At 44.6% G+C, this 144,179-nt stretch overlaps 1 protein-coding gene across 1 annotated transcript; it reads right to left on the bottom strand.

Annotated features, from left to right (window-relative positions):
• Positions 1-55,434: 55,434 nt before the first annotated feature.
• Positions 55,435-142,597, bottom strand: SEC16B (SEC16 homolog B, endoplasmic reticulum export factor). The gene is made up of 26 exons (XM_056844704.1): positions 142,468-142,597; positions 132,996-133,317; positions 131,405-131,496; positions 123,860-123,980; positions 121,513-121,663; positions 120,533-120,680; positions 118,041-118,180; positions 116,072-116,133; positions 113,276-113,411; positions 108,017-108,247; positions 106,190-106,287; positions 106,018-106,099; positions 102,861-102,978; positions 99,406-99,520; positions 89,615-89,720; positions 88,690-88,830; positions 74,673-74,786; positions 73,094-73,163; positions 68,219-68,485; positions 63,971-64,035; positions 62,145-62,291; positions 61,647-61,757; positions 56,588-56,711; positions 56,411-56,484; positions 56,082-56,168; positions 55,435-55,512 (listed from the first exon to the last, which is right to left on the bottom strand). The coding sequence occupies exons 1-26, from the start codon at positions 142,595-142,597 to the stop codon at positions 55,435-55,437; spliced, it is 3,330 nt and encodes a 1,109-aa protein (XP_056700682.1).
• Positions 142,598-144,179: the final 1,582 nt, after the last annotated feature.

The raw sequence follows: 144,179 nt of genomic DNA, 5'->3' as shown, positions 1-144,179 counted from the left end.
GTGCACCTCCTTAGGGAGATTATTCCATAATCATGGGGCTGCTACCAAAAAGGCCCTCTGTCGGGTACCCAACAAATGAGCTTCTTTGGTTGTTGGGACAATCAAGAGGGCCTCTCCCTGAGATCTTAATCCCCAGGCAGGAGCCTCTGGGAGAAAACAGTCCTTTAGATATCCCAGCCCCAAGCCATGCAGAGTTTTAAAGGGCAAAACCAGCACCTTGAATTGAATCAACACAATCCCTCCGGTTTATCCATTGTCATTTTTCACATTCCTTCCCCTTTGTTTGCCCATTTTCCCTCTTGAGTATCTCTAGCCCATCCTTACAGGTTACTCAGTTGAGGATAGCTAATGGGTTTCTGCCCAGAGATCCTATGATGGGTATGAAGCATCCAGCAGGCATCTTCAATGGCAAACTTCCAACTGATGCAGATAGCCTTCTTACCAAACTATATGAGCCTTCGCTTGGTTATTAAATAGTCAGCACCATCCCAGGGCACAGTGCTAGAGTATGTTCATTAAAACTCTGCCACGTAAACAATAGTTCATGCATCTATACTTTCTATACTCCAGAATGTCAGGCAAATATATATATATATTCAGTATAGACTCCAAGATGATCAAAGTGATAACAATGTGGATACTGTAAGCAAGCTATGTGTACATAAAGAAAAAATAAACCTAAATTCTGAGCCAAGAAAAGCTGGCTTCTGCCACCTAGGCAAATTAAGCAAATTTGCATAAATTTCTCTAATTTATTCTACTCTCGTTAGTTATTGCAGGGCAGTGAGCTACATATGGTATTTAAGCCCTACCTTCTTAACATTCGAAATCCTACTGAGTTCCCATGTTGTTTCAGGGGTTGTTTTTGGCAGCATACTTCAGCACCTAACTTCATGCCAATAAAGGCAAGAAACTTGAGGGGACTTTTTAATATGAAAGCTGAGATCTGTATGTTGCTGAATTCTGCAGCCAATAGATTTGAAGAATACAGTCGTAATGGTATATATTTGCTAGGCATTGTCCTGTTTTGAAGATGATAATTTGCTGGGAACCCAGTGATTTCCCAGAATTCCAGACACTCTAGCAATCTTATGTTGTCAGAGATCTCCTGGTTCATAGCATTCACTTAAAATCCAATTTCATGGAAAAATTCTCTGAACATTTCTCCAGCAACCAGTTATAACCCAAGTTAGTCAAAATTCACTGATGTGATCACTTATGGAAAGTAAGTATCACCTCCAAGTGACCAGGCAAAGATTTTATAAATTGATTCCTCTCACCTTATATTTCACAAATAAACAACATAGCATTATGTGAGAAGGTGAGCAAGTAAGGTTTTTTTTCCATCCAGTAATTTAATGTAGAACTGTCAAGACTGCTATAATTTAACTCTGGGTTTGCCAACTCTGGGTTAGGGGATTCCTGGATATTTGGGGGTGGAGCCTGTGGAAGGTGGTTTTGTGGAGGTGAGGAACCTTAGTGGGGTATAATGCCATAGAGACCACCCTCCAAAGCTGCCATTTTCTCCAGGGGAACTAATCTCTGTAGTACGGAGATCGGTTGTAATTCCAGGAGATTTCCTGCCCCTCCCTCCAACGTTGGAAACCTTATTTAAAAACTCCTTTAAAAACTCATTAACACAAAAACATCTTAAATTGGCCTGCATATACTTGGGTTAAAGAGAATATTTTCAATTAATCATAAATTCAAAACTCAAGCAATGAAAATATCCTAAATGCAAAGGCCCGATGAGGGGAACAAAAAAAACCCACATTATTCCATTTGCTATATCATTACAAAAGAGCCAGACAGCAGAAGAGAGATACGGTAAAGTCAACTGGATTCCCCAAACGGGGATCTAGTGCTGAGAACTAAAGACAAGTTGATTAAAATCCAATTTCAAAGGTTATTAACTTTTGAATTAGAAACACTGCGCTGGCATGCAGGCTCTAGCAAGTTATTTTTGGCCTGCGGCAAACTTCAGAAATGGCAAGGGAAGGGGTTTTGAAGGCATCGGAGAAAAATGGAGAGACTGCCGCTAGATCCAGGCTGTTCCCTGTGCCCTCCTGTCTACAGATCTCCTGAGGGATAGTTTGATGAAGGGAAGTTTCCCTCTAACTCAGCTGTTATGAAGGAAATGACCCAGCACTTGTATTCACTTTCACTGTGACAGTCTCAGAAAAAGTACAACTCAACAACAGAGAGGGAAATAGTTGAAGAGATGCTTTTTTTAAAGGCTGCCAAAATCTTTGTTTCAGTAGTCTAATCGGAGAAGGACACCTGTCCTAGTCAAGACCGCAAAATGGACACTGCAGGAACATGTAACATCAACTAGGGTTGCCAAGTGCCCGGTGGTGGCGGGTAAAATCCCGCCAATCCACCGGGCTGCCCGCCGGCCACCTGAGGGCCGGCGGTCGAAAGTGATGTGGACGTTCTAGCAACCTCCGCCAAAACTCTATGGAAACCATAGAGTTTCGGCAGAGATTGACAGAGCGTCCTCGTGGCTTCCGAGACAACCCGGAAGTGACGTAGGCGCGGGCACCGCACACTGCTGAAGAGCTCCCACCGGTGGAGCAAACTGACCTGGTAAGCCTAATCATCGACTCTTATTAGGGTTACCAGCCTCTAGGTCAGTGGTTCCCAACCTTTTTTTGACCAGGGACCACTAGGACTTTTTTGTTCGGTGCAGGGACCCCAAGGTTCAAAATAAAAATTCTGAGAATTTGAAAATAAACTTTAATCATAACTATTAGTTAAACATTAAACTTAGAATAATATTTGAATATATATTTTTATAATAGAGAACTTTTAATTGAAAATATTAATTTATTATGGGTTTATAACTTTGTTTCGCGGACCTTAATTTAGTTCTCGCGGACCCCTGGGGGTCCACGGACCCCTGGTTGGGAACCAGTGCTCTAGGTACTAGCTGGAGATCTCCTGCTATTACAACTGAACAGCCGATAGAGGTCAGTTCCCCTCGAGAAAATGGCCGCTTTGACAATTGGACTCTATGGCATTGAAGTCCCTCCCCTCCCCAAACCGTGCCCTCCTCAGGCTCCGCCCCAAAAATCTCCCAACCCCGAGGTTGCAACCCTAGCCTAGTGGGGTTCCATTTGCTTCCATTTTGGAAAACAGCTTCTGACTGTAAATAATCTGGAATTTCAGCAGCGGGCCCATAAGCACCCTTAATTTTAACCACCAAATCCCTTCGCCCTCTCCCCACCCCGGGCAAATCCAGGTGTAAATCCTGTTGTATTCTTAAATTTAATTTCTGTATGTATAATCATCTCCCAGTGACCCTTTTGGATTTGTGTAGTGGTGGTTCACAGCAGCCAGGAAGAAAGGGTTAGAGACACACAATTTTAATAAACAATTGGGGAGTGGCACTTCTTTGTTATATTTTTATGTGGCTGCTATTTTTATTCTGTTGGAGCTTTTTGTTGTTGTGGTGGTGGTGGTGGTTTTGGGATGCTGCAATTGAAATGATAGTTGACTATGGCTTTTTATCACGTATCTGGTGTTCTTAGCCATCATCAGTTTATCCGGCTAGAGGGTAGTACTGCAGCTTCTAATTCAGCAGTTTTCAGGTGATGGAATGGGGCCAATAGGGTTCCATCTTTGGTGTTAAGGTCAGCTGGGAAGCTAAATTTGGCTTCATCTCTTGTATCCTTATGCAGACCGGCATTTCTCCCCCAGGCTTTGGGAAATATATCTCCGATATATCTCTACTGCTGGTTTTATGTCATTCGTTCCCTTTATAAGTTTTAAGGGTTTTTTTAAATATTAATTGGCTGTAAGATTTCATTACTTCTTTAATATTATGTGGAAACCATAATTGAAAAGCAGTCTATACTTTTTTGCAAACAAATAAACCCTTGGGACTCTGGCTTGCAATTGCTTTAGCAAAGGGTCAGCTATGTGGGAAACTCACCATCATCCCAGAATACTTTTGTGTCTGTGATATAAAAGTATTCTGAAGTTACAGAGCTGGCATTGTTACAGCTTAACTTCTTGAGCTTGCACCATCATCGCACAGAGGGTTTAAAGAGTAACAAACTCAAGAACTCACTATCCCGAGGAGCCAACAAATTACAATTCAACATGAGGGGTTGGATCCCATCAATGACCATTTATGCATGGGAGGTTTTGCCTTGGATTTGCTACTCTCTAGATGCACATCTCTAGATGCCCCGTGGCACAGAGTGGTAAGCTGCAGTACTGCAGTCCAAGCTCTGCTAACGACCTGAGTTCGATCCCGATCGGTTTCAGGTAGCCGGCTCAAGGTTGACTCAGCCTTCCATCCTTCCGAGGTTGGTAAAATGTGTACCCAGCTTGCTGGGGGTAAAGGGAAGACGACTGGGGAAGGCACGGGCAAACCACCCTGTAAACAAAGTCTGCCTAGAAAACGTCGGGATGTGACGTCACCCCATGGGTCAGGAATGACCCAGTGCTTGCACAGAGGACCTTTACCTTTTTAGATGCACATTTGCCCCATCCGAATTCTCAAAACTCTGCATGGGGGCTTATTGTTGAGTTTTGAGAATGGGGATGGGAAAAATGTGCATCTAGAGAGCAGCAAATCCAAGGCAAAACCTCCCATGCATAAATAGCCAATGTGTTCCAATAGCAGGGGCATTTCCTCCAGAGAAAGGAGCCTTCTACCAGAGGAAAGCACCTCAACTAGCAGAATGAATCCCAGGAGATCCAACCCAACCAGGGGAGATAACACAGAGACAGAGGTGAGAGCAATAGGAAAAGGATGCCTTCAGTTCACTTGTATTATGCTTAGGGAGCACACCTAAGCCGGTCATCTCAGAAGTAGGTCCCATGTGTCTTTAGGAATGCAACCATAGTCTCAGTGAGTGATATGGACTAAGGGAGGGATAACCAAAGGTCTCACAGAAAAGGTGGGCTTGGGAAATGGATTGCAGCACCTAAGATAAGATATTAAAATTATGTTTTCTTTCTAGGGTGGTCAGGTTGCCGCCAGCAACCCCTAGGGGCAGAGAATGGCACACCAGTGTCACGGGATCCTCTAGGATTTCCAAAAACTGTAAGTAAAACCGTAGAGTTTTTGTGAACCCTAGAGCATCCCATGATGTCCCTTCTGATTTTCACTGGAAAGGACATCAGCACACTGGTGCGATGCCAGCGCGCACTTGTGTCTCCTCACCCACATATCTGTACAGTCGAGATATGCTCCAATACTTGGTCTATTATACATCGGTGCTTTTTACAGAAATCATACCATTTGTTGTATTCACTTAGCGGAACTTAATAAATGCAAATCATACAATAGTATTGTGGGCATCATTTACTTCGTGATGCCCCCTTCTCCACATATTCTAGAAAAGGCAGGCATCTATTTTTAAAGTTCATAGAGTAAGATAAGTTTTTGCTGTTTTGAGTTGTGAAGATATCTTATCTAAAATTAAAAGGTTCCATGCCTTCTCATACCACTGCCCAGTGGAAGGCATCTTAGCTTTTTTCCAGTAGCAGTATCAAACTCAGTCCCCTTTTTTGGATAAAGAGTTGTTGTATATCAAATGTTTTCAGTAAGACAATTAAGGCATCATGAGGGACTTTGTATTGCATGATTAATTCTATCTCTCGCAAGATCTTGTCCCAAAATAAACTAACTTTTGGGCATGTCCACCAGCTGTGCAGAAAATTAGCTGGGTTGCCACAGCCTTTCCAGCACAGAAGGAGTCAAAGGAGAGTTATCTTTAAAAGTTTTGTATAAAGTTGAAATAATACCTTTACAATAAGTTTGTCTCAGTGTCTCAAATTTTGTCAACGGTCTAGTAATACTTCGTTAGAAAGCAGGTGTCTGGAACAAATGCAATTACTGAAGATATTGAAACCAATAAATTTTACTTTCACCCGTGACATCTTGTAGTAATGACCTACTTTTCAATGTACCTTTTTCAGACAAGTCTTTTAATCTATAGATGTTTCTCTTTCCCGCCCCCCAAAAAAAAAAAATTATAGAGGTCTAGGTCCTGTCCAGGTGGGAAGAAGGCTTGACCAGTTATTGTAGAAGCTGATGAAATTTTTGGAGCCAAGACTTTCCTTCAGTTATCCCAAATTTGCAGTGTAGTTGTAAGAAAGGGGTTCTGCTTGATTCCTTTTGGTCTTGCTGAGTCTGTTTGCCACACCAAGTCTTCTAGGGGGACTTCGGGGTTATAGCTCTGTTCTATCTGAAATCATGGTGAACTATCGTTTGGTCCTAAATAATGTAGTATGTTAAGTATTTGGGCTACCTTGTAATAAAGATTAAGATCAGGTACATTTAGCCTTCCTTTGTTTGCTGGCAGCATGAGAGTATGAGGAGTTTAGCTTTCTTATTATTCCAAATAAATCTATGTAACAACTGTTGCCATATGTTCAACTGTTTTCTAGAAATAAATGTAGGCAGTGTTTGAAAAAGAAATACAAGTTTAGGAAAAGTTATCATTTTAATTAGATGAATTCACATCATCCATGTTAGATTTTGTCCATTCAGTCTATGTTTGTTTAAGTTTTTTTTAATGAGAATATCATAGTTTATCTGGTTAAGACTTTGTAAGTTTGGGGAAATATTAACCCCTAGATATTTCCAGGATATAGAATTCCATTTAAATGTGTATTTTGCTTTAATATAATCTTCTGTTTTCTGTGCTACCTTCAGTGGTATTAATTCTGATTTGGCATAATTTAGTTGGAAACCTGATAATTCCCCATGTTTGTAAAATGTTCATTATAATTGGAATAGTAAATGTACAATGGGAATATGTAAAGGATTATATCATCTGCAAATATTGTGGTGTAATCCATTTATTTTTATGCCAGTAAAGTCTGCATGAGAATGTATGGCTTCTGCTAGTGGTTCTATTGATAAACCAAATAGCAAGGGAGACACAGGACAGCCTTGCCGAAAGGGTGGGGCCCTTTCCCATGGCCATTTTGGCCACCCTGTGTTCCCCTAGAGCTAGTAGCATTGAATCCCAACAATGTTTTTGATACCTCTTGCCATGGTGTGCACTACAGGGCTAGAGCAGGAAGAAACAGGTGCTTCACCATTCAAGCACGGTCATTAGACTGCAGGATGTACAGTCTTCTATGAAGATTTCCTCCAAAACAGTACCGCTGAAGACAAGCTTGCAGAATTGGAGCTACCGACAAGTGGTTTTAGATTTATGTATTGACTGAGCTCTTCTGTCATTACCGCTCTCCCCACCCCCAGCCAATGATATCATTTAAGAAGTGTGTGTGTGTGTGTGTGTGTGTGTGTGTGAAGTGCTGTCAAGTTGCTTCCAAGTTAGGATGACCCTATGCATTAATGACCTCCAAAATGTCCTCTCATTAACAGCCTTATTCAGCTCTTGGAAGCAAGGGCCTTGGCTTCCTTGATTGAGTCAATCAATCTCATGTTGGGTCTTCCTCTTTTCCTGCTGCCTTCAACTTTTGATTGTCCTTTCCAGTGACTCTTGTCTTCTCATAATGTGATCAAAGTATGATTGCCCCAGTTTACTCATGTTAGCTTCAAGGGAGAGTTCAGGCTTGATTTGATCTACAACCCACTTATTTGTCATTTGGGCGGTCCACGGTATCCGAAAAACTCTCCTCCAACACCACATTTCAAATGAATCAACTTTCTTCCAGTCAGCTTTCTCAACTGCCCAACTTTCACATCCATACATACTAATGGGGAATACCATGGCATAAATTATCTTGATCTTGGTCACCAGCAATACATCCTTACACTTCAAGGTGTAAAAGAGAGATATTGAAAAGTGAGCACCCAAATAACCCTGGGGCGGCCTTACACTGCCTTTGAGGTTATGAATCAGGCTTACAGGTGGCATGCATATTTCCCTGGAAAGTAAAACTAGCATGTCTCGGGTGCCACAAAGCTCTGATTGGGACTTTAGCAGGCTGGGCATCAAGTTCCTATCGTTGAGCCTTGTGGATTACTGTTTGGGATCTGCATCGTGGTGTTATGTTCAGCCTTTCACAGATCACCAGTTGATGTGCTGAGTAGTACTGAACAAGGAGAATTAGCACCATTACTAGAGAGTCACAGAAGCAGGTGGGTGAGACATCAGAGCAGCTACTGCAGCATTATGCAGGCACATAAGTGCTGAGCAGCTACCAGCATCAGGCGCAGGCCATGGGACACTAACTACACACACTGGAATCCTCCTAATCCTGAGAACCCTGGAGAGCTAATCCTGGACTGCTGACTGCTTTATAGCTCTAAGGGCAGCCACACTCTTTCAGTCTGAGCAGCTCCTTGCCCAGAAAGGTTGCCAGGCACTGCTGTTCTGTTTACCTCCAGGTCTTCCACAGCAGCAACCCCTTTGTGCTAGGGTAGGCCTTCCTACTAAATTCCAAATCAGAGTACCCAACAACATACATGCCTCTCAGGTACCACTTTTACTAAATTACAATTGTGCATATTGGGAGTGTACCAACCACATTCAACAGGAGAGTCCATGCTACCCACAATCCACCCAGTATGCATGGTCACCATGTTTTGTGAACAGGGGCAATGCGCATATTTACCACCCAACCTTAGTGCACATGAATGCAAGCCCTGAAAATCGCAGTGGCCAGTTCAGGCATATGCATGTGGTAAATCATCATTATGATAAATTATTTATTTGCTGTATTACTATTCTGCTCTCACTGCATCGTTTTATACTTACGTAATACCGTTTTCTGGGGATGTGGAATGGTATAGTGTAGCCTGATCTCGTCAGATCTCAGAAGCTAAATTGGGTCATTATTTGGAAGACCTCCAAGGAAGATTCTGCAGAGGAAGGCGGCAATTGCAAACCACCTCCGCTTAATCACTTGCCTTGAAAATCCCACCAGGGGTCACTATATGTTGACTGCGACTTGACAGCACTTTACACACACAATACCATATTCTGCATTGCATAACATGTCTGAAACTTTATGCTTTGTTGCAGAGTTCTGTAATCCTAATCCTTTTACCTTGCTTATTAGATGTCTCATCCTATTGATTACATTCACTTACACTAAGTACTCCACCTTGAGTCTCAGTGAGAAAACAGAGTTGCACTTACCTGTAACTGCTGTTCATCAAGGTCTTCTGAGCAGACACACATTTGGGACTGTGCCTGCATGCAGGCTGGCCACCAGAAGATTTTTTCTAGCTTTGGACCTATAGACCTCGCCATGGAGCAAGTGGGGCAGCTTCCTGCTGAAACCATCATGTCCTCCTGGGAGGCGCGCCCCCTTCCCCTCAGTTCCCCTCACCAGCATGGTGTGGTGGTTAGGAGTGGTAGACTCTAATCTGGAGAACCGGGTTTGATTCCCCACTCCACCACATGAGCGGCGGATTCTGATCTTTCCCCACTCCAAAGTATGAAGCCAGCTGGTACAGTTCCTCACAATAGGTGTGGTTATCATACACACCTAATAGACAAACAAAACCAGAAATTTATCTTTTGGGTTTTATGGATAGCCAGTTTAGAAAAAAAATATGGATGTTTGTTTTTATATATGATTTCAGCAGCAAGAAAATTATATGCACAAAAATGGAAAAATCCATCTATACCTACAATAGAAGAATGGCTTGTCAAGATGTTGGAATTAGCAGAAATGGCCAAATTGACTGCTTTGATTAGAGAAAATAACTTAGTGGACATATTCATGGAGGAAAGGGGTATTCATGGCTATTAGTTAAAATGGATACTAGTCATGCTGCATACCTATTCTCTCTAGTATCAGAGGAGCATGCCTATTCAGTGGCGGACCTACATTTTTGGGGCCCTGAAGCTTGAACTGTTACAGGGGGGCCTTTGCAATCAGCAACCATAGGGCAACATCCAACAAGGCCCTGGCCCCAGCCTGATGGAATGTTCTTCCAAGTAACATCAGGGCCCTATGGGACCTTCAGAAGTTCTGCAGGGCCTGTAAAACAGAACTTTTCCACCAGGCCTACAATTGAGGGCAACCACAGGTTGTCATCGTTACTGGCCTCCCTCTCCTCTCCCTCGGGGCTTCTGATATGAGGATTTGGCTGCTTGGCTGGGCCTCCAATGGCTGGGCCTCCTAACCACTTGCCACCGTAACATCTGCGAACGGCAACATCAGAGGCATATCAGGAGAAGAGTCCAGGCTCTCCAAACATGAGGACATGTGATGTCACAATGGAACACAAATGTTTCCAGAATCAGCCTATGCAGCACTGCTAGTCTTTAAACTATAAGACCTTTTCAGACCTCTTTTGTGAATTCTCAGAATAAAATGACACAGGCCTTCAGAGTTCACCATCAGTGTCTTAGGAAAAAAATGGTGGAAACACATAAATCCGGATACTTTATTTTCCACACCGTTTCAAACCTCAAATCCTTCCTTAAGAAACCTATCTGATAAGAGCAAAGTCAAGGGACATCAATGCATGCGCTTTGGAGTCTATTTGCAAGAAACCAGGGAAATCAGTGGAGCCCAAAAGGTAGCGCTGAGAGAAGGTCACACTTCAGTGGGGCTGCTCTCACATATTTGCATTTTGCCGCAGGCAATAAAATATTCCATTTGCAAAACTTCAGGACTTCCACGGACAGTTCTGTGCAACTAGTGTGTGGGTGGGTGTTAACTGCTGTCAAGTTCCTTCCAACTTATGGCGACCTTATGAATTAATGACCTCCAAAATGTCCAATCATTAATAGCCTTACCCAGGTCTTGCTAACTGAGGGCTGTGGCTTCCTTGATTGAGTCAATCCATCTCTTGGGTGTTCCTCTTTTCCTGCTGCCTCCAACATTTACTGGTATTATTGTCTTTTCCAATTACTCTTGTCTTCTCATAATGTAAACCATCAGTTTAGTCATTTGAGCTTCTAGGGAGAGTTCAGGCTTGATCTGATCTACAACCCACTCATTTGTCCTTCTAGCAGTCCACGGTATCCACAAAACTCTCCTCCAACACCACATTTCAAATGAATCAACTTTCTTCCAGTCAGCTTTCTTAATTGTCCAACTTTCACACCAAGCAACACATTCTTACACTTAAGAATTTTTTCAAGCTCCTTCATGGCTGCTTTTCCCAGTTTCAGTCTCCTTCGGATTTCTTCATTGTAGTCTCCCTTTTGGTTGATGATTGAGCCAAGGAACAGAATATTTCAAACAATGTCAGTTTCCCCAGAAGTCATTAATTTTGTCTTCTTGATGTTCAGATGTAATCCTACTTTGGCACTTTCTACTTTAATCTTCATCAGTAGTCATTTCACATCTTCAATGTTTCTGCCAGTAATGCGGTGTCATCTCAAATTCTTAATGTTCCTTCTGCCAATTTTCACTCCGCCTTCATCTAAATCTAATCCAGTTTTCCTTAGGATATGTTCCGCATATAGATTGAAGAGACAGAGAGATAAAATATGTCCCTGTCTGACACCTTTGCCAACCGGAAACCATTCTTTCTCTATATGTCCTAATAGTAGCCTCTTGTCCAGGATACAGGTTGTGAATCAAAACAATCAGATCGTAGCATGCCTGTTTCTTTTAAAACCAATCATAACTTTTTATGATCCATACAGTCAAAATATTTGCTGTAATCTATCAAAGCTGATTGTCTTCTGAAATTCTCTTGTATGCTTCAATAACCAATGTAAATTAGAAATATGATCTCTAGGGCCTCTTCCTTTTCTGAATCCAGCTTGAGCATATGGCATTTCTCATTCCATATATGGTAATAGTCTTTGTTGTAAGATTTTGAGCATCACTTTAGTCGCATGAGAAATTAATGTGACGGTCCAATCGTTGCTGCAGTCTTTGACGTCTCCTCTGTTTGGAATTGGAATTAGTGCTATTTTGGAAATCAAACAGTGGTTTTCAAACCCAGCTCCAGGGAACCATTCCAGGAAGGGCTGTGGCTCAGTGGGGGAGCATACACTTTGCACGTCAAACACCACAGGTCCAATCCCTAGCATCTCCAGTAGGAAACAGGTATCAGGAAGGACTTCTGCCTGCCTGAGACCCTGAAAAGCCACTGCCAGTACTGAGATCTATGGTACAGGGACCAACAGTGTGACTCCAAATAAAACAGCTTTATGCTCCTATTAGGGTTGCTAGCTGTGGGTTGGAAAATTCCTGGAGATTTGAGGGAACAGCCAGGAAAGGGAAGGCATCTTAGCTATCACTTTCTCCAGCAGAAGTGATCTCTGTAGCCTGGAGATCAGTTGTAATTCCAGGAGAACTCCAGGCCCCACCTGAGGTTGGCAACCTTAGCTCCTATATAAATGTTCAAGATGTCTGAGTAATGCTGGACAAATTTCCCTGGAAGACAGTGGTCATTTATGCATCAATACTTTCACTCACATTCACCCCCGGTCTGTCTCAGTTGTTCCCTGGAGTTATGCATGACTTTTCCGTCCATTAGAGATGACCTCGCTGCCAGCCCTCACAAATCCCAGGTCTTCCCGTTCCTCTGTTACCTTGATTCTTCCCTCTCCCCTGAGCTCAGCCCGTGTGAAATCCCTGTGCAGAAGGCAAAGCACAGGACACAGAAGCGTGGTTTCTCTCACAGGCAATTACAAAGCAGCATGTAAAGAAGCGGGGATTCAAATGCTTCCTGCTTCCTCGCAGCTCTGAGCAGAAGAAAGGCTTTTTAAAACCGAGGCTTGGATTTCTCCCCCTGCACATACACCTTTTCTTTCAGATTGCTCCATTTTTTGTTGTTGTTTTTTATCCTAAAATGCTTTTTTTGGGGGGGGAGGGGGGGCTTTTCTCTCACAGTAAGCACTACAAAGTAAGCCAATTGTAAAGCAGCATTTAAAGGGGCAGGAACCTGATTTGACCTTGGAGACTGCTGGTGCAGAGATTCCCAACAGGAAAGTGTGGGTCCAGCCAGCAATGAACCTCAGGTATAACTCCCATGTATAAATGACCAGGGATGGAGACTTACCTACCTTTTGGCTTGCCACTGCAGGGGAAGAGGTCACTACCCAAATGCTGCAATGACTGAGGCTTTTAAGGTGGCATTATTTTCCTCAGCTCAGGAGTGATCGTGGGGGAGTTGGGGCAAGAGTACAGAATGCTGAGCCTTCTTCAAAAGGGCTGGGAGGCGAGCCAAGAAGATCACTTGACCATCCACTCTTGACAGTACAGTGTGGGGGGTTGACAGAAAGTGGAGGAATTGGATGCTGCAAACCCTCTCCCCTTCCAAGCTGAAGCCAGAGGATAGGACTGTGTATCTGATGGACGAAACGGAGAAAGACAGGAAACCTTTGAACGTTTACTTGAGACAATAAAAACATACTTAGTGTCTCTATGCCAGACTTAAAGCATTCATGGGCAAAAACGCATGGTTGATTTAGCCTCCTTTATTCACTGTTTCAGCCAGGATCGAACGCATGCATTTAGCCAAACGTGCGTCCAATCCTGGCTGAATCCTGGCTGAAACAGAGAATAAAGGAGGCTAAAGCGACCGTGCGTTTTCACCCATAGTCACTATGACTCTACATCAACCCTTTGAGGCAGGCCAACATTCTCAACCCCTTTACTGTAGGTAGGGGCCGTGGAGGCTTTCTTTAAGGCCACATAGTGAACTCACCACTGGGATTTGAACCCAGTGCTTCCTGCCTCAGACGTGACATTTTCAGCCACCAGGTTGTTCAACCAACTATCGAGCACTGTTTGGGTGGGTATACTGGATACGAAATGGAGTTTCAGTCTCCAGCACAGTATTTATTTTAAATACATAAAGAAACTAAACGTGGGATAACTTCTGTATTCATGAACCATCTACTCAGTCACCCCACCTGCTCCCTTCCCTTCCGAGGACGTGCCACCTACACAGGTACCAATATTTGTGGGGGCAGAGTCAAGTTGGAACAAGTTGTAGGCTGACTGCAGTACACTGTGCTAAAACATTTACAGATTTCAACACTTAAATGACAGAGAGATGTCACAATCTGAAAGTACCATATGCCCCAACAGTCATGTGACTCAGCTTGAAACGCCAACATCACAGCCACTGGGCTGCAAAGAGCCTCAAGGTGGGGAAGAAACAGAGAGAGCCCACCTACAGGAGGTAACAGAAGACTTATGCATGTCACCCGATGTAACAAATTTTCCCTGATGATAAAATCTCCATTGGGGGGAGGAAGAAGAAGAAGAAGAAGAAGAAGAAGAAGAAGAAGAAGAAGAAGAAGAAGAAGAAGAAGAAGAAGAAGAAGAAGAAGAAGAAGAAGAAGAAGAGTTGGTTTTTATATGCCGACTTTCTCTATCACTTAAGGGAGACTCAAACCGGCTTACAGTCACCTCCCCTTCCCCTCCCCACAACAGACACCTTGTGAGACTGAGAGAGTGTGACTTGCCCAAGGTCACCCAGCTGGCTTCGTGTGTAGGAGTGGGGAAACAAATCCAGTTCGCCAGATTAGCCTCCCCTGCTCATGTGGAGGAGTGGGGAAGCAAACCCGGTTCTCCAGATCAGAGTCCACCGCTCCAAACCACCACTCTTAACCACTACACCACTCTGGCTCTCAAAAATAATGATCCTTCCACAGGAAGGATTGATGGAGAGATTTGAATAGTCACTGTGCTAACTTGGATACACTCTGGACTTGACTGAAGAATGATATCCACTGCAAGCCTGGTGTTGTGTTGGATACACATATTCACATCTCGGTGCCGTTCCGAGCCCTCATACACACACACTGTTGCGTTCCTCCAGAGAAATGGGCCTGTTCTGCTTTCTTCTGCAACTGCTAAAATATTGATTGGGGAATTTGAAAATTTGAAATGATTTAGGAGTCCCTTGATGGAGAACGTAATGTACTGTGCTGGCTGCATTATGAGCCATCTATCACCTGTCAGCAAGCAGCAAAAAAGTGACAGAATCAATACAAACGTGTCTGAAGATGGTTTTAACTCATTTCCCTTCACCCTCGGGCACAGATTGGCGAAGGCAAAGGGAACTGTAATGCTAAATGCAAAGGCAAGCTAAGCAAACAGGACACAACACGAAGTTTTTGCCGTGTTTTGCTTTGGTACCCCGAACACAAACTTGTTCTGTTCCCAAAGGAAGCAAGTGGTCTTCTCCACCTGCATCTAATGAGGAAGGAGATACCTGATCCCTAAGCGAAAGCCACCTTTTATCAGGTATGGCCAAAATGACACAAGCACAAAACAGTGTGCAAGCTTTTGAGTTCTCCGGCACTTTTCATCAGGCTGAATATTTTTAAAAAGAGGGGAGGAGAAAAACAGATACCTCCAGTCATGATCTTAAGGCCTTGTCATGTCAGCATCCTATGCAAAATGCTGAGCAGGTAGGGTTGCCAACCTCCATGTACTAGCTGGAGATCTCCTGCTATTACAATTGATCTCCAGCCGATAGAGATCAGATCACCTGGAGAAAATGGCCAGTTTGGCAATTGGATTCTATGGCATTGAAGTCCCCTCCCCAAACCCCGCCCTCCTCAGGCTCCGCCCCAAAAACCTCCCCCCAGTGGCGAAGAGGGACCTAGCAATCCTATGAGCAGGTAAGCTAGGGTTGCCTGCTCCAGGTTGGGAAATACCTGGAAATTTCGGGGGTGGAGTCTGAGGAGGGTAGGGTTTAGAGGGGGAGGGACTTCAATGCCATAGAGTCCTATTACCAAAGCGGCCATTTTTTCCAGGGAAACTGATTTCTATCGCATGAAGATCAGTTGTAACAGCAGGAGATCTCCTGAAGGTTGGCAACCCTCAGGTAAGCAGATTTGAAATGGTCTTGGTATCAATTTGCACCCTTTGCCTTCTGGGAGGTAGGAAGCAAAAAATGGAAGCATCCCACTGAAAATCCAAAAACCATCAGTTGATTAAATGTCTCTCCAACACCATATGGGGCTCATGGATCCCTTAAAGGCTGACAGCAGGGGGAAAATGTTGTCGTCCATATATTGCCAATGTTGTCAAACAATTTTAGCTGCTGCACAAGATGGAATGGAACAAGTCACAAGTGAATTGAAGACAATTGGGTAGTATTACCTTATATTGTGAGTAAAACTTTGAAGGATGGTCTTTATGGCATCATAACCCTGCTTGGCTCTCTCCCTAAACTCCACCTTCCTCAGGCTCAGCCACAAAATCTGCAGGAATTTCCCAGGCTGGAATTAGCAATCCTAGAGGCATCACTTTTGGGTCCACGGGGAAAACACTTACAGCTTCCTCCATCTTGCAATCTCCCAACATTTTGTCCAAGGCAACATTTTGTGATTGGCCCCAACACTGGGTCCTCAGCTCTGGCCTAGGAAATTCCAGAAATCTGGGGGCTGATGCTTGTAAAGGGGGAAATTTGGGATGGGATATCACCTAGAATATATGGCATACCATAGAGCTTTCCTCTGAAGCTGCCATTTTCTCCAGGGGAACTGATCTTCATAGTCTGGAGATCAATTGTAATTCCTAGAGAACTCCAGGCTCCACCAAGAGGTTGGAAATCCTACTCAACCACCCCCCGGCAGCCATGTTGTGGCATGGCCTGGCAACCAGTGGGAGACCGGGGGGATGGCTGTCAGTGACCCCATAGAGTTTTACCATAAAGTTTCCAAAGATTCCTAGAGAGGTGTAATATCTTTTTTTTTTTATTTCCTCAGACAGCCAATCTGAAAAGTGGCAGGAAACAGGACCTGGGGGCACAGGTCCTGACTGGGGGGGCTGGCAACGCTGACCCTATTTTGTGACGGCCAAAGAAAGTAGGATGGGAACATACCCTCAACTCAGCATTAAAGGCCTCAGCTGAATATGCAAGTGACTTATGGAGTCTGTTTGTGCTAAGAGTCAAATGGACCAATGAGAAGAGCCACTTTTTATTTAGTAATAAATACAGTTTCTTACTTGCTGTTCCAAAAAGATTCAACGTGACTTATAGTACCAAGTAAAAATTAAACATTAAAATGCATCCAGTACAATGACATACCACAAAATAAAATTGTATGCTGTAATAACCTTATAAGAACAGAGGTAAAGCTGGTATAAAAACCCATCAGGGTCCAAGATTAAATCTGCTGTAAAATGAAAGCACAGATTTTTTTTTTTAAGCTACTGTTCATCTGAGAATGTCTTTTAAAAATAAAAAAAAATACTCTTGACCCTAGGAAAAAAATAAGGCAAGGGCCATTGTTCTAGGAAATGGGTTCTTGAAAGCGGGGGCCACTAAGGCTCAGCAGATCAAACAAAAGCAAAAGAGGGGAGATGGAACAAGGAAGTATCAGAATTCCAGTTCCCTGGACTATGTCCAGTTCTGGGCACTGTACTTTAAGAAAGATGTAGAGAGACTGGAGCTGTGACCTGAATGGCCCAGGCTAGGCCTGTCTCATCAGACTGCAGAAGCTAAGCAGGGTCAGCCCAGGTTAGCACTTGGATGGGAGACAACCAAGGGAATCCAAGGTTGTTATGCAGAAGCAGGCAATGGCAAACCACCTCTGTTCATCTCTTGCCTTTAAAACTGTGTGGGGTCACCATGAGTATGCTGCGACTTGACAGCACTTTACACACAGATGAAGAATTGAATGGGTTCAGAGAAGGTCAGTGAAGATGGTCAGTGATCTGGAAAACATCCTACAAAGAGAAGTTGAATGAACTGGAGAAGACAAGTCTGAAGAGAGACATGACTGCATTCTTCAAACGCATAAGGGTTTGTCACATGGAAGAGGGCAACTTGTTCTTAGATGCTCCAGAGGACCCCCAGATATTTAGTGCCATCCTAGGCAGATTTATGCCCTGTTAAATCCTCTGAAGTCAATTGGTGCAACTCTATTCGGGATTGCACTGTTACTGGGTTTAAGTTACAGGAGGGTAGATTTTAGACAAACATTAGAAGAAACTTCCTTAATGGTGAAAGCAGTTCTACAATACAACCAATTATGTGGGGAGGTTTCCCATCCACCTCCACCCTGTGCTGGAGGTCTTCTAGCTGAGCCTGCACTATCACCTGGTGACAACGCTCTAGCTTTAGACACCCTGCATAGAGCAGGGTATAGAATTAGAGTGCTTGGAAACCTCCTTCCAACTCTAGGAATCTATGATTTCATAAAGGTAAAGGTAAAGGTCCCCTGTGCAAGCACCGGGTCATTCCTGACCCATGAGGTGACGTCACATCCTGACGTTTCCAAGGCAGACTTTGTTTGCAGGGTGGTTTGCCAGTGCCTTCCCCAGTCATCTTCCCTTTACCCCCAGCAAGCTGGGTACTCATTTCACCGACCTCGGAAGGATGGAAGTCAACCTTGAGCCAGCTACCTGAGTCAACCTTGAGCCAGCTACCTAACACCGACTTCCATCGGGATCGAACTCAGGTCGTGAGCAGAGCTTTTGACTGCAGTACTGCAGTGAGGAAGAAACCAAAAGGTCTCCATGCAGCCAATCACAGTTTCAAGGTTGACCTGTGGGGATGAGACAATGGCTCCTGCCAAAATGATCAAAGAATGTCAAATTCTGCACACACACACACAAAAAATCTGACTGCAATCAGCCAGAGAAATGGTTTTCTCTCCTATATACATGTGTACCGCTTAAACTTCTTGAAGAATCACAGAGAGAAGGAATTTGTAATCTCTATAGGATTAAATCTGGAACACAGGGAAGTTCTCCTGCACCAGTACCATTAAAATGAATGGGAGCTGCAGAAGAAGAGCATGGTAGTTGTCTTGCATAGCCAGCATGGTGTAGTGGTTAAGAGCAGCGTTTTGGAGCGGTGGAGTCTGATCTGGAGAACCGGGTTTGATTCCCCACTCCTCCACATGCGTGGTGGAGGCTAATCTAGTGAGCTGGATTTGTTTCCCCACTTCTCCACATGAAGCCAGCTGGGTGACCTTGGGCTAGTCACACACTCTCAGCCCCACCTACCTCACAGGGTGTCAGTGGTGGGGAGCGGAAGGGAAGGTGATTGTAAGCCAGTTTGATTCTTCCTTAAGTGGTAGAGAAAGTCGGCATATAAAAACCAACTCTTCTTCTTCTTCTCTCCTGCATTTCAGTGGAACGTGCAGCTATGAACTCCATGCACCCATCTGTCATGCTCTACCTCAGCTCCCATTCACTTCAGTAGAACATGCATAGATTCTATCCTTTGGTATCAGTAGGTTTTGTGCAGGAGAACATCTCACTGAATTGCATAGTTTCAGCATGCCTTTTTGTTTTTTAAACATGCTCTCCCTCGTTTTAGAGAGGCTTGTCCAGGAGAATTTCACCATGGATCATATCATTTGCTTTCTGAATCTTGGACTGTATGAGTCTCCTGGGGAAGTGCCATTTCTCTACCTTCAGCCTTTTATGAATAATAAATTTTGATAATAAATTAGAGATGGGATTAAGTGCATTAGGTCACCCCGTCCCTAGCCCCAGGGAACAATGTGGGACTTCCCTCCCCACTGCAGTATATCCTCCTGCATTGTGTCCAGGTTAATTTTTAAATGTCTTGAAGGATGAATAAGAGCACTCAGAGGCCATGTGCAAAACAGGATCACAGGCCAAGTGGATCTATCTATGAAATTTAAGAGGCTAATAAATCAGTTTAAACCAGGCCTTAAAAAAAAAGTTTTAGACAAAGTAAGAAAAACAGCCCCACAGTGTTACAAAGCAGAGCAGCCCAGCATTACCTGCTCAACCCCCACTGAATACGACGGCCTCAGAAATCCTCTGCAGCTGAGCTAACCCCGGAGCTGCGGGAAGCATCAGCTCTGCCCTGGATGGACAGAATCTCTACCCAGGGCATTATCCTGTAGCAGACACAACTGACAGCTGAATACCACCACCAAGCTGGAAGGGAGAAAGGACGGTGGGGTAATCACAAAGAAAAAGATGGTAATGGGATGTCCCAGGCCACTTTTAGACACATTGGGCACTTTCACAAATGCCGAATAATGCACTTTCAATCCACTTTCAATGCACTTTGAAGCTGGATTTTATGGTTAACGCACTAAGAATAAACAACGTTTAAACAAATATCTTTGTCTGATTGCACTCTATGGTCCTGGAAATGATTTGAAAGCGCCAAATGTCCGTGCTTTCAACATACGCTTATAGCACAATGTTTCCACTTCCTCTGTTTCAGGGTCGTTTTCCCCTGAGGAGCGTATACCTTTTGTGTGAAATGGCAAAATCCACTTGCAAACAATCGTTAAAGTGCATTGAAAGTGGATTGAAAGTGCATTATTCGGCATGTGTGAAAGTGCCCATTGGGTAATGCACTCGCGAGACACTACAGCAATGGGGAACAGGAAAATCCAGTTGCAGACTATTACTATAGTGCATCGAGAATGCATCACCCATTGAAAGCAGCTACACAGCAGCAGCAACCCTATTTTTGTGTTGCCAGCTGGGAGGGGAGTCTGCTGCAAAGGAGGACAGCAATCCAGGGTTTTTAATTCAGGCAGTTGCAGCTTTTTAGGGAGAGGAATGAAATGCTGCACCAACAGAAATTCCTTCTCTTGCCTACTATAAAAGATAGAGAACCTACATATACATCAGCATATGAAGCAGCCTTATCATCGTTTGGTATATCAAGGCCAATATAATCTACTCTGACTGGCAGTGAATCTCCAAGGGTTTAAGTGGAAGTCTTTCACATCACTTACTACCAGATCCTCTTACTGGAGATGCCAGGGGTTGAAGAAGAAGAGTTGGCATTTATATGCCAACTTTCTGTACCACTCAAGGAAGAATCAAACCGGCTTATTGTCACCTTCCCTTCCCCTCCCTACAACAGACACCCTGTGAGGTAGGTGAGGCTGAGAGAGTTCAAAGAGAACTGTGACTAGCCCAAGGTTAGCCAGATGGCTTCATGCGTAGGAGTGGGGAAACCAACCCAGTTCACCAGATTAGCATCCGCCGCTCATGTGGAGGAGTGGGGAATCAAACCCAGTTCTCCAGATTAGAGTCTACCGCTAAATACTACGGCTCTTTACCATGACACCATGCTGGCTCAGAAGATGCTCTGCTACTCAGATATGGCCCTTCCCTTTGTCCCCCCTTTGCAGCTGGCCATCCTAGGTCAAGCCTCACACTTAAGTTATAACAAAAAACGTAGAACATGGGCCTCAAGGAGGAAGTTACTCTAAAGACAAGGTGCCACTGCCAACGGGGGAGGGGGACTCTAGTAGCCCCCTACTTCCCCTTCATGGGAAGTATCATAGGAAGCAGGGTTTGAGGTGAAGATGATGAGCAGGGACGGGGAAGTTCTTCAGATACCCAAGGTCCCATACCTTTTCAGATTTTAAAGATAAGCAGCAAAACTTAGAATTGTCCACAGAACCAAATAAACAGCCAGCGTAGGTCTTTCAGCACAGGGATGCTTTGCTAATTCCTTTTGGATAAGATTGCTCTGGATTATTTCCAAATCATCAAGAGGGTAGGTAGACTACATATTTGGAGTCATTACTCTCAATATTCTAGAGGGTGAGAGGAATTGGCTATAAGCATAGAGACTGTTTCAGTCATCTCTGTGACCCCCAATTTCCACACTTCTGCTGCCAATGATAACAGCAAACATTATCATATTTTGATTTATCTTGCTTTTAATTCAATAACCTAATACAGTGATGGGGGGATCCAAAACCTAGAAGACTGATGTGAGTGTGTATAGATAGGGGTGTTTTTTCTTCCTGTGCCAACCCGCTTTCTTGTCCCTAATAGGTTTTATAAATGTTTTCCAAATCCAGCAGCAACGGTCTATTTGCTGCCTAGCATAGCATGTAATCTTTTCTAGGGGTGGTATTGATCTTGTTAGAGTCTCCCGGCCACTCATGTCCTTAAGCAAGCCTTCTTAGCAGCCACTTCTCCATGCCAAGTGGCGTGTCCTCTGGACATCTCAGGCAGTGGCCAATGTGTACATCATGGTGTAAAAGAGAGCAGTTCTAGATTAAGTGAAGTCATTCGGATCTTCCTTTGGCAACCCGGAGAAGGAGGAGGAGGAGGAGGAGTTGGTTTTTATATGCCGACTTTCTCTACCACTTAAGGAAGAATCAAACCAGCTTACAGTCACCTTCCCTTCCCCACAACAGACACCTTCTGAGGTAGGTGAGGCTGAGAGAGTGACTAGCCCAAGGTCACCCAGCTGGCTTCATGTGTAGGAGTGGGGCAACAAATCCAATTCACCAGATTAGTGTCCGCCACTCATGTGGAGGAATGGGGAATCAAACCTGATGCTCCAGATCAGAGTCCAAAACTCCAAACCACTTCTCTTAACCATTACACCATGCTGGATCCTGATGGCTCCGCCACATGGCTCCACCCCTAATCTACAGACACTCTGTATTTTGAACAGTCAATGCACATTTGAGCTTTATTTATGATCACTATTTCTGTGCATTTTTGCAGGGTACAGTCCATGATAGTCATCATCATGATAATCTAAGTGCATACAGTTTGTATGTACATTGGCTATAGGCACATGAAATACGGTATGCTTGATCGGGCTGATACCTTCCCCCTTCACTGCCAGAAGGCCTTCATCAGCAAGCTTAGCCCATCCAGATAACAGGGATAACTGCAGGACCCCCAAGCCCAAAGAAACACTTCTGAGTAGGGATGCCAACTCTGGGAAATTCCTGGAGGTTTGGGATAGTACCTGGGAAAGGCAGAGTTTGGGGAAGGGAGCAAGCTTAGTAAGGATGTAATGTTACTCTAGGACTGCAATTTCTCCTAGACTCTGTGGTAGACCAGAAAGTTTGGGAGAAATTGAATATTCTATGCTATACCAGAGAGTCTGCCCTCCAAAGTTGTCTTTTCCTCCAGGGGAACTAATTTAAGTAGGCTGGAAATAAAGTGTAATTCTAGTAGAACTCGAGGTTCTACCTGGAGGTTGGCAACCCTACTTCCAAGTGATCTTGCGCCTCTCCCGTTCAAAAATGGCCCTAGCAGTGAGTTACATGCATTTTCACATCCAAATCACAGTCCTCCACATGCGGTAAGTGAGTTTTTAAAAACACTGGGAGATCTGTACATGGAACTCTCAAGGTAGCATATAGTCTGAGAACCTTCAGTAATGTTTCTTGGGGATCTGGGGTAGGAATCGGTTGAACCTCTTCCAGGATTTTCAGTGGGCTTTATTAAAACTCTCTTGCTTTCCTCAATCAGCTTCCACTGTTTGGCCCAAACAGGAAATCCATTTGCCTTATTGTTTCAAAAGAAACACACAGGCAAAGCAGCATCTTCCCAGTAAGAAAATGGTGCCTGTCAGGATATCAGAGATTCCGGACATAAACAGTGGTAATTAAAAAACCCAAATGCAGTTCAATTACTAGGTAAGTATTAATTAAACAAAATGCCAGTAATACAAAACAGAAATATGAGTATCCAGGGACTTGCTGGTTCAGAAACCACAGCAGGGCCAAGCTAGACGTGACCCTGGAGATTAATGATTTGATCTGCAGCTTTTTCAAAAGCAAAAAACAGCCATGGATGGTAAGGACTAGCGAAGATCAAGGCTGTGGTACTGGGGGAGGGCTTAACCTTTCCTCCCCTGGTGTTTTCCCAATGCACATCTCCCCCACCCCTTCCAGCAGCTATCTGGGAGGAGCCACGGCTCAGTGGTAAAGCATCCGTTTTGGGTGCCAGTTTCCAGATTCAATCCCTGCCAAAAGGATTGGGCAGCAGCAGGAGGTGTGAAGGTCCTCCGCCTGAGACCCTCAGGAGCCACCACCACTCAGAGAAGCCAGTCATGACTTTGGTAGACCAAGGGCATGACTCAGTACAGCAAAGTTTAATATGAGGGGTGAGGTAGAACATCTGCTTGGCATGCAGAAGGTCCCAGGTTCAATCCAAGGCATCTCCACTTAAAAGAATAAGGCTCTTTTATGCATGGCTGTTTCACTCACTGTCACCCCTCCAATGACTTCTAGTCTTTGTTGGGATCATGCATGCCGTTTCCAATTGTCAGAGATGAATTGCTTTCCCTTTGTGTTTGCCCGCATTTTGAGGGACCTGTTTTATCTCAAATTTTAAAATATGGGCAAAACATGGGGAAACACAGGGGGAGAATGAGGTGACCTCTGACAAGTTGGAATAATCCTAACGAAGACCCCAAGTCGTCGGAGGGGTGACGGCGAGTGAAACAGCCATGCATAAAAGACCAAGGTGGCAGGCGATGTGAAAGACATCCACTTGAGACCATGGACAGCCACCACCAGTCAGAAGGACCAGTACTGACCTTGACAGAACCAGGGTATGACTCCGTAGAAGGCAGTGTCAAGTGTTGTCTTGGGGTGGGGGTGACATAAAAGTACCCAGATGGTTGTTTTCACCCTCCGCAGAGCAAATAACGACCCCTTGGAGGGAGTGATGATGACATTACAAAAACAGCAAAGATCACAGTGGGAATTAGTGCCCCGTGGCTTCTTTTAGCTTTTTCAAAACCACAGGAGATGATAATCATTAAGGATCTCCCAAGCTGCATCCAGTGACCAGGTTTTAGGACAGAAAAGTGCTTTGCTCACCATGGCTGATGACATTTGCCAGGAGACAGACAGGAGAACTGCAGCCCTGTTGACTCTCATGGACCTCTCAGTACTATCAAACGTGCCATCGTCTAGATCAGGGGTGTTGAAGTCAATTGTTACAAGGGCCGGACATGATATAAATGTCACTTGGTCAGGCCGGGCCACACCTCGCCAGCCCAGATTGAGAACGGGGTGGTGGCAGCTGGCTCGCAGGCCGGATAAGATCTCAAGGGGCCGGATCCAGCCCTCGGGCCTTATGTTTGACACCCCTGCTCTAGATCGAATTGGCTGAGGTGGGTATCAGGGCACTGCCCTTCGGTGGCCCTACCCAGATGATTGGCTCCAGAAGGTTGCACTGCAGGACAATAACGTCCGCTGCATTTTTCTTCCAGAGATGCTAGTTTTCTACCTGCAAGGAAAGTGTCCCCCCCTCTTGGAGCAGGGAGCCTTCAAATATGCAAGGCTCTACCTGTGGCATTACACTCTGGGAAAAACTTAACCTCTTGATTCCACTGGATGTTTAAACTGGAAGCACCAAAGTCAACAACAGCAGTGAGACAGAGCGACCCAGTCTTTGCCCTTTGAACATTCCCAATGCCCCCATTGTGTCAGCACAGCTTGCAAGCCTATCTGTCATAGGGTCAACTCCTGCTGGGGCACCAGAGGTTGCTCTCTGTGCTCGTGGAATATTTATCTTCTCCGGCTGTAGAGGGAAGACAGCTGACAGTTTGATTTGTTACCTTACCAGCCTTTTTCTCAGACGCAGAAACAGCACGAGAAAGAGAGGAGGTGGAAAGGAGAGCCCAGCACTGACCTGAGGCAAATTACTGGACTGAGCAAAACTTTTTTAAAAGATACCAACCCCCATGTGCTCCTTTTCCCCGCGACCGCTTACCTCTGTGGTTTTCAAAGCCTAAGCAATCCTCCTTTAACATCACTACTTTCTCTCTAGCAGATCACACTTTGACCTTCCCCCCAAAGAGCTTCCATGGCTTTCCCATCTGAGCCTCACAACAGCCCTGTGAGGTAGGTTAAGCTGAGAGAAGATGACTGGCCCAAGGTCACATAGCAAGCATCAAGAGTATTTCACCTGGGCCTCCCGGGTTCCAGGATGACACACTAACTGCTACACCACACTGTCTGTACATATGCTCCAACCATCCCTATTTATCAAGCGTCACTGTTATCTTCTGATCCCTGAACCTCCATTGTCCCTGTTAAGTCTTTTGTGGGTAGAAAGTGAATATTGATAATGTGTACAAACAGGCATGATATTCCACAAAGTGCAAATGTTTACACACTGGAGATAGGGTTGCCAGCTCCAGGTTGGGAAATACATGGAGATTTTGGGGGCAGAGCCTGAAGAGGGTTTGGGGAGGGGAGGGACTTAGGGTTGCCAATCTCCAGGTACTAGCTGGAGATCTCCTGCTATTATGACTGATGTCCAGCTGATAGAGAAAATGGCCGCTTTGGCAATTGGACTCTATGGTATTGAAGTTTCTCCCCTCCCCAAACCCCACCTTCCTCAGGCTCTGCCCCAAAAACCTCCTGCTGGTGGTGAAGAAGGACCTGGCAACCATAGAGGGACTTCAATGCCATAGAGACAAGCAGGAGGGTCTTTCCAGTTGCTTTCCCTGTGTTGTGGGACTTTCTCCAGGGGAACTGACCTCTATTGGCTGGGAAGGAAGGAAAAGCACGGGATGGGGAAAGAGGGGGCGTGATACCCTCCAGAAGATGCTCCTCTGGAAAGGAAGATACCCAACATGGCTTGATGTAAGAATCATTCCTAGGAGAGAGAAGCCAAAGATTTACAAACAAGAGAGGAACAAAGGAGGGCATATAAAAAGCGGAGAGCTGGACTTCGGAGAAACAGGAGATGGAAATATTTCAGTAACATTCAAGCTCTTGGCAAAGGGCTATGGTGGAGAATAGGGAGCCTTGATTAATTCTCTTTGGCTCCAGATAATCTGTCGCTTTTACTAAGCCAAGCCTGATTAATATGATGGAATGCAGAGGGCACAAGGTCCCTGCCCAAGATTCCCTCCTGTCGGAAGCACAAAGTGTTGCTGTAGTTAGGGTTATTATCATACAGGGCTCTCCTCCTACCAAGACCAATTAGCAGGATACTGTCATGATGCCACCTGGCAGAGACCTTTCCAAGTAAGAGAGGAGAAAGACTGTCAAGTGACAGTCAAGGGCAAGAAACTGGAACTCGTTTTCACTGCTCTGCTAACATGCAAACTTTCATACTGTCTTTCCAGCCGTGTTTTGTATGTTTAGGATGGCATTGTAGTAACCATTCTGATGTGTCCCTTTAAAACAGTGCGGCTATTCACCAGTTATAACATTTCAGTGGATGTTCAGAATTCCAGTATGGGTGGCTTTGATATGCTGAAAGAAGGGTACAGTAACTTAAATTTTAATAAGGCGGTCACCTCTTGTGAGAAGGAAAGGCTGGTCATTAACATTTTCTTTTTAATTACCTAGTAGAGAGAAAGGGGAGGGAAGGTAGCATGGAATAGCTCAATCTCGTCAGATCTCGAAAGTTAAGTCAGGTTGGGACTTAAACCAACAAGGAAGATTCTTCAGAGGAAGACAATAGCAAACCTCTGCTTCTCACTTGCTGTGAAAACCTCTTCCCAGGATCACCATAAGGCGGCTGTGACTTGATGTCACTTGACACACAGAGAGAGACAGAGAAAGATGGTTCTGAATTTCCTGCATTGTGCAGGGGATTGGACTAGATGGCCCTACCTATGATTAAACGACAGACAAAACAACTCACAAAACAAACACTTGTGCCTCTAATTAAAAGTCGCCTTCGACTTAAAACGGACTCCCATTCATTGACCTACTTGCCAAGCATGTAATCACTAGTAATTCTACCCCTTTTTGTGCCTGCACAATTGGACGCACCCTTTAAATGATCAACGTTGGATGTATTTCCTGCTTTCTGCACCTGCACATTCAGCAACATCTGTTGGTGAAGTGATCACAAGAACTGACTGCAAGCTCAGCTAGGTCCATCGGTAGGCACCTGCAGGACACAAAGACATCTAAGTAGTAAGTCACCAAAAAATATCTTATATGGATTCTCCCCCATTAACTGTTCCTTATAACAATCTGAGATAGTTGTGGCAGATGGAGGGGCAACAGATGGGATACACTGGGTGGCAGCTGTGAGAAAGCAGTGTAATCACACACATAAACACCTACACATTTATTCAGATACATCTGAACAACTGGCTCCCTGACTGTGACCAGCAAGAAGGACACAAGCCAAACTGGCGGCTGATCAAGCATCGCTGTGAAACATGTTAGGGTCCTAGGCTACAGAGAAAAAAAATGTGCAAAGCACCAGAGGTTACAAGGTGTTTATCTAATCACTTGTAGCAACTCCAAAGCTTTACAAAATAGCAGTAACATCAAAGGTTCAATTGAATTGCAAACATGTATTACAGCATACAAATAATGAGCACACACAAAAAGCAAATGTTGATACTATAATATAAAACCACAACAGTGACAGGTTTGCCAGCTAGTATCCCATTTTGATATCCTTCTTCAGACTGTAACCTTGAAATTTAACAATAAACAGAAGTTTAACTAGTATAAATATCACACAGTAATTACAGATAACTTATTTACAACAGGTTACATGAGACTTACTGTAGCTATTATCAGAAATGAAGTAATTATCCTTTATGACAAAGTTTCTTAAACTGTGGGTTGCAACCCCGTATGGAGTCACGTAACTGAATGTGGGGGTTGCAAAAAGTTTGATTTATTATCAGTATATGTTTGATTTCTATACCTATTTTATATACCTATATACCCGGGGTCACGTAAAAAAATTTCAGGTGAAAAGGAGTCGCAAGTGGAAAAGGTTTAAGAAGCCCTGCTTTATGACACGTAAGTCTGTAATAAGTAAAATAAAATAATGAAATAAAATACATTGTCTTAGGCTATACACAGCATGCAAATTATGTTCTGCAGTTTGACTGATACCTGAGTATGTGAGTATGCAAAAACAGAGCGTAGGCCACCATTCATGGCTGGCGTGGCCCATCCAATGCAAGGGTCATTAGCCAGGAGACTGGAAGGAACCATGTGTGCTACAGCTTAGGTTAGCCTTCAAAACCGGAGGGTACGTGAAGCCATTTAACGGGCACAGAATTCAGAAGACTGTTTTCTAAGAAATAACTCTATTTGTCTCACAAGGAGGACATTGAATCAGAGGCTACAAGGTGGGGACTCTTCTGTCCTTGGTAGACGTGTGTGTACAAGAGAGAGGGACCCCCGGAAGCTTTAATTCACTGCCTCTTCTCTCTCTCGCTCTCAGAAGCTGTGCTGTTTGCGCTTTTCTGCGAAAGGCTCCATTGGCCTCATTTCATGGACTAGCGCCTAATCCTCATGCTTCAATGTCATATCAATTACCCATTCGATATTGAATTATCTCCATCAGGGCATTAAGCTAATGAGATGCACCGAAGACTCCCTCACAGGGAATACCAAATGCTCTATATGCTCCTATCCAGGCATTGCGCTCATTTGTTTTTCTTTGTAATTAATGCTAATTAGCACTTATTTCTATTTCTTTGCAAACGACAAATCTAACAGCCTTGTCCCGTCGCTCTCTAGGAAGTCTTTGCCTTCAAGGCAACCATATTGGTTTTCACAAATACAAATATATATACATTGGCTGTCCTAGAAGGCAGATATTAAAAAACGTCTCTTTCCGAGAGAGTCTGCCCGTGCAATGGTGAAGAAATTGAGACCCGTGAACACGTCTTTTTATGCTGCCCTCTCTATCATGAGTTAAGATCTAAGACTATCCAAGAAATTTTAAGAAATACTATAGGGCTACCTGATAAAATTTGTATCCAGCGACTACTGGAAGACAGTAACCCACAAACTTCGAGATGAATGGCCAAATTTTGTGTTGCTATATATAAGGCCCGAAAGGATGCAATTTACAAATAGGTAAAATTTGATAGATAAATATTTTAGAAGCTAGTTTATTTGCCTCTTTAGATATGGGATTTTATTGATATATTTTATTTTATGGACTCTTTGTCTGACTGATACTGTTTTTATCACAAATTTATGTTACTTCTAATTAGATGTGTTCTATTTTTTGGTCAAATGACCGTAAAATAAAAACTGGCTGACTACATTGGAAAGGCCAATCAAGTTTGACAGATCTGAGGCGAGTTCGGCAAGTTCTGATCCTCTTCTCCTTTGTTTTTTTTTATTCGCAAATTTCTTTAGATCTACTCTGCACAATCCCATACACCTCTGGGGTAAGTAACTCAGGTAGAGCATTCTCTGATGCATAGCAGGAGACGGTAATTGGATGCATGTTCATATATTTGAGATGCGGAATGGAATAGTATAACTCAGTCTCGTAGGATCTCAGTTGTAACTTGATGGCACATAGGTACATATGTTTGGCAATCAGTAGGTTTTCAGTATAAGGTGGTGTTAATGTGCCCATCATGGATTCGTACAATAGTGTTTAGACATACCCCGCCCCCATTTTCAGCCTCCACCCCATCCTCCTACTTCTAGCAATGCTTCCCAAGAAAAACCTAGACTTTTCATTGCCCAAAAAGAGTCTCTTTCTCAATACTGAGCCACTCTGAAGTTGTGCAAAATGAAGTCCAGCCCCATTTGGTGTTCAGTTAGCTGGTTCTGGTTGTCACATTCTTCAGTCACAGGCAACAACATGAGTTCTCTCATAAGAAGATAAGAAGAGTCCTGCTGGATCACACCAGAGATCCATCTAAGCCCAGCATCCTGGTTCACAGAGTAGCCAACCAGTTGCCCTAGAGGTCATAGAAGCCAAGGCTCCCCCTGAGGGTGTCTCCTAGCTCTGATATTCAGAAGTCCACTATATCTGAATGAAGAGGTTCCCTTTAGTCACCAGGGCTTGTAGCCATTGATGGACCTCTCCTCTAGGAATCTGTCTAATCCCGTTTTAAAGTTTACTCACTCAAAACAAGCAGGATGCTCAACTGTAGACTTGAAGGACAGCTCAAAGTGGAGCAAGGAGATCAGAGCACCAGGAGGTACCTAGGCACCACATGTGATGGTTCCAATTTCACAGAGAGCCACCTTCTCTGTCGAACAGTAGCACCAGCACTGAATTGCCTGCTGATTCCCTTTCAGGAGTGCACTCTTCTAGCATCATTCATACAATCCTAGCTTCTCTGTTGTTCAGGATTCCACATCTTTGCTTCAAAGATTAAATATGAACATTCTGCCATCATCGCTTCTCCTTTCTGCATACATGCAAAGCACTTATCCAGGGAGAACTACAAGCGTTCATTCTGCGCTTTTGAAAACGTTTGTTTCTAAGCAGCCCGATTAGCTTGGAGTCCACTCTTGAGTGACAGGTCACAATACGCCTCACCACACAACATTCGTACACGTTTCAAAGCACTTGCCCTAGTAACCCACAGCTCTGCGCATCTGGCCCAGGTGCAGCCTACAGAGAGAGAGATGAATGGAGTTCAGTGGCCTTGACAACCGGCGGGCAGAAACTTTTATGTGTCAAGCTTTTTTGTGGCAAAAGGCTGTTATTCTTTGGCACCGCTGCTTTTTACTGAGCAGAGCCCATCACTTTGCCCTGCAGGGCACCATGGCCCCGAGATATGATGTGCATTGTACCAAACAGCTAGAGCCAATCATACTTTATGTGACAAGAGGGCAACCGCTGGACCACCTTGTTGAAGGATAGATGCTGCTCGTTGACTTCAGCCAGCTTCAGAATTATTTCACCATGCAGATCAAAATAGAATGGCAGGAGCATAAAGAAAAGTTTGAACCAGAGAGGATTCCTGGTAGTCTTGAGTTCAGGCCTGTTTTGGGAGCCAAGCTAGTTGCTTGGGGTAGCATGGCAAGGTGGGACTTAGGAGCCAGTGTACCATGGGTCTCAGCGAACTCCCAGCCATCAGCAGCCTGGGTGGTGGCAGGTGTAGTGGCTAAGAGCGGTGGTTTGGAGCAGAGGACTCTAATCTGGAGAACCGGGTTTGATTCCCCACTCCTCCCCATGAGTGGCAGATGCTAATCTGGTGAACCAGGTTGGTTTCCCCACTCCTACACAGGAAGCCAGCTGGGTGACCTTGGGCTAGTCACAGCTCTCTTAGAGCTCTCTCAGCCTCACCTACCTCACAGGCTGTCTGTTGTGGGGAGGGGAAGGGAAGGTAATTGTAAACTGGTTTGATTCTTCTTTAAGTGGTAGAGAAAGTCGGCATATAAAAAACCAACTCTTCTTCTTCTTTTTCCTAGGGACCACACTGCCACCTTCCAGGTCCAAGCCATGCCTCTACAGCAACACCACAGGCTAGGTTTGCCAGCTCCAGGTTGGAAAATACTTCGAGATTTTGGAGGTGGAGCCTGGGGAATGTGTGTTTGGGGAGGGAAGGGACTTCAATGAGGTATAATGCCAATGAATCCACCTTCCGAAACAGCTATTTTCTCCAGGTGAACTAATCTCTGTCGTCTGGTGAACAGTTGTAATCCCAGGAGATCTCCAGCTACCACCTGGAGGTTGGCAATCCCACCACAGGCCCAGGAGGGATGGGTGTACCTTGCTGAGGGGGACAACGTGCTTTGAACTGACTGTGTTTGTCTTGGGACTTTTCCTGGGTTCCCAAAATAGAGGATTATCTTGTTTAAGACCATGACGACAGCCGGAATATTCAGCAACAATCTCTCTTACCTGCAGTCCATCTGACCTGCCGATCTCTTAAAACTTCAACTTGCTGCTACTTGCGTAGCCCCTGCTTCAGCAAACAATTATAATTCTAGCATACCATCTGCCTCTTGCCTCACACAGTGGCTCCATCAACATGGGGACAATTCCCCATTGTGCTCTCATTGCTGTTGCAAATGCAGAGGCGTTCAGAGCAGTAACTGAAGGTTGTCATGGGGATATCCTCCATGGTATTCCCTTGTGTGCGCCATTCCCCCACTCAAGTGCTTTTTGCTGGCTTTATAGAAAAGTTGATAATAGCTATATCGCTATAGCGTGATGCATAAGAGCCAGTGTGTTGTAGTGGTTAGTGCTGGACGAAGGGCCAAACCAGATAATATGGCATCCCTGGAGATGCCCTGGGGATGGCGGCGCCATTTTATGGCTGGAATTCCCTCACTTTTTAAATGCTGTGGGGCCCAAATCCTGCTTGAGGGGAGGGCTCTTAAAAATGGCATGGGGGAAAGAAAGGAGACCCTCTCTCCATACCATGTCCTGAGCAGAATTGGACTCTAGCAGTATTTGTTAATTGCCTGTGGTAAAATAGCAGTGCCTTTTGGTCTGGTTTGGCCCTAAGATCTGGAAGGGAAAGCCGACAGGAGCTGAGAAGCATCCGGTTCGGGCAAACTCAGTGCACATGGACAAAGGGGAAATTGCTTCAGATTGCCCACATGGGAATTACTTGGACATGAAAGGGAATGGGGGGGAAAATGATGGACAGCCACTTAAAGATGCCCAAAGGCACAGGCCAGGCAAGTCGAAAGAGAGAAACATTGTGGAGGTGTTTCTATGCTAATGCAGAAGCCTCCAAGCAAAAATGGGGGAATTAGAGCGCATGGTTTTAAGGGAAAACATAGATATAGTAAGCATTACAGAAACCTGGTGGAGGGGAGAGAACCAGTGGGATACAGTCATCCCTGGTTACAAACTGTATAGAAATGACAGGGAAGGGCGTATTGGAGGGGGTGTTGCTATGTATATCAAGGAAGGCATAGTGTCTAATAAGCTAGAGACCATAAAAAGGGCAGACTCGTCCACAGAATCCTTATGGGTGACGATTCCGGGCCCCAAAGGAGATTTAGTACTGGGGACGTTCTATCGGCCCCCTGACCAAATGGCTCAGGGTGATCTTGAGATGGAGAATGAAATTAGGGAAGCATGTAAAGATAATGAAGTAGTAATAATGGGAGACTTCAACTTTCCTCATATTGATTGGATAAATGTATGCTCCAGTCAAGCCAAAGAGATAAAATTTTTAGACATCCTAAATGACTGTGCCCTCGAACAGTTGGTCGTAGACCCAACCAGAGGGGGGGCGATCCTGGATTTAATACTCTGTGGTGCTGCCAGTGATTTAGTGCGGGATGTGGATGTAGTTGAGCCAGTTGGCAATAGTGATCACAATGGCATCAAATTTAATTTATATGTAAGTGGGAAAGTGACTGGGAGATCTCACACAATTACCTTTGACTTTAAAAGAGGGAACTTCTCTAAAATGAGAAAACTGGTAAAGAGGAAGTTGAAAGGAACAGTTAGGAGGGTTAAATCTCTTGAAAAGGCTTGGGGGTTACTCAAGTCCACATTACTAGAGGCTCAGCTAGCTGGTATACCGCAGGTCAGGGAAGGTAGTAATAAGTCCAAGAGGTCACCACCATGGCTAACATGTAAGGTGAAGAAGCAATTAGAGAAAAAAAGTCTTCCTTCAGAGACTGAAAGGTTTGCCCAAACGAGGCGAACAGAAGCAAACACAAACTTGCACAAAGGAAATGCAAGCAGATAATCAGAGATGCAAAAAATGATTTTGAGGGGCTTATTGCTAAACACATCAAAACAAACAATAAGAAATTCTTTAAGTATATTAGGAGTAGGAAACCAGCTAGGGAAGCGGTTAGACCATTGGATGACAATGGGAGTAAAGGAACTCTAAGGGAGGATAAAGCGATTGCTGAAAAACCAAATGAATTCTTCTCATCTGTCTTCACTGTTGAAGATACAGGGCAGATTCCTTCTCCTGAACAGAGATTTTGGAGAGGGGAAAATGAGGAACTGAGGCAAATAGTGGTAACAAGGCAGGAAGTCCTAGAACGTCTAGACAAACTGCAAACTAACAAGTCACAGGGACCAGACGGTATTCATCCTAGAGTTCTTCAAGAACTCAAATGGGAAATTGCTGAACTTCTAACAAAGATATGTAATATGTCCCTTCGATCAGCCTCTGTACCAGAGGACTGGAGAATGGCCAATGTAACACCCATTTATAAAAAAGGTTCCAGGGGGGACCCAGGAAATTACAGGCCAGTTAACGTAACGTCTGTTCCGGGTAAATTAGTGAAAAGCATTATTAAAGATAGAATTGTCAAGCATATAGAAGGGCAAGGTCTGCTGGGCAAAACCCAACATGGCTTCTGTAAGGGTAGGTCCTGTCTCACTAACCTATTAGAGTTTTTTGAAAGTGTCAATAAGCATGTGGACAGGAATGAGCCTGTGGATATTGTGTATTTGGATTTCCAAAAAGTTTTTGACAAAGTCCCCCACCAAAGACTGCTAAGCAAACTTTATAGTCACGGGATAAGAGGACAAGTCCTCTTATGGATTGAGAGCTGGCTGAAAAATAGGAAGCAGAGAGTAGGAATCAATGGTCAGTTCTCACAATGGCGGGATGTGAGCAGTGGGGTGCCTCAGGGATCTGTGTTGGGACCGGTGCTTTTCAACCTGTTCATTAATGACCTGGAGTTGGGGTTAAACAGTGTAGTAGCCAAGTTTGCAGATGACACCAAATTATTTAGGGTGGTTAAAACAAAATCGGTCTGTGAAGAGCTCCAGAAGGATCTCTGCATACTGGAAGAATGGGCATTAAAATGGCAAATGAGATTCAATGTAAGTGTAAAGTGATGCATATTGGGACAAAAAATCCCAACTTCACATATACACTGATGGGATCTGTGCTGGCAGCAACAGACCAAAAAGGGATCTTGGGGTGGTAGTGGATAGCTCAATGAAGATGTCCACCCAGTGTGCGGCTGCTGTAAAAAAGGCAAATTCCATGCTGGGTATAATTAGACCAGGAATAGGGAATAAAACTGCTGATATCATACTGCCCTTGTACAAATCTATGGTGAGACCACACTTGGACTACTGTGTACAGTTCTGGTCACCACACCTAAAAAAGGATATTACAGAGCTTGAGAAGGTGCTGAAAAGAGCAACCAAAATGATTAGGGGACTAGAGCAACTGTCCTATGGGGAGAGGTTAAGACGCTTAGGGCTGTTTAGCTTGGAAAGAAGGCGGCTGAGGGGAGACATGATAGAGGTCTATAAAATTATGCATGGTTTGGAGAGAGTGGACAGGGAGACATTTTTCTCCCTCTCCCATAGTACTAGAACATGGGGTCATCTGCTAAAGCTGGAGGGTGAGAGATTCAAAACAGATAAAAGGAAATATTTTTTCACACAACGCATAGTTAAATTATGGAACTCCCTGCCCCAGGATGTGGTGATGGTTGCCAGCTTGGAGGGCTTTAAGAGGGGAGTGGACATACTCATGGAGGAGAGGGGTATTCATGGCAGTTAGAATGGATACCAGTCATGCTGCATACCTGTTCTCTCTAGTATCAGAGGAGCATGCCTATTATTTTGGGTGCGGCGGAACACAGGCAGGATGGTGCTGCTGCAGTCGTCTTGTTTGTGGCTTCCTAGAGGCACCTGGTTGGCCACTGTGTGAACAGACTGCTGGACTTGATGGGCCTTGGTCTGATCCAGCAGGGCCCAAATAATAGCCTCACAAATGTACATAAATACAAAGGACCATTGTTGACCCTGACCAGACGTGTTTCGGCCCGTCGGCCTTCCTCAGTGGTCAAATAATATTAATCATACAAAAGGGCCCCAGACATTAAAATAGTACATTAATGATCTCAAAATTAGACCAAGATGAAATGTAATAATAATAATTCTCTGTGGCCAAAGGCAGAAATATAAATCAAAGGCCTCTTGCTGCCATGGTCAGGTACTCGTATCTTTGATGGTAATTCAGTTAGGTACCTTTCTCTCTTGGTCAAAAGATGATGTCTGGAGCCAATACTAATGTATTAGAGCTGGAGATCAGTTGTAATAGTGGGAGATCTCCAGTCACCACCTGGAGGTTGGCAACCTTATATTTACCTACTTTTTTTTTTAACCCATCATAAACCCACTTGATGGCAGGGGGAGGTGTTGGGTTTAAGGGGATACAGAGAGGCAATGGTGCAATACATGGGCAGAGAGATTCAGAAATCCAACCTTCCTGTCCACATCGTGAAGACACCCACTTTGACTCCAATCTTTCTGGAGGGATCAGAACAAAACAGGGTTGAGAATGAATCAGAGTAAAACAGAGTAAAACAGGAGGAAACGAAGAAGAAGAAGAAGAAGAAGAAGAAGAAGAAGAAGAAGAAGAAGAAGAAGAAGAAGAAGAAGAAGAAGAAGAAGAAGAGGAGGAGGAGGAGGAGGAGGAGGAGGAGGAGGAGGAGGAGGAGTTGATTTTTATATGCCGACTTTCTCTTCCACTTAAGAAAGAATCGAAACAGCTTCCAATCATCTTCCCCTCCCCACAACAGCCACCCTGTGAGGTAGGTGGGGCTGAGAGAGCTCTAAGAGAGCTGTGACTAGCCCAAGGTCACCCAGCTGGCTTCATGTGTGGGAGTGGGGAAACTAACCCTGTTCACCAGATTAGAGTCCGCCACTTATGGGGAGGAGTAGAGAATCAAACCCAGTTCTCCAGTTTAGAGTCCACCACTCCAAACTACCGCTCTTAACCACTACACCACACTGGCTCTTTTTACTGAGCAGGAGAACGACTGGAGGATGAAATATATGTGGGTGCTCCAAAAACCTGCCTCCCCAGTTTGAGAGCCAGGATGAAGCAAATTTTCTGTGTGGAAGCAAGCACAGTATTTTACAGGGTTGCCAACCTCCAGGTAATAGATGGAGATCTCTTGCTATTACAACCGATCTCCAGCCGATCGAGATCAGTTCGCCTGGAGAAAATGGCCGCTTTGGCAATTGGACTCTTTAGCAATTGGACTCTATGGCATCCCCAAACCCTGCCCACCTCAGGCTCTGCTCCAAAAACCTCCCGCCGGTGGTGAAGAGGGACCTGGCAACCCTAGTATTTTAGCTCATGCTGGGCCTTTCTGGGCCCAATCCAGGTTATATAGTCATTTATCTTAATTTCCCACAAGGAGATTATCCCAGGTGCAAGGACAGTGACTTTTTCTCAGGATATTTACCCAATCCCATAACTGCATGCTTCAGCACGAGACGTAAAGGCAAAGCCTTTATTGGTGGATTTATTAAAATTGATTATCAGATTTGCTGGCACATTTCAGACATGTCCTTCTCGATAAACAACATCTAATCAGTAACAAAACAGTTAAGACCATCATCCCAGTATAATTCAGTCTCAAGCAAAGGTAGTGCCAAATAGATCAACTTGTTCAACATTTAAACTGTGCACTAGTCATAAAGAAGCTGCTCTCTCAAATCTAATCATCTGTTGTTGATTAAATGTTGAGTAGTTCTCCTGGGGAAGAACACAAATATTCAAAGCATGTCAGGGAATCTGATAATCAATTTGTTAATAAATCTTTCTTGCACCACTGGCTTTGCCTTTTTGTAATTCTTCCTCTGTGCAGCACGGGTCCCCTTCCGTTTGTACTTCTGCTCTTGCACCTCAAGCAAAACACATGGAGTTGTGACAAGAGTTTGAAAATGATCATCTAGGATTGCGGTCTGGCAGTAATTGGAGGGCAGGAGCATTTGCAGGGTGGAGACTAGGGAAATAGCACCATGTATCGCCGTGACATCACTTCCAGGTACTCACCCAGAAGTGATGTTACAGCATTGCACACCATTGTTCCGACCCCCGCCCATTTTGGCTCCCACTGCTACACTGAATGAGGGCAAGGGCCACAGCATGGGGGCATGAGGTTGCCAGCTCTAGTGGGCAACCTTGTAAGTCTATTAATATCCCAGGGATGATGCCACATCCCAAAGCACTATTCCTAGTGTTGCCAACCTCCAGGTACTAGCTGGAGATCTCCTGGTATTACAACTGATCTCCAGCCAATAGCGATCAGTTCCCCTGGAGAAAATGGCTGCTTTGGCCGTTGGACTCTATGGCATTGAAGTCCCTCCCCGACCCCCACCCTCCTCAGGCTCCACCCCAAAAACCTCACACCAGTGGCAAAGGGGGACCTGGCAACCTGAAGCATCCCCTGAATATTTGGGCATATTCTGCTAAAATCCACTGTGCTCACTAGGGTAGATAGGGTTGACTACCTCCAGGTACTAGCTGAAGATCTCCTGCTATTACAACTGATCTCCAGCAGATAGAGATCAGTTCACCTGGAGAAAATGGCTGCTTTGGAAATTGGACTCTAAGTATTTGCCAACCCGGAGCTGGCAACCCTATACATGGGACTCAGAAGTGGAGAAAAATCCCCCTGAAGAAGAAACGTGAGAAACGTGTGGGGGTTACAGAATTTATTAAAATATAATTCCCTTGCACCAGTTATTGTTTTTTTTTCCCCTTCATTTTGTTATGGTGCAGCCCCCTCTTTTTCTTGAAAGCCCCTGTTAGACCTTAACAGATGGTTGATGGGCATGCATCATCCTTGGTGGGCCACAAGCTGTATCGTCCTGATGGGGCACAGAAAATGATTCAGAACCAGATGTTCACCATGCACAAAAGCCAGAAAGGTGTTCTGGCTCATTTTAAGAGCTGTGCTTACAGCGTCTCTGCAAATCCCAGCCAGACAACCCAACTCACAGCCAGCAGAGAGATATAAATAGCCAAACGTGTGACTTTTTCCATTTCTAGTTAAACAGTGGCACCAAGGCAAAAGGTGAAAAATAAGCAACGATCATTATTTTTTTTTAAAAAAAACACACAAATAACCAAAGATGCAGTTAAGAGAGTTTTTCTCACCCAAAGGCCTTTCTTCCACTGCTGATGTACTGCCAACACAATGCAGTCAGTCACCTGCCTGAGCAAACAGGCTGACTAAACAGGCTTTGCTGGAGATTAAAACCCTTCTCCTTCCAAACTCGGGTAGCAGGAAGTCTCTTCTCATCTAGTAGCAGGTGCCACCAGGCAGGCTGTGCTTCAAAACCAACACATAGGGAATCAAAAGCAGAAGATGTCCTCTGATTCCTGCCCCCTGGAGGTTTCCGTTACAATTAGGGTTGCCAACTATGGCTTGGGAAATTCCTGGAGATTTGGGGGCAGAGCCTGGGGATGGCAGAGTTAGGGGAGGAGAGAGAGCTCAGTGGGGATGTGATGCCATAGAGTCCACTCTCAAAAGCAGTGGTGTCAAACATAAGGACCGTGGACCGGATCTGGCCCCTTGAGAGCTCTTATCCAGCCCGTGAGCCAGCCAAGGCAGCCACCCCCCTCATTCTCAATCTGGGCTGCCGAGGTATGGCCGGGCCTGACCAAGTGGCATTTATGTCATATCCAGCCCTCGTAACAATTGAGTTCAACACCCCTGCTCAAAAGCATCCATTTTCTCCAGGGGAACTGATCTCTGTAGTCTAGGGATCTGTTGTAATTCCAGGAGAACTCCAGACCCCACCTGGAGGTTGGTAACCCTAGTTACAATCGAGGGCACACTCATATGGGAGTTCAACTAAAATCTCTGGGGGCCAATGGAGCAGAATAAAAATAGCATGGTCTGCTTTTATACCTTTCACAATAACGTCACCTACACAATTAACAGATGTAATGGCAATAAAAATTAGCAATGGGCTTACACAGCTCATATCTGAGGCAAGTACTTTAGGGCCTGTGACTTTTTAAATAACCCTGGCAGTTTCCAACAACTGCACTGAAGGAGGAGGAGGAGAAGAAGAAGAATTGGTTTTTATACCCCACTTTTCTCTACTGATAAGGAGTCTCTAAGTGGCTTACAATCGCCTTCCCTTCCTCTCCCCACAACAGGCACTTTGTGAGGTAGGTGGGGCTGAGAGAGTCCAGAGAAAACTGTGACTAGCCCAAGGTCACCCAATGGGTTTCATGTGGAGGTGTGGGGAAAACCAACCCAGTTCACCAGATCAGAGTCCGCCGTTCATCAAACCTGGTTCTCCAGATTAGTGTCCACTGCTCTTAACCACTACACCACGCATAGTTAACAGCAACAAGAAGTTTGTTCAGATAAATGAACAGAGGCATTTTGTCTAAGATTTCAAAGCTATTGATCTGGAGTGTCTTTAACACAAGCCAAATTTTTTTGTGGTACTTTTTAATGCTGTCCCATGGTGTACCGGAGACATTTTGGCCTGGAAAGGGTTAATAAATTCTTGCTATTTCTGTAATTTGATTTCTAAATTATTGTTCTGGAGTGTCTTTTACACATGCCACTGTTTTTGCCATTCTATTGTTTGTTTAGTGCCGATTCCAGCCCGTTCCAACTTTTACCTTGTCCCCAGACAATTGAAACCAGGAAGATCTGAGTTCAAAGCCATACTCTGACATGATGCTGACTATGGGACAATGGGCCAATCACTATCTGTGCCTAAAGTACCTCACAGCAGGGCCAGGGCCAGATTTTGGGGGGCCTGGGCAGAGTTCCCAGGGAAGCCCTTCTAGGGTTGCCACCCTCCAGATGGCACCTGGAGATCTCCCGCTATTACAGCTGATCTCTAGACGACCAAGATCAGTTCCTCTGGAGAAAATGGCTGTGTTGGAGGGTGGACTCCACAACATTATACACTGTGTCCAGGGTCGATGCCTCTGCCCCCACACTTACCCCAGGGGACTGCGAACCCCACCTATCACACGCTGCTCCAGCAAGCCCTGAGGCTGGGGGAGTCACCTGTCAGGTTGCATTAGGGCATGGCCTTGATGGAATCTACTCAGGAGTCAGCCAGCTTGAAGGAATCCAGCCAGCTCTCAGTGGTGTGCTCAGAAGCCAATCCACCCAAGTTCCTACCAGAGATGACCCTGGCACTGAGACTTGGGTTGCCAGCTCAAGGTTGGGAAATACCTGGAGATGTTGGGGGTGGAGCCTGAGGAGGGCGAGATTTGAAGAGGGGGGAGGGACTTCAGTGCTATAGAGTCCAATTACCAAAACAGCCATTTTCTCCAGGGGAACTCATCTCTGTCACCTAGAGATAATTTGTAATAGCGGGAGATCTCCAGCCACCACCTGCAGGTTGGCAACCCTAACTGAGACCCAATGGTGTTCTGACAAAGAGGCAGGGAGAACAGACAGCACTGTCCAGCAGGGAGGCAGCTCTTTAAAGAAGTCCAGGGGGAGGGCAGGGGCCTGTCACTCTCCAGGACTGGATTGGTGAGGGAAGATTGGCTGAACATAGGGTTGGCCCTCCCTTGGGGAAGAATTTAAAAGGTATGCCCAGGAGCAGCCAGGGAGGAACCACCAGACCCATTCCAAGGCAGGTGGGAACAGGTAATTGGCAGAGCAGAGTGGGGAAATCAGACGAAGAGAAACCCCCTGCTCTGGCCCTGTTCTCAGGCACTTGCTCAACTAAAAGAAACCCTGGAGTTGGAGGGTGAGTCAGCCCTGGATTCAGATCCAACCCCAGCATCACCTGACACACTGCTGAAGTCCTCCCCTCCCCTCTCAAAATCTCCAGGAATTTCCCAATGCAAAGTTGGCAACTCTAGGCCCTTCCCACCCACTCATGGATCTTACTACCTGCTAGGGTTGCCAGGTCCCTCTTCGCCACTGGCGGGAGGTTTTTGGGGCAGAGCCTGAGGAGGGTGGGGTTTGGGGAGGGGAGGGACTTCGATGCTATAGAGTCCAATGGCCAGAGCGACCATTTTCTCCAGGGGAACTGATCTCTGTCGGCTGGAGATCAGTTGTAATAGCAGGAGATCTCCAGCTAGCACCTGGGGGTTGGCAACCCTACTACCTGCCTGTGCATCCTTCCCCTGCCCTGCTCACAAGCTCTCCCACTGCCCATGCTCACAACCATCTGCACTGCCTGTAGCTTTTTCCCTGATGGCACTGGGCAGTGTGTGTAGCTGGGCACATGGGTGGAGGAGCACCAAAAAATAAGCAGGAAGGGAAAGGCATGTTGGGGGGTCGGCAGCAGTGGGCCCTGCCCAAAGACCTTGACCACAGCAGCTGCCCCACCTGATGGTATGCTAACACTCCCCCCCACACACACAGGAATCCTTTCTCAACAAGTGGAAATCTATCATCTTAATCATTGGAGGGTAAAGGAAGCCTCTTTGGATAATTAATATTTTCCTGTTGCTCTGTGGAGGTGACTTTCTCTGTTTAAGTTTCATGTTTAAGTTATCTGTACTGACCAATCGCCAAGTTAGGTTTTTGTCATAGATTATGCTTTAAAACGTTGCCAGAAGTTTTATTACAGTTGGAGATGTAAAATTTCCAGAAATGCTGAAGCCGTGGGAAAAGTTCTTATGGAGCAAAATAGACAAAAATGATGGGGGGAGGATGAAAACTCTGCAATACTTACATTCTTCCGGAACCAAACTTACTTTATAATTTTAATAACTTAAAATGCATTATGTATAACAGTATATAACATTGTTCTGCTCGGTGTATTTATGAAACTTAGAAGGAAAGACACCTTAGTTTTATTCATACAATAATTACCAATATTCCCAGTGTTAGAAATGGAACAGTAATTAACTGCACCCTAAACTTATCTTAGTTTTTGCCAGTTGGGAAATAGGAAAAAATAAATAAAAGCTGAAAATAATATTCATCACTATAGTAAATAAACAAAAGGAAGTTTTTATTATCTGGACTTAGAAACAATCTTCTGTTATTATAGTTAGCATTATTCAGGAGCAGATGAAACTCATATTTTGAGAAACCTCAGGAAATTATCATCCCTGTAACTGAGGCTGAAAACGGCCAAAAAGGTTCTAAGTAGGGTTGCCATCCTCCAGGTAATTAATCAAACAGTGGCTACTAATGCTTAAACAGGAAATATGGAATCAAAAACAAAGCACAAGTATAAGCAAACCAATATGGAGCAATGAATATCACAACTGGATTATGCTGAAAGAAATATAATCTGAGAAAACCTCTCAAGGAACAACCGCAGTTGATAAGAAACAGGGGACAAGTCCCGATAGTACAATAAATAAGGAACACAAAACGTTGAGAATTACAATGGCGTTAAAACGCTCATAGATCATAAACGTCCACACATTGAACAAAAAGCAACGGAACAAGAATATAACGCAATGGACTTCCGGTAAAATCCCATTTCATGGATATTTTTTCAAGACTTAAATTCTTCCATGTGCTCGTAGCATTCAGAAGTTAAAGGAGTGTGCCTTCCTAGTTCGTATGGATGGCTGGATATGAACTAGGAAGGCCGTCCTTTGTAATTCTCAACATTTTGTGTTCCTTATTTATTGTACTATCGGGACTTGTCCCCTGTTTCTTATCAACTGTGGTTGTTCCTTGAGATGTTTTCTCAGATTATATTTCTATCAGCATAATCCAGTTGTGATATTCATTGCTCCATATTGGTGTGCTTATCCTCCAGGTAATAGCAGAAGATCTCCTGCTATTACAACTGATCTCCAGCCGATAGAGATCAGTTCACCTGGAGAAAATGACCGCTTAGGCCATTGGACTCTATGGCATTGAATTCCCTCCCCTTCCAAACCCTGCCCTCCTCAGGCTCCGCCCCAAAAATCTCCCACCAATAGCAAAGAGGGACCTGGCAAGCCTAGTTCTAGGAATTGGAAGTGCTTTGACAAACTCAGGCCCAATCACAAAATGGCTACAATAGAGGGCCAATGAACAAAATATTGGAAGGTTTCAATAAAGGTTGTGAGATTCTAAGCCAAGCGTATCTCTCTATCCTCCTATGATCAATGCGACAGTTTTTGAGTGGATGCGCCATGTAGATACAAAAGTAATGCCTCCTGGGATGTTCTGGAGCCCATTCTGCACCAAGGAGGTCCAAGGGAAACCAGGATCATCTCTTTGTGTTGGGGAAAAGATGCTGCTTAGTATCCATTTCCTAAGAGGGAGGAGAGTTTGCTGCCTGTATGTCCAAAGGGAGAGTTTTATGAGCCCAGTGACATAAGAAAGTCTGTGCTTATGGCCAAGCCAAGAGCACATGACTGAGGCAACCCACCTGGTATAAGAAGAAGAGTTGATTTTTATACCTCACTTTTCTCTACCTTTAAGGAGTCTCAAAGCGGCTTACAATTGTTTTCCCTTCCTCACAACAGACACCTTGTGAGGTAGGTGGGGCTGAGAGAGTTCGGAGAGAACTGTGACTAGCCCAAGGTCACCCAGCTGGCTTCATGTGTAGGAGCGGGGAAACCAACCCAGTTCACCGGATTAGAGTTTGCCACTCGTGTGGAGTGGGGAATCAACCCCGATTCTCCAGATCAGAGTCCACTGCTCCAAACCACTACACCATGTTGGCTCTCATAAGATGGAAAGGAGAAGCCCTAACCTTCCTTTTTTCTTTCAAAATCCTTTGGATTTGAGTCTCAAGAAGCAAGAAACCCATTGGTGAGCACTGTGGCAACTCTGCGTGTCCCGTTAGGGATCGGTGTAAACATACTGGATTTTTCTCGTACTGTATCACATTTCTAATAATGGGACATATATATTTACCTCTGTAATTGGAGTTCAGTCTAATTGGAGTTCAGTCTGTAATTGGTGTTCAGTCTGTAATTAGAGTCTGTAAGTCAGTCTGTTATTAGAGTTCAGAGAACCAGCGTGGTGTAGTGGTTAAGAGCAGTGGTTTGGAGTGGTGGACTCTGATCTGGAGAACCGGGTTTGATTCCCCACTCCTCCATATGAGTGGCTGAGGCTAATCTGGTGAACTGGGTTGGTTTCCCCACTCCTACACATGAAGCCAGCTGGATGACCTGAAGCTAGTCACACTCAGCCCCACCTACCTCACAGGGTGTCTGTTGTGGAGAGGGACGGGAAGGTGATTGTAAGCTGCTTTGATTCTTCCTTAAGTCGTAGAGAAAGTCGGCATATAAAAACCAACTCTTCTTAACTCTGAATACAACCTGGATATTAAATTTCCTTGAAGATAAGGAGCTGTCCTCCCAAACACACATCACATTATGAAGTTGTTTCTTCTGCATCTATTTTCCAAGTCACCCTGACCCTACCTTCACCATTATCCTTTTCCAAATTATTATTTTGGGTGAAATCAAGAGGGCCACTTGGTTGCGAAGGCAATTTTTATTCGTGCATTTGTATAGAATGGCATGTAGGAGAATTATGATGGGCTCAAGGTCACCCAGCAGGCTTCATGTGGAGGGGTGGGGAATCGAACCTAGTTCTCCAGATTAGAGTCCGACGCTCTTAACCACAAAAGCAGAAACTAGCCGCAAGGAGTAAGTTAGAAATAAAACTACCAAGGCTGCTATGCTGATTTGAGTCTCGCAATGAACAGCTGTAGGGATGAAACTACCTGAAGCTCGACTCACATGCAGGATGAGAGATAAGTGAATGGCATGTATCAAAACTGTGCTTCTCTCTCTGAGGGGGAGAGCATCTTGAGAGACGGGTGATTCCTTTCTGGTGCTATGGGACAGGATGAGAGATAAGTGAATGGCACGTATCAAAACTGTGCTTTTGCTGTTGCCAGTGAGTCAAGATTGTGGAGGTAAGAGGCTTGGAAGGGGCTCCTAGCTGCAAAAAGGAGCATTCGTTTGGTACAGCTCTTGACAACAGCCTGTAGCTATCGTACAACCATCAAGGACAGCTTGCTCAGGAGAACTTTATTGCATCTTAAATAGATCTAGCCACAAACCAGCTGCCTAGGTAAGGTAGGTAACTGGTTAAAAAGACAGATCACTGGGTACAGACAACTTTGAACAGGTCTGGAGTGCTGGTTTCACAGTGATATTAAAGAATGGCTTCTCGGGGCCATTTCAGTTTTCATTAGGGGAAGTAGCAAAGAGATATTGATATGGGGCAAGGGGAGATTCAACAAAGCCCAGGTTCCCACTCTTGGATACATTCACAGCACAAAGTACTGTGTTTTAAGAGCACCTGGATCACAATAATTGTAACGGTTATCCAAACGCATAAGTACATTTAATTGTTCATCATCCCAATGGTTACCGAGTGAGCTGGCCAAAGATATAGCTGCTCTTATCCAGTTATCCTATTAAATGCAGGGTTGTTTTGCATGGGAAAGCTCTCTCTGAGATGCAGTCTCTGTGGCGGTGTTTATATGTGGTGGTGGAAAGTGCTGTCAAGTCAGTGATGACTTATGGCGACCCTGTTGGGATTTCAAGGCCAGAGACTTTCGGAGGTGGTTTGCCATTGCCTGCCACTGCATAGGCTGAGAGAGTTCCGAGAGAACTGTGACTGGCCCAAGGTCACCCAGCAGGCTTCATGTGGAGGAGTGGCAACTAGAACCCGAGTCTCCAGATTAGAGACCTCCACTTATAACCACTGCACCATGCTGGCTCTCTGTGTTTATACATGACTCTGGATATACTACTAAAGCAGACACCTGCAGGTTTCCATGGGGCCAGCATGATATTTAAATCAGGCAGCTAGCACCCACACATTAAAGCACCCCACAGATCCAAGGCCTGGGTGTAAGTATGTAGATGCTGCATGCATACAGGCCAGCGTGCCTGGTTAAGCGGCAAACCAGGGTACCTAAAGGTTGGGTGGAAAAAGACTCAATTATGTATAGAAATATACAGAAAACAACAAGCAGAAAGTATCCCACAGCAGTGGGCATTTTTAATTTTATAAATTTTATAGAATATATGGGGCATAAATGAAAATGTAAGTAACCCCTATGAAGAATTACAAAATTTGGTAAAGTTTAATTGAGATTAACTAGTTATTATTTCTTTTCAGACATCCCTGGATATCTAACTGAGTTGTTGTTATTTTGCTATAATACTGGTATACATGTTGTAATATGGATTGGTGTGCATTATAAGTGATGTTATTAGACCACTGCTGAAGGCCAGGGGGACGAAACGCGTTTGGAATGTGGTTTTAGTTTATCACCCTGTATTCGTTGCTATAGTGTTTTCTTTTAATGTAATTTTAATGTTTTTAATATAGATATCAGCTCCTTAAAATAAATATATTTCTATACATAATTGAGTCTTTTCCCACCCAGCCTTTGGGGACTCAGCTTTGGTTTTAGGTTGGGTCTTTCCTTCCCCCTTTTGGGTTTTTTTTTTGTAAGTGGCATACCAACCACATGAAACATCACACAGTAAGGTGTTTTTCCCCCTTTACTTGACTTGCAATACATTTAAATGAATCCAGAACCTTTGAGTTCTAGCAATTCCCCCACTCCCTTCTGCTTAAGTAATTTTTCACCTTAGACAGCAAGTATGAGATCAGTGGCTGGCAGCGAGACAAGCCAGTGGAAACATTTCAAGCCACAAAAAGTTCTCTAAGTGGTTTTGATTTCTAAATAATGTGCTGTGCTCTTTACCAAGGGGTATAGATCATGTGCCCCTAAGGACCAATGGGGTTTCAAGTCCCCGCTTTGTGTTTTCCATGCTTTTGACTGAATGCCTGCCAAAATCCACACCCCCATGGGCAGCTGGATCTGTCTTCAAAGTAAAGAGGGACACCTAGTGTTTGATGAGGTGAAAAGGGTTTGCTGAAAAGTATGGCGAAAGGGTACATACATTACCTTGAGCCTTTTGAATGATGACTCAGTTTCAGGAACCCTGATCTGTCTAGCACACTGGTTCCCAACCAGGGGTCCATGGACCCCCAGGGGTCCGCGAGAACTAAATTAAGGTCCGCGAAACAAAGTTATAAACCCATAATAAGTTAATATTTTCAATTAAAAGTTCTCTATTATAAATATATATATTCAAATATTATTCTAAGTTTAATGTTTAACTAACAGTTATGATTAAAGTTTATTTTCAAATTCTCTGAATTTTTATTTTGAACCTTGGGGTCCCTGCACCGAACAAAAAAGTCCTAGTGGTCCCTGGTCAAAAAAAGGTTGGGAACCACTGGTCTAGCACAACATTTGGTGGATGAGAACTACGAATCCCTCACATGTAGTATGATGGGGAATAGAGGAAGAGTGACATATAACCAATCAATTATGGACTTTGTTAAGTGGTATTTTCCCACTTCGTCTTTCTGCTGCTGCCTCCCCTCCAAGTTTGTTCCTTTGGGTCAGCAGACCCTCAGCATCCTCAGAGGGTCAAAGTGAGAGTCTGCAGTAAGGGGGGGGGGGCGGGAATCTGTGGAAGTTACTGTTTCCCCTCTTCCCCAAACAGAAATGTCATTCTGTTGGAGGAGCGTCCGCGTTTGGTATGTAAGGATTTGCTGGGGTGGTGCTTCGTTCATAGAACTCCCCTTCCTGCACCATTCACCTGCTGCCTCTCTTGCTGAGGTTTAGGCCTAGTTCACAAGCGCAGAAGAATGATGGTGTAGAAAGCAGAGGTGGTAGAAGTGGACTGCAAGTGGTACATTGTAGTCCTGAAAATTTCTTTGCGTTAAAAAAAAAAATACTCCCTGCACATAGAAAACTAGCTAAACAGAAAGAAGAAACCAGCGTGGTGTAGTGGTTAAGAGCGGTGGTTTGGAGCGGTGGACTCTGATCTGGAGAACCAGGTCTGATTCCCTGCTCCTCCACATGAGCGGCAGACGCTAATCTGGTGAACCGGGTTGGTTTCCCCACTCCTCCACATGAAGCCAGCTGGGTGACTTTGGGCTAGTCACACTTCTCTCAGCCCCACCTATCTCACAGGGTGTCTGTTGTGGGGAGGGGAAGGGAAGGTGATTGTAAGCCGGTTTGAGTCTCCCTTAAGTGGTAGAGAAAGTTGGCATATGAAAACCAACTCTTCTTCTTCTTACTTCTGTGCTGACTCTGCTGTGCAGCAGCAAACCAAGGTCTGGAAGCCCAGGTCAACACCAAACAACTGCAAAGTTACAGCAGGAAAGTGAGATTTTCAGCAGAGAAATGGGAGGCAGATAGGAGTGCCTTTCCTCCATCTGAGGGTCCTGACATCTATTTGTCAAACACGATAGAGGAACATGGGAGAGCAAAGGGATTTTCAGGGAGAAAACTTCCTTTCAGAGGAGCAAGGTGGCTTTATAATGCCTTAAATCAGCAATCCCCAGCATGGTGCCTGTTGATACCACGGTGCCCTCTGATGTGTTTCCTTTCTTCTTAAGCCTTGGGAAGAAATCTAAAGGCTCCTGAACAGAATGGTTAAAAAAAACTGGAAGTTTTGGGTCACTTTGAACCAACCACTTGGTTAGTGAAGCATAGAGCTTATCCCAAGCTGGCATGTCCCAGATACTCACTCTCAGTCATAAGCACAGACTTCCTTGTGTCTCGATGGGTAGCCGTGTTAGTCTGTCAATAGCAGTAGAAAAGAGCAAGAGTCCAGTAGCACCTTAAAGGCTAACACAATTTCTGGCAAGGTATGAGTTTTCTGAAGAAGTGAGCTGTGGCTCACAAAAGCTCATGCCTGAAATTTTGTTAGTCTTTAAGGTGCTACTGGACTCTTGCTCTTTTCTTATGTCTCTGAACTTGGCAACCTCCACCTGTGGGTGTGCCAAGAGTAAACCTTCCCTTCTTTGGAGAATGAAGCCCATCAGAGCCTCCTCTTTCCTCCAGGCAGCCATTTCCTAATGTCCCCGACTCAATCGCAACCATTTCATGATTGGCGTTGTCCTCCCATGGCCACCATTTTGTGGCGGCACCCACTAACCTCATTCCAAATCCCCCCCCCCCAAGTTCCCACAGAGTTGACAAGATTGGGGATCACTGCCTTAGACAAAGCAGGCAGAGGAAAGGTTAAGACAGAAATTACGGAGCACTGAAACCGAAGCTCTTATCTAGTCGCCATCTTGGTTTCTCTGCTGGAGGGGGAGATTTGGTTGGTAGGGCTTCCCCCCCCCCAACAAACCACCCCTCCCCTCCTCTGGTTCTAGGGTTGCCAGCCTCCAGGTGGGGCTTGGAGATCTTCCAGAATTACAATTTATCTCCAAACAACAGAGATTGGTTCCCTTGGAGAAAACGGCTCAGAAAGGTTAAAGCTCCTTCCCTGCTGTTTCCCTGACGCCAGTCATGGCCTCCTTTTACAGCTCGTTGAAGGAAGGCTTACCAGGTCTCCCGCCATCCATCTGCTGCCCTTCTGCCACACAGCAGGGTGGTGAAGGGGAAAGGGGAGCAGGGAAGAAGAGTTGACATGCCAACGATGCAACGTCACTTGCAGTGAAATCCCAGAAGGGATGTCACCATGCTGACAGGACATTTTAGCAGCACCCCAAAATTGTATGTAAACCACAGCTCAGGGGCTGGGTCCTAAAGCATCGTACCAATGCAGTGATGTAACTTCCAGGTTTTTGCCAGAAGGGATGTTGTGCCATTGACGTGATGTCATCCCTCTTGTCCCTACCCCCTCCCTCTACCACTGGTTGCTTGTGGCTGGCAACCCTATCTGGAGGTGACCCAGGATCTAAAACCTGGGACTGCTCCTGAATGTCTACTTTGGTATTTTATGCACGACTGTTTCACTTGCCATCACTCCTCTGACAACTTCAGAGGAGTTTTTGTTTGGATTGTGCATGCTGTTTTCGAACCGTCAGAGGTCACCTTGCTCTCCCCCTGCATTTCCCCATGCTTTGCCCGCATTTTGACGGAATTATTTTATCTTGAAGCTGAAAACATGGGCAAAACACGGGGAAATGCAGGGGGGGGGAGTGAGGCGACCTCTGACGGTCCGAAATGGCATGCATAATCCAAACAAAGACCTGTAGTCATCGGAGGGGTGACAGCGAGTGAAACAGCCATGCACAAAAGACCTTTGACTCCAAGCCTCCCCGTTCACAGTTCTAACTAAGCTGTATTCTTTTAAAATGTAAAAACCAAACAATGTTTTGAGTCCTGCTGATGGCAGATATCATCACCTTGCGAGGACACGGGGAGGGAGAGGAAGGGGAGTGTTGCTTGCAGAGCCAAAGCATATTGCATTAGTTTTGTCAGCATGTCAAAAATATTACGAGCATGAAAAGGAAAATAATAACACTCGCAATTTATATGGCACACATTTCCAGAGTGGAAAGTATTTCGCTTCCATTAGCAAAATAATGGTTACAAACAACCTTGTCATAAGCTGTTGGCCAGGGTGAGCATCAGCCAAGAGAGCCACTTCTGTGGGCTCCTCTTCCAACACAGCTCTGCACACATCAGAAGACACCCTTCCACGGGCAACTAATTTCCATCTCAGACCTTCCGTGAGCCTTTGTGAGGAGGTCAGGGACAAAACCTTAATGGAAACAGACAGATGTACCCTCCGGGAACACCTCCAGCAGGCAAAGATTCTATCCTGAACTTTACATTAAGAGAAGGATGTTAAAATACAAGAACCCTAGTTACCGTAGACCTGCGTTGCATGCTGGGAGAGTGCTGTCACTCACACTAACCTAATAGCCAAAGTGGCCCTAGAGGCTTCTACAGCTGCTTTCTTGCAGGCCCCATCTCAGCCCATTGAATGATCATGAGGCTGTCACAAGCCCCAGGGGACCAGCAATTGGGAGGAGGGGGAGAATCATTGGAGCCATCACTGCCTGCTTTTTCTAGCAGCCACAATCCAGGATCCATCCTTGCTGCTAACTCAACTAGTTTAGGTGATGTACTGTAAGGCATCTAACAGTTCTAGGGTTGACAACTCCAGGTTGGGAAATTCCTGGAGATTAGGAGGTGGAGCCTGAGAAGCGTGGCATTTGGAGAAAGGAAGGAGATCGGCGTTGATGTAATGATTCCATCCTCTGAAGCTGCCATTTTCTCCAGGGGGACTGATCTCTATAGTCTTGAGATCAGTAGTAATTCCAGAGCATTCTAGGCATCACCTGGAGATCGGCAACTCTAGCTCTTTTATCATATTTTTCCACAAGCTCCCATCAGCAGTAGCTCCTGGCATCCATTGGGGGCTGCTGGGAAAGAGCAGTCAATAGTAGGCAGTCCAAAGCAAAAGCCAACAGTAGGCAAAACCAACTAATGCTGGATTTGTCCCCATCCTCTTCCCTTTCAATGATGATGGCAGAAACTGCCTTCAAGCTGCAGCTGACTTACAGCACACCTTGGGGTTTTCAAGGCAAGAGACATTCAGAGGCAGTTTGCCATTGCCAGCCTCTGTGTAGCTATCCTGGACTTCCTTGGTGGTCTCCCATCCAAATACTAACCAGGGCCAACCCAGAAACAATTAGCTTCTGAGATCTGACAAGCTCAGACTAGCCTGGGCCATCCAGGTCAGGGTGCCCTTTCAATAATGCTAGAATACATTTAAGCATTACGGTATTGTTACCTATGCAGGTGCCAATTCATGCAACCCCTGCTTTTGCTAGTGTTTGCAATAGGAATAGTCAGTGCATCAGATAAATCTTGCTGCATTCCCCCTTTCCTAAAACCCACTACTTAGTGTGTTAACCAGAAAAGTAAGGTTTATGAGACAAAGAAGGATACAAGCACTGCAGGTCTCAAGTTGTTCCAAAACTCACCCAAACACAAGCTCAAAAATTAATTTTCCATGTTGTAAAGTAACTCAAAGCAAGGAAGACGTTGGTCACATGTAGAACTCAAAAGGAATCCTCACAACTGGGTGACTAACATACAACCAGATGTAGGGTTGTATGTTTCAGAAAAAAAACAGATATTCAGGAATATCAGGAGTTAGTATTTTTTCCAGATGTTTTTTCTCCAGCAAGCGGTGGGGAAGAGCCAAGTGAAAATCCCCTTTATTTGCGTGAAGGCAGCTGGTCACCCTAATTAATTTTCCAGATCTTCTAGTGGTACTAGAACTTTACTGGAGCTGTTAATTTCAGTTGCTGCTCTGGAGAGAAGGCAATGAATTAAGGGAGAACAGGATGGGGAGTAAATCTGTATTTTTTTAACCTTGGAAATAAAGTGGGGAGATGGATGTTTCTGAAGGTAGAGATTTGTAGGAGTCAGTAGCGAGTGTGAACACATGAACATATGAAGCTGCCTCATACTGAATCAGACACTTAGTCCATCAAAACAGTATTGTCTACTCAGACAAGCAGCGGCTCTCCCAGGTCTCAGGCAGAGGTCTTTCACCTCACCTACTTGCCTGGTCCCTTTAACTGGAGATGCAGGGGACTGAACCTGGGACCTTCTGCATGCCAAGCAGATGCTCTACCTCTGAGCCACAGCCTCTCCCCAATCATCCCTGATTCAGGACAGGGAAAGAAAGTGGGGAAAGTTCATGATATTTTGTGCTTTCTGAGAACAGCAGCATGCAGCCCCCCCCCCCCCCGCCCCAGCTTCTTCTCGCCAAGCATCAGAACTGCGTTGCTCTTTCTATGGCTACATTCCAATTCCCCTCTTTAAATGTCTTGCTATTTACAGAGAGGCATGATATTGTCTTTATTGGCCAGTCCTGGCTGATTTGTTTAATGGGCAAATCCCTGTAGCTTGGAGTAACCATCAGCCATCCATGGCGATTAAACTGAATTAGCTCTACTGAGTGGGAGCATCACTGCTTTGCTTGGGACAAATAACTGAATCCCTCAACATAGTATGTGTAAATGACTCTTTTGTTTTTCTACATGTTCCGTCACACCAAGAGAGAAAACATTTATAACCTTTACATTTGAAGTTGGGTTCCCCCCACCCCTCCCCGAAACCATTCACAGCCCTTGCAAAGGGGGAAAAATCATGAATATTGGATTAAAGCAACTGGGTGGCTTCAAAGGAAGCCACTATTTAACAAGTGTTCCTTATCATAATGCGTATGTAACGCATCAAAGAAGCTGGTCATTTATAGAACCCAGCCAGGTGGTGAGGACAACTTCAATAAAAACTTCGTGTTTCCCTTGATGTCCTCAGGCCTGTCATTTGTTGAAGTCTTACAACTATATAAATGTTTTGCCAGTGTTGAATTAGGATCACTGTCATTTACAGAGAGTGGGGGGGATGTATTGAATCAAGTGCAGGTTTTCCCTTACAATGGACACTTAAAGGAGTCCTCAGAATTTTAGTTTATAAGAAAATCAATTGAATGTACTTCCACTTCACTTTGAAGAAGCCATGCTGGATTTCCCTCAACAAATTTTGTTCCTCTGTGTGCCTAATAATTCTGTCTTTGATTATAGCTTCTACTCATTTGCCTGGGACAGACATTGGGCTAATTGGCCTGTAATTTTCTGGTTCCCCTCTGGGCCCCTTTTTAAAAATCGGCATAACATTTCATACTCTTCAGTTTTCTGTTACAGTGGTTGACTTTAGCAATAAGTTATATATACAGGTGAGTAGATCAATAATCTCACATCTGAGGTTCCTAAGAACCCTCAGGTGTATGCCATCAGGACCTGGTGACTTACTGTTCTTTAATTTCCCCAATAGGTCTGGAATTTCATCTCTCATCACCTCAATTTGACTCAGTTCTTCAGACTCCCTTCCTAAAAATATTGGCTCTGGGGGGAAAATCATTTAGGTTCTCTGCCATCTTCCCTTAGCAATCCTTTTATTCCTTGGTCATCCAAAGGCCCAGCTGCTTCTCGGGGCGGTTTGTTTCTTCACCATTGTCTTCCAGTTCCGTAATCCTGGTCCAACTATATTGTTTATTGGATGTCTTACTCTGTTTAGCTGAATAACCCCCCTTGAGTCTCAGCGAGAAAGGCAGGCCATAAATGAAAGTAGGTAAGTAAATACGCCTCATTGAATGTGGTAATTCTGCATAGGGAACTGGCATGGTTAGCTTACTTCTTTAGACGTATGTACAGATGGATATGAATCTCAACATAATCATGGTACAGCTGTCCAAACGAAGATGAGATAGTTGCTAAAGAAACCCCCAAACAACGGCTTGAGCTATGCCGTTCAAATGCATTTCCCCCCAATCACTGGATTGCAAGCAATTGTGTTGATTGGCAAGGTATACAGTCCTCCAGATTCCTGTTGATTTGTCCTGGGTTTCTCACTTGCATGTGGAACGCGAAAGGAAAATGCAGCATTCACCTTCCCCTTCTTTTTCTGATCACGAGGCCAAGGATGAACAAGAAGGTTTTGTCTTTATTGCACATGACAAAGATTACAACTGCATCCCGCATTTTAAAAGGCACAGAGTGAAGTGGGGGGGGGGGCTCTCACTCATAAATATTCTTGCTGGTACCCTTTGGGCAGCAGGAAGCTGGGTCATCAGCCAAGAGGAAGGAGAGTGTGCCGCATAATTGCCGTTTGTTAACCACAGGCAAAAGGATGCTGGCCAGAAAGGGTAGAAATCGCCTGGAGGTTTTTTGATCATTGAGGATAAGGTGGGTAGTGGCGCTGAAAACTCTGCCACGGATAGACAGCGCCAGAGACCGCTGCCGTGGTGACCTGTTAAAAAGAGAATTGTGCCAAATTTTACGTTTTCAAACCGTGCAACCAGAAAAAGAGAAAGCAAACTAGAAAATGTATTTGCGGCAAAGTTGAATCGATCCCTCCAATTTGTCCAGGTGTTGCAGTTGCAGGTGCTTAACAGAGTTTTGCACCCCCCTGGAGATGAATGTGACTCTGCCCCCAGTAGAGATGGTTAAGATGCTGTCTCTGGGCACTGTTTTATCTCCCTTGCCTCCCCACCACCACACCAATGAGTTAAGCTGCCTCCTCGGTCATCAAGAGGTGTGCCAAGGAATCTTTGGGCAGTGGCATGCACTGTTCATAATAGCTGTATGATGAAGAAGCCTCTAATACATGGAGTAACTATGGTAGCTAAGTGGAACTTCCATGTACACAGGCAGTCGATCTTTAAGTACAAGATGCTGGGGATGAACAACAGAGAAAGTTTGCCCTTCATGCCCTGCCTCTGAATGCCCAGATGCTTGTGGGTGGCTGGACTAGATGGACCCTTGGCCACAGAGACAATTCTTGTGGTTTTACAGCATACACACCCAAACAACCCATACCTGAGAAGGATTGAAAAGTGGGACTGTTCCTCCCTTTGGGGTTAAAGGCCTACCAGCAGGGTCAGGATGAGGTTCAGAGGACGTATCCTGAAATCACACAGAAAAGCCAGTGAGAGGACATTTGCCAGTGTAAATGCAACTCAAAGAAAACACTACCGTCTCTTTGGTGGATGGAACCCACAGGTATAGGTCAGCAAGTTGGGAGGAATTCTCTCAAGCCACCTGGATTTTCCTTGATGTCAACACAGATTGCCCAAAAGTCTCTTTCGCTCTATATGCACCCCCAGCAGGATGTCCCCGCACATGATATCTGAGATTTCTTCCCTCACCTGGTTTCTAACACCTGGAAATAGGGCCCCTTCTTTGCTTCCAAAGTCTAGTGGGATTTTGGTTCTAGGATTACCTGAGGAAACAAAGTCTTTTTTTAAAAAAAAAATTATCAATCAAGAGTCCAGATATAATTGTAATGATGACTATTGTTCAGAAACACGTGCTAATACATTTACCCAGAATGCTTAGGGAAAAAGGGTTATCATCAGCATGAGGTAGACGAGGAAGAGGAGGAGGAGGAAGTGATGGCCTGATCTCACCCATGGGAGGAAGAGAAGGTGGTGGTAGAGTTGCTTTCTCCTGTAGAAAGGAAAATATATGTCACTCAGGATTTCCCTTTATGAGAATACTGCATTAAATTCATTCTCCAGCATCACATTTGTTGTTATTTGGGAAACAGCTGTGTTTCAGGAGATGTAAAATGCATTATGATCGAAAGGATCATCCAAGCTCCATACTTTAAAATGAGGAGGGGAAATGTACACAAACCGAATGTGGCTAGCATAAATGGCTTTAAACAAGGATTTGACAGATGTGTGGAGGAGTGTCCATAAGAACATAAGATAAGATCCTGCTGGATCAGACCAAGGCCCATCAAGTCCAGCAGTCTGTTCACACAGTGGCCAACCAGGTGCCTCTAGGAAGCCCACAAACAAGACGACCGCAGCAGCATTATCCTGCCTGTGTTCCACAGCACCTGAGATAACAGGCCTGCTCCTCTGATCCTGGAGAGAATAGGTATGCATCAAGACCAGTATCCATTTTAACTAGTAGCCATGAATACCCCTTTCCTCCATGAACATGTCCACTCCTCCCTTCCAAGTTGGCAGCCATCACCACATCCTGGGGCAGGGAGTTCCACATTTTAACTATGAGTTGTGTGAAAAAATACTTCCTTTTATCTGTTTTGAATCTCTCACCCTCCAGCTTCAGCAGATGACCCCACGTTCTAGTATTATGGGAGAGGGAGAAAAGCTTTTCCTTGTCCACTCTCTCCCAACCATGCATAATTTTATAGACCTCTATCATGTCTCCCCTCAGCCGCCTTCTTTCCAAGCTAAACAGCCCTAACCGTGGTGAATAAAGGGAACCTTTACATGCAGAGGCAGTAGAACCTATGTATCCCAGTGCTAAGAGGCAACATCAGGGGAAGGCCTTGGCCTCCAAGCCCAGCTTCTTGGCTCTCAAGGGGAACTGGTGTGAAAGATAGATGAAGGACTAGATGGGCCACTGTTCTGATCCAGCACAGCATCTCTTCTCATGATTTATGCTAATGAGAGTTGGTTTAATTTAGTAGCTGTGAGCATGAGCTAGAAGCCAGGGATTCTCCAGTTCAAATCTCATCTCAGCCAGAAACACTCTAGTTGATCTTAGGCAAGCCTTTCTTTTGGGGCTGTCCCCGACCCCTTTACAATAGGGGAGCAGCCCTGGCTTACCTTGCTGGTCTGTTGTAAGAATTATTGAGATAAGAAAAGAAAATGGCTTTGAATACTTTACATATGAACTGTTGTTATTATTTTCATGACCACCATAAAGGCAGCTGATTACAGATCTCTGCAAGGTCACCACAGAAACATGGAACGTTTTCCAGAATCAGATATGTCTGACAATCTCATCTGACAGCTTTCACAACAGAGGAGAGACCATTTTGAAAAGATGGGAGTAATGCCCAGTGTCAGCTGAGAAATCAGAGTGGGGGAGCTTCGGGTGGCTGGACAGCTCCCTGGGCCTGCTCTATGGACACATTTGAATTCTGGAGGCAAAATGAAGAGCTAGGTAAAGGAAACCTATGCAAACTCACTTCATTAAACACCCACACACACAATATCTGTCTTGTTATTATATCAAGTACAGACAATCCTATTTAAAGTTGTTCTATGCTCCTTCCATTCATGTGTTCCTTCACACAGTCCTTCCTTTCCCCTCTGTTTTAACACTGTACATCCATTGAACAATTGGAACATTACTACAACTGGAGTAAAAAACCTACCAATATTTCTGTGTCTCAACAACTGCTATTTGCCTTGGGGAAGAGATGTTTTGGGAAAGAAGTGAAGAAATATCACAGAACACATCAATGTACACCATGACAACCACAGGCATCACAACGGGGGTACCGGTAAGTGGGTTACACATTTGAATGCTCACCTATCTAAAAAATCTCCCTACATTGGCAGGAAAAAAAGGTTCAACTTGCTGTTCTACCACGCACAGCTGTAGCATGAACAGTGCGTTGTGGGCAATAAATTACCAAGCTGGTTTGTTTGCAAGTTTACACCATGCACCAGCCAATCATGGGCAGCCCTATCCATCATGTCATGCTACTTGCACTGGGACCAGGACCACCCCCACCCAGTAGATAGATCTGACAGGGATTTATGGATTTCCTAAATCCAACTGGAAACCATGAGGTGTACGTGACCACTACTTCTGTCTCCATGCTCATTCCCACAACCTGGATCCAGACTCGGTCCTTGAAACTCAGAAGTGTCTCTCATTGCTGGTAGCCATGGATTCCAGCACCTTCTTCTAAGGAACTCTGTGTGTGTGTGTGTGTGTGTGTGTGTGTGTGTGTGTGTGAGTCGCAGCCAACTTACGGAGAACCCTTATAGGGTTTTCAAGGCAAGAGACTAACAGAAGTGGTTTGCAATAATTCGTTGGGAAAAGGTGAGGTTGAGCCACAGCATAGCAGGAAGTTTCTGGTGCAGCAGTCATAACTTAGCCCAAGTTATTACATGCAGGTAGGGTCTTCTTTCCTGCAAAAGCCTGTAAAATTTTAATCCCCGCTGCAGTCAAGAAACAGTTTAGGAAACATTTTGCTGCTTCATTGTGCTCTGCCATGGCCCCTATTCTTTTTGTCCGGGGTGGGAAAATGGCTACAGCTAGCCTTACTTTTCCCTGTGAATCCAATCCTCCTCCTACTGTTTCTGCCCAGCAGTTTCCCATTTCAGCCTCTAACCGATGTAAAGGCAATATTCCCCAACCCACCAGGTGCATGGCTGGTCTCCCGCAGCCGCAATGGCAGTAGCAGAGACATGCCTCCAAGTTGGGGCTGGTCATGCTCATTGCACGCAGTCTTCCGAAAGAGATGGATTATCAGGGAAATTGTCCTCAAATTGTGTTGCAAGAAACTGTGGCTTCTCGGGGGTACTTCAATGAGAGGATGGTCAGAGCAGAGTAGCATCTCCGCAATGTGCAGCTGCAGGAGAATGTTGGAAGTGGAGAACAGCTGCTTCTAAAGAGGACAGATTGTGGAAAGAACAGACTTCCACTAGGGTAGCGGAGTGGAGCAATCGCCTCCCCCGGAGCTCCAGGAAGGGGAACCAAGAACGTCGTAAATAAGGGAGCTATCGTGCCCCCCCCCAATTCCTAAACAGTGGAACGGGTAACAGGAAATCTCCTGCAGCCTCATTGTGCGGTTAACTCCTGGAATCTCTGAGATTTATGACTTGGAGACCCAGTAGCAGTTCCGCCTGCTAAGGAGTACTACATCGCCGAAGACGCTTCTTGGAATTTTAATTGGCTTCATTCCCCCCTACCTATCTACATCTGGCAACTATATAAGTAACTATACCTGCTCTTCTGACATCTGAGTAAGTTTGAAAGACCTCTTCTGTTTTACCTGGCACTGGAAGTCCAGGAAATTCTTATGCTAATCTGTTGAATCGGTCTCTCCCCACTCAACCTTTAAATGACTTTTTAAAAATAAGAAAGCATCAATAACTTGCCAGGAGCTTTATCAACTTGATCAGTGGGAAAACATAACAGCTAAGATTTTTGAAAGACACTTTAATTGCCAATCAGGAACGATTACGTATTAAGGGGAGGGAGGAGTGGAGATCCCCCCCCAACTCAAGGACAGTCTTTTTAATTAAATAAAAACTTCCTGCCACGTCCTCCCTGGCAACAGTCTAGCATCGTGAGAAAGTCAGAGAACTTGGAATCGGAAGCCTGATATCAGTGTGTAAATGATTCCTAAGCCTCTGACTACAAAGAAGGAAGGTTTATGACTTTGATTCCTGTAGTGCCTCCCTGTTACTCATCTTGAATCTGCCTGGATTTCACTAACTGAACTTTAACAGGAAAGCTTGGAAGTGCAATCATGGCATTCATGGCAAATATGATTCAACAGATGGAACAATTCATGGATTTGATGAATACTTCATTTCAAGGTCTTATTCAGAACCTGGACATTATTTTAGAAGAAACCAAAGAAATAAAAGCCTCATTCACCTCAATGAGATCAGAGGAAGCACCAAAAGACTTTCTGGCTGACAAAAGGGATCTTGTAAATGAGGGGTATTTTACAAAGCAATCTGCAGCAACTCACTCGATAATAATGGACTGGAAAGAGTCTGAGTTTCATTTTCACCATCTGGATTTGTTTGATGATCTTCTCAAAGTGACCGACTTTGACATGTGCTACATGGATATATCTGATGGATTTTACAACAGCGGCTTGGAGGATTTGAGGAACAGAAAAACTGGGTCGGTCAGGATCCCCCTCTTTGAATTTGGGATGGAAGACAATGCAACATAGATCTACTATGCTCCATCTGCAGAAAAGAATTTACCAACACTCTCCAAGGATGCCTTGTGTCAACTACTTCAAATGTGGAAAAGACAGAAACGCTGGAAATTCAGGATAAAGGGACTAAATTAAAAGAGTCTGGTTTTTTCTTGCTGGTTAAAATTGACAAGTAACTGACTAAATGGATTGGTTATAATGGAAATGGAATTATATAAAATATTAATCTACTAGAAATGTCATGCAATAAATGAGTGTTAGGGAGAAATGGAGGATTTACAAATTAACTGATTTTCACTAGAAATAATTGTATGCTTACTATACTAATCCATCTTTACTAGGGAGATTTAATATTTTTTTCCTTTTTAAAAAAATCTTTTATTCTTTTTTCTCCTTCTTATGTGATGTTATTAATTAAATTCTTTTCTTTTTTCTTTTTTTGGTTTTGTTATAGAAAATATAATAATTAAGTGACTAATGATTATTAACAATGTTATTAGGGTTAGAAATTTATGCAAAAGAGATTACAAGTCTATTACAGAATGGAGGGAGAAGCAGGGGAAGTCAATTTTTTTATCTCTATTCAATATATGTTATTGTTAAACCTTTTTATTAATAATTTTGGGAAATAATAAAAAATTTATTTAAAAAAAAGATTGTGGAAAGAACAAACATTCAAAAAGGTTAATTTAAAAGCCCTTCATTACCTGGGAATCTGGAGCAGCCAAGTCCAAAGGAGTGGTTGGGGCCTTCTGTGAGGGTTCTGCATCCTTGTTAGGCTTGGATCGGAACCACCGGAACCAGCCAAAACCAGAGGCCTGGAAGAATACCAAGTATTGAGTGCAGAATACAAAGTATTTGTTTGGTTTTTAATTCTCTAGTGGGTGCTAATGAATGTGTACTTAATGATGTGGAGAAAACAGGAAGGCGCAGAAGACGACATGAAACGTTACTGTTTTTGTCTACGCACCAAGAGGCTTGATCTTTGGCTCACCTATTTGAGCCCTAAGAAATCTTGGGGTAGTAAATTATTTTTGTTTCAATGGTACACTAGGTGAAAGTCAGGCGAATGAGATTTGTGGGCCTGCAATGCTCCCAGCCATCTGAAAGTTCAGTTAAACTCTATGTGCGGCTCCCAACCTAAGAGAACGTGAGGGAAAAGGACTGTGCTGGATCTCTGCTACCCCTTTCTGTAGGGGGCTCACCTTTGCTTGCTCTTGCCCAGCATCCTCGGCTTCTGGTTTCTCTGAAATGGCTTCCTCCACTGTATCTTCTGAGAATTGTGAGATATCCTCCACCATAGATATGGTTGAACTCTGAGAGACAGTCCTGTTCCGGGTATTTCGTGTGTTCTGGCATCATAAATACAATATGGGCATTACAGGGGTGGAGGGTAACCCAGTCCAGAACAACAACCAATCAAGAGGATTTTTTTGTAGATTTGCTCTTTAGCCATATCTATGAGACTCAGGAAAAGTTCAACCTTTCCTGAAGAACCCTCAGGTCCAGTATGAGCCCATGTAACAGATTTGAGATAAAACAGGTCCCTGCAAACATGGGCAAAACGCGGGAAAACACAGGGGAGAGCACGGTGACCTCTGAGGGTCAGAAACTGCATGCATAATAAAAACAAAGATCCGAAGTCATCGGAGGGGTAACTGTGAGGGAAATAGCCATGCATAAAAGGCTTTAGTCTTTCCAAATCCCAGGAAGGGTACATTCTGTTACTGCACACCCGCAGGCTTTCTCTGTGGCTGGACCCATGTTATAGAATCGCCTCCAAGAGGAAATTAAAAACCTCTTTTGCAGTTTGAAGGGCTTGTAAAACAGACCACTTTTGGCCCTTGACATGATTTCTTTGTAGGGATCTTGAAAGACCATAATCCCTGAAGGGTTTAATTTTTCACATTTTTCTGTTGGTTGTTTTAATTCTGTTGTTTTTAGAATTATGTTACTTGTGTTCATTTTATTGTTTTGGGACAAAGGTGAGCTTACCAATGTTTTAAAGGAACTTCATCACACATCACTACAAGATTCCCATGAGGGATATCTGTTATCATTTCTATTTCCCAGGTAGAAAAAGGTTACTGCTGAGAGGAGGTGACTTGTCCAAGGCTACCTAGAAAGTCTATGGCAGAGAAGGGAGGTGAAACCAGTTTCTCACATCCAATTTGATAGCAAAACCAGTACATTTTATATAAATTTCGGGCACCGCTTTTGAACCCCATCAAAAAGCAGGATACAAATTAAACCAATAAATAAATGAATCAATATGTCACTGGTCTGACAAAGAGTTTAGGACTCTTCAGCTTAAAAATAAGGATGTGTCAAGGAGCAATCCTAGCAAGTCTACTTGGAGCAATCCTAGCAAGTCTACTTGGAAGTAAGTCCCATTTTATTCAATGGGGCTTACTGTCAGGAAAGTGTTGAAGCCACAGTCAATTTGAACAAAGAGCTCAGACTTCCCCTCCTTCGTAATACTCAAGAACAAGCCGGGGACTTGAAGGACCCACAGCAAGGGCTGCAGCTGGTATCTCGCCAGATAGCTAGAGGAGGCCCCAGCAGGGGAAGGCAATGGTGGCTGAGGGAGGCTGCTCCACCCATTCTGCATGGGGCAATTGCCCCTGCAAGAGGAAGAGGAGAGCTCCCTCAAAACGGTGTCCATTTGCCTATTTTATTTTATTATTCTTTTGGGGGTATTTGTGCAAACCTGGAGGGCTAGCCCAGGTTTCTACAAAGATCCCTCTTGCTGTACCTGGACCCAATGTGTGGATCTAACAATCCACATGCCATGATCCTGGTTCAGAATTACATATATGATGAGGTCACAGTTCATGACATTAATCATAACTCCTTTGTTTAGTGCAATATCATACCACTAGCAAAAAGATGGAATGACCACCATTGAGCTGGCTTCTGGTTGCTGAAATGAAATTCCTTGGGGGGGGATCTCCGATCCGATTTCTGCACCCTACTAATTGTGATGTTTCTACCACCACCCTTCCTCTCTCTCTCTCTCTCTCTCTCTCACCTGATTTTCCATTAAGTTTAGTTCATCACCAGCGTGGTACACTCCAGCAGATTCCTGATCACCCCCTACACAACAGAACAAAGCAGACTTTATAACATCGTCTAAGATTTGGACTTCAACATGACAACTCCTCTCATGAAAGCAAAGAGCAAGGCCTGTTCACCACCTAGCTCTCACCTGTGACAAATGGTAGGTGCCCCATGGGGCAGAAGGTGACAGGCATGGCTTATACCTGCCATCACTAACCTGTTCCAACAGGCAACAGGGAATGTTTAGTCTGGAGAAGGGGAGGTTGAGGGGGGACACGGTTGCTCTCTTTAAGTATTTGAAGGGCTGTCACTTAGAGGAGGGCAGGGAGCTGTTCCTGTTGGCAGCAGAGGATAGGACTCGCAATAATGGGTTTAAATTGCAAGCGGAAAGGTGCCAGCTAGATATTAGGTAAAAAATTTTACAGTAAGGCCATTTATGCCCGGTAATTAGTAGCACATTCCAGGCTGAAGTGCCCCACATATTTTTTTGAGTTTTTCACACTGAACCGTCATTCAGGAAGTGACTGAGAAGCCGGCGCATACCTGCTTCGCATTTCTTAAGAACCCCTTTAACGTGACCTTTTGTATTTGCTCCACTCCCCCGCACCAAAGCATTTACTGAAGGAACCATGAAAAATCACAAACGCGGCTTAGCTATGCAAACGACCATCGCCAATGGCTATGCAAATGAAGGAGCAAAGGAGCAGGCGAATGGGGGGTTGGAATTTCTCCTTTTGCATCAGGACCGTGAATAGGCATTTTAAAGGTCGCATTTAAAAAAAGAGATTTGCGCAAGCATCAAAATTGACCCTGAATAAATGTTCTAAGAGTTGTTCAACAGTGGAATCAGCTACCTAGGGAGGTGGTGAGCTCCCCCTCACTGGCAGTCTTTAAGCAGAGGCTGGACAAACACTTGTCAGGGATGCTCTAGGCAGATCCTGCATTAAACAGGGGATTGGACTAGATGGCATGTATGGCCCCTTCCATCTCTGCGATTCTATGATCCTTTGACTGTGAGGAGCTGGGCAGCATAAGCTTTTCCTCTCTGAATGTGACACTTTCACTTGGAGCCAGTGGGAGCATGCACGCATGCGTGCATACACACTTGTGCTGCTGAGGGGCCTACTTCCTCCTGTGTCACACGCTCACCACGGACTGGCAAAATGAGAACAGCCTGCCCAGATAAGAATATTTTTAAGAAAAAGCTCTGACAGATCAGAACAGATGTCCATTGAGGTCAAATTCCTCCTCCCATATGAGACAATGACCAGATGCCCCTGAGACATCCACAGCCAGGAAATGAAGAGAATAGCTCTACCTGCTGTTGCCCCTCAGGAACTGGTATTCAGAGATATACTGCTTCTGGACATGTAGGTTCCATTTACCGCTCATAAGCTCTCTACTACTTCACCTAGTCTCCTTTTAAACCTGTCTAAGGGAGCTGCCCCTGACTTGGCTAGCCCAGGCTAGCCCCATATCGTCAGATCTTAGAAGCTAAGAAGAGTGGGCCCAGGTCAGTATTTGGATCGGAGACCACCAAGGAATACCAGGGTCGCTACACAAAGGCAAGCAATGGCCAACCACAGTCACCATAAGTCGGATGTGACGTGACAGCTAAAAAAAGCTAGTTGCTGAGACTTTCCATCTTGTGGCAGTGAATGCTGTAAATTAATGATTGCATGAAAGTCTCTCCGTGCTATCAAAGCATTGGGCAGTGATGTTGCTAAGGCAGTACATTCAGGGCAGCCAAAAGAAAATATTTATCCAGTACTTAATTAACTTGTAGAACTCACTGCCACAGGATGTGGTGATGGCCACTCGTGTCGGGGGACTTTAAAAAGGAATTAGACAAATTCATGTTAGAGATGTCTGCCAATGGTCACTGGCCATGATAGCTAATATACCTTTGAGTACCGGTTATGGGGGTGGGGGCAGAAATAGGAGGAGTTTGGGGCCCCTGTGCTGCTGCTTGTGAGCCCTTTGGGGTCTAAGGCTGGCCATTGTAGGAAATAAGCTGCTGGAATAAATGGACCATTGGTCTGATCTAGCAGGACTCTTGTAATGTTGTCGTGCTGCCATTTTCAGAGGGCACTGACATAAATGTTTCCACTGAGGCTGGAAGAGCTAACCACAAGAGCACGCCGCTACAGGCAGGATGCACCACAAAGTACTTTGCTCGAAACGAGCATCTCGCCTTCTTTGAACCAGAGATTTTTTAGAAAAGAGTTCAGAGAAGCAATAGCTCCATCTGCTGGCAGTAGCAACCCTGGCTCCTGTGCTTTTAATATCAAGTGAACGCACAGAGATTAAGCAGGTAAAGCTCTTCCCCTTGCTTTGTCTCCAATGCCGGCAAAAGCTTTGCATCTTTCATTTCTGCATATCATGCTGCCATTAAAACATAGAAGTGGAGTTAGTTGAAACAGCGGCATCCTAAATGAAAGAAATAACAGCATTATCCACGTTCATCCAGCTACCCAGGCCAGCCTAATGCATTTTGAGAAGCAACAGAACATTCGCCAACAGGTTTGTTTTTTTTAAATTCCTCCTTAGCCACTCCCTTTAAGGCTGCAATTCTATGCCCATTTATACTTAACTCTAAGTGGGCCTGCATGAACTCAGGCCAGACATTTCCAAAAGCAAAAATGCTACTGGGTGTTGGACAAATGGTATTGAAGGGGACTGAATGGCTGGTGAGGGCAGCTTAATAGCGATTCCACAAGGACTAGAAGACCGAGAGAAAAAATAAAGGCGTCCAAAACAAGGATCCTTTGTCCAGAGTGAGAGTTCATCTCTGTGGTGCTATCTCAATAGGGAAGAAATTGCTAGGAAGCAGATTCAGTCCTTTAGCATAATAGAACACTGCGTGCATTTCTGAATACAACATAATGTTTTATTCCCTTCACATTGTAAAAGGCAGACTCTGCCGTTTTGTGTCTAGCAAGAAAAGGCCTTGAGTAAAATGGACGTGCATAAGCACTTTGGGGGCTGTATGGGGCTTTCTACTACCCAGACTGGCGCGTGTCCCTCTTTAGATGGCCCTCCTTTCCCCTTCCCTGAGTGGCTTTTAATCACATATCTGCTGCATGCTCGTAATTATAGCCCTTAAAAGTATCCGTACTCCACCACCATGTTTCACTTTCAAATATACCAGTAAGGCTGTGTATGTTTCATGGTTCTCTGGGAGAACATGCAAAAAAACACAGCTTATGGTATTAGGCATTTTAAACCAGCTTCCTAGGAATATTCACTTTCATTGAAAAAAAAGTTTCTGCCCTTATGGTTAAAAAGATATGTTTATATATATGAACATATACAAGAACGTATACTTTGTGCAACACTCACATGAAACTGCTTTATACTGAGTCAGACTCTTGATATGTCAAGATTTGTATTGTTTACTCTGATTGGCAGCAGCTCTCTTGGGTTTCGAGTCGAGGTCTTTCACGTCCCCTATTTACTTGATCCTTTAACTGGAGATACCAGGGATCGAACTTGGAACCTTCTGCACCTAAGGCAGATGCTCTGCCATTGTGGCCCCACCTAGGGTTGCCAACTTCAGCTTGGTAAATTCCTGGAGATTTGGGAGCAGGTACTTCTCATATACTCCTCTGTTTTACAGTGAACACATTCTGCATACTTTATTCCTTATTCTCTTACTATTGACCATCTAGACCAAGGCCATCCCCTTTTCTGTTCTGAATTTGGACAGGATTCCTTGAGCTTCATCATCTGTAGAAATTTGGCAGGTGAAGTTTTCCTAAGCTGAGAAATCTGCCTCAGACACACAATAGCTCTTAAACAGAGCAGAACAGAAGGGTGCCAGTCCTTTCCATAATCCTTTGTAGATGAAAGTGAAACCCTACATGGCTCAAAATGTGCATGAATTTTATTAAATAAAAAAGAATTTCTTCCTCGATCTAGCCTGCATTTAGTAATAGCCCCAACTAACACATAGCAGAGTAAAAGATTGCTGCTGAAAATTGTCTAAGTGGCTTGTTCACGGTGATCAGGAAATCTGTGGCAGAGGAAGGTTGGGCCTTGCGGCCTTTATTGGGCTATCATCTTACAGATAAACACCCACATGGACATAGGTTACTGCCCTGCAGAAATTCCCTGTTGCACAGGGGATGAGGCAAGTACGACCTTCTCCCACCTGTTCGGTTCCCAGAGTTGTTGTCCACCTTCTTCTCGCTTCCCCTGCTGAACCAAGGAACTTTACCTGATGGCTGGTGCATATGAGAGGAGACGTCATCTAGAAGTCCTCCTGGAGAAGAAAAGGAACCTTGGCTAATCCCTGGCAGATAATTCTCCATACTGGCAACAGTTGTATTTACAGGGCAGTCAGATCCAGGATGGAAATGCAGTCTCTGGTCCAAACCTGGCTGGTGCTGAGTTGATTGCACGGGTGGCAGGTGATTAAACGGATGTTGTCCGAGGTCCTCCAAACAACCTTGATTCTGTACATGCTCAGAATGGGGAGCCATACCTGGAATTTGGTGGGGGAAGTCATTATTATTCCAAATTCACAGATCATGAACTGAGAATGAGACCTAATGACCTGTGGCCAAGGTCAACAGGTAAATCCATGAATGACTAAGGGTGTGATCCCATGCCCAAGCTCATAACTCTGACACACACACACACCAGGATCACACCTGTGCAACTTCAAGCTACTTTACTCAGCAGGGAATCCCATTTAATTCAGGGGGACATTTAACTGGTGGGTATATGCGGATAGTGGTCATACATGATGTAGCCAAATGGTTGCCATCTCCCGGACTGTATTATATAGTAACCAGAGACACATGTCACCGCCATCCTAGAAGGGGGTCAAGCCCAGACGTTATGGACAGAGGCTCCCGTACTATCCAGCCAAACAGACAAGGAGGAACCATGGGCAGGAAAGTCCCTCATGGAGAACTAGAGGGAATCCATTTTCTCTGTGCCCAGATCGAGTCTCCAGCTGCAGCCATTTCGCAGAGAGCGACTGGACACGCAAGCAGCCCCCCACCCTCCATATGCATGATTGATGGCTCATCTGAAACCTCTGAGATTACAGCGGCCAAAGATCGCACCTCCAGTGTCAAAGGAATGAGTCACCCGGACGTAGCACTGTGAATCTTTGTCTTGGACCGGATAATCTTATCTACCAACGTCTCCCGACTCTCCCGGAATGTGCTTAGTCAATGGTTTAGGTGTAGCCTGTCTGAATTGCCCTTTGCCCCACCTCTCAGCCGACCATCAAGGTCTTTGTTTACTCAGGGAACCACGAGGGGTAATCTCATCAACCCTCACCCCAGAAAAAGTATAACTGGGGATGCCAGCACACACAGAGTTCCTTCTCACACCCCCTATCTCTCGCCTACTGTTACTCTGACAGTTTGGGTAGCGCTGCCTGACCACATACTCCTCCCGCCTTGCTGGTCAAGTCACAGGAACCCCCTGCCCCCTTTTCCCCCTATCTCTGCCGCATGGAACCCAGGACGCCGTCCTCAGGATCAGGTGACTATCGCCCCAACTTCAAAGGGATCCTGCCAAATTGGCAAACATTCTGCTCCTACTACCTTTATTCTCTAGGCTCTGTTTGTATGTTGTGAAAGTCTGTTTTGCTTGGGTGCGCATATATAATTAAGTAAAAACCTTTTAAACAAAATCCATCGCCTCTGTCTTATTTTGGGGGTCACGGAACAGGCTCTGGTATACATAGGTTATATCCTGCTTAAGTTACGCCTTTTGCCAGTTAGTAATTTGCTAATCCCCATTTAACCGTTTCATAACTGAGCTATTTGGCTAACAGTGATATACTCCATGGCCTACAGGAAGGTATACATATTGTAATAAGGATGGAAGGGGTTCTATTTGGGGGGGGGGGGAGAGAATCAGCAAGAGATGGATCCTGAAGAACAGCAAATTAGACAGGACGCACAAGATTACAAGATATTCAATCAACTCACATGTGTACTCCTACACTCAAGGACTTTAGCTAAAGTATCCAAATTCTGGACCTGAGTCTGATGCTGTGTGAAAATAAGGTTGCCAGATGGTCTGGAGGAAAAATGCCCTGACCCATGATCAGAGGTTTAATGTGTGGAAATGGACATCTGAAGCTTTTCATGGCAAGGAGGTAAAAACATTACCTGGTCAACAGCATCCTGTTAAACCTCTGTTAAAGGGACAGAGCCTTTTCTCCTCCAGGCCTGTTGGCAACCCTCTGGGAAAACCAAGATTCCAGTCATTCCCAAGCTCTGAGGCTCATCGGGCGGTCTTGGGCAAGTCATTTCTCTGCTACAGTTCTAAGTTACTTAGAAAAAGTGTGAGAGAAAAATCAAATAAGGAAGAATGTGAAACCTGCCCCTTTATTTCCATTGTGTTTTCTTTTTCTGCCCCATGGATTCACCTATCGGTTGAAATGTGGCTGAGTGTCTTGGATGGTCTCTTGCTTTAGGAACCATGAATATAAATGGGATGTTCATCTACTATGCACCCAAATGTAGACGTTGAATACACATCTGCATCTAGATCCAGTTACAAGTGCTGCCTTTTGGTTTCAGTAGGTTGTGCATTCATACATGTATCCCATCCCTGGCCAGTTTGTACAAGAGATTACATCTAGTAATTGATAAAATTCCCACCCCCTTGGAAAGTAAATCAGATAGAATCAGACAGAAGAGATGCTTGAGAAAACTACATACAGCAGAAGAAATACAGTTTCCATAAAGGAAATCAGCCTTGCTGAACTATCCACAGCACAAACCACCTCACTTCTTAACTTGATGCTTGAGCCTTTCTAGAATGTAAGGAAAATTTGTTGGCAAGAACTGGCCCAGCTGCAAAAAAGAGGGACTTGGATAATGGGCATGGGTACAGGATCACGTCCAGAATCCCCAAAAGTGGACCAGGCGGGTAACATTCCCTGCCTTTGAACACTGGAGCATTTCATTAACACTGCTCACATAAATAACATGCTGCAATCACAGCTGCAAAAAGCTCTCATTTTATACAGCAATATCAACATCTATTAAATGGGGAGGGGCTGTGGCTCAGTGGCAGAACATCTGCTTGGCATGCAGAAGGTCCCAGGTTCAACCCCAGCATCTCCAGTTAAAGAGACTAGGCAAGTAGGTGATGTGAAAGACCCATTCCTGAGACCCTGGAGAACTGCTGCCAGTCTGAGTAGACAATACTGACTTTGATGGACCAAGGATCTGATTCAGTATAAGGCAGCTTCATGTGTTTAAATGAGAACACGAGAACAGGATTTGAAGAAAGACACACTTAGGATCAAACAACAAAACATGGGTTTTGGCAACTCGGATCCACGTCCCCAAGACATAACTCGCTTTCCCTGCAGCCACACAGCAGCTGTGGGGAATGTCTTTTTAAAAATCTGTGGGAGCCTGTTACAACTTGGAACTGGGGCAGTGGGGGAGGAGCAGCTTCTGCCCCTCCATCTTTCCCCCCAACCTGAAATGGAGTTATTTGCATGACGTTGGAGCTGCACATGGAGTATTCTGAGCACTGAGCTCCAAAGTCATGCAAATAACTCCCCGCCAGAGCCAAATGGTGTGTGTGTGTGCGCGCGGGGGAGAGACATATCCTATAGTTTGGCCCTTAGGCTCAAACTTTGTTTCCTACTGAGGGCTACCCCTGGAAACTCACAAACAAGACATAAGTAAAACCCCTATTATTTCAGCATCTGCATCTGAACACAAAGGATCCATTTTGGTATAAGAGCTAATAGTTTTTTGGTAGCTTTACACAATAACAATAGATGTGAGATTCTTACTGACATCTATTCCAAGGCCTGGATCCTGGAGAAAATCTCCACTGGCACATAGATTTCTGTCAGTGGAGAACAGCTTCTCTGCTTCTCCTCTTCTACTGCAGCCCAAAACTCCCCCAAAATACTGCTCTTGGGGGACGGGGGAGGAGAGTTAAAGGTCTGCCATAGGAGAAGGGAATCAGCAAAAATCTTGTGCTTGTAGAAATGATCGGTGGAATCCAATCCCAAACATTTAGCTTGTTGTTGTTGTTTTAAAACATAAACTGACAGGGAGTATACAAATCATAACAGCGGGTGCGATATCAGGATCTTATACTGTTGACATTTACACAAATACCTAGATTGGATAGGGCCATTAAAAAAATCCAGCTATTGGTCTGACTAAGGCTGCAATAAGAGCCCCGTGGCGCAGGGGGGTAAGCTGCAGTACTGCAGTCCAAGCTCTGCTCACAACCTGAGTTTGATCCCGACAGAAGTTGGTTTCAGGTAGCCGGCTCGAGGTTAACTCAGCCTTCCATCCTTCCGAGATCGGTAAAATGAGTACCCAGCTTGCTAGGGATAAAGGGAAGATGACTGGGGAAGGCACTGGCAAACCACCCCGTAAACAAAGTCTGCCTAGAAAATGTCGGGATGGGACGTCACCCCATGGGTCAGGAATGACCTGGTGCTTGCACAGGGGACCTTTACCTATAAGGCTGCAATCCTTTGCACGCTTACTTGAGAGTGTGCCTCACTGGATTTACTGAGAGTTGTGTAAAGCGCAATCAAGTCACAAACGATTTATGGTGACCCTGTAGTCAAGGCAAGAGACTAAGAGCGAGGTGGCTTGCCATTGCCTGCCTCTGCAGAGCAACCCTGGACTTCCTTAGTGGTCTCCCACCTAAGTACTAACCAGAGATGACCCTGCTTAGCTTTCAAGATCTCATGAGGTTGGGCTAGCCTGGGCCACCCAGGTCACTGCGGGTTACTTCAGAGTAAATGTACACAGAATTGGGCTGCAAGTATGACCACCTAATGTTCCACAGCATCTCAGTAAGGCTAAATTCTGGATTTGGTGCATAGCACCCTATGAAAGGAATTCCTTGTGCTTTAGGGGGAAAGAATAAGGCTTTGAGAAGGAGGCAAAGACTAAACCCTTTTTAACACAATTTCATCCATTTGAAGACCAAGTCTGCTCAAAAGTAAGGCCTCCAGTGTATAGGATTGTAGCTGAAGTCTTTGAATGAAAATCCTCTTTTAACATCATCTGAGGCACCTGAGAACACCGCTTTCTGCTAACAAACTACCATTTTGGTACCTTTGTTTCCTTACCTGGTATTGATCCGCTGTTTCTTACAAGCTCCGGCTGGGTGGAATTAGCACCAGGAAGACTTTCTTCCTTCTTAAATCAAGCAATATATGAGGAAGGGGGGAAAACACAAGTTATCCAAATCCTGGAAGCCAAGCAGAGTAGCCTGTAGGGCAATCTGATGAAAGCCATACCTGGTGCGAACCACAGATAAGGCTATGGAGTAAACTGTTAACCCATGGAGAACACAAATCTTATTACACTTTATTTGAGGGAGGGGCTATCTGCTTGTCAGAAAAGCACAGAGTGCTGAATGAATGACCCCCTTAAAATGAGTACCACTTTATCGCCTACCCTCTGCCGTACAGGGCAATTGTTGAGAAAGCCAGTGCAGTCTGGTGGTCAGAGGGTAGAAAATGTAGTCCCTAAGTACATGTCAGTATTCTCCCCAGGGGATGCTCCTGGGTCAAGAGGAGAGGTATTTTCTTAAGCGCCACACTTCCCAGGCATATGTGGGCCCAATTCAGATTAGGACTTCAGCTTGTACAAACTGGGGGTTTACAATCTCCCGTCCCCCGTACTGTCTTTCCATCCTGAAACAGCCCCGGAGGATGCTGTTTGCCCGTTATGGAAACTGAATGGGTGGGTCATCATTACATGTACCGCCCCCAACAGAGCAAACAGTACCCCCTCCCTTGGGCTGTTTCAAGTCAGGAAAAAGGTACAGGGGGGAAGCCTAAGCCCCCTCTCTCCACGTGCTATGGCCTAAATCTGAATTGGGCCCATGCACACCTGACCTAGGATGCATAGAACTTCAGAACATGCTTCGCCACCTGACCTAGGAATGCTCCCAGGGAGAACGTAACATGTCGGTCCATCAGGTTGAAAACTCCACTATGTTATAAAGCTTGTATGCAATAATCAAACAAACCAAGAAGCAGGTAAAGTTCGGTCTGACCAATCCTTAAATTGACATTGTCAACTTCAGAGTTGGACCTGGAGCTCTCCTAAAATTACAGCGCCTGCCAACAGAGATGAATTCCCCTGGAGGAAATGGCAGCTTCTGAAGGCAGACTTCAAGGTATCACACACACACGCACACATACACGATAGGGTTGCCAACCTCCACGGACTAGCTGGAGATCTCCTGCTATTACAACTGACCTCCAGCCGATAGAGATCAGTTCACCTGTAGAAAATTGTCGCTTTGGCAATTGGACTCTATGGCATTGAAGTCCCTCCCCTCCCCAAACCCCACCCTCCTCAGGCTCCGCCCTAAAACCTCCCGCCGGTGGTGAAGAGGGACCTGGCAACCCTACCCCTGAGCACCCTCCCCAAACCCCAGCCTTCCCCAAATCTCCAGGAGTTCCTGAAGGTAGAGCAACAACCCCTCGTAATAATAAGCCAAGATTGCTTACTTTGGTTAATTTAAATGGGATGCATTTCCATCTAGAATCTGCTCCCTTGATACTCTGGAATACCTGGTGTATTTATTCAGAGCAGCCAGATCAGACCACACGTGCCCACTGGAGCCCTTCAGAGACAGGTAGGTGACAAATACTTTGTAACAAAGAAGTAAACACACAAAGCCAGAATTCTCACCTTGCTCTGCTGATGTAGGGCTCGGAGCTGTATGAGCCAATCAGGATCTAAAGGGCCATCTTGTTCGGGCCTGTCCAGCAGCCGTGGGTCTGACAGTTTCAGCCGCTCTGCCAGCTGTGCCACGGGGAGAAGAGAGGAGGGGCTGGATTTAGTTACTGGCGTGCATAGCGACCCTGAGAGCTCTTTATACCCCTGAGCAAGAGATGCAAAACACAAAGAGCCGGGGGAGGGGGAGTGCACTCATGACTATCTCTTGGGAAAGCCATTAATCCCACAGAAATGACATCACCTTCCTGAAGTATCTAGGGAAAGGACTGTTCTTCTGAAAGTATCGAGAAGTACTCTCATCTTTTAATTGCCATGCAAAATGTAGTTATTGGGAACTGAACATAGGAAGTCCTGTTGGATAAGAAGGTCATATGAACATAAAAAGAGCCCTGCTGGATCAGATCAGTGGTCCATCTAGTCCTGCATCCTGTTTCACACAGTAGCCAACCAGCTGCCCCGGACAGCCAGTGAACAAGGCATACTGGCCCAAAACCTGCCCCTGATGCTGCCCTCTAACAGTGGTGTTCGGAGGTTTACTGACTCCAGATGTGAAAGTTCCCTTTAGTCACCATGGATAGTAGTCATTGATGGAATCTGCCACCACCCTGTCTCACAAAAATACAAACACACCTTTTAAGCAATGTTTAGTAATCTAACATGCATTCTATTCAAAATGCAAGAGGACAGACGAGACTAGGAAACATCAGCTTGCAAAGGATACAGTTTCTACCAAATAAAAAAGGAAAGAGAAATACTGACTGTCTGAGACTTGAAGACTTGTTACCTTCATCTCAGCATTCCCACCCTCTTCCTGGGAGAAGGGGCTTGGTATGACGGGGGTGGGGGGGTGGGACAGAGGTTGTTTTCCGTTCCTTTCCACTATGTCCATTGGCAGTGAACCCACAATTTAGTCATTGAATAAGTCATATTTTCTTTTGTCTGTGGTGTTCTGGTCCATTTACAGCAGTACTGACTAACAACTGTCCAGGTTCTCCATGCACGCTCTCCCAAACTGATAGGCTGTTTTAACCCTTCCATTCCCAGTTGTGTTTACAGCTGTGGAGCCAATCCCCTCTCTGGGCAGAATCTCTAGAAACCCAGCCAAAGTTCTGTTACCCGATCCTTTAACATTTTGCTCCATTGCTCTTTATGGACGACATCTGAAGATATTAAAACCTATCAATCATCCCTCTTTGACAGGAGAGTCCAATTTTCTTTGCTCTCCCTCAACAGAAGTGTAGGTTTCTTTTCCCAAGTGCACCAAATGGGATATTAAAGTTCACAATTCTCCGGGTGCTTTCCTTGAAGGCAGATGTCCCTCATCCATAATAGACCTATCCTCCTCCATGAATACACCTGATCCTTTATTAAAGCCTTCTATACTAGTGGCCATAGAGCCCCGTGGCGCACAGTAGTATGCAGCAGTACTTCGGTCAAAAGCTCTGCTCATGGCCTGAGTTCAATCCCAACGGAAGTCAGTTTCAGGTAGCCAGCTCAAGGTTGACTCAGCCTTCCATCCTTCCGAGGTCAGTCAAATGAGTACCCAGCTTGCTGGGGGTGAAGTGTAGATGACTAGGGAAGGCACTGGCAAACCACCCCGTAAACATAGTCTGCCTCGTAAATGTCAGGATGTGACGTCACCCCATGGGTCAGGAATGACCTGGTGTTTGCACAGGAGACCACCTTTACCTATATACTAGTGTCCACCACTATGTCCATTGGCAATGAATCCACAATTTAATTTGTCATTGAATAAGTCATATTTTCTTTTGTCTCTGGTGTCCAGGTCTATTTAGGGCAGTACTGTCTAACAACTATCCAGGTTCTCAGGGGAAAAGAAGCTTTTCCTAACTCCGTTACCCCAGATGCTTTTTCTCAGGAGATACTGGGGATCGAATTGGGGCATGAGCTGTATTTTGCCCCCATCTAAATGGGGGGAGGTAGCATCCAAATATTATTATACAGATTCAAGAAAATTCAGCTGTATCATGGCCTGGCATCAAAAGAGAGCAGTTTTAATCAAGGGCTAATTTCCCATAGTAATTCATACAAGTGCCTCTGCCAAAGAGAGCAGGTGTGTATTGACCAAGCTAAATTGCAAAGTAAATACACGTTTCCTCTTAGACCGTGCTATTTTGACAGGAACTGCATGTTAAACAAATAGCTAAGCGTCTGATAATTCCTCAGCTAAGGATTCATACAAAACGCAAAGAGCATCCAAGTTGGTAGCTTACAGATGCTCCAAGTCTCAGATGCGCTGAACCTTTCGTATCAATGTACCACCCACCTGTGACCATCAGTCTATCTGACTTCTTATCAAGAACCACTTTGTCAGCATGGGCAGGAGAAACTGGCTGATTGATGAGTTTGGGGAATGTATATGCTGCCTCTTAGAGATTGCCTAGAGGAAGCTCACAAATCAAAACAATCATAGAATCATAGAGTTGGAAGGGGCCATACAGGCCATCTAGTCCAACCCCATGCTTAATGCAGGATCAGCCTAGAGCATCCCTGCCAAGTGCTTGTCCAACCTCTGCTTAAAGACTGCCAGAGAGGGGGAGCTCTCCACTTCCCTAGGTAGCTGATTCCACAGTCGAACAACTTTTACTGTAAAAATTATTTTCCTAATATCCAGCCGGTACTTTTCCTCCCACAATTTAAACCCATTATTGCGAGTCCTATCCTCTGCTGCCAACAGGAACAGCTCCCTGCCGTCCTCTAAGTGACAGCCTTTCAAATACTTAAAGAGAGCAACCATGTCCCCCCTCAACCGCCTCTTCTCCAGACTACATTCTCAACTCTCTCAGCCTTTCCTCATAGGGCTTGGTCTCCAGGCCCCAGATTATCCTCGTTGCTCTGCACCCACTCGATTCTGGCCACAGCGAAATTATGACATCTTGTGATTTGGATATTATGCCTCTGTTGATGCACTTCAAGATCGCATTAGCTTTTTTTGTTGCTGCATCACACTGGCTGCTCATATTTAACTTACGGTCCACCTGTACCCCAAGATCCTGTTCACACACACTGCTGCCCAGAAGGGTATCCCCCATCCAGTATGCATGTCCCTCATTTCTGCTACCCAGATGTAGAACTCAGCACTTATCCTTGTTGAATTGCACCTGTTACAGGCTTTGACATAATAGAGCACGTGAACTATGGAATTAGTGTTGTACATATGCAGAAATATTCAATGTAAAACCAAGCTACACATATGAACTACAAACTATACAGCAGAGGCTTAAATTTCCTTTTAAAAGGAAAGAAAGCCTGGATATTCTTGCCCAGAGGCTTATGTTTCTGAATTATTATGTCAAAGATTTCAGTGTTAGTGCAGATTTGCTCGCCACACTTTCTGCCTTTTTCTATGACCTTTCCCAGCCTTCTCAATGGCTAGACAGCAAAGCCTTCGCAGTACTTCCTACATTTTTTAAGCTACAGAGCAGAGTGTTCGCCACACTTCCTGCCTTTCCAATGACTTCAAGTGCAGAAATGCTCTCCACCCATCTGACTAATGATGTAATGATGTAATGTAAACAATGTATTGTATTTTAAGATTTAAACATGAAGACATGATGCTAGAAATTAATGAATAGGTTCAATCTCAACGTATTTTTCTGGAGAGGAGTATGATGATAAAATTGATTGTAACTCAAAACTGACTGTTTAAGAAATAGTATGCTTAGTCTCCTGGAAGTGGAAGTCTTTATATGGTAGTCTGTAGTACAGCAACTGAGCATGTGCGGTAACATTCCTAAAACAGTGCAGAAGCGCTGTTACTCCAATGCATGGAGTTTTTTCAAGACACCCCCTTTAATACAGGCAGGGAAAGGGCTAGAACTTCAGACCTCTAAGAGAGGCTCAGAAGATGGTATTGGTATGTATGGCTTTACAAATATATTATTCTAGAATGTGAATTAGATACTTTGAACTAAATCAGACTTCTTTAACTGTCATATTTTAAGTGTTGGATTTTATAACTGAATAGTATGTAGAACTTGCTTGCTTTACTGTATACATTGTTACTGAATTTTAAGACTTTGTAATACTTGCATATATACACACACACACACACACACACACACACACACACACACACACACACACATATATATATATATATATATATATATATATATATATATATATACACACACACACACACATAATTACATTGGAACACATCAATAAAAAGACTTACTTTTTAAGTGAGTAAAGTAGTTGAGTCCTGCTTAGTAGGTGACTAACTGAATAAGATAACATACCACTTCTCAGGAAGGGATTGATTCTAAGAGCATAGTCACTTGAAAGGCACTGACCCACTTCACATCCTGTTCACATCCGCCCACTTTTCCAGTGTGTTCAGGTCTCATTGAATTCTATACCTTCTGGTGTGTTTGCTGCTCCTCCCAATTTGGTGTCGTTTGCAAATTTAATGAGTAGTCCCTCCACACCCTCCTCCAGATCATTTATAAAAATATTGAAAAGTGCCGGGCCCAGAACCGAACCCTGTGGCACCCCACTGGACACCTCTCTCCATTCAGATGAAATGCCATTGACAACTACTCTTTGTGTGTGGTGCTGCAACCAGACATCTATCCACCTAACTATTCTAGGTCCAGTCCACAGTCCTCTAGTTTACCCATCAGAACATCATGGGGAGCCCTGTCAAAAGCCTTACTGAAATCCCGGTAAACAACATCAACGGCATTCCCTCGATCCAGTAAGCCCGTCACTCGATCAAAGAAGGAAACAAGGTTGGTCTGGCAGGACCTGTCAGGGACAAATCCATGCAGACTTCCCTGGATCACCAAGTTGTCCTTAAGATGCTCGCCTATTGCTCTCTTTAATATCTGCTCCAGTATCTTCCCTGGGATAGAGGTCAGACTGACTGGCCTGTAGTTTCCTGGGTTTCCTCCATTTTTCGAAAATTGGAATAACGTTCGCCCTCCTCCAATCTTGTGGCACATCTCCCATCCTCCAAGAGGTCTGGAAGGTGATGGACAAAGGCTCTGCAAGCTCTCTATAAAGTTTTTTGAGCACTCTCGGGTGCATACCGGCTGACCCAGGGGATTTGTACTCATCTAATGCAGCCAGGTGCTTCTCAACTACTTCTCTGTTCATGCCAACCAGCAGCCTGGATGCTGTGGCTTGTCTGTCGTCATCTCTAGATGAGCCTGTTTTTTCAGGGGGAAACTGAGGCAAAATAGCCTTTCTTCTTTCTTTCTGTCATCTGTCAGAGCGTCTCAATTTTCACCCAACAATGGGCCTATGGCCTCTTTTCCAATGCGTTTACTCCTCACATATCTAAAGAAACTTTTCTTGTTGTAGCGAGCCTCCCTTGGCCAGCCTCAGCTCACTTTGAGCTTTGGCCTCTCTGATGGCTGACCTACAGTGCCTAGCAACCCGCAGATACTCTTCTTTAGAGGTATGTCCTTGCCTACATTTCTTGAACATTTCCTTTTTCTCCCGTAGCTCATCATGGAGTTCTTTGTTCATCCACATTGGCTTCTTGAATCCTCGCCCATGTTTCCTTCTTCAGGAATGCACTGTTAATTAGTTAACTTCCTGTTCATTGGTGGTGCCCTAACATATCATGAATATGTTCTGAATCAAATCCTTTTCACTCAAAGGGAGGGAGGGAGGGAGGAGAGAGAGAGAGAGAACGGGAAGCTTTAATGACTGCAGTTCTCTTGGATGCAACGTGTGCTCATTAGGGCTTGAGCTTGCAAGAGCTCTTGTATTAGGAGAGCCCACCCTTCACTTACTCCTTTCCCTTCCAGCAGTCTTGCCCATGGAATGATTCTCATCATGCCTCTGATTTTACTAAAATGTGCCCTACCAAAATCTAACAGACACTTGTGGCTACGAACTTCCTTGGTCCCCCACAGCAAAAGGAATTCTAGGAGGACATGGTCACTTCCCCCTAAGTTCTCCACCACCTTCACCTCATCTACCATCTCTTGCCTATTTGTCAACATTAAGTCGAGTATGGCTGAGCCCCTCATAGCTACCTCCACCATTTGATGAAGGAAGTTGTTGGCCAGGCAGGTGAGGAACTTGCGTGACTGTGGTCGCTTTGCAAAGTTAGTCTCCCAGCACACATCAGGGAAGTTGAAGTCACCCATAACTACCATGTCTTGTTGTGTGGATACCCTGTCAGGCTGCTCAAGGAGGGCAGCATCCACCTCCTCACCCTGGTCAGGAGGTCTGTAGCAGACTCCAACCACAATACTGTTTGTCCTCCCTTCCCTTATCCTCGCCCAGTATTTCTTGACAAGCAAACCCTCTCCTCACATACAGGGCCACTCCACCACCTCTTCGACCTTTTGGGATATTCTTGAACAACTCGTTTCCATCCACAACTACTTTCTACATACCATACAACTGGAAAGCTGAGGGCCAAACCAGACGTGCCTCAGGAGGGGAGGTCTATGTCTGGAGCTTTTTTACCTGAATTCCCAAGTGTGCAGGGGTCCCACATGCCTGAGAATTCAGTTTTTTAAAATGCTGCAAGTTCCATATAAGGAAATCCCAACACACATCTTGTTTGGCATCTAGGTTTTTAAGGTATTCACTTGCAAGCAGAACTAAAAGGGGGGGGGCTCTACCCAGCACTGAATATATTTTCCTTAAAAACTCTCCAAAAGCAAGATCTTATAGTTGTGCTTACTTGAAAGTAAGCCACAAATGCCTATTTTTCCAGACTATGATGCCTTTGAACTCACTTTTCAACCCTTTCTGGTGCTGCGAGAGGTTTCCCAAGCATTCCTGAATGGATCCTTTACCTCAGCAGGGCACAGGAGCCTTTAATTACTCTTTTTTATTCCTTTTCAGCAAACATAATTGTTCATTAATTTTGAATATTTTAACCATCCTAACTGCACAATTACGATATTAGTGTCATGAAAATGAAAAAACCCCTAATGAGCACACGTTGCATCCAAGAGAACTGCAGTCATTAAAGCTTCCCGTTCTCTCTCTCTCTCTCCTCCCTCCCTCCCTTTGAGTGAAAAGGATTTGATTCAGAACATATTCAAGATATGTTAGAGCACCACCAATGAACAGGAAGTTAACTAATTAACAGTGCATTCCTGAAGACGGGGCGAATGGTTTTAGGAAGCATACATGCCACTTGCGCTGTGCAAACTGGCACGGAAAGCGGCGTAGGGGCACTTAGGCCACCGCCCCTGGACCGGAGCAGCAGCACAGCCCTTGGATGCTGGTGCGGCCCTCCCGCCAGCAATGTCCCGGGAGGAATGGGCTGTCAGCAACAGAGAATCAGAAGCCACTTTTAAACAACAGAAGCAATTGGGATATGAGTGGTGGCTGGAAGAATTTCAGTATTTTAAAGCTGGGCACCTCAAACACTGCCCAGTTTGGCCAAGAACACCTCTGTTAGCTCTGCCAGGGAGTTTGTTTGACAACTAGGTTGATGCTAAACTAACAGAACCCCTAATCTGTCTCTGGATCCAAACACAAAATGTATCTAATCAGGGCCAACTTTGGGGATTATATCCACACATCCTCTGCATCTCTCCGTATAAAGCTGGTGAGGGATTAAATATCCAGCTGGAAGAAGATGAGTCAGGATAGACCTGGCCTAATCCAGCCAAAGTTTGTTAAAACAAACCAGGACTGCCTTTCTCTTCTATGATTAAATCATGGATCAATGATGTTTCGGTCTTTTTAAAATAAAAAAAAACACTATATTTTAAATATTGCATAACATTCTTCAATACAGATTGACAAAAGGTTACAATGTAGCAAGAGAAGTAGAATTTAAACAAGAAAATGTGAAAAGAAGTAGCTAACATGCAGTGCAATGGCTCGGATCCAGCCATGCGCAAGCAGAAACATAAAACAACTCAGTGCAGTTCCATTTGCACTAGATCCTCTGCAACACTTAGCCATTTCATCCCTATGTATCACAGCACCGAAAAATTACTTGCCCAAGATCTTGCACAAGTAGAAGCAGAATGTGGGGATTCAATAAACTTGACTTAGTCCAAGAGGCTACCATAGTTGTTTTCTTGCATTTCTGTTAGTGCAGGACCTCCAGCACAAGCAGATAATGTGTTCTGGATCCAACCCATTATTTATATCATACAATTATTTATTTAATAATATCACACAACTAGCGTTTCACATAACTTCCAGGAAGACTACAAGCTACTTACATTTATAGACAGATTATCAGTCTTTCAAGGGTATGTGCCGAATATCTTATTTGAGCCAACAAATGATGAAAAGGGAATCCAGTCTTCATAAAAGTTAAGCAAACACTGTAATTTCATGATACATAGTACGCATCATACTTGCGGGACTGCCTCTCCAGAGACAATCTTCAGAGGGCATTACGCTCATCAAATAACAACTTGCTGGTGGTCCCCAGCCCGAGAAATATCCAGCTGTCCTCAACCAGGGCCAGAGCGTTTTCGGCTCTGGCCCTGGCCTGGGGAAACTCTCTGTCAATTGAGACCAGGGTCCTGTGAGACCTAGCTCAGTTCCGCAGGGCCTGTAAGACGGAGATGCTCCACCAGGCCTATAGTTGAGGACAGCAACAGTCTCCATCAAAACTGGCCTTCTTGTTCCAGCTTTTGCTACAACTGAGCCTGGTTTCATTTTGCCCACCTGCCTTTCTCTTTCCTGACTGAGGTTTCATAGATGATATTACCGACGCTTGGATCGACCGATATATAAATTACTGATTTCATTAGTTTTAATAGGAAATTATATGTATTACTGTGTTTTAATCTATTCGATATGTTGATTGCATTGATGTAAGCTGCCTCGAGCCTGACTTGTCAGGGAGAGGCGAGATATAAATTTAATAATAAATATTAGATAGATTTTACTATTTTTCATTGACTTCTTGTTATAATGGAGCAGCTCATATTAGAACAATGCTACAGTCAGTGGTACAGTATCTGCTTTTCATGCAGAACGTCCCCAGTTCAACCCCAGTATCTACAGTTAAAATAGGATCCAGGAGCAGGTGATATGAAAGATCCCTACTGCAGAACCACGGCCAGTCAGAATAGACAGACTGACTTGGATAGAGGAAAGGTCTGATTCAGTATAAGACAGTTATAATAAGGAGCTGTTGCACAGTGGTAGAGCACCTACTTGGCATGCAGAAAATACCAGGCTCCATCCCCAGTATCTCTAGTTTAAAAAGGATCAGGCAGCATGCGATGAGGAAGACCTCTACTAGACATCTGGGACAGCCACTGACAGTTAGAACAGACAGATCTTGATAGACTAAGGTTGTTTATGCATGGGTACTTTCACTCACGTTTGCCCCAGGTCTGTCTTGGTTGTTTCTTGGAGTTATGCATGAGTTTTCCGTCCATTAGAGATTACCTTGCTGCCAGTCCTCACAAATCTCGGGACGTCTCGTTCCTTTGTTAACCCAATTCTTCCCTCTCTGCTGAGCTCAGCCCAGGTGAAATTCCCATGCATAAGGCAAATCGCGGATCATGCAAGCTTGGTTTCTCTCACAGCCAGTTACAAAGCAGCGTGTAAAGAGGCAGGGATTCAAATGCTTCCTGCTTCCTCGGAGCTCTTTCTGAGCAGAAGAAAGGCTTTTTAAACCCAGGGCTTGAATCCCCCCATTTTCAGATTGCTCCATTTTTTGTTTTTTATTCTTAAAATGCATTTGTATGCAGCAATTGGGTTTTGGAGGGGGAATTTTCTCTCACAGTAAGTTCAACAAATTAAGCCACTTACAGAGCAGCATTTAAAGGGGCAGGGACTTGATTTGAGCTTGGAGACTGCTGGTGCATAGATTCCCAAGAGGAAAGTGTAGGTCCAGCCAGCAACGAACCTCAGGTAAAACTCCAATGCATAAATGACCCAAGAGTCTGACTCAGACTAGGGTAGCTTCATATGTTCATATTGTAATAGTGTGTTATTCCTTATGGGAGCTACAGCACCCACAGTCTTTGGATGGAGATTATGGAAATCCATGCACAGTTTATACAAATGTGCATTATGATTCTCATCGGGTTCCCTTTGAAACAGGGAGGGGGCGTGGCTCATTGGTAGAACATCTACATGGCATGCAGAAGGTCCCAGGTTCAATCCCCGGCATCTCCAGTTAAGGGGACTAGGCAAGTAGGTGATGTGAAAGACCTCTGCCTGAGACCCTGGAGAGCTGCTGCCAGTCTGAGTAGACAATACTGACTTTGATGGACTGAGGGTCTGATTCAGTATGAGGCAGCTTCATGTGTTCACATGAAATTAATTCAGAAGGGTGCATGTTCCCATTTAGGAACAGCAGCTTTATGCAAAAAAGGGGGAATAAAGCTGGATCCATTCTTTATTATAAAAATAAAATACTGAAAATCACATCTATGAAATAGGGCTCAGCCTAAAGCAACGGGCCCAGGAATTGCATTTACCTGTCCATATTTTATTCTTTGCAGCCAATTACAGGGCCTTAAGAGCTTGGTTTATTTTTGTAACTTTAATCTTACATGCAGATTAGTTGTTGGCAGAAATTGCTCTTTCTATATGGAACAAAGCTTGTTCCCTGCCTATGATTGCTGAATGGCTCCTCTAAACTGCAATATGCACCACACCTGTGACAACCCTTTTCAAATTCAGCAATTATTAGGAGGATTATTCATGTCATGCACTCCTTGGAAGAAATGCACTTCCTGGTACGTGTCAAGGCAGCTTCTCAAACTGAAAGGTTTCCAGCCGCTCCTGTAGATTTGCTTGTGTATCGATGAAACATAAATTAGGCAAATGTGATCATCACCAAATGATACATTAGAGACGAAATAGCAAATTGGCCTGTGCCAAGTTTAGCTACTTAAAACCTCCACTGCTTCTATAATTCATGTCATTTCCTACATAACTTTCATTTCTTATGAATTTTTATTCAGCTGAATCCCTTGTCAAAGGCAAGCAGAGGTTGTTAACTCTGAATGGACACAAGCTGAGGCACACTTAAGCAGGTAAACAAGCCCATAACTGAGGCTGCTATGCTAGCTGTGCTTAAGGTCACCAACCTCAACGTGGAGCTTGAAGTTCTTCCAAAATTACAACTGGTCTCCAGAATACAGAGATCAGTTCCCCTGGAGGAAATGGCAGCTTTGGAGGGTGGGTGGTATAGTATATCATAGTGTCCAAGAGAAATAGAAGCCCTAGAATGGCAACACATCCCTACTAAATTCCATGCCCTCCCCCAAATTCTGCCCTGTCTAGGGACCCCCACCAAATCTCCAAGAATTTCCTAAGCTGGTTGGTAGCTCTTCATCACAACTTAGGGAAGAAATATTTGGCTTCCATTGTACCTGTCCTGGTAATTTCCATATATTTTATTTTTTTATCACACCTTTCCTCCAATGAGGTCTTGATAGCATACATGGTTCTCCTGTCCCTAATTTTAACCACCACCCCCGAGGTAGATTAGATGACTGGAGGAGCAATCCTAAACAGGTATAGTCAGAAGTAACTCCCATTTCTAACTCCAAGGAAAGTGTTTTTAAGATTTTAGCCATCCTAAGCAGAGTTAAACCATTCTAAATCCATTGATTTTAGTGGACTTAGAAGGATATACGGTAACTCAGCTTAGGGTTGCACTGCTTTTTAGCAGCATAGGCTAATTTGCCAGCTGCAACAATTCCTGGAGAACAGCCACAGTTATGTTATCAAGACAACCAATGTTATGTTGATTTGACAGTATAGAAACAGTAGAAAATAAATAAATAGTGTGGATGGGGTAACAATGCACTAGAAAGAAATTGGAGGGTTTAATGTGGGACTAGCACAGAAGAACTCCTGGGAGACTATGCCATTGATTTCCTTCACACGTTACAGTTATCTGACTGATCAGCACATTTATGCCTTCAACAAAAAGTCATGTAATGGTAAGCCCTAGTTTTAATATTTGGAAATTACTTTCTTGTAGGAATGCTAGCTTACCCAAACTGAGAGCTGGATTGTTGGAGAGACTAGTGGGGATAGTTAACTCTGAACTGAAATATCGTATTATAGTTCTGCAATGAATGTTTAAGTCGCCTGCTTAACAGATTTTCCCCTTGTCATATTATACTCTACCCCAAAATGAATCCCAGGATTCTGTTTTTTACATTTGTGTCCTGTTGGATTGCAAGTAAGGAAAAGAACATAAATAAGAACATAAGAAAAGCCGTGCTGGATCAGACCAAGGCCCATCAAGTCCATCAGTCTGTTCACACAGTGGCCAACCAGGTGCCTCTAGGAAGCCCACAAACAAGATGACTGCAGCAGCATTATCCTGCCTGTGTTCCAAAGCATCTAATGTAATAGGCATACTCCTCTGATACTGGAGAGATCCATTCAAGTGTAAACCTTGGGAATCCAGAGCAGGCTTTCTCAGGTTCATAGCCTCTGGGGAGAGGCTGTGGCTCAGTGGTAGAGCATCTCCATGGCATGCAGAAGGTCCCAGGTTTAATCCACGGCATCTCCAGTTAAAGAAAAAGGCCTTCCAAGACTCCCATTAGCATTATGAACAGTGTGGTCCTCAGAAGAATTATATCTTGTTCAACCCGTTGACTTCAATGGATTTAGAAGGGAAATATTTGGCTTAGAATGGAACTGTTAGGGAGCATGCCTAAACAGGTCTAATCAGGCCCATTGTGTTCAATGGAGTTGACTCCCATGAAAATGTTCTTAAGATTGCAGCCTAGGATTCCCAGTTTGCATGATCGAGGCTGGGGTCAAATGCAATCAGATACCAGTCTCTTTTGCTGTTCCCGCTATTGGCAGCGATGTGTCGGTAACAGCCATGATTTGTTTTCCTAAAAACCTGTCAGACTCACAAAGCCACGTGTGCGTATACAATCATGCTTCCCCATAATAAACAAAAAAATCAAATTGTCATGAACAACTCTCCTACATATTTTTTTTCACAGTTGCATTATTAAAGGGCATTGGGATTTTTCAGCACCTCCAAACAACAAGGTGCAAATTAAACAGAAAATGACAGCTCGGTCTTAAATGTGACCTTTTCTACATTGGTTATTTGTCCCAAGTTTGATGCTGTTGGGAAGCAGGGTTTTTTCCCCCCTGCTTCATTTGATAGTCAAATCCCACTTGATTCAGGGCTGCAGCGCAGTGGTACAGCATCTGTTTGGCATGCAGAAGTTCCCAGGTTCAATCCCCAGCAGCTCCATTTAAAAGGATCATGTAGCAGGTGATCTAAAAAGACCATCACTAGAGACCCTGGAGAGCCTCTGCTAATCTGAGTAGACAGTACTGACCATGATGGACCAATGGGGTGATTCAATGTACAGCAGCTTCATGTGTTGTCCATAGCAGTTACGTACCCCTTAGGGTTTCCTGGCTTTTCTCCAATCATTCCCAAACTTGCTTTGCTGAGAAATTTTGGGGGAGATTGTAGCAAAGTCATGATGGCTGCCATGTGGTTAGAGAAGTTTGGGTTCCCCTGGCCCTGCCCACACAGCAGCCAGAAGAACCCATTCCCTTCTGATCTGTGTATCAGGTTTTTAAATTCCCAGTTTTCGTTTTTAAAATTCTCCAGCCAGTTTCGTTGCAGAGGTATGCCTTTCCCTTTATATCTCCATAACAAAAGGGGCTAGAGATTTTCAAATGAAAGCTGAGTATTCAGATAACCAAATACACAGATATAATACTATCAATCAACCAACCTTTATTGGCATATACCCCAGTGCACAAAATTCTCTGTATAATAATATTCAATTGCTGATTTTGTTTAAATCTGGAAAAACCCTGATGGCCTGGGGAGGGGAGGGGGGGGAGAACCACTGCCTGGGGACTGGGACAGGGAAATATGTCAGGTGGCATCCCTGTTGCAGCTACACTATATTGGCAGCCATAGCAGCAACAGGAAAACCAAACAAGCCTTTCCCAGTTTGGACTTCCTAAATTTGCATCCTTAAGAAATCAAGCGAGTGTTTTTGTTAGTTTCATTCATCTGTAATCAAAAACGTACCTTGATAACTTGCTCTAGGAGAACCGGGTTGGTGTTCCCGTTCTGGGCAAGGAGCGCCATCCCAGCCCCTTCGCAATAATGCAAGGCCTGAGCAGTGAGGCCGTAGTCCACAAGGCGAGTGGCATAAATAAGTTTGTACACCTGTGAAAGAGAAGGGGGGGATGTACAGACTGTGGAGAGCAAGTGAGGAAGGAGTTCCATGTTGGAATTTCTCCAGCTCTGGTCTTCACTGTGTCTCGCCCTTCCTCCCTAGACTACATTTGGACTCTAAAAACAATATCCCATTCTTCTACAAGAGATTATATGTCACCTATTTAAAAGCTTTCCCCCACAAAAAATAGTCTTAGATTGGGCAAATCATTGCTTCTAGTGAGGCAGTGAACTCACGGGTCCCCCACCATGGCTAAGGCCCAAACTTGTTGCAAGTGACACAATCGGTTCTCTTAAGGACTACCAACATTTTATTCTAGCATAAACTTTCCCAGACAAGAACAACTTTGCTAGATGAGGTATAATCTTGGAGTGGGTTTGCATGGGGTTAACCTAGGGCAGCCTAAAATACCAGCCTGGATCAAGGAACAGAGTTGTCAGAAGCATCATACAGATGTATAAGGATCAAAGAGCTGGAATCACCATCCTTCATCTCTAGCAGAAGCAACTAAGACAAAACTGGAGGGGTCCTGTTTCTGAAAGTATTTCTGGAGATGTTCCACACCCCTACATTGGATTCTGGAAGCTGAAGCCGTGGCTCCATGCGCACATCGCTGCATGGTCACTGTACAACGTCAATAATTCACTTTCTGGATTGTCTAGTCCACACAGGAAAATCGAGTTATGCATGATCACTATAGTGCAGTGTTCAGCATTGTGTGGATCCAGCCCATCTTAAACCTGCTGGCTGCAGTTGGAAGGCAGCCTCTGTTACCTGAAAAGAGGGAATGAAAGCTTTGGGGTTCCCCAGCAGCTGGCAGTATTCAAAGATCTCGGTCCTGTGGATATCCTCCAACCTTACGAACTGGGCAAGGGCCTGGCTGAAAGAGGAAAGCAGAGAAAGGGTCAGGTTAGGGAAAGAATACAGAATCTCGCCCTCTGTCAAAGGAAGTCTTGGAGGGCTTTAAGAGGGGAGTGAACACATTCATGGAGGAAAGGGGTATTCATGGCTATTAGTTAGAATGGATACTAGTCATGCTGCATACCTATTATCTCTAGTATCAGAGGAGCATGCCTATTATAATGGGTGCGGTGGAACACAGGCAGGATGGTGCTGCTGCAGTCGTCTTGTTTGTGGGCTTCCTAGGGGCACTTGGTTGGCCACTGTGTGAACAGACTGCTGGACTTGATGGGCCTTGGTCTAATCCAGCAGGGCCTTTCTTATGTTCTTATGAAGTCCAGGGGGATTCCAAGCTCATTCCACACCTGAAGCTGCTACTGCAGCAGCATGGAAATTAAAATGAGGGCCGCCAGACACTGAACAAACTTTGAGTCTGTTCATCATTGGCCTCTTGAATTGGTTAACTGATTAAACACAACTGTTCATCATTGGCCTCTTGAATTGGTTAACTGATTAAACACAACTAAATGTGCAGACTGTCAAAAATATTCATATAGCTTTTGAGACAGTAAAAAGAAAAAGCCGAATAACTTGCAAATGTAATTAAGGATGACTGTTTAAAAGGCATATATTCTAGATGTCTGGTTGTGGGTACCTAACAATGGAAAACTGTTAGGTTGGACCCCCTCCCCTGGCTTCTTGTACTGGAGAAAAGCACCACCACTAGTGCAACAAATCCTTGCAATCCACCCCATTGTCTGTCCCACCTCCCTATTTTTGACCCTGTGATGCTTGGGGGAGATTTGGGGGATGCCTTTGCAAACTTTTGTTTGCATGCACAGATGAACATTAGTTTGCTGCCCATACCCTCTCCATAACTGCTTATCCAGGGACTAAACATTGCTGGATGTTTTTGAGCCACAGGTATTATATAATAAGTTCAATCAGTTCCATTGCAAGAATAAATATTGAAGTAAACAGTTTTAACCATTTTTTCTCTCTAAAGGAAAGCACTGTGGCTTGTTTACTTATTTTATTAAAACATTTATATCCCTCCTTTCCTCTTGGTTCTGGATTTATATAGACCCACATGCACTAGTTTTTTATGACTTGCAAGGCCGGAGTGAAAGTAAGCTGGCAGACTGGTAAAGAGTACAGGCAAGGAAGGGGCCAAAGTGGTACCTTCTCCTGCTTTGAGCTCCCCACTCCCCAAGATAAATTTAACTTACTTTCACTGCTGTTGCCAAGAGCATTAAAAAAAAGAACAACCCAGCATTCGAAAAAGGTCTTGCTGCCACCTTTCCTGCGGTCTGAATTATACATCCCAGGCTTACTGCCTCAATATTCCACTAGATCATTCAGCTGAAGGGTTGCCTGGGATTCCTCGAAGTCGAGTGTTCACAGAATCTCACCCCCCACACACACACCCAAGCTTTCATCTGCACTGTGCAGCCAGCCCAGAATCCATTAAGACTCCATCTATCTAGAGCTACGACTACATCACCAATGGTCTCAGTGGCTTCATTTCAAGTGCATTAGAGCTAATTGATCGACAGTAACGCACCCTCAAAATAAACACCAAGGTTGTTTCTCTGCCACCGGGGGGGGGGGGTGGGGGGTGGAGGCAGCTGTTGCTTGTGTGTGTAAAGTGCCGTCAAGTCGCAGCTGACTTATGGCGACCCCTTTTTGGGGTTTTCATGGCAAGAGACTAACAGAGGTGGTTTGCCAGTGCCTTCCTCTGCACAGCAACCCTGGTCTTCCTTGGTGGTCTCCCATCCAAATACTAACCAGGGCTGACCCTGCATAGCTTCTGAGATCTGACGAGATCAGGCTAGCCTGGGCCATCCAGGTCAGGGCAGCTGTTGCTTAACCACATGATAGTAAGCAAATTGAGGTTACTAAAATGGAGACACGAGGGTGGGGGGAAGGAGGGAAGAAATAACAGGATAGTTTCCCATGGGTGTGTTGGGGTTACCCCAGCAGTAGGTACAGGTTTCAAGGGTCAGTGCCCTGCCTAGTAGAAACGCCTCTCTCAGGGCCAAACGAGACGTTACATCTGGCATGGGACAGAGTTCCCCGACCCATTTTACAGAGCATGCGGAGCTGTAAGCAGTCAGACCCCTCCTCCCGCTAAGGGGTGCCATGAAGGCCCAGGGGTCTTCATGGCACCCCTTGGCATAAGAGCAAGACACTGCTCCCCACAAAATGGATGCCTTTCAGAGAGTTTTGGGATCCATCTTGTGTGTCAAGCCTGGGCAAGAAGGCGGTTGGACTCTGAACTCTTCCCCTGGCCCTCAGGTGTGCCTGGCTGGACAATGGGGCCAGCTAATCCCCATTGAGACACCCTAAGGTCATTTCATCAGCGCTCCGAGCAGACCACTACTTTGTGCTAGGCCAGGTCGTCTCAGGTGACTGCCGGCTACTGGTCTTGAGAGCAGGCTGTTATCTCAGGAATGCAGGAATCCGGGGGAGTCCCGCCAGGAGCTGGCAACCAAAATAAAGCCGGCGTGCGGAGGCAAAGTCAAAAGTCCGGTCCAAGGGTCAGAAGTCCATTTATCAAAGTCTAGGAGCGTCAGCAACAAAAGTCAGAGGTCCTTTTGCAACAATTGCTTTCGCAACGTTTGTCTGTTCCAAGCCTGGTTTTAAGCTGTTTCTCTTTGCCTTAGTTCTCATCCTCAGACAACTCCCAGTCTTGGAGCCGTCTCCTTAGTGCCTGGAGGCGCGCACTTCTCCTTTTACTTTGCAACTCCATTCTTCCTTTTTGCCTGTGCTGTTGTTGAGTGGCTTCAGGTGAGCTGGGTGGGTCCTGCTTCTGTGGAGTTACAGCTGCATCTGGTTGTGTCGAAGGAGGTGATTCTGCATTTACTCAGCAGGGCTAGTGTTTACTCCTACCTGTTGTCCTTCACCCTGCCCTGCATTCTCAGCTGCCTGAGGTGCAATGCCCGTTATTTCTCCCTGCTCAGGCTCTTCCTCTGATAATGCTTCACCTGTTGAAGTCTGGGCCATGACATACTTACCCTATTTGCACCCAGCCCGGCAATCAATCAGTATTCAAGAGAATAGCCCAGGCATTCTCTTGGGTCCTGCCGACTCATCAAGCCTCTCCTATTTTTGTTCGAACTCCGGAAAAGCAATCAATTCTTTGTCTCTGCCTTTCTTGCCAGCTTACCTCATACCACCTCAGTACCCATTTGGGGTTATAAATATTGGTGCTTTGGCCATTCACAGTGTGTACGTGCATTCTGGATCCGTGCTCACACCCCTGCTTGCATGTGGACTGTTTCCTTTGCTCCTGGAAATGCTGGCCATTTTCCTTTACAGTGCTGCTTTCCATGGACATCACTTCAAGACTGGTAACTATCATCCATCCCTGAATGACAGTTAACCACTACACCCCGCTAGCTCGCAGGGTAAGAGCAGTGATTTGGAGCGGTAGACTCTGATCTGGAGAACCGGGTTTGATTCCCCACTTCTCCACAGGAGCGGCGAAGGCTAATCTGGTGAACTGGGTTGGTGTCCCCACTCCTACACACGAAGCCAGCTGGGTGACCTTGGGCTAGTCACAGCTCTCTTAGAGCTCTCTCAGTCCCACCTACCTCACAGGGTGTCTGTTGTGGGGAGGGGAAGGGAAGGTGATTGTAAGCCAGTTTGATTCTTCCTTAAATGGTAGAGAAAGTCGGCATATAAAAACCAACTCTTCTTCTTCTTCTGAAACCCTATCCAACTTCCTCCCTTTTCTCTTAGTGAGCTCATGTATGTTCTGTGTGTGTATGTTCATTGCTTAAAATATATTACTTGTTTGACTATTTTTGATTCTTTAATAAAACTATATTTTAATTATACAACTGCCTGCTCATGTGAGAGTTTTCTCCCAGGGCAATCCTGGTATACATAGTTAATAGATCCCAGTTATCCCCTCTTGCTCTCCGTCTCCAGCTAACTCCCCCAAGTAAAGTAGAGCCCCATAGAGGATCAAATATTCCCCTCATGGCCATTTCCACTAGGGAAAATTGGGGAGGGGGGAAGAGTCTCCTTCCTCTGTGCTGTGCTCCAGAGCCAAATTCACAAAGTCACATCTGTCTATAAAATGGGTCAGGGAACCCCAGCACAATTCATGGCAATGTATCCTCTAATGCCTGTGAGTAAGATGAGGGAAACCCTTTAGGGAAATCACAGGTGACCCAAACGTTTTGAGATTCCACGTGAGTTACTTTAAACACTTAAGTATCAGATGCGCTTTGCTTGAAGATGCAAGAAGCGCTTGGCCCAAGCAATACTAATAAGGAGCAAACCGTGTAAAGGTGAAAGGAATCGTTAAAATCTTTTCCTTATTATCCAGCCAGCGTGCTATTAGCATAAGTAGAATTGTTGCCTCTTCAAATTGGATTCTTAACCTTAAGAGTGCCTCCTAAGGTGAATGACTAAATCGCTCACTACCAGCACGCCTCACCTATGGGAAGACGACTTAAATGGAGGGCTCCAGTATGCACTATGCAACCCTAAGCAGAGTTACAACCCTTCCAAGTCCACTGAAGTCAATGGGCCTAGAAGGGTGTGAGTCTGCTTAGGACTGCACTGAAACACAAGTTTCCCCTCTTATGGGATCACCACATTACAGCCAGAGAATGCAAAATACTACCATCATGGTTAGAAGAGAAACAAATTGACTCCCCCCAGTTTTCTGAACAATTTGCTAAATTTGATGAAGAATGTTCTCAGGACCAGCAAATGCTTAATTATGCAGCAGTGAACATTTGGAGCATGTGATGGCTGGCATGCAGGATCTATCAGAATTTGACAGGACATGACATATATCAGTCAAACTTTGACACTCGCAGACATGCAGCAATAGATTTGAGAGAATCCAACACAGGAGAAGCAGCGCCTATCAGTATTGCACAGAACCACAGCTGACAATGCTGCAGTCCTGTGCATACTTACCTGGGAGTAAGACCCAATTAATTTGTCAGGACTTACTTCTCTAATAGGATTAGGCTGTTAAAAGGTAAAAGGTAAGGTAAAGGTCCCCTGTGCAAGCACCGGGTCATTCCTGACCCATGGGGTGACGTCACATCCCGACATTTCCTAGGCAGACTATGTTTGCGGGGTGGTTTACCAGTGCCTTCCCCAGTCATCTTCCCTTTACCCCCAGCAAGCTGGGTACTCATTTTACCAACCTTGGAAGGATGGAAGGCTGAGTCAACCTTGAGCCGGCTACCTGAAACCAACTTCTGTAGGGATCGAATTCAGGTTGTGAGCAGAGCTTGGACTGCAGTACTGCAGCTTACCACTCTGCACCACGGGGCTCTTTTTAGGTGGTTAATGTAGTAAAATTGTATTTGAACCTTCCTTCATTTAGCCAATCAAATTATGCATATCTTGAATTTTGATGGTAAATGTCAATTTCAAAATTCAGATGTTACATTTTGAATTCAAATGTTCGTATTCAAATCTAGTATTTGGAATTTTGAAACTTCAGCACCCAGTACCAGCCCGTCCACTAGGTGCACCTCTCCCCACAACAGACACCTTGTGATATAGGTGGGGCTGAGAGAGTTCGGGGCGAACTGTGACTAGCCCAAGGACACCCAGCTGGCTTCATGTGTAGGAGTGGGGAAACCAACCTGGTTCACCAGATTAGAGTTCACCACTCTTAACAACTACACCACGCTGGCTCTCCTAGAAGGGAGACCTAGCTTGGTGGAGGAGCACATAATTGGAGTACGGAAGGTTTCAGTGGCAATTCCCCAAGATTAAAAGTGAAAAGAAATTAACATAAATCTAGTTATTCTGGATGAGACTAACCGTGCATTTAGTCCAGCACCCTGTTTCCAGTGGTAGCCAATGAGATGCTACTGGGGAAACCAACCAGGTTCACCAGATTAGAGGCCACCGCTCCTAACCACTACTCCACGCTGGCTGTTGTTACTTCCCAAATACTCTCCAAGAGTGATTTTCAGGCTCTGCAGAACTGTGAGCAAGCCCAGGAATGTTCCACACCCTCAGAAAAACAAAACTGTTTTGTCCCTAAGGTTGTCTAGGCCTGATTTAATTCTTTTTTGTCCCTCAGGTGGACTAGGCCTGATTCAATTTTCAGTGTTCAGTACATATTTCCAAGTTCGCTATTCCTCCACTCCATTTTTTTTCTTGCTCTTTTTCACTTTGGTGATCCACTCCACTGCCCCCTCCCAAATAAACAGACACAGGCTGCCAAAAGCCCCTCTGTTTCACAATTTTAGAAGCCGCATCATTGCCCAAAGTCTTGGGAGTGAAATGTATTTCACACCAAGACTTTGGGGGACCATTTGTGTTGTTGCTGCTGCCTTGCCATGACTATAAAGACAAAAAATATGGAAACAAACCCATATACCCGAAATTGATGATTGGAAAGGAAAACTTTTGGAATATGCAGTAATGGCTAAAATGACTGATGAATTAAATCTTAAATCCTGCGAACCTACTGAGCAATTTCAGGAAAAGTGGGCATCTTTTTATACATATATGAAATGCAATTAATATAATTAATCTATGTTAAAATATTATAATACTTTGTCGAATACTTTTTACCTTTAATAACTGTCTAATAAGAATAAGAACTTAGAAAATACAAGAGATATTATGAAGCAATAACTTTAAACCAATGTTACTTTGTAACTTTACTGTACTCAGAAATCATTATATAATACTGTATTGTTTTTACAATGTTAACAGCTATCCCCTTCCTTTTTTCCTTTCCTGTACCCCTTAAAGATATAAAGAAAATAAATTAAATTAAATTAAAAAAAAAAAGACAAAAAATATGGGCCAGGGGGAATAGTGAGTAAAAAATACATTAAAAGCTTTATTGGGTTGAAAAGTTCCCCAGCGCTTGGACAGCTAAACTTAGGAATACTGAAAAGGTTCTCCCCTCCCCTCAAAAAACATTTTCACTTCCCTAGGTATAGCTGAAGGTTTTTTGTTGTTTTCACTGTTTTGTTTTTTGCCATCAAGTGACAGCCGACTTATGCCAACCCCTGGTGGGTTTTCAAGGCAAGAGATGCTCAGAGGTGGCTTGCCATTGCCTGTCTCTGCATAGGGACCCTGGACTTCCTTGGTGGTCTCCCATCCAAGTACTAACCAGGGCTGACCCTGCTTAGCTTCCAAGATCTGACAAGACTGGGCTAGCCAGGTCAGGCCTGCTGTTCTATAGAGCTTTAAAAATCTCCCTTTCAGAACATCTGTATAGCTTAGCGTGAGCGGTGCCTATAAACTGCACGGAAAATAGACTTAAACTTCCATGCACGTGCAGCATCTCATTTTATATTACAAGCCAATTTGGAACTTTTCAAGACAATTACATTCAGTTCCTAATATATGTGACCTAGGTAAATTCATCCTCTGAGCAAAGTAATTACAAATTTTGTCAGCATCACTGAAGGAAATTAAACCTTCTAGCATTGCCCCTGGAAAAAATTTCACCCCTCAGAAGTGGTAAAACATGTAAAAACACGTTATCTTTTCAAGTGTGAAGAGAAAAGTAAGCCTCCAATTTTAATCTGAAAACGAGTGCCTCAGATATCAAAGGTCTAGGGAACACTACATTAGGCCCAGCTACACAGGAGGGAAAGGGAACTGTCCCAGGTGTGATGGATTTCCTCCCTGGAGCCCAAAACTCACCATCAGGTTTCTTCTGAAGTTTTTAATCTGTATAATCAGAATATTCCAGATACTGGAGAAATGTGATATTTGTGCCAATAACCCAGCTGGGGGGAAGAGGAGGTCACGTATGCCCAGGCGACTACAGGGATCTCAGAGTAGGAGGTAAAGGGTGAATTACACACATGCACACACACACACAATCCCAAATGGGACTTAAAGTATCTGCAGTCTCCTAAAAACTGTGTAGTGTCAGAGTGACCTCAAGTGTTTAGACTGAGGTATTACAGATCAGGAACTCCACAGCTGGTATTTCTGCAGACTTAATATAAATGTTGTACCCAGATTCAGGGCAGTTGTCAGCAGATAATGAACAGTTTCACATGGAGGTGGTAGCAAATGTATAGATTCTCCCTGATGCATTGCAGATCGCCATCGCCACACCAAAAAACCTGATCCTTCCTCACAGAAGATCCTCAGTGGTAACACTGGTACTAGCAGCTGCTTCAGTGCAGCAACAGAGAGCGTGAGGAGGGCTGCCAATTTTTCTGCAAGCCTTTGACAGTCGTTTGGTCCACAGACCTTATCAGATGATAACCATTATTTCTCTGCTTTGAAAAAATGTAACTGGCATGATGTAGTGGTTAGAATGCTGGACTGGGATCGGGGAGACCCAGGTTTGAATCTCCACTCGAAGCAGCAGAAGCAGAAGAGTTTGTTTTTATATGCCGACTTTCTCTACCACTTAAGGGAGAATCAAACTGGCTTACAATCACCTTCCCTTCCCCTCCCCACAACAGATACCCTGTGAGGTAGGTGAGGCTGAGAGAGCTCTAAGAGAGCTGTAACTTGCCCAAGGTCACCCAGCTGGCTTCGTGTGTAGGAGTGGGGAATCAAACCCGGTTCTCCAGATCAGACTCCACCACTCCAAATCACCACTCTTAACCACTACACTACACCACGCTGGCTCTCTGCTGTGGAAGCTCGCTGGATGACCTTGGGCCAGTTACGGTTTCTCACATAGCCTACCTCATAGGATGGCTGTTGTGAAGATGAAAAGGAAGAGTCAAGAACAATGTTGTAAGCTGTGCTGGGTTCCCAAGGGGGTGAAAAGCAGGGTATAAATGTCTAAATAAACCAATAAAGGTACAACAGTAGAGGGGGGAGGTCTGGTTCACTGATAGACCTAGCAGTGAAACCTGGTTGAAATTTCACCGGAGCTGTGAACCCACTAGAATGGAATTCAAGTAGATTAGTGGTTCCCAAAGGGGGCGGTGGGATTACCTAGGGGGGCACTAAGAGGTAAAAGGTACAGCAGGGGGCGCGCTAGAGGTGGTCCCCTTCAACTGTGTTGTTCACTAATTTACAATAGATCTAGCTATGGCACCATGCTGGCAAATTTGGCGGAAACTATCAGAATTTTCCCCCAGTCTTTGAAGAGCTGGTACCATCAGTTTTGTTGAATAAATTTCAACGAAAAAGTTTTAATTTGATTTTGAATAGATGTGCAATTAATTGTTACTGTTTTGAATTTTTATTGTTATCTTCTTTAGTGAGTCGTGCAAACCCTTATTTTGAATAATGTTTTTTATAGGATAGGGTGGGGGGGTGGCCCAAAAGGTTTGGGAACCTCTGAAGTAGATGATCAGTTTCCAAGGCCAACCGAGCATTATAGCACTGTCATTATAATAACACTAAGGTAATATTTATCACATTCTTTGAAAACGAGCTATGTAAGTGCTGACCAACAGTGTAGTGTAGTGGTTAGAGTGTCAGCCTATGATATGGGAGACTCAGGTGTGAATCCCTACTATGCCAAGGGAGCTTGCTGGGTGACCTTGGGCCAGTCACACACTCACAGCTTAACGTACCTCACAGGGTTATTGTGAGGATAAAATGGAAGAGAGGAGAACAATTTAAGCTGCTTTGGGCCCCCATTGGGGAGAAAGGACAGGTATAAATGAAGCAGATAAACAGATAATAAGAACTGTGAATTAAGCTGGATCTTCCGTCTTCTTGGCGTTACTCACCTCTGGCTACTGCCCAGCAATACCATGTGGTGGTGGGTTTTAACTCCAAAATGGCCAAAAGGGATGTTCCCCATCAAGTAGCAGAAGTGAGCTGCCTCCGTTAACCCCTTCCCAGCTGTGGAAGAAAAGGGTCAACATATTAAATTTGGAATAGATCATAATACACACCTCTTTTAAAAGTTAGCATTGGAAAGGGAAAGGGTTTGAACTGGGAAAGGGGAAGGGGTTGTACTGCAACTCTTCTCCTTAGAATACATCCCACTCTTTCATCTGATTTACCGAAAATCTGTGGAAGGTTTATTGTTCATAATATTTTACTGTTTCCAGACTAAAGAACACTTCTGTGTTATTGGGGATGGGTGGGCAGAGTTGGGGCCAGCAGGGGTAGAATGCTAACTCACAAAGGAGGTAGGCATGCAGTCTAGTACAATGTGCCACAAACATAAAACAATAACACAAAATACATGCAGAGCCCGTAACTCTGTAGTCTGCACATCCACCATCTGCAACGCAAGAGCCCCATGCATTGAGGAAGGCTTCTTGCGCCAGAGGAAAATGTCATTGCTGGTGGAAAGGATCCACAGGCCTTTTATGCATGGCTGTTTCCCTGAATTCCACACCTAGGTGCCAGTGTTCTGGCATTGCTTCCCACAATATTGATGACATAGAAATGAAGGAAGAATATAGGTCAAGCAGAATCACACAGAAAGAACCACTCCATCTTGGTATTTCAAGATTAACAGAGTAGACTACAAAAATGATGGAATACGCGACTATGGCAAGACTAACGAATTTGCTTCAAGGAAAACAGACAGAAGAACACCAACAAAAATGGCGATCATCCTATGACAAATAAGGCTGAGAAATTATTTCCAACTATGGAAATAATTAGGTCATAATACAAGAAATGTATATGATAAGGTCACTTTTAAGTCAAAATATAATAATGTTAAAATTAAAATGGTATAGATGTTTATTTTGATATAGCAATGATGGAAAACCTAATAGTTTATTAGTATAGAAATACATAGTATAAAGCAACATGAAACATACTGTATAAAGCAACATGAAATGATGGTCAGGGTTGCTGGGCATTGAAGCTGGGTTTCAGGGGCTACAAACTGTGTGTTACTCTATTTTTCCCATCCCTTTCTTTCTGTATCAAAGAAATCAATAAAAAATAAAAAGAAAAGAAAAAAGAAAGAACCATTGCCAAGCATTTGGACAAGAAAATCAGTATGGTCGTAGCTCTTTCCATATGATCCTCCCTCCCCCGCCCCCCCCCCCCCCACACGATTCCTGCTTTTCTATTTTGCCGGAATGGTGTGAGATAGAAACAGCCACTGAGAAACAGCAATCATGCTACCCCCATGAGGCAAAAAGTTTCTTTAAAATTTAATTTACATCCCACTTTCCCCCCTTATTGGGGATCCAAAGCAGCTTTTTCCATTGTTCACCTAATCTTCACAACAACAACCTTGAAAACAAACCTGGAAATATAGAGCTAGAAGGGACCCCAATGGTCATCTAGGCCAACATCCTGCACAATGCAGGAAATTCACAGCTACCCACCCCCCCACTCCCCCAGTGACCGCTGCTATATGCTCAGAGGAAGGCAAAAATCCTCCAAGATCCCAGGCCAATCTGGCCTGGAGAAAACATCCTCCCTGGCCCCAAAGTGACGATTGGCATTACCCTGAGCATATGAGAAAGGGACACTAGAGCCAAGCACCGACTCATCCCTTCCTGCCCTCCCTCTCACGATCTGCCTAAATTCATAGTGAGTCATAGAATCAGTATTGCTGTCAGATGGACATCTAGCCTCTGTTTCCAAAGAAGCAGAGGAGAGCCCACCACCTCCCAAGAAAGCCTATTCCACTGAGGAACCACTCTAACTGTCAGGAAGTTCTTCCTAATGTTTAGCCAAAAACTCTTTTTTGATTTAATTTCAAGCCATTGGATCTGATCTGATCATCTAGAGCAGAGGTGGGGAACGTCAGGCCCGGGGGCCGTTTCAGGCCAGCGAAACTATTTGGTCTGGCCCTTCGTGGGTCCTGGCAGAGCTCTCGCTCAGAAGGGATCTAAGACTGGCGACCATCCTCTGCCACCAGGTGGGTGAGCGCGCCACCGGTTGGATGCCTACCTGCTTGCCCGTGCCGGGGGGGTGGGGGGTCACCTGGGGCAGCTGCCTGCATGGGGCTTGGTGAGCTAATTTTTAAGTTGATAATTTAGTACGGCCCGTGAACGATGTTATAAATATCCAGATGGCCTTTGGTGGAAAAAAGGTTCCCCACCCCTGATCTAGAGCAACACAAAACAACTCTGCTCCATCCTCTATATATGACAGTCTTTGAAATACTTGAAAGGGACCATCATATCACCTCTCAGTCGTCTCCTCTCTAGGCTAAACATACACAGCTCCTTCAAACATTCCTTATAGGACTTGGTTAACAGACCCTTCGCTATTTTTGTCACCCTCCGCTGGACACTCAGTCGTCTCCTCTCTAGGCTAAACATACACAGCTCCTTCAAACTTTCCTTATAGGACTTGGTTAACAGACCCTTCGCTATTTTTGTCACCCTCCGCTGGACACTTTCCAGCTTATCAACATCCTTGTTAAATTGTGGTGCTCAAAACTGAACATAATACTCCAAGTCAGGTCTAACCAGAGCAGAGTAAAGTGGTACCATCACTTCGTGTGATCCAGACACTATACTTCTGTTGATACAGCCCAAAATCATTTTGTTAGTTTTAGCCCAGTTTTCCAGCCTGTCAAGATCGCCCGAATCTTGATTCTGACTTCTACTGTATTTGCTGCCCCTCACAATTTAGTATCATCACAAGCACTCTTGTGAGGGTTGGTTAGGCTGAGAGATTGTGACAGGCCCAAGGTCTCCTGGAGAGCTTCCATGGCTGAGTAGGGGATTTGAACCTGATCATCCCAGGTCCTAGTCCAGGAGTGGGGAACCTTTTTTCTGCCAAGGGCCAGTTAGATATTTATAACATGATTTGCGGGGCATACAAAATTATCAACTTAAAAATTAGCTGACCAATACGTTTGTCCATGGCCCTGGTGGGAAAGGGTTAACACAGTTTCTTGGGCAGTCCTAGCGGCTCCATAGCTAACAACTCTTCTGCAAGGGGGGAAAAAAGTTCCTTTTCTTGGCAAAACAAACTCACATCTGCCTTGAATAGAGGCTATTCCTGTCCGCGGGACGGGGCGGATCACCAGCCTTAGATCCTTCTGAGCTAGAGATCTGCCAGGACCCACAAAGGGCCAGACCAAATGATTTCACGGGCCTTAAACGGCCCCCGGGCCTGACGTTTCCCACCCCTGTCCTAGTCTGACACTCTAACCACTATGCCACAACAGCACCTTAAGTGCACTTAAAGAGTGAGGTTTTCTTTCTCTGCACAATGTGTTTATGTGTTCATGTTTCATGGCTCTCCTCACCCAATGTGTCTCCCATGGTAACAACAGCTCTGTGGTTCAGCTCAGCATCTCCCACCTGATTGGACAGGATGACGGCCAGGTGAGGCCTCCAGTCTCCCCATTTGTCATCCCCACAGCACTGTTGGGAAGGGGGCAGCGGGGAGAGAAGAAAATGCACGAAATGAAAAACATTGTACGTATACTGCTTTTAAAAAAATCAGTACCCTGCCCTCAGCAATCCTCAAGGCAGAGGACGATATAAAAATACAAAAAAGAAAAGAAACAATAAAACTGAACACACGAATAAGAGCAGCAGAAGCAATCGTAGATGGAAACAGCAGAAAACCACAATGTTAAATTCAACGCTGTCATGTTTTCACGAGAAACTGAGCTCTTTACAAGAGCCTGTAGTAGGGTTGCCAACCCCCAGGTGGTGGCTGGAGATCTGCTATTACAACTGATCTCCAGGTGACACAGGTTAGTTCACTGGGAGAAAATAGCCGCTTTGGGACTCTATGGCATTATACATCACTGAAGTCCCTCCCCTCCCCAAACCCTGCCCTCCACAGTCTCTACCCCCAAAATATCCAGGTATTTCCCAACCAAGAGCTGGCAACCCTAGCCTGTAGCTCCTCAAGATGATTTCTTTGTGGGTTGTGAAAGACAGTAGTCTCTGTGAGATTAAAAGTTTTTCTGCTGGTTGTTTTAATTCTGTCATTTTTAGAGCTGTGCTGGTTTTACTGTTGTTTTCTGCCTTAAGTCCCTGTTACCTGGGAGACAGGCAGGTTTATAAATGCTTTAAATCAGTCAATAAAACAAAGAGCAGTATGTATCCTGACTGGAGGACCTGGCCAAGTAATCTGGGGCAAATGGGCAACCTCAAAATTGGAACTTAGCCTGATCACAGACTTGGATCTCTGTGGCTGAGGAAACAGAGCCCTCTTCGGGCAACAGAACAGGATAAGAATATGTAATGTCAGCCCTTGTGATAGGCAGGAAATACAAAGCCTCTGGGCTGGCCAAGCCTGATGGCACTTCTCACACTTGTGACCCTTGGTTGGTCAAAAGAACAGTGGGTTGGATCCCATCCAACTGTTCTGTTAGCCATGGCGCTTGCCCCTGATACAAGAAGCCTTCCCATGAAGGATCCTTGCATCAAAGGAAGCGCCACCGCTAGCCAAGTGGATCCACAGGATCCAACCTGATATTTCCTGTTTTCTGTACACCGACTCCAGTTGGAAGTTCCTGCCCACAGCACAGGCTAAAACAATGAACACCAGCCAAACGAATCAGTGGTTATCGTTCTTCTCTCTTGATTTTATTGTAGGTGCTGTTTCATATGACTACTTTATAATGTTCTTGTATAATGGCTATTATTCATGGCTTCAAGACTTTTTACCTAGGAAGTAATCTATACATTTCAAAAATATCAAACACCCACCTATTCCAAACTCTTTTCAAATATGGTTACTCATTGCTCTGGCCTAGCCCACACACACCCATTTAATGATGTCTGGCTCTGTCCCTTAGACAAGGCCTTCTACACCTTTTCTTATCTTCCTCCTCCTCATCTTCCTTGTGGAACAAGGGCATCCTGATAAAAGTCTGCCAAGCTAAACTACTAAACCAGGGGTGTCAAACTCAATTGTTACGAGGGTTGAATATGACATAAATGTCACTTGGTAGGGCCGGGCCATGCCTCGCCACCCCAGATAAAGAGTGGGAGAAATGGCTGCCATGGCTGGTTTGTTGGCCAGATAAGAGCTCTCAAGGGGCCGGATTTGGCCCATTGGCCTTATGTTTGACACCCCTGTCCTAGACACTATGTCCAACACCAGAGCATGGAATTCTGAAAATGAACGATGGTGGGCTACCACTCATGTGTCATTATCGGCATCACCACCTGAAATAAGCAAGGCAGACCTACTGGCAAGCGTCTCCCAAACGCTTAAGGGAACTGCTCTTGTGTTGAAGCGAACCATCCGCATTTTGTCATGCCTGGTAAAAATGATACAAAAGGGAAATGGCAGCAGATCGTACGGCAGCCTTATGGATAAGACAGAAGCCAGATGGATTTTGAAGTGTAGCTGCTAGGCCAAAGCTAAGAAGCGCACCACCTCCCAATTTCCCTAGAAAGAAGGGGAGTCTGCCTTCAATGGAAGGTGACACTTGAGTTTGTTCGTTTACTGGGGTAGAGGCTGCAGGCTTTATTAAGGAGGAGGGTTTATTGTGAGGGGTTACTGTATTTTGTACACTTCCACAGGGAAAGGTGGGGTATAAATAATATAATAAATAAATTCTATATGGTGCAGAGGTATCAAGCCAGGGAGCCTAGCAGCAGAATGTATCCTGCCTGGCATAAACGACAGCTCATTCCTTTTCTATCAAAGCTCCCATTCAGTGGACCAAGCTCCCAGAGGAGGTGAGGGGGGTGTCCCCTCCAGACATTTTTAGGAAGCTCTGCCAGGCTTATTTGCTGTTTTAAACTGGAATTTGTAAGCTGCCTTGAACCACAAGGACAGGCAGGCTATAAATATTTTAATAAATAAAACCCTGGCCCATAATTCTCTGCACCACCATAGCAGCCTTTCAGTGGAGGGAGATGCCGAAGTGCACTCTCTGCCACTCCAAACCACCACTGCTGTTAATGTCCAGAGAGGACATTAGAGCGGTTCCTCAGTGGAACAGGCTTCCTCAGGAGGTGGTAAGCTCTCCTTCCCTGGTGGTTTATAAGAAGAGGTTAGATGGCCATCTGTCAGAAAAGCTGATTCTATGACCTTAGGCAGATCATGAGAGGGAGGGCACTTTGGCCATCTTCTGGTCATGGAGTATGGGTCACTGTGTGTGTGTGGAGGGGAGGTAGTTGTGAATTTCCTTCATTGTGCAGGGGGTTGGACTAGATGACCCTGGTGGTCCCTTCCAACTCTATGATTCTATGATTCTAGGGGGCTGCAGCTGCCAGCGGAGCAGAGGTTAGGTGACAAAACGTGTCAAGAGGGGTCATTCTCCATCCTGTAAGGCTGCCACACCTACCCCTCTTCCTTAGCCCAAACAGCTCTTCTATTGCCAATCCCCGGTTGCCTTCAGGCCACTGACTCCAGCGAGTGCAACCTGCCTATCCCAGGTTCAGACAAGCCCCCACAACCCCAAAGCCGCGGGAGAGGGCTGGATTCAGTACCAGAGACGCCTGGGGGATCCTTCCAGACATGAGCTGGAAAAGTGTCTGCAGAGGGTCATTGGAGGCCAAAGTGCTGGTAAACCTGCAAGGAGAGGACAGAGCAGTGAAGTGCTGAGGTCAGAGGACCAGGAGCATGAACGAGCAATCCTTCCCGGCGCTGGGATCTACCTACCCGCTCAAGACCCAGCTGTAGGTCCTCATGTCCATTTTGCTGGATAGAAAGAGAGCATGGCCCCACAGCTGGTTCCTCATGGCCCAATCCAGCGCTTCCTGCAAGCAAGAAAGAATCTAGTTCCCTCTCTTGTAACATCCTGTCCAATGCTAGTATGACTGGAACACAGAACATTGGGCAGGGCCATGCAGGTAAGGTCTGGGTTGCTTCACAGTGGCTGCCACTGAATTAAATATGCAAAGTATTGCTTTGGCACTGTTGGGAGAAAGAGCTGAACTAATTTTCTATGTCCTACTCTTCAAATTATTTCAAGTGAAACTGCCTTCTGCAAATTTGGACCCTCGGACCTATTATCCACCTCTGACTGGCAGCGACTTTCCAAAACAGGTCTTTCCCATCCCTTCTACCTGAAAGCATCTAGAAAAAAAGGTGAGTGAGGGGTGAAATAACAGGGGTTTACAAAGTTATGCATGGTGTAGTAACTTTTCCCCTCCCTCTTCTCTCATAATACTGGGACTTGGGGTCACCCTGTGAAATCGACTGGCAGCAAACTGAAGACACATAGAAGGAAGTACTACTGTGCTTCACACAATGGGAAGATGACTTGTGGAACTCACTGCCACAAGATTTGATGATGGTCACTGGCTTAGATTTAAGAAGAAGAGTTGGTTTTTATACCCCACTTTCCTCTAAGGAGTCTCAGAGTGACTCTCCTTCCCTTCCTCTCCCGACAATAAGCACCTTGTGAGGTAGGTGAGGCTGAGAGAGTCCAGAGAGAACTGTGACTGGCCCAAGGTCACCCAGCAGGCTCCGTATATAGGAGTGGGGAAGCCAATCCGCTTCACCAGATTAGAGTCCGTCACTCATGTGGAGGAGGGGCCCCGCTGCTCTTAACCACTACGCCAGGCTTATGGAAGATGGGTCGATTGTTTGCTGTTCAAAATCACAGCCAAATGGGGTCTCTGAATTCAGAGGCAAAATGCTTCTCATTGTCAGATACTGGGGAACGGTCAGCAGGGAAAGCGCTTATTTATGGACTTCGCAGTAGCATTTCATTGGCTGCCACTGGAAACAGTGTGTTGGACTAAATGGACTGTTAGTCTCATCCAGAATAACTAGGTTTATGTTCATTTCTTTTAACTTTTACTTTTGGGGAATTGCGGCTGGCACCTTCTGTATGCCAATTATGTGTTTCTCCACCAAGCTAGGTCCCCCTTCTAGGAGAGCCAGCATGGTGTGGTGGTTAAGAGCGGTGGTTTGGAGTGTTGGACTCTGATCTGGAGAACCAGGTTTGATTCCCCACTCCTCCACAGAAGAGGCGGAGGCTAATATGGTGAACCGGGTTGGTTTCCCCACTCCTCCACATGAAGCCAGCTGGGTGACCTTGGGCTAGTCACAGTTCTCTCTGAACTCTCTCAGCCCTACCTACCTTACAAAGTGTCTGTTGTGGGGGGGAGGAAGGGAAGGAGATTGTAAGCCGGTTTGATTCTCCTTAAAAGGTAGAGAAAGTCGGCATATAAAAACCAACTCTTCTTCTTCTACCATCAAAGCCTTTTGCTAGTGTAATAATATTGCTTAGTGTTTACAGAGCACTGTTTATTGTTCATGGTGCTTCTCAGGAGTCCTTACAACACCCTTATAACATAGTTCTCCCCTGAACAGAATTGCATCCGAGATGGCATCGAGCAATGTAGATGTTTTACACGTGGCAATTAATGTGTAGCTCTTCCACATGTCCAAGTCATCATTTAATGCTACTGAGATGAATGTGCATGTATGAATCAGGCCTTTGTGTACAAAACGCGTCAGACAGTGATATGAGCTTACTTTTTTTCTCCCATAGAAGAGGAGCTTGGTGAACTTCTCCACATTTTGCTTTGGTGTGCCAGCACTTGGTACTATCTCTCCTGTGAGAAGGTCTGGGGTCCCACAGACCTGCACTGGCCACTCCTCTTCCGTCAGGTTGATCAGATTGGCTACTGGCTCTTGTCTTTTATACTTCTCCCGGTGCCTGCAGTCTTGCATCAGCAGTTCTGCTATGTCGGACCCCACCATGGACTGCAAAGAACAGCAAAGAAGCAACGTTGGGGAGGGGGGTTGCTTACATCCACAACTTTGCGAATTCACTTTGTCAAATAACACAAAATCTATGTTTCTGAAAATTGAATCCCCCCCTCCCAGATCTGGTTTTCAGGTTCAATCATAAATATTTGTCCTACAGCTAAAAAATTCTGGCTGTGAAATTTAAGTAAATGTCCAGGGTCAGGGACAGTTTAGGACTTTCTCCTCCCCACCCAGTCCTTGACCCCCTTTTCAACTGAGAGTGAGGAATGAGGCTCTACTTGGGTGCCTTCGCCACCCGAGGCAAAGCTAATCTGTGTACGAAACAGGGCCTTCTGAGTGGTGGCTCCCCATCTCAAGGGAAATTCTCCTGATGTGCTTAACTGGCTCTTTTAGAAGGCCACTGGAGATACATTGCTTTAGAATGCCTTTGAGGCATTGTGTCATGCCCCCCACCCCCCGTGGCTGAGTCCGAGGCCTCGGATGCAGAACTGGAGCAGCTGGCCGTCCCATCAGCAGCTGACCCTCCCGGGAATGCAGCTGAAGAGCCTTCTGAACCAGATGCTGAATTAAAGGGGCCATCAGACGCTTCTACGTCTAGCCAGGCTGAGGAATTCCAGTCCCCCTTGGAGGCCCGCCTGCCAGAGACAGCCAGAGACTTAGATGAGTCCTCCCCCATGGTTCACCGAAGACAGAAACTCCAAACCCTGCTGCATGAAAAAAGACAATTGGCCCGGCTGCAAAGCCGGAGAGGCATTCCAGCTGTAGAGAATGAGAGTGAGTGATGACAGGACCAACCTCTCTGTGATACCTGGCCAGATTTAAGGAACAGCAAAAGTCAGCCTAGGCGTAGAAGCAACGTACTGAATTCCGGTTTCCGCTGAGCTCCACTCCGCTTGCTGTCTTGCCTGAGAACGACCTTTGACTGAAGACGACGCCTACCGCCTTGCCTGTGACCCAGACCTTGGACTGCTTAACGATGACCCTTGCTACCTAGCCTGTGATACGTAAGAGACCCCGGCCTGACTTCTTGGACTGCTTCCTAGACTTTGCCTTACCCCTGCTGACCCCACTGTTTCTTTGCAGCTGCCCAGGCTGCAGAAGCCTTGGCTTCTGTACCCTCCCCCGCATCCTGCCACGCCCACTCTCAGCTCCCTCTGCACTGTGCTGCAGTAGCAGCCCCCGCCAGCCTGCCCGGCCAGTACACATCGGTTGCTGGAAGCCAAGAGTTATTTAGATCAGGGGTTCCAAACCTTTTCGGTATAGTGAGTCCACAATGACTTGGTACAATGACCCATTTGGAAAAAAAACAGACCATGCACAAATCAATAAAGCCGCAAATGCCTCTGGGGCCCACATTCACAAGCTTTATGACCTACAGCAGGGATGGGGAACCTCAGGCCCGGGGGCCATATGCGGCCCCCGAGGACATTTTTTGTGGCCCTCGGGAGCTCAAGGGCCCTGCCACGGAGGCGCAGCACAGGGCGGCCCTCCCTGAGGGTGTTCCTGGGGCCACGGCTTGCAGGGGCACTGCGGCGCCCTTTGGACCTCCTCTCGCCGACTGACGGCTGTTGGTTGCCAAGAGGAGGGGGAGGGATGCTTCCCCCAGGGCTGCCGCCTATAGCCACAGCATGCAGGAACGCCAGGGCACATTGTAAGCCCCTCTTGCTGCCTGTCGGCTGTTGAGCAGCAAGAGGGAGGGGGGAAAGAGGCCAGCAACTCCCGGCGGCAGAGCATGTGCACAGGAGCCGATCAGGCTTCGGGGGGCCTTTTGTGGACTCTGGGGTTGGGAGGGCATGGAGCCTGGGGCCAGGTCGCATGGGGCCGGCATGTGTGTGTGGGGGGGGGGAGGCTTTTCTCTCTCCTTCACTTTCTGTCTCTTTCTTTGTCTGTCTCCCTCCGTCCTTTTCTTTCTCCCCCTCTTTCCATTTCTTTCTCCCTTTTCTTCTTTCTCTGTTTTCCTTCCTTCCTCCCTTGCTGATCGACTGCGGGCTATGCCCCCCTGGCGCCTCGTTTGCTCGGGCCCACCGCTGGCTGCCCTCCGGCCGGGGGGTGGGGAGCGGGGCGCCCTCCAGGCCTTCTTTGCGTGGCCTCTCCTGGGGTTGCCAACCTCCAGGTGGTGGCCGGAGACCTGGCAACCCTAGCCTTTTCCCCCCACCAGGAGATCTACACCTGGTGTGGCCCCCGAATGATGTTATAACTGTGCAAATGGCCCTTGGCAGGAAAAAGGTTCCCCACCCCTGACCTACAGACTGGGAAATGCTGACATGGATGCTGTCTAGGCTTACCAGGTCCCTCCTCTGCTCCGGCGGGAGGTTTTCCTAATAGTTGTGAGATCGCGTGCACACACACGCGCCGCCGCACCAACATGATCGCAGCACTTCCGGTTTACACCCAGAAGTGCTGCATCGCAATGGGGCCTACTGATACATTTATTCTGGTGAGATAGTTGTACCTTTGCTTTCTGATGGTTCAATTTACAAAAAACTCAGCACCAGGTTCTGCATCACAATGGGGCCTTCAAACTAGGAGTTTGAGTGATAAAGGGCCCGTTGCGATGCAGCACTTCCGGGTGTAAAACGCATCGTAAGAGGCCATTTACCACTCAAACTCCCAGTTTGAGTGCTATAATGCCCCTTGTGATGCATTTACACCTGGAAGAGTTTGAGTGGAAAACGGCTCCTTGCGATGTGGCGCTTCCGGTTTGCAACCGGAAGTGTTGTGGCGCCTTGGGCAGGCGCGCATGCACGCGTTGCCCACTGACGCTCAGTTGGTCGGCAGGAAGCCAGGTGGATTGGCGGGGGTTTGCCCGCCACCACCTGGCACTTGGCAACCCTAATGCTGTCCTCTGCTTTTACTACAGGCAAAGTATCCCTTATCTGATATCCTGTATCCGGACTGATCCGAAAACCGGACTCTTCGAGCCGGCATGCTGGCAGGTCCATGCTGCCTGCTTTCAATGTTTCCTCTCACCTAAAAAAAAAAAATACAGTGTACACTGCATCATAGGTGGAGACTGAAAGCCTGCAGTTGTTAGCTTGTTTGTTGTTGCTCTTGTTTAACAGCTGATACAGGTATTCTGGTGAGATAGTTATACCTTTGCTTTCTGATGGTTCAATTTACAAAAAACAATAATTAAAATACTGTTTAAAATTACATTCAGGCTATGTGTATAAAGTGTATATAAAACATAAATAAATTTGGGTCTCATCCCCAAGATACCTCATTATGTATATGCAAAAATTCCAAAATGTTCCAATATATGGAAAGATCCAAAATACAGACTACTTCTGGTCCCAAGCAGTCCAGATAAGAGCCACTCAACCCGTATATTGTTCTAAGTTTTGGTTTTCTTTGTCCTTTTTCAAAAAATAGTTTGAATTTGAGTTTATTTTATTTCTTTGTATTGACATGAGCCACTTCAAATGCTTTGACTGGCAGAAAGACAGGGAAGAGATTTTTGCAAAATACACATCAATTCATTTTAAAACGTGGCCCCGCAAGCCAAATCCCTCCCCTCAAAGAACAGGAATGCAGAATCTGGTGCTGAGTTTTGCATCAAAAAGGCCACACTTTCAACACGAAATCTGAATGCTTTTTCATATTTTACATACCAAATGCTGGTTCTACAACTGCAAATTACTGTTTTATAACCGGAATTTATTTAGGTTCTGTCTGGATCAGCCCCAAAGGGATTGTCCGGAGTTATGCCCAACAATGGGGAACGTTTCAGGTTGAATTCTTCAGAAAGAACAGAAAGTACTGGTTCTTGTAGGTTATCCGGGTTGTGTAACCGTGGGCTTGGTATTTTCTTTCCTGACGTTTCGCCAGCAACTGTGGCCGGCATCTTCAGAGGAGTAACACTGAAGGACAGTGTCTCTCAGTGTCAAGGGTGTAGAAAGAGTAATATATAGTCAGAAGGGGGTTGGGTTTGAGCTGAGTCATTGTCCTGCAAAGTATTAAAGGTAATGTGCTAATCATTGTCCTGTAAGTATCAAGATAATGTGCTAATGAGGGAGTGGTATGTTAAGGTGAAACCATTGTATCCTGAAGTGATCTGTTAACATGTGGAATCTAAAGCTAATCCGCATGGCTATTGTGGACTGAAGTCTCCGTTAGTCTGGGGTTTCAGGACAGGAAGCCAAGCCTTATTCATTCTTAAACTCTCTTCTTTTCTGTTAAAGTTGTGCTGATGTTTATGAATTTCAATGGCTTCTCTGTGCCACAGTTGCTGGCAAAACGTCAGGAAAGAAAATACCAAGACCACGGTTACACAGCCCGGATAACCTACAAGAACCGATGAACTCCGACCGTGAAAGCCTTCGACAATATAGAAAGTACTGGATTCCTTTGTCTAGAATATTTAGAAAATGAAGTTATTGTGAAAACAAAGAGGCCAGTCTACTGGGAAGATCTCCTGAACGAACTCCACTGAGATTAATGGAAGCTGAAAACAGCACCACCATTTATTTTTGGTGGGGCTTGCACGGGAGAATTTCCCAAGGTCCCTATCCCTGCTCACCACCCACCTCTGCAGGTGAAGGGAACACAGAGAGCAAGCTTTGAGAAGAGGAGAGGCAGCATGGTGCAGTGGTTAGTATATCAGACTAGGGTCTGGGAGACCCAGGTTCAAATCTCCACAGTGCCACGGAAACTTACTGGATGACCTTGGGCCTATCATTAACTCTCATCTTGACCTATTTCGCAGGAATTTTATAAAAATAAAACAGAGGAAGGGGAAATGATGCAACCTGTTTTGGGTCTCTATTGGGGAGAAGGGCAGGGTATAATTGAAGCAAATAAATAAATCTTGGGGTCATATTGTGCAGGTTTAGAACAAGCCCAAGAGTGTACCAGATTTTGTTTCTACTGAAAATTTCAGACCATTTTCAACAAGAAGGGATAAAAGCGAAGTCTATATTGAGGAGGTTAGTTAAGACCTACATGGCAAGATGATTCAGCCTCTCTCTTTCTCTCTCACACACACATACTCACACACACATACACAACCCAGGATATACGTACCCCATTCTGGCGGCACAGAAGCAGAAGGAGTTTCCAAAGCAAGGCGGCATCTCGGCCCCGGTTAGATGCCAAGTCACAGCCTGCGGCTGCTTTGCGTTGACAAAACGTCATCACGTCCACCTTGTGCAAGTCCTCCCTGAAATGACAGAAAAGCTGCCTACAACTCCAGTCCCCTAAGGAGCAAGAACTCCCGGGGAAGCAGCACTCTCAGGGGTCCTTTTGGATGAAAGAGTGGCAGGGACTTAGAGCATTTGTGTAGCATGTTCAAAACATGAATAGTGAGTAAAAATCCCGCTCAAACCGGAAATATAATTACTGGGTATCTTAGATAGGACATTAGAAAAACAGTTGGGAGATATTGGGGCTTAACGCACGGCCAATTTGTCTCGCTTTTGTGCCTTAATAGTAGCGAATCTCCATGGTCCACACGCACGACCGTCCAAGGGCTGCGCATCGGACCCACCTTAGTCGTGAATTAAGGCAAAAAAACCTGGGTTAATCAATCCCTGGTTTATAGCGATCTTTTCGGTTCTAATCCGCTACTTTTTTTTTATTCCGCTACATTACCGGAACGCCGACGTGCGTGTAATTACTCGGCTAGCTCGCTACTAATGCTCCTTACCGGTCTCCTCCCTCCCGCCCCCTTCCATGCGCGAGCAATTGCCGCTTCCCGTCCCCCGTCCCGCCCCCTTTCCTGTGCGAGCAATTGCTGCTTCCGGTCTCCCGTCCCGCCTTTTTTTAATTGACAGGTTGAGACGATGGTATACCGGAACGCTGGCGTTCAAAGAAAAAAAAAAGGGGGAGAATCGCCCTTTGATTGGATAACTCCTCAGCCAATCCTTGGGCGATGTCACTCCCCTGCTATCCCGCATTGTGAACTATCCCACATTATATGGTTGGTTCAAACGCACGGGGAGCCTCCAGCAGCTACTTGTTTCAGACTTAATGTGGGATAGGCTGGCGTCATGCGTTTGATTATCCAGACTTAAATATTGTGGGATTAAAATATTGTGGGATAACAGAGGAGCGAACCAGGAACATTCTGCCCATGCGTTAATGCCCATCCTTAGATATTTGACAACAGCAGCAAGAATTGTATGGGCGAAAAAATGGAGAATAAAAGTAGTACCCACATTGCATGAATGGCATCAGAAAGATATGGAGTTGGCCAAGATAGCCAAGTTAAATAAATCTATTGAAGATAGTTGGGTTTCTGACTTTGATACAGATTGGAAGGTATGGTCAGTATATATAAATCAATATTTTAGGGATTAAAAAACGACCTTAGGTTTTAGAACCTAAACTTATTAAATGGTAGACTTAAGATGAAAATAGCTAAATAATAAAGTAAAAATCGATTAAATCAAAGTTATTTGCAAGAGAAATAAGGTATATGGTGGTCTGTTCTGTGTGAGGAGAGTTGGAGGTTGGTTTCTGTATTGTTCTGTGCCTCACTTTTTCTTTTTTTCTTCACTTTTTTTCCTTTTTGTATATTGTGTTTTTTGTATGCTTTGTGCACTTTGGCATATTCTGTAGCGTTCTGCATATTTCAATAAAACTTTTAAAAAAACATGAATGGTGACAAACACACAGCCTGCGCCAGGGAGAATTCTGAGGGTTTCATAGCTGCAAACGGAGGAGGCACCCTTGAAGACTGTACAAGTGGTCTGTCAGGGGACGGGCGCAAGCTGCGTATTTGTCTCCATTCCTGTTTCGCAAATGCTACCGATTCCCTGAATGATCAGCAATACAGAAATAAGTCTGTGGGCTGCATCCTAGCTACTGTAGTTATTATCCTGAGGAAGACCACATCACGATGACACTTCATCCTATGCCTCAGCCACAACTAGATACCTGTTGGCGCCAGCCACATATTTGCTTTCCCTTGAAGCAAATAGACATAGAAGAGCATTCACACTTGCCAGATGTTCAGCATTGTCCTCAGCCTTGCTAGAGGGTCATTATAAAAAAATCCTCTGGGCTCAAAGATTTTGTCTGTGTGGCAGTGGGCAAGTTGATACCAAGGAACACATTTTACTATTCTGCCCTCTTCATGAAAATGCTCATGCTGAAATGATTTCTCCGTTGTTGGTAAGATTCCCAGGCCGGAACTCAGTGGATAGGGTCGTGAAACTGTTAAGCGGCGGGAACTCTCATGTTGCCAAATTTTGTGCTGTCTCTATGAAGCTTCGTAGACTTCTGTTAGAATGATGTTATTGGCACTTATTGCACTTTTTTCTACATCCATTTTTATGTAAAGTGTTCTTAAAATTTATATAACTATGTCTCATGTTTTAACACTTTTTTATATTGTTAATGCGAGGTTTATTGTTGTATAGTTTTTACTGGTCTGATTGACTGTACCAATAAATGAAATGACACTTCATCCTATCTTCAGGAGGGAAGGTGCACGGTATAGCCTGATCTCATCAGATCTCAGAAGCTAAGCTGGGTCGGTACTTCAACGGGAGACCACCACTCTGAACCACAACACCCCTCTGGGAATACCCATTTATTAATTTACTTATTAAAACATTTACACTCTGCCTTTCCTCTTGGTTCAAAGCGGCTATGCTAAACTGAGAGAGGAATGATAAAACTCAGTTGTAGAACATGCAAAATGATCCATCAAATGGTATTAGGTAGAAGGTGCTGAGCAAGACCTTTCTCAACCTCATACCTTGGAGAACCACTGTCCCACAGAGCAGACAACCTGGGATTAGGGAGACCAACCATCTATTATAGCTGAACATGTCCTATGGAATCTTGAATTCTGGTCCTCCAGAGATACCGTACCTGATCAAAGGTCCTGGGAAGACTTGCATCGCCTCCTGCTCAGCAGTGTCGTGTAAAATAACCTGGACAACAAGGGCAGATTCAGAAACGTGGGTTCCTGGCTATACCTGTAAAGCTAAACTGATGATGGGAAGTTGATTGTCATGTGCTTGTTCTATTCATATCGAACCGATGGCTCTCTGAGCAGGTCCCTACAGCACTGCTAGGGTTGCCAGCTCTGGGTTGGGAAATACCTGGAGATTTTTTGGGGGTGAAGCCTGAGGAGGGTGGGGATTGGGCAGGGGAGGGACCTCAATGGGGTACAATGCCATAGAGTCCACCCTCCAAAGCAACCATTTTCTCCAGGTGAACTGATCTCTGCCACCTGGAGTTCAGTTGTAATCCCAGGAGATCTCCAGCCACCACCTGGAGGTTAACAGAAGAAAGAATCCCCATGCTGTACTATAAAGTACTCAAGCAAAAAAAACAGCACACAGGCTCAAATTCAAAATATCTATAAAGCATACAGAGAACTATACATAAATATACAGTACAAGCAGCCTAACAATGTGACAAACACAGATGGCACAAATAACACAATTGACACGAGCAACACAAATGGCCCTATAGTGGAGGCTGGCAAGCCTAAGCACTGCCCATGTTCTCTTCCAGTGGCACTTAGCATTCTGGAACATATATGTTGACCGGGAGGGATGTGGAGCCAGAAGCATGGTCTTGTGTGCGGCAGGGAGGGGAGGTGGGACAGCAGACAACAAAGCCTCCAGCCTGGCCCCCCCCAAGGAAGGGAGGGAGGGAGAGCCTGTCCAGGCAGCCCCCAGCAGAAGGTGCCCAGCTAAACAGGGTGGCTGGGCATGGTGAGGTCGGGAAGGCCCATCCCTAACCACAGCATAGCCAGGCAGCAGGGTGGCCAGCTCAGGGTTGGGAAATGCCTAGAGATTTGGTGGGTGGAGCTTGAGAAGGGAGGGGCTTGGGGAGGGGAGGGACTTCAATGAGGTATAATGCCATACAGTCCACCTCCCAAAGCAGCCATTTTCTCCAGGTGAACTGATCTCTGTCACTTGGAGATCAATTTTAATCCCAGGAGATCTCCAGCCACCACCTGGAAGTTGGCAACCCTATTAGGCAAGCACCTGTCCCTCTCTTTGGACTGTGGTGGCCCTGCTGGGTGGGTGGCCCCAAGGTTGGAGTAACTCCACTGGGTGGTGCCCCCACCCCGGCCATTGGCCCAGCTGGACTCTTCCCAGTGGCTTTAGTGGCCAACCTTCCCCCTGGACAAAGGTCTTTGTTCTCTAACTTAACTTTGTTCTCTTAACTTATCCATGTGCAAAATTGCTCAAAGCTCTTCTCACATACTGTCACAGTAATCTTTTGCCCCGCAAGGCAAGTTAGCAATATCATCTCCCTCAAGTTGTAAATCCAGTGTAAGGCTGAGATACAGTATAATGGCCTGCCCAGGGGCACCTTGTACCTTTGCAGCAGAGCTGAAAATGATTTTCCTTGCTTACCATTCACTTCCTTAACCACTATATTAGCCATTTCCTTGGAATTGTCATTCCCAGAAGATTAATGTATAATGCAGCCTCTATTCTCAGTTCTCTTCCTTTTTAAGATGATTGTTGTGAAACTGAAAACCATGGATGCTTAAAAGGTTGGTGCTTTGAAAGAAAACGGTCACCTAAATATGCCATCCAAGGTCAATCAGCCAATAGCCAAAGCCCAAAGAAAAACTCCATAGAAAGGGGAGCTTGTAAAAAATCAGTTATGTCCAATAGAGAGCAAGAATGAAGGACTGGGGAGGCAAGGCACGAATCCCCAGACTTGTTGAGCCTGAGGGAACATTGGCAAGCATCATGGCACCTATTGGTGCCACGCTGGGGATCACTGTCCCAAGGCAACAAAGCACTATCATGCTGCTCCGAGCTGATAAATAACACTCCATTTTGTTTCTCTGCAGAAAACTGACGCTTACCTCCAGGCTGTGTATTTCAACAAGGGCAGGTTGTCCTTCTGCAGGGTAATTAGGACATCCTCGGACCAGGTGCCCTCCAGGTCCAAAGCAGACAGGTACATGGGGCAAGGGAAACTTCTGGGGTGCCAGTATATCTTTTCCTAAAAGATGAGCCCACGTGCAGAGTCCTTTAGTGACTAGACCATGACCCAGGCCAGAGGATGATCCAGACTGGCCACCCTATGAAACCACAAACAGCCCCACAAGCTACCTTCTGCACCAGGCCCCATCCCAGAAATCCCAAAATCAGGCAAGAAAAACAGTAATTATTGTCCTTAGGATTACTGCAATTGCAGGAACAACAGCCGGGGACTCGGCACAATGACTCAGAGTGAGGCAGCATCTACACATCATGGGACTCTGCTGCTGTGGTGATATCAGCAATCATTTGCAACTGGAGTTTCCTGAATAGACCTGACCATCCAGGAAGTAAATGGTTGCTATAACTGCAACGAGAGAGCAATATTCAGCCATGTGTGGATACAGCCATCAAAGGACCTAGCAGAAGAGGGGTAGCGAAAAAGACTTTGGCCCAGTTCACACATTCATAACCACCTTTGTGCAGTGAAAGAAAAAGCTGCATTCACCATCACCCACTAAAGTGTCACCAGGATGCTCCATGAGGATCTGCAAATACACTCCCTTCAGATTTGCATTATTCTTCCCTCTCAGAAAGGAGGGAGGGGGAATGCACGGATCAGAATTTTGCACATATGAGCCTGCATAATACACAACCTGAGGAAGGGGAGCGGTTCGCATCTGGTCCTCCGCCATGACTTCTACTGCTTGGCCAGTGTCTAAACCAAGCCGTTGTCTTATAGACCTCTCGACAGACTTCTCAAGCTCAGCTGGGCAGAAGAGCTGCAGGAAGGTACGCTGCAGGTGGGGCGAAGGAGTCTGCATTCACTTGCCCCTTTTGCTTCTAAAACATTGGGCCCATTATTTAGCTCACCCCATCTTTCTGTGAAACAGAAAACGCATGGTCGCTTTAGCCTCCTTTATTCCCTGTTTCAGCCAGGATTCAGCCAGGATCGAACGCACGTTCGGCAAAAAAGCATGCATTTGATCCTGGCTGAATCCTGGCTGAAACAGGGAATAAAGGCGGCTAAAGCGACCGTGCGTTTTCGCCCATAGTCATGTCCCAAGAATGTCCAGAACCTGATTCTGAAGGGACATCTGAAGGAGAGTGAGTCTCTGGGGCCCTCCTATCTCAGCAATAATCCTGAAGTTTCAGATGTGGAAGAGGGTTCCCCTGCAAGCCCCCACTATGGCAGAGTCTGGAAGCCAACAGAACTCCACTGGGAGTTTGAAACGCTCACCCAATGAGCCCGACTTTAAGCTGCCATCAGAGACAGAGTGCTCATCCCTTAGCAAAGCATCTTCATACCCTCAGCAGAGTTTGTGTGTTATAGTGGTTAGGATATCTGCTTAGAACTAGGAAGAACCATGTTCAAAATCCTTATTAGGTGACCTTGGACAAGTCACTCATGCTCAGTCTCATCTACCTCGCAGGGCTGTTGTAAGCACAAAATGGAGACTGGAAATACTGTGTCTGCTGCCCTGAGCTCCTTAGAGCCATCCAGAGGAAGGATGGGATAAAATGTGATAGACAGGTGCCTTTCAAAGAAAGTCACTGCACAGCGTGGGGTAGTGCTTAAGAGCAGTGGTTTGGAGCAGCAGACTTCTCCACATGAGCAGCAGATGCTAACCTGGTAAACCAGGTTGGTTTCCCCACTCCTATACATGAAGCCAGCTGGGTGACCTTGGGCTAGTCACAGTTCTCTTCAAGCTCTCTCAGCCCCACCTACCTCACAGGCTGTCTGTGTGGGGGCGGGGAAAGGAAGGTGATTGTAAGCCGGTTTGATTCTTCCTTAAGTGGTAGAGAAAGCCAGCATATATATTTTTTAAAACCAACCAAACCATATGATCAGGGTCAGTCCCCCTAGTGTACCAGGAAGGGGAGGGGCTGTGGCTCAGCGGCAGAGCATCTGCTTGGCATGCAGAAGGTCCCAGGTTCAATCCCCGGCATCTCCAGTTAAAGGGACTAGGCAAGTAGGTGATGTGAAAGACCTCTGCCAGAGACCCTGGAGAGCCGCTGCCAGTCTGAGTAGACAATACTGACTTTAATGGACCAAGGGTCTGATTCAGCAGAAGGCAGCTTCATGTGCCCATGGGTACCGTTGCAGAACCAGCTATGGAGCCCTTCAATCTGGATTTTGCTGTTTCAGTGTCTCTATCTGCCTGATTCCTTGTATCCTGCCTTGAGTTCAGGCTATTTGTCTAGACAACTCCCCCGTTTTTCAGCTGCCTTGACCTGGATTCTGCCCTAATTTTCTTGGGTACTCCTTACCAATTGAGAACCATGGGCCCTTTGCTGATCTTGGGGTCTTGGCAAGCATTCTGCCCTGAACAGTAGGCCTCGCCTTCGCTACTGATGCCATCAAACAACACACCTGTTTGAACAGGACTCCAATCCTTGGAGGGAGCGGCTTCATATGGATTGGAAGCCTCATAGATGTACTGGCTTAGCTCATAAGTGCTGGAACTGAGGCCAGAGTCTTTGTACTGCTGAAGCAGGCTTGGTTCTTCAAGCACTGGAACCTACCGGAGGGGAAAGGAAGCAGAACAAAAAGATGGGAGAAGGTGCAATAGGAACGGCATAAAGAAGAGCAAAATTAATTGCAGCTTGGTATCGTGATTTGAGTATCAGACTAGGATCTGGGAGACCCAGAGTTGAATCCCCACTCTTCCATGGAAACTTACTGGGTAACCTCGGGCCTATAGTTCACTCTCAGCCTAATCTATTCTACAGGGTGTTTGAGAGGATAAAATGGAGGAGAGGATAACAACGTAAAGTTCAAGAGTGTGCGGCTGTCCTCAAGAGTCAGGGCCTTTTTGGCCCTGGCTCCGACCTGATGGAATGCTCTTCCTGGCAACATCAGGACCCTGTGGGACTTGAAAGAGTTCTGCAGGGCCCGCAAAACAGAGCTATTCCACCAGGCCCATGATTGAGAGCAGCCGCCAATGTCATCAGTAATGGCCTTCCCACCTTTCCCCCTTCCCCTCCTTTTTGTTTGAACTAGGGGGCTGGTCTGTACACGCCTTATCGACGGGCTGGTTTTTAGCGCCATCTGTTGTTAGGTTTGTGTTTTTAACCTGCTGATTTATAGTTTTAAAGATTTTTAGATTACTATGATTATGTATTATTTTAATGTTGTAACTCGCCCTGAGCCTGGTTCTGCCGGGGAGGGTGTATCAGAAGTTTGGGATGAGATGAGATGAGATGGGATGAGATGGAGAGGGAGAGAGGGAGAGAGAGAATATTCCTAGGACCTGTCCATTCGTTGGGTATTATGGACATTATTCCCAAGGCTGGCTGGCCTGTTAAAAGCTGATGCAGAGCTAGCTGGGATGAGGGAAGAAGAGTAGGTACCTCATGTACTGGAGCACCAAGATTCTCCGGGAAGCTCCCTTGCAATTCATTCGGAATCCATCCTCGTTGCACAGGAGGGCCATAACTGATATCATAGGAGTTGTCTTCCTGTCCACCATACCTGTCTTCGTAGGACTCCTGCTTCTTAGATCTGGGGAAGAAAAATGCCAGAAAAAAATACTGCTTAAAATCTTTATTTTAACGGAACACTGGCTGGTGTGTCTTCATGGTGAGTTCACACTTTGACCCAAAGAACAGAAGCAGGAAGAGCTGATTTCATGCCTACCAGCTCTTTCGTCTGTAACAAAATATCTGAAGCCATTCTTAGCAATGGGATGGGGCTGTAGCTCAGTGGCAGAGTATTTGCTCCGGATGTAGAAGGTGCCAGGTTCAATTCCCAGCAGCTCCAGTTAAATGGATTGGATAATAGTAATGTGAACAACGGCCTGAGACCCTGGAGGAACACGGGCAGTCAGAACAGACAATACAGATCTTGGGAGAACAAGTCAAACAGTATAAGGCAGATTCTTCTATATTCCAGACGTAGCACTGTAGGAAATACAGTACAGGTGTATTCTGGTGAGTGTCTTCATGGGAGCAAGACAATCACTTCTCCTGAGAAAGTTATGAGTTCCAAAGCATGCATCCTGTTCACTAAACTATGAAACTTCTTACAGTAGTGGATTTCTCAAAATACAGATGATGTGTGCTTTTGATTAAGGAATTAATCCCATTCTCTCTAGTACTTTTATCTCAGTTTGGGGGGACAAAAGTTAATCCAAAACTGCTATGACTTTACCAGGATAAAGTTCGAACAAAATTTTAAATCAAGGGAATTATACAATATCTTCAAGATTAAGCATCTTGTGGAACTCAGTATATTTATAGCTTATGATAAAATTAAGTTGAAGACTGAGCGGGGGAGGCAAATGACACAATGGTACAAGAATTTTTAAGGAGGGCATTTTGTAGTACTTAAAAATAACAGAAAGGGTCAATTAAGAACTAACAATGCAAAGAACTATGAGGGAAACAATGTATAGAAGAAGATAGTTTTGGCCATTGCAGAAGAAGATTGCAAACTTTTAAATGTACAGAGACTCTTCCAAAACTGCCATGGGCAAGAGAGATATGAAATGAGAGAATCTGGGGAAAGATTCATAATTCAGTTTCACACTTTCTGCTGGGGTCTTTGAGAGAAGCTCAGTACAAATTGGTTTTCTGGTGGCATATCGCACCTGCAAAATTTAACAGACATCAGATGCCCAATGTCTGTTAAATGTTTACATGCTGAATGAAAAAACAGCCCCACTTGACATAGATGTTAACCTCGCGGTAAAACAGCATTCTGAAAATGCAGGGAAAGTGCAGGGCAGGAGTGAAGTGACTTCTGAAGGTCGGAAAAATCATGCATAATTCCAATGAAGCCCCAAAGCAGTCCGACAGTGATTGCAACACTAACTAGCCATGCATAAAAAGCCCAAGTCTTTACTCTTTCCTGCCCTCCACTGCTGTGACCCCAATTGCACAGGGACAGAGCAGAGTCACAAATTTGAATCAGCAGACTAGCTAACACAGGCTGCAACGCTGTACATACTTACAGAGGAGTAAGTCTCATTGAACTCACTGGACATACTTTCAAGTAAACAGGCACAAGATCGGGCTTTAGTTGATTAATTAAGGTCAAATTTTAACTGGTGATGCTGCCGTAGAAGAGCACATTTTAATTTTCAGTTATTGTGGGTCCATTAGAGAGAATGACAATGAATGCATTAAAGACAACCTTTTCTTCTAACCATGAGTGGTAACTTGCCTTTATTAAATTCTAAATTATTTCACACTTGCTTAAATAGCAACCTGGTAGGGGAGAACAGTGGCCAGTAATTCAGTTGTGAATCATGCACAGATTTATGCAGTGCACTGACACAATCTTGCAGGGAACTCCTCCACACATTTATTACTTATTGTGAGACTTCATGTGCGTGCTATTTCCTAATAAAGGACTCGCAATAACCAGTGCTTGGGCTGCAGAAACTACAGACTAATAACCAATGCATCAATTATCAGTAATGTCAAATTCTATAATTTAAGTTATGCAAGGGGACCTCTTCCATACTATCTCCTTGTTGATCTTAATTGTAAAAGGTAGCATACCCCCGGGTCAGGACATCCTCTGATGGTAAGAACTCTGGAACAGACCCAAAGCCCCAGAGAAGGACACACTGAATGGGCAGAAAATTATCTGCAGCACAGGGCAGGTATCATGAGCCAACCCCCACAGGACACCACAGCGACAGTAATATGAGACCATTCCCTGTTGGACAAAGCCACCTCCTGTTTTCCTTACCGAACTGGTGTTGTGTCGTTATTCCTGACAATTCCACTGCTTTCCTCCTGATGGTAATCTCTATAATAACCCGGATTCCAATGATCTGCACGTTCACCATAGGTATTTCTCTGCCTTGGATCTACATACTCAGAAAAAAACATAAAGCAAAAAATCTACTTGCAGCCATCCATAAAATTAAAAATTATAATGCTAATTACAAGAAGTCTGACCCACCTTTTATTCTCCTGGCTGTGGATTATGTCTACAGCCAAACTGGATACTAGCAGCAACAGCTCCAGCTGATGTCCATAAGCCTATCATGATCGAGTGAAAAGTAGGGGGTGGATCTAGGGTTGCCAGCTCCTGGTTGCGAAATGCCTGGAGATTTTGGAGGTGGGGCTTGAGGATGGCAAGGGGAGGGACTTCAATGGGGTATAATGCCGTAGAGTCTGCGTTCCAAAGCGGCCATTTGTTCCAGGTAAATTGATCTCTGTCTCCTGGAGATCAGTTGTTATCCCAGGGCATCTCTAGCCACCACCTGGAGGCTGGCAACGCTAGGTGGGTCTAATTTTTAACACCAGAAGGGGTGAACAGATGAGCAAAACCATCCCCTGCCCTGTACTCCATAGCTAGACACCTCATTCCAGTATTGGAAATAAGCTAGTTTGGCCATTGTCTAGTTTGGCCATTAGAGACAAAGTAATCACATGTGGGAGGTCTTGCACTTACTCCCCTTTGAAGAGTGTGATGTGTGAGAGGTCGCTACAGCCTGCAGTGACAGGGAAAGCCTTTGTAGTCATGTAGGGTTGCCAACGTCCAGGTACTAACTGGAGATCTCCTGCTATTACAACTGATCTCCAGCCGTTAGAGATCAGTTCATCTGGAGACAATGGCCGCTTTGGCCATTGGACTCTATGGCATTGAAGTCCTTCCCCTCCCCAAACCTCGCCCTCCCAAGGCTCCGCCCAAAAACCTCCTGCCGGTGGCAAAGAGGGACCTGGCAACCCTATAGTCACGCTTCCTCACTTGAATTTTCTTAATGCTTGTGACATAGGCACAAAACAAAACACAACGGGAAGAGGCTGAAGTTTCCGTTCCTCTCAACAAGCATTCTGGGCTGTCTGTATAATCCCTCTACTGTCTTGCCTCTTCAGTAAATTTTCATTTATCTTCCAAGTTCTCCTTCTCACAGGTCCGATTTTTAACTTTATTTTAATAGGACAATGATCTGTTAGAACTCTGGGTAATATAGCTGCAACTTCTAAATTAGTTATTAATTCTTTGGAGGTCCAAATCATATCTATTCTTGATGAAGAGAGGTGTCTTGCAGAGAAAAAGGTATATCCCTTCCGTTCTAAATTTTTAGCTCTCCAAGTATCAAACATATCCCCGTGGTATACCAAGTTACAAAATATACTCAAAAGTTTCCCTTCCTTTTTGACCCTCTTTTTTTTTAGTATTCCTATCTATTTTTGGGTCTATCACCCCATTGAAATCCCCCATCCATATCATTTTATCAGAACCATATTCTGCCATTATCCGTTCTAATTCCATTAAAAAAATTGATTTTTATTTGGAGCATATACTCCCACTAATAAAATTTCTTTACCCTGTATTTTTATTGTAATGATCAATATTCTTCCTTGCTCATCTTTATATATTAAATTTGGTTCCAAATATTTTGCAACATAGAAGGCCATCCCATTTGTTTTTTTACTATTACATGCAGTGAATAAATATCCCAATCTTTCATACTGTAACAACCTACTATCTTTTTCTAGCATATCTTTCTCTTGCAAACACAAAATATCAATTTTTGATTTTTTAAAATATTGGAAAATCTTTCTTTTCTTGTTAGGACAGTTGCATCCATTAACATTCCATGATAATATCTTAATTGACATCTATTCTTTATTCAGTCAGTGCAGTCCCCCTTAACCCCCCTCCCTTCAGTCTTCCTTAATAATATGAAAAGGCAAAATAGCCAGAGGCAAAGAGAAGAGCAAAAAAAATAAAGTTTGCATTTTCTAAAGATCTGTATCTTCTTTCTCTATTGCTCCTCCATTTGCTCCTTTCTCCATCTGGCCCTCCTTTAGGTCTTGTTTATGGTCAAAGTCTCGTGGCTTCCTTCTTTGAAGATTATTTAAGTAATAATATTAACAAGGAAACCTCTGACATTATGGTATGGGAAGCAGGGAAGGCAGTTATTAGAGGGGTTCTGATTCAACAAAATACTATATGGTATAGAAAAAAAGAAAAAGCTAAGAAATTAATATTAGAGGAGATAAGACAGAAAGAAACCCAATTAAATAGAAGTAAAAACAAAAATGAAAAGAGCATTTGGCAGAAGGAGTTAAAAACTTTACAACAACAGTATGCTGTATTATTAAACACAGAGATAGAAAATGCAATATTATTTAACAGACAGGTTTTTCGAAAATGCAAACAAAGCAGGAAAATTGTTAGCGTGGCAACTAAAAGGAAAAAACAGATCAGAGCCAATATTAAAAATAAAAAGAGGAGGAATAATAACAACAGACTCAAAACAAATTCAAAAAAACTTTATGGAATTTTATTCCAATTTGTATAAAAAAAGGAAATTAATCAATAGAAAATAGAAAAATTCTTAAGTGAAAATAAGATAAAGAGGATTAACGAGTCCATAAGGGAAAACTTAGAAACAGAAATTACATTAGAAGAGGTGACTTGTGCAATAAATAAAAGTAAATTAAATAAAACACCTGGACCAGATGGATTCACTGCATTGTACTATAAATGTTATTTATTATCTAGGTCCTTTATTACTGAAAGTAATGAACACAGTAATGGAAAAAGGCATAATTCCAGAAACATGGAAATAAGCTAATATATTAATACCAAAGCCAGATGCAGATAATCTAGAAGTTAAAAATTATAGACCGATATCCCTCCTTAACAATGACTATAAAATATTTGCAGATATCTTAGCAGAAAGATTAAAAAAGGTATTAAAAGATACCTGAAGATAAAGGAGGTTTCCTTCCGGAAAGACAAATTAACCAAAATGTGAGAATGGTGATTGATATAATAGAACTAGCAGAACAAAAACCTGATATGCAATTAGCTATGATATTTGTGGATGCCGAAAAGACGTTCGATAATGTCCATTGGGGATTTATGAAAAAAGTACTGTACTATATGAATATAGGACAAAGATTTATGAGGGCCATAGATAGTATCTATAATAAACAAACAGCTACCCTACTAATAAACGGGGAAGAAACTGACAGAATAGAAATACAAAAGGGCACCAGACAGGGGTGCCCACTCTCCCCTCTCTTATTTATATTAACTTTAGAAGTGCTTAATAATATAATAAGAACACATAATTTAATAAAAGGAATAAAAATGGGTCAACAGGAATATAAAGTCAGAGCATCTGTGGATGATATGGTATGTATATTAACAGATGCTTTAAATAATGTAAGTAGATTGTTGGAGATTTTCCATATTTATGGAAACATCTCAGGATTTAGATTGAATAAGATAAAAACTAAAATATTAGGGAAAAATATGACCCAGAAACAAAAACAAAATTTAAGTATTTTAGCTGGATGTAGGTTAGAAAACAAAATAAAATACTTGGTTATTTGGATTACAAACAATAATATAAATTTATTTCAAAATAATTATATAAAAGCTTGGGAATCGATGAAAGTAAATTTAAAAAAACTGGGGAAAAGTTCAAGTATCCTGGTTGGGCAGGATTTCAATAATTAAAATGATGGTTTTGCCCAAAATGTTTTTGTTTCAGAATCTACCAGTTCTAAAAGGAACAAAAAAATTTCAACAGTGGAAAAAAGAACTGGTTAGATTTATTCGGGGTAACAATAGACATAGAATTGCCTATAGAAATCTGATGGATAGTAAAGAAAGAGGAGGCTTGACACTCCCGGATCTAAGATACTATTATGAAACAGCCTGCTTTAGCTGGTTAAGAGATTGGATTTTGTTAGAAAATTCCAGATTGTTGGATTTAGGTAAAGGTAAAGATCCCCTGTGCAAGCACCAAGTCATTCCTGACCCATGGGGTGACGTCATATCCTGACGTTTTCTAGGCAGACTTTGTTTACGGGGTGGTTTGCCAGTGCCTTCCCCAGTCATCTTCCCTTTACCCCCAGCAAGCTGGGTCCTCATTTGACCGACCTCGGAAGGATGGAAGGCTGAGTCAACCTTGAGCCGGCTACTGAAACAGACTTCCGTCGGGCTCGAACTCAGGTCGTGAGCAGAGTTTGGACTGCAGTACTGCAGCTTTACCACTCTGTGCCATGGGGCTCTTTTGTTGGATTTGGAGGGTGCTAATTTAAGATATGGGTGGCGCGCATACTTATGGTATGATAAAGATAAAATAAACAAAGATTTTAATCACCATATTATAAGAGCTAGTCTACTACAAGTGTGGAAAAGATATAAAAGAGGTTTTGAATTTAAAACTCCAGGCTGGCTATGCCCTCTAGAAGCAATTACAAGAAGAAAACCAAACATGGATCAAGATAGCAAGACTTATAGGGAATATATACAAAAAGATAAACAACAATGGAAACAAAAAAATAAGGAAGAATGTGGAATAACGAACTGGTTTAAATATTATCAACTAAACAATGTCATCAAAAAAGATCAAATATTAGGATTCGCAGATTAAAAAACTAAGCTAAGAAAGATATTAGACACGGGAAATAAAGGACAAATTTCTAAGTTGTACCAACTAATATTAGAATATAATTCAGAAGAGGAAAGACTGAAAACAGTAATGATATCATGGGCAAGAGATCTGGGGCATAATATAGAAATGGAATAATGGGAAAGACTCTGGACGAAAGTATATAAATTTACAATAGCTAGTAGCATAAAAGAAAATATGTATAAAATGTTCTATAGAGGATATACTATTCCAGTATTATTGGCAAAGATGGATAAAACAATTTCAGATAAATGTTGGAGATGTAAAGAGAAGAAAGGGACTTTCTACCATGTCTGGTGGACGTGCGGAAGAATCAAAAATGTTTGGAAAAGGGTAATCATGAAAACAGGGAATATGATACCGAGCAATATAAAGAAAAAACCAGAAACTTGTTTGTTAGGTTTATTCCCAAAAGATATTTAAAAGGAAGACAAAGCAGTTTGTCAGTATAGTTTTGCAGCAGCGCGATTGATAATTGCTAAATCCTGGAATGGGGGGAAAAAACTTCATATGAAAGATTGGGAGAGACAAAATGACTTATTATATACAAATGGATAAAATTACAAATAGCTTGAAAGGAAAAGATATAGAAATATTTAAGAATCAATGGCAAAAAACATTTATATATTGGGCAAAAATAGCAAAGGTAGATTTTACAAAAATGATGAAGGGGCTGTAAGTAAAACAAATAAGTATAGGGTAAAATAAGTTAAAGTATAAATCTAAGAGATTAATCAACGGGAGTCGATCACGGTGAAGGGGGGTGATGGGGGATGGGGGGTTATAAAATGGAGGTAACGGGTAAAATGAGCATTACAATTTTTCTTTTTTGTTGTAACATTGAATCAATGTAATCCATCTTCTATGAACATAATTTAAAAATTATATATATTAAAAAACAACAAGCATTCTGGGCATAAACTGACATTATCTCTGAAAACGGTTCAAAATTAAATAATCTGGCAGCAATTTAGAGCTGCCAAAAACCAAGTGGGGCCTGGAGAGCTCCTGGAATTACAACTGATCTCCAGACTGCTTTGGGGGGTGGATTTTATGGCATTATACCCAACTACGCTCCCTCCCTTCTCCAAAGCCCTCAGATCTTCAGAAATTTCCCAAGCCTGTGTTGGCAACTGCACAGCGCCTCCTGACAGAGAAGTCGCAGAGCTGCAATGCGAATCATCTGTTTGATTTCACAAAGCACATAAATATTTAAATGTTGCAGGTTCACAGGCCCAGATCATTACTTTCTCTGTCTGCAGAGGGCAATTCAACATGGGAAGACAAAGGGGGGCGGGAATCAAACTTTGCAGAACTGTCGATTCCCTTAGAACCGTGTTGGTGAACCTATGGCACGCGTGCCACAAGCGGCACGCCGAGCCCTTTCTATGGGCACGCGTGGAGCAGCCGGGAGCCCCCGCCCATCCCCGGCCCCCTCCTCGCAGCCTCGACGCCATCTGCCTCCCGCCGCCCCGCTCCGCCTTAGCAGCAGCAGCAGCGCCGCCGCCCCACCCAGGCACCACTCCAGACCTGCCGCCACCCTCTTATGCTTGGCCCCGAGGGCTGCCCTGCTGGCTGCACCGCTACGCCCGCCGAGTCGCCCCCGCCCCCTCCTCTGCCCCCTTGGCTGCCCGTCCCCTTCCTCCGCCCCTCCTCGCGGCCTCGGCACAAGTTTCCGCCGCACCGCAGCCAACTTTGTCAAGGGGCGGGGGCGACTCGGCGGGTGTAGCGGGGCGGCCGGCAGGGCAGCCCTTGGGGCCGAGCATGAGCAGCCGGTGGCGGCGGCGGGTCCAGAGAGGCGCCTGGGTGGGGCGGCGGCGCTGCTGCTGAGGCGGAGCGGGGCGACGGGAAGCTTGCGGGAGGCTTGCGGCGGGCGGCTCTTTCGCTTGGACTTGCCACTCAGATGCACATTTCCCCCATCCAGATTCTCAAAACTGCATGGGGGAGGGGGTTTGTTGTCTATCTGTGAATGGGAGGTTTAGCCTTGGACTTGCCACTCAGATGCACATTTCCCCCATCCAGATTCTCAAAACTGCATGGGGGAGGGGGTTGTTGTCCATTTGTGAAAGAGAGGTTTTGCCTTGGACTTGCCACTCAGATGCACATTTCCCCCATCCAGATTCTCAAAACTGCATGGGTGGGGGGTTATTGTCCATTTGTGAAAGAGAGGTTTTGCCTTGGACTTGCCACTCAGATGCACATTTCCCCCATCCAGATTCTCAAAACTGCATTGGGGGGGGGGGTTGTTGTCCATTTGTGAATGGGAGGTTTTGCCTTGGACTTGCCACTCAGATGCACAACTCAACAATAAGCCCCCCTGCAGAGTTTTGAGAATGCAGATGGGGAAAATGGTGTTTGTCAGTCATTGCCATGATTTAATTTTATGGATGACAAAGGATAGTACAGTTAGTTCTGAAAATGAAATCCTTAAAGTGTGGAATTCTCTGCCAAATAATTTTAAATTAATGAAAGCACTTGGGATTGCTTTCCTTACTTTGTTTGGATCATTTTATGCTTGTGAGCATAAGATGTTAACGTATGAGTTGTCTTTTCTAAACTAAAACCTCAGTATTCAGGTTAAATTGCCGTGTTGGCACTTTACGATGAATAAGTGGGTTTTGGGTTGCAGTTTGGGCACTCGGTCTCTAAAAGGTACGCCATCACTGCTTTAGAAGTATGAAATATACATTCAGATTGGGATGAGGATAACATTTGACATTTTCTAGATGGATACGTAAACGCACACCTATTATTTGAAATCATTCACATTCCCCAAAGCCTGTTTAAGTCAGCTACCACAAACATTTTGTAAATTGGTTTTGTTTCTATGGAGACGGTAGTACCTCTGTCAACCTGCAGTGCTTGGGGGTATCTCGGATAATCTCCATAGGAATAATCTTCTACAGGGCTCCAATACTGATCTTCATAACCTTGCCTGAAATGTAACCCAGAAAGGAGTAAGCAGAAAGGAGAGTAGAGGAATCTGCTATAATGGGTTTATATGTTTTGGCCAGGTGAGGATACAGAAGGAAAGTTGGCAGCATCAGAAACAATTCTAGAATCAAGGCCAAATGAAAAGAAAATCCAAAGGGTTTGGCATAAAATCACTATGCAGAGGTTATAATTAGCATTTGGTCATTAAAATGGCCCTTTCCCCAGCTCTGTGTTTAAAATGATACGACTAGATACCTAGGATTATATTAGGTTCTCAAAATCTTTGACGTCCTGATAGCTTTGGTTCATTGATGCAGCAAATGGCTGGACAGACAGGATAAAAAATCATGACAATCCTAATTAGAGGATAGGAGGAGGATTGAAGGAGACTGTTGAGGCAAGCAGTAGTGTGTGGGCCCAGCTAGATGTGAACTGGGAGACTCAAGGAGTGGAGGAGGAGGAGGAAGAGAAGGAGTTTTTATATGCCAATTTTTCTCCGCATTTAAGGAGAATCAAATCGGCTTACAATCTCCTTGCCTTCCTCTCCCCTCACCTTGTGGGGTAGGTGAGGCTGAGAGAGTTCAGAAAGGACTGTGACTAGCCCAAGCTCACCCAGCTGGCTTCATGTTTAGGAGTGGAGAAACCAACCCAGTTCACCAGATTAGAGTCCCCCACTCTTAGCCACTACACCACGTTGGCTCCAGCCCAGTAACTTGCAGTCTTCAGGAGATGAGCTCAAAGAACCAAGGCTGAGGAGGACCGGAGAGACGAAGGAGGTCTCAGAGACCTGCTGACAATGCTCCAGCAGTGCCAGAGGCCACCCTGCCAGAACCTGCAAGGGAGGCCTTGCCATTGCCCCCTGAGATGGTCACCAGGCCTTTACCAGGCAAGACACAAACCTGGACCCATAGCTTCCCAGGACCCACTCCAACTCTGCAGAAACGACAATGGTAGAAGGCCTCAGCTGAGGTAGTACAAAGGAGGCAAGGTGCAGGACTGGCTGTGTGCAGTCCCACCGTGGATCTAGAACAGTGCTCTGAGACTAATACATCCTCAGAGGATCCAGGCCAGCGCACAGAACAGCCTCAGGAACACCAACACCTGGGCCCAATTATCTCCCAACCTACTTAAGCTGAGGCTAGGGTTGCCAACCTCCAGTGGCACAAGGAGAGCTCCCACTATTATAATTGTTCTCCAGGCAACCAAGATCAGACCCCCTGGACAAAATGGCTGCTTTGGAGGGTGGACTGTATGGCATGAGGTCCCTCCCCTCTCCAAACTCCACCATCCCCAGGCTCTACACCCAAAATCTTCAGGTATTTCCCAACTAAGAGCTGGCAACCCTAGGTGGGATACAAGCATGATAATTGGTATGTGAATGCTTTCGGCCCTCTGTATGAGAGAGAGAGAATGGACAGGGAGGTATTTATGGGAGGCACGCTCTGTTCTTTCTTCAAACTTCCTACCAGCATATTGAGTGTCACCTTCCTCAAACCTTACCTTGAGTATGGCCTGTTGAGATAACTGTTTTCGTAATACTCTGCCCTGGAGTTCAGTCTCCCGTAATCCTGGAGCTGTGGGTGATAGGTCGGGTAGTAGTACTCCATTCTGGCATCTGGCCAAGGTGGAGGCCCTGCCTGGGGATCATGGTACTGATGGTAGAACCTCTCATTTTGGTGCCTGGAATGAGGAGGAGGTCCATGGGAGACTCCCCCCCATGGCCCTCTGCCCTGCCCTTCCTTTTGGGGTATATTTCTCCCCTGTGGTTGAGGATGCTGTGGTGAAATCCAAGAATCCATCTTGGGTTTACTGCTTCTACTTCCTGCAAAAGAAAAAGTAGTCAGGTGATACAAAAACCATCTCCAAAACCAGGCACATACTTCTCCCAAGGTACCTAGCCCTCATGGTTGTGGAGAAGTGCTTTGAAAGCAGGATCTACAAAAGGCTCCAATATAAAGGGATGGAATCCCCTCTTCTGTCCCACGTGGCTAGCTTAGACATTTATTTTAAATGGAAAGGAAGGATATAATTTTAAAATAAAAAAACGCCTGTCCTTTCCTTGTGGATAAGTTTTCTTAAGAGACAATGAGGACAGGAAATGTAGATGACTGTTTTGTTGTATTTATACAAGCTGAACATGCAGGAAGCAAGCAGGCACAATGACAGGTAGCACAAGTTGCAAAGCAGCATCCATTCCTCAAGCTTTCCCTTTTTTCAGAGCCGTCTTCAAATCGCCCGAACCACTCCTTTTTGCTCCCTGCTGGGAGGGTAAAAGGTAAAGGTCCCCTGTGCAAGCAGCAAGTCATTCCTGACCCATGGGGTGACATCACATCCCAACGTTTCCTAGGCAGACTTTGTTTACAGGGTGGTTTGCCAGTGCCTTCCCCAGTCACCTTCCCTTTACCCCCAGCAAGCTGGGTACTCATTTGACCAACCTCAGAAGGATGGAAGGCTGAGTCAACCTTGAGCCGGCTACCTGAAACCAACTTCGGTCGGGATCGAACTTGGGTCGTGAGCAGAGCTTGGACTGCAGTAGTGCAGCTTACCAGTTTGCGCCACGAGGCTCCTTGCTGGGGGTGGGGGGGTTGTAACGCATCCTGGAGCCTTAGCTTATTAGACAATTCCAGATGGGTGGCCAGGCTAATCCATAACAGCAAAATAAAACAGAAGTTTGGTGGCCCTTTAAAGACTAATAGAATTTATTCCTAACTGAAGTAGGATCTGAGCTGAAGAGCCTTGCTGGCTCACATCATAGCCTCTTAACTTACTACACTGCTATATTCACCAAGTTTATGCTGGAATGGAACCTTGATTACTGACCATGACAGATACTTCTACTTTGAGGTAAAAGTTATTAGTCTTTAAGGTACCACTGGACTTCTGTTTTATTTTGAACTAGACACTGTCCACTACAGCCTGTTGTCTATTGCTCACCCTCAAGTGTCATGCTGTACCCAGGTGGAGGGTGGCAGCATTTCATATAAGAAGAAGAAAAAGAGTTGGTTTTTATACGCCAACTTTCTCTACCTTTTAAGGAGAATCAAACCAACTTACAATCTCCTTCCCTCCTCCCCACAACTGACACCTTATGAGGTAGGTGGGGCTGAGAGAGTTCGGAGAGAACTATTAGCCCAAGGTCACCCAGCTGGCTTTATGTGTAGAGTGGGGAAACCAACCCAGTTCACCAGATTAGAGTCTGCCGCTCATGTGGAGGAGTGGGGGATCATACCCAGTTCTCCAGATGAGAGTCCTCCACTCTTAACCACTACACCACACTGGTTAGCATGGAAAGCCTGCAAGAAAATTCCCCTGCCACATGAGGCTCCCATTCTTCACTGACTGAGACCTGTTCTGAGACCTCTTCTTGCCCAGATGTTCCACCTTCTTCAAAAATTCAAATATTAACTTGCAAATGACTACACAAAGCTAAACTAATTGGTGAAAAATATAGCGATCTACAAACATTGCTTTCTTTGCTTTATTTTGAGTGTGAAGTCTTGGTAGCAAAATTTTGATATGCTGGTACAATGTACAGAACGTTTTGCCCATAACAGATTCAAACCATTTGCACCAAGATTATTAAGAATAGTGATGATGAATATCATTATTATGACAGAGCACTTTTCCTAGGAGGTCAGACAACTTCAGATACTTTATCTCAATTCCTTACAACAGCTTTGTAAGGCAAACGAGCACTATTGGATGAAGCAGACTGACTGAAGCAGAGCAGATTTTCCGGCTCACAGCTTGAGCTCTTAACTTACTGCAGCACTATATTCCAAACACAGCTGCAAAGATCTCCTAAACAGCATGCTTTTTAAAAATAGCCATTTGCAAGTATTTTAATTGTAGATCTTTCTACCTGTCTGAGCCCACCTTTTAAAGAAGACACACCTACAGTCCCTTATCTTTGCCAAACAAGTTGTGAAGCGGCACTGACAGATTTTATTGATTCAAAACCTGCCTCCAAAATTTCACCATCTGTGTGTATTTCAATCAGTTTCACCCCCACATGTTTAAACAAGCAAAACAGGGGGTCTCAAATTAAATCCTCCAGTGCTCCGGTATTAATCTAGAACACGCTGGGCGAGCCACAATATCCCCAACAACACATACACACACACACACACCTGTTGAAATGAGACCACCTGCTTCAGCTCTTTCAGCCCAGCCGTAGCTGTGCCTGTCCCCAAAGGCTGCTTTCAAAGTCCACCTGCCACATCGGTTGCTGCCCGGCTAATAATCAGCATATTCTAGGTCAACGCTCCCTGCTTTTCCCTGTGCCAAAGTCTCAGCCTACCCTATAGCACTAACAGAGCAGGGCAAAGGACAATTCGCCTTCCTTGCTTGAGGACAAACCCCCTGGTGGCTGCTTGCAGGAAAGAGAGTGAACCATTGACCAAAATTAAAATTTAAAAAGAAAACAACTGAACGGTCAAAGATGCTTAAAATACAGATAGCCTGGGACATAGAGGGTTTAAAACCCCAGTCCCTGGGAGTAAACTGTTCAGCAGCAGAGCTGAGAACGGACACCACCTTTTCAGAGTTCTCTCTGCAACCATTTCACTTATACAGTGCAAGGCAAAGAATTACCCCTTCTAAATCCATCGGTTTCAATGGATTGCAAAGTGTGTAACTATGTTTAGGATTGCACCATTAGTGGTCTTGCTCAGAAAACAATAGATTCAGGGGAGACCAAAGGAAGGACTTCTGTACTCAGTGACTGAAATCTGGGACTCATTGCCCAAGGATGTAATGACGGCCACCGCCATAGATTGCTTAAAAAGGGACTTTGATTAATGGAGGAGTATAGGTCAATCAGCAAGTACTAGTCAAGGTGATTAAAGGGAACCTCCACATTCAGAGGCAGCAGACTTATGGATACCAATGCTAGGAGACAGCATCAGGTGATGGCTTCTGTAAGCTGTTGTTGGCCCTTCATAGTCACTGGTTGACCACTGTGCGAAACAGGATGCTGGACTAGATGGACCACTGGTCTGGTCCAGCAAGGGTCTTCTTATGTTCTTAAGAACTTCCCAAACTTGCCCATCTCTGTCCAATGAAATTAAAGGTCAAACTAGGAATATGCTAGAAAGGCTCTCCAGAATCAGAGGAGCACGCCTGATATATTAGGTGCCATGGAACACAGGCAAAATAATGCTGCGGCAGTCGTTGTGTTTGTGGGCTTCCTAGAGGCACCTGGTTGGCCACTGTGTGAACAGACTGCTGGACTTGATGGACCTTGGTCTGATCCAGCATGGGTTTTCTTATGTTTGTATGCTATTATTTTTCTGCAACAATTCATGCAACAGCCCTGTAATCTAATTGTCGTCTTATGGCAGATATGGGGGGGGGGGAGGGGGAGGGAGAGGGAGAGAGGGAGAGAGATGACTAGCCCAAGGTCTTCTGTGAGCATCCCTACAGAGCCAGGATTCAAGCTGAGCTCTCCCAGATCAGGGATCAGGACTATAGCGCTGGTTAGGGTTGCCAGCTCAGGGTTGGGAAATACCTGGAGATTTTATGGGTGGAGCCAGAGAAGTGCGGGGTTTGTGGAGGGAGGGACTTCCATGCAGGGGCCCTATGCTAATCTGTGTATGTTAAGTGACTTGCCATAAATAACTACTACTACACAGTAGTCTAGACTATACTAAACTATAAAATAATATTTGCTGCAATGTTATTATGTTACAAATGGACATTGTGATTTGTCTCTGATTTAGTATCCCTGGGTTAGTATTGCAGTCACCTCTGCCACAGTGCCATCTCACTTGCATGTAGGCCTATGTGTATGGATCTCATGCTGTATAACGTTATTTAGTGTATATGTTACGTCACTTAAACTCAGTTGACATTACTAACATTAGACCTACTGTAGTACTATTAATAGCAATGACATGATTATTGGATATATTTATACCTTGTATATGAACCCAGGTATAGGGCTATGCATAGATTATTAGTGATTGAACCTGAGATTCAATCACAACATTGAACACTTGTACGGTAATCATGTAGTGGTTATTTAAGATTATGAATTTATGATGCAGTACTAATAACCAGGTATTGATAGTTTGTGAATATATGAATAGGTTTTTTAATTGTGCAAGTTGAGAAAATTGTTGAATGTAGTCTGGTAGATCTATACATAGATGAGGCTAGATCAGTGCCAGACACCCTAGCTATGCCAGTAAGCTAGATCTAGGTCTTGTCCAGCAGTTTTGTGAATCAGCACACAGTAGAGAGTTGGTATTAAGAATAAAGACTGTTCATACAATTAAAGGAACGACACGTTCATTATGGAAGCAGAATGTTTAAATATTTAGGTCTTGTTGCAAGAACACTTATATAATATAATCCTACATTGGACAGGTGTGGGACTAAATACTAAATATTTAAGATATATATTTCCAGGTGAATAACCCTTTCAGCAGAAATGAAACGTAATGGTTTGAGTGGAGCACAGAAGAGGAAGAGAGCTGCAGTGGAGAAGGAGAAAATAGGAAAACTTCCAAAATTAACATCATGGCTCAGCACAGGTGCAACGACAGCCACTCATACCATTCCTTCAGATATAGCATCCACATCTACATCCATTCCTGCTACCAATATTTCAGCAGACATACCATCATTGCCTGTTGCTGCTACTGGTGACATTTTACAAGAGGAAATACCCAAATCTGTTACAGTAAAGGAGTTTGCAATCCAAGACACAGATCCGGGGCTATGGAACATTAATGATATTAACACAATAGATTACTGGATTTGTAGCGGGCCCTCATCATGCCAGAATCATGATAGCAACCTTTCAAACTCACGCAGAGTGTATAAAACTGCTGGAGTAGAGAATATGAAGGCAAGGTATTTATCAAATGATGTGTTCAAACGTGAACTGCGGAATGGCGAGTGTGTAAAACGTGAATGGCTACTCTATTCACCATCCCAAGGTCGTTTGTACTGCTTCGTATGTCGCCTATTGTCCAAGAAAGAATCTCCCTTTGCTACATCGGGGTTGAATGACTGGAAGCACAGCAATGTTATTGTAGAACATGAAAATGGAGAAGAACATTGAAAGTGCATGACAGCATATTTGATAAGGCATAAAGAAACTGGAAGTGTAGATTCTTTATTACTTGAGCAACATCACTCAGAGCAGGAATATTGGCATAAAGTGTGGACACGTATGGTTTCTGTAATTAGCTTTCTTGCCTCCAGAGGTTTGCCATTTCGTGGAGAAAATCAGATTATTGGGTCAGCAAAAAATGGCAACTATTTTGGTATATTAGAGCTGCTGAGTGATTTTGACCCTTTCTTGGAAGAACATCTCAAAATGTATAGAAATCCTGGAAAAGGGAATCCGTCATATTTATCTGCAAATATTTGTGAGGAATTTATTGAATTAATGGGACAACAGGTTCTTTGTACTATTCTTGAAGAAGTAAAAGAGTCAAAGTATTATTCAATAAGTATAGATTCCACTCCAGACATCTCACACACAGATCAACTGACATTTACTGTCTAATATATTAAAGGCTGTGAGCCTGTGGAACGTCTCTTGATGTTCATCCCCATCTTTTCTCATGGAGCAAAGGATCTAACAGACACTGTTGTGGATTTTCTTAATGAGAACAACATTCCACTATCAAACTGCCGTGGTCATTCATACGATAATGCCTCAAATATGTCTGGATGATATACTGGATTGCAAACACGGATTCATCAACTCAATGAGTTTGCTATCTATGTCCCCTGTGCTGGACACAGCCTGAACTTGGTGGGAGTAAAAGCAGCAGAGTGTTGTCTACAGACTGTAAAATTCTTTGACTTTGTTCAGCATCTGTATTCATTTTTTGCTGGTTCTACTCATTGCTGGAATGTATTGACATCATCTGTAGGAAAAGATTTTGTGGTCAAGCATCTGTCTGACACACGATGGTCAGCACATTTTGATGCTGTTCATGCTCTGTATGGGGGTTTCGAGAAAATAAAACATGCACTGGATTCTCTATCCGCTGACAATGAACAGCAAGTGAATACAAGCAGAGCGGCAGAAGGATTGAGCAAAAAAAATGGAAAACCTGGAAACAATTTTTCTCACAATTCTTTGGAATGACATGCTAGAAAGAATGAACAAAACAAGCAAGGTCCTGCAATCGAAGGATGTGAACATCCTTGTTGCTACGAATCTTTTTGAGTCTATGAAAACCTATCTTCTGGAAACTAGAGACAAGTTTAGTGAATATGAATTCAAAGCCAGGAATATATGTCCAGATACAGATTACAGTGATGGGAAAAAACAGGAACAAAAACGAAGTGTTCGTCTTAGTAGATATGATGGATCAGAAGAGGTACTTCTCAGTAAAACCGAAAAGTTCAGGATGGAAACTTTCCTCCCTATTCTGGACACTCTAATCTTTGAACTGGCAAAACGTGCACAGGCTTATTCACAGATTGGAAATCTGTTTTCTTTCTTCAGTGAATTGAAAACCATTGCTTCTGATGCACTAAAGAAAAAGTGTGAACATCTAGCTAATATGTACCACAAACACCTGAATTATGATGACCTTTTAAATGAATGTGAGCATCTCAAGCACTACATGGCTCTTGATGAAAATTGTGCGACTCTCCCTGCACTGTACAGAAAAATAATTTCGGACAATTTGAAATCTGTATTCCTGAATATTGAAATTGCACTCAGAGTGTTTATGTGCATGATGGTGACCAACTGTACAGGAGAACGTTCGTTTTAAAGACTGAAACTTATAAAAAACCTGCTTCGTAGCACAATGGGGCAGCATCGTTTGAACTGGCTTTCACTCATGGAAAATGACATCCTGAAGACCATTGACTTCAAGCCAATAATAAAGCAATTCTCTGAAAAGAAATGCCGCAAATGCTTGTTATAATAAGAAGTTCATAGTAATTTCATACTCCAATCTGTGTGGCTTACTGAGTATTATTGTGTTTTTCAAGCCTTGTATATTGTTCAAATGTTTATCATGTTGATTAGTTGCTGCTGTACAGCATGTTTTTAATGTTTTAACACCAGTTTTGTTGAAGTGCCAATAAAATACATATATGTTTAATATTATCGACCATTTACTTTTTATTCGTGTGAGTGGTTGTTGTAGGGGCCCCAGCACACTGGTTTGCCCAAGGGCCCATAATGCTGTTAAGACGGCCCTGGTATAATGCCATTGATTCCAGCTTCCAAAGTGGCCATTTTCTCCAGGAGAACTGATCCCTATCACCTGGAGTTCAGTTGTAATCCCAGGAAATCTCCATTCACCACCTAGAGATTGGCAGCCCTAGCGCTGGTGGAGACAGTCCCTTCCCCCTTGCACACTGTCTCCCTTGAGGTACTATTTGATCCATAAAGGGAAACAGCAAGTGACTTATATCAGTGTTAGCCTCACAGCTCCCTGTTTTAGGGACCCAATCAAAATCAAACTGTAACATGCAAAAAAACCCTGCAAGCAATCTAATCACACATATCCCACCACCATGCCTCATTCAGCCCATAGATGCAGAGAAAATCCTGCTCTTCATTAGGGTTGCCAGCTTCCAGATGGTGGCTGGAGATCTCCTGCTATTACAACTGATCTCCAGGTGATAGAGATCAGTTCCCCTGGAGAAAATGTCTGATTTGGCTATTGGACTCTATGGCATTGAAGTCCCCCCCCTCCCCAAACCTCGCCCTCCTCAAACTCCACCCCCAAAATCTCCAAGTTTTTCCCAACCCGGACCTGGCAACCCTACTCTTTTGTTGTTTGCTAGGAGTTTTGTGTTCAGATTTTAAAAGCTCCAAGAACCAAATTTATTATTACTGCTAGTGTCTGAAGTTTAAAATTACATCTAACACATTATACAGACACAGCTATTGGGTCATACAGATCCAACAAAAGGTTTAAAACTAAGCAGGCAAGAAGCCCTCTTTCTAATATAGAAATTAGAAACTCTTCTAAAGCCACGTGGAGTGGCTAGTCAAGAGCTGAAGTTGCTCCAGATCTGAATTTGTCCTCCCAGCCCAGACATTTCACCAATCCAATTACAAAGTGTAGTATCCAGTTTTTATCTTTGTCCAAGTTAACTAATTTGACTATTTTAACAACCGTTCTTCATTGCTTCTGTTAATGCCTCTTCTGTATTTAATCACTCACAAACCACCAGACAGATGGATTTGCAACTTTCGAGCAAAACATCCCCTCGTTTCAAAGCGGCTCAGCTGCTCGGGACGCACCTGAAACAAAATGCAAACCACTCTACAAAATGATCTTAACAATACATAAACAGCCCAACAAAAATAAATAAAAGGAACAAGAGGGTCATTAAAACCAAGGGATCCCCCCCCCCAAAAAAGAACTGTGAGATTCTCTAACTTATGTTTTATTAAGATAATTCACAGTGGGTGGCCGTGTTAGTCTGTCTGCAGTAGTAGAAAAGAGCAAGAGTCCAGGAGCACCTTAAAGACTAACAAAAATATTTTCTGGTAGGGTATGAGCTTTCGTGAACCACGGCTCACTTCTTCAGATACCTGAAACAGATCATCTTGAGAGCAGATTTCCTGGAGAAAAGCAGCAAATAATAATGTGTAACTGAATTCATGGAGTAGTAGAAAAGGGCAAGAGTCCAGTAGCACCTTCAAGACTAACAAAAATATTTTCTGGCAGGGTAGGAGCTTTCCTGCCAGAAAATATTTTTGCTAGTCTTGAAGGTGCTACTGGACTCTTGCTCTTTTCTACTTATGTTTTATTAAAACAAAGTTTTTTCTTACTCATTTTTGCTGTCTCTTCTTCCAAAGCAAACTTTGCAACCTTGAAAATGCGTTGCCCTTGTTCTCCAGTTTAATGAAGGCATGCTGCTTTTCTATTAATACTAGGAAATCGAGTTACTGCACCCCATCAGGCCAACCAACGCCGCCTCTCTCTGGCTCGTTAGCATCGCGGCTCCTCTCCCCTCTGCCACGTCAGCTCGCCGGAACCTTTGAGCAGCGGCTGTTGCGCCTTGCCGGAAGCCTTCTTGAAGCACAGAGTGAGGGAAAGGGCAGAACGGCGTGACGTCGCCACGTTGAGAGGGTCATTTCGGCGCTGAAAGGCGTGGCTCATTGGCTGAAAAGAACTTTATCGACTTCCTTAAGACCTAGGCAGCTATCTTAAGACCGTGGCAGCTCTCTCCAATTACCCCAGGCATGCAACTATACAAATGCCATTTTTAAAAGGTGTTTTTGTTGTTGTTGTTATTTTGTTTTTTTTATTTTGAAATTGTGGGATACAAAAAGGAAAAAAAGGGGAAAAGGAATCCGTCTGCAATAGACTTAAGTAATATACATAAACACAGAGATAATAATAAAAAAAGAAATCTTATCAATCTAGTAAGTTCATAAAACACTTAAAAAATCCTTCTACTGGGTGTATTATTTTTTTTTGCTGCGTGTGGGTTAAGTCACTTTAAACATTTATTACCATACTCATATGCTATCCAGTTACATATATTTATATATAAACTAAGTAGAAGATAGTTGTAAAATGGTTGCCATTCATCATTAAACTGTCCTGATGGTTCGTTTGCAGTGGGACTCGTCCAGAAAGTCAAAAGGTTTTTTGAAATAGCTGCGATTGACCGCAGTTAGGGTTGCCAACTCCGGGTTGGGAACTTTAGGGTTGCCAACCTCCAGGTGGGGTGTGGAGATCTCCCAGAATTACAACTGATCTCCAGACTAACTAAATCACTTATTTATTTAAAACATTTATTCCACTTCTGGAGAATATGGCTGCTTTGGAAGGTGGATTGCATGGCATTATACCCTACCAAGTCCCTCCTCTCCATAAATAGGGTTGCCAACCTCCAGGTACTAGCAGGAGATCTCCTGCTATTACAACTGACCTCCAGCCGATAGAGATCAGTTCCTCTGGAGAAAATGGCAGCTCTGGCAATTGGACTCTATGGTATTGAAGTCCCTCCCCAAACCCCGCCCTCCTCAGGCTCCACCCCAAAAACCTCCCGCAGGCGGCAAAGAGGGACCTGGCAACCCTATCTCCTGCGGATAGAGATCAGTTCACCTGGAGAAAATGGCAGCTTTGGCAATTGGACTTTTATGGTATTGAAGTCCCACCCCTCCCTAAACCCCACCCTCCTCAGGCTCCGCCCAAGAAATCTACAGGTATTTCCCAACCCGGAGCTGGCAACCCTATCCATGAGGAAGGAAGTTGCATTCTAAGATCAGCCTTGGGGTAGTGCACAAACACCTCGTTTATTTAAATGAAACAAAGTCCTCAGGGCCAGATTAATTGCATCCAAGGGTACTCAAAAGAACTTGAAGATTTAATTTTTGAGCCTCTGTCCATTATTTTTGAGAATTCTTGGAGAACAGGTGAAGCGCCAGAAGACTGGAGGCAGGCAAATGTTGTCCCCATTTTCAAGAAGGGGAAAAAGAAGGATCTGAATAAATACCAACCCATCAGCTTGACATGTATACCAGGAAAAGTTTTCGAACAAATCATTAGTCAGTCCTTGAGCATTTAGAAAAAAATGGATCTGATTACTAAGAGCCAGCCAGATTACTAAGAGCCAACTTTCTCAAGAACAAGTCACACCAGACCAATCTCATCTCCTTTTTTTGAGAAAGTTACTACCTTGCTGAATCGGGAATGCAGTAGACATGGTTTATCTTGATTTCAGTAAGGCTTT

Source organism: Euleptes europaea, chromosome 2 (genome assembly GCF_029931775.1).
Source record: "Euleptes europaea isolate rEulEur1 chromosome 2, rEulEur1.hap1, whole genome shotgun sequence".
Classification (NCBI taxonomy): Eukaryota; Metazoa; Chordata; class Lepidosauria; order Squamata; family Sphaerodactylidae; genus Euleptes; species Euleptes europaea.
Note: the sequence above shows the minus strand (reverse complement) of the source record. Positions and strands in the feature narration are given on the sequence as shown.

What these genes read in the sequence shown, in the direction of transcription:
- SEC16B (XM_056844704.1), bottom strand. Translation starts at nt 142,597, where the DNA reads ATGAGCCACGCCTTTCAGCGCCGAAATGACCCTCTCAACGTGGCGACG. An exon ending in TTGCTGGGCAGTAGCCAGAG is followed by an intron (nt 89,721 to 99,405) that starts GTGAGTAACGCC and finishes TTCCTCTTTCAG; the next exon opens with CCAGGCCCTTGCCCAGTTCG. An exon ending in TCCTAGAGCAAGTTATCAAG is followed by an intron (nt 74,787 to 88,689) that starts GTACGTTTTTGA and finishes CCCGTGGCACAG; the next exon opens with CTGGCAGAGCGGCTGAAACT.